We start from the raw sequence: 143,173 nt of genomic DNA on the forward strand, positions 1-143,173 counted from the left end.
CTACTGGTGGAAAGGGATCCAGCAGGCATTCACCCTCTGCTGGTGGAGGTGGCGGAGGCAGAGGCAGCTCCTGCTGCTCTACTCCTGGCGGTGGAAGCGGCGGAGGTGGGAGTAGCGTGTAGTCTACCCTTGTTACAGGGGACTGGTGCGTCTCTCTCTCACTTGCAGGGGACTGGTGCGTCTCTCTCTCACTTGCAGGGGACTGGTGTGGCTCTGCCTCACTTGCTTACTCCTCATACTGACGGAAGGGACAGTTGGCAAACAGATGGTCCTGGTCGCAGAGGGAGCACCCCGGCGATGGCTTGTTATATCGCCGTGGATGCCTGGCCATTAGGCGACACTCCTCCTCCCCATCCTTCACCTCTTTATCCTCCTTCTGTCCCATTTTATTTATTTATTTTTGTAATCCAAAAATTACACACACAAAAAAAAAAATAACAGTCCTTTTTTTCCCCAAAACTGCGGTTTCTGCTCTGGTCTGCGTCTAGGAGGCGCTGGTAATCCCACGGTGACACCACGTGTCACGAAGATGGCTGTAGTGGGTGATGTCAGACCTGAGCCATGAACCAACAAATAAATAACAGAGAGGTGGAGTTTGGTGAAGCTGAGCGATTGGTTTCACTCAGCATTTAATAGTGGACAGAAAATAAAAGGTTGTAAAGACAAACAAAACGCAGGACACGGCAATTTCACCAAAATAAAGAGACAAACAAAACGGACTACACAGACAAACACGGTGAGCTGATATTTTAACTATTGCTATGATTATTACATCTGTCTCCAATCCCATTCTCAACTCACTGAACACACAACCCCAAGTGAGTGAAAACATGCTGCTTTTATACAGCTGTACCGAGTCTCAATTGCTAATCAATCATTCAATTGGAGTCTCAGTACAACTGCACGTGAATTAATAAAGTGCAATTCCCCGTGCTCACATATTATTACATTTTACCTGCACGTGAATGACCCCTAACTGCCAGCCCTTGTCTCATAAGATACTGGATACATTTCAGCTGCTCTAAAAAACACAAGAGATAACTTTGCTTTGCCAGATCACACTTTTATAGAGCTGCCCTTTAACCCTGTTTCTCTTGTAAAAGTTTCCCGCAGTAAAAGCACAGCAAAGTGTAATAAAGCATGGTAAAGCATAGGCAAGCATCATAAAGACTAGAGCTGTATTGTAAAGCAGGTTTAAAACTATGGTAATGCATAGTATTATCTTGAAAAAAGCTTAGGAAAGCTGGTACACGTTTATAAGTGCTGTGAGGTTATGACAATTATTTATTTACTAATTCTTAGTCACTTGCATGTGATCTTTTAAATATTTTAGAAATATATTTCACAATTTCTATTTTTTATTGCAAACTCATCTTAACATCTGTGTCAAGATGGCTTGCAGGTGATGTCAGACCAGGAAGTAGACAGACAATAGTACTGGGTTATGGAAACATTGATGCGCATGTTTGATTATAAATAAAAGGTTTAAACAAAAACACTTTACAAAATGGCACGGCGGCCAAAATAAACAGACACAGAACAAAATAAAAACAAGTATCGTGCTGGTGTATACCCAGCATGCACAGCGCTTGTTAATATTCTGATGTTTCTCTCCTACTCATGACTCCCGTTCCACCTCTGAACACACTAACCCTGAGTGAGTGATCTTTGACTGTTTGTATGCAGCTGTATCAGGACTCAATTGCTAATCAATCATTCACAATCTTCACGTGAACTAATTGTGAAACATCCGTGCCCAACTACAAATATACATTTCAAATCCCCCCGTGCTACACAACCCGAATTATACCCTATGCGCCAATACATACACACCGACAATAACACCCCACAAAACATAAACAATACACACACACACCGACAATAACACCCCACAAAACATAAACAATACGCACACACACCGACAACGCAATACGCACACACCGACAATAACACCCCACAAAACATAAACAATACGCACACACCGACAATAACACCCCACAAAACATAAACAATACGCACACACACCGACAATAACACCCCACAAAACATAAACAATACGCACACACCGACAATAACACCCCACAAAACATAAACAATACGCACACACCGACAATAACACCCCACAAAACATAAACAATACGCACACACCGACAATAACACCCCACAAAACATAAACAATACACACACACACCGACAATAACACCCCACAAAACATAAACAATACAATCACTGTAAAGCCTTGAGCGGTAAAGCATATTAAAAAGCATGACTATAGTATATAGAACACAGGAAAACAGAATGCAGTGGTAAAGTTTAGATATTTTTAAAAGAAGATCTTTTTAATGTTACTATTTTATAGCCAGTGAGGTAGAACTGTCTCTCTTGGGGTCAGTAGCCTTTTACCCGGGCCCTGTCTTTAATGTCACTTTTAATGAGCAGTATAAATATCTGTGCCTAATAAAAACGTCTGACTGCATCTGGTAGTGCATTCCTGAAAAAAATGAATGCTTTTATTACTTTTGAATGCAGTTGTTTTGACTGTACTCTGTTATCCATGTTTTATTCATCGGCATGGCTCTTAAAAGGACAGCTTTCTTTGGTCAGCTCTGACGTACTGGTGAACTGCAGTAATGTGGCACATTCCTGTTTTTAATGTTATGTCATGAAGTTCACCAAGTTTGTTTTAATTTGTTCATGACAATCTATTATACAAATACATTCTGTTGCTAAGCAGGCGGTGTATCATTTAAAACCAACACTTTTACAAAACATTGATATTCACAAAATGGAGATGGAAGATGGAAGTAAACATTGACTTACATTTTTAATGAAGGAAAGTGGTGGTTCAGACAGGGAGCTCACTTTGAATCCGTCAATCAAATCAAGCTTATTAAGCGTTCATAACCAGACAATTGTACCTTATTGCTAACAACGTAATTACTTGTCTAGTGATTGTCAGGGAAAGCATTTAAATCTTACCTGATCCACTACCTCCCTGCTGTGAGTTAAAGTTCACCTCCTCCTCTCTAGCCTCCACCTGTTTTTTGGCTTTGTCTAAGGGGGAGGACAGCTATCCTGCCCCCTGCTCATGGCTTCCTACAGTCAGCCTCTCCACTTAGCAGCAGAACAATTTATAGGCAGGGGTTCCCAGAGGCAAGGTCAAAGGCCAAAGATGCATTATATATGAAACGTGTTATTCAAGAACGTATAATATGCATAAAAGTGTTACTGTGTCTAATCTGTAATAAATATTTGATCTATCACATTAGTTCCCTGACTGAACTTAGATTACAATGATTTAATGGTAGAAGAATGCATTCTCTGCCCCCAGCTCCTTACTGCCTTGTAAAAGATAATACCTTCAAATGCATTCGGGTAGCTACAGTATTCTTACTGGTGATTTATTCATAGAAAATGCAAACATCCATGGCATAAGCCATGCCATCCAGGTTTGAATTGCTGGGCAGTGTGGCGTGGTATTTGATATGCCCTCCATGTAACCCCCCTGACACTGAAAGTCATGTATGCTTTCAACCTTCTACAACACTGATGAAGACATTAGCCAAAGGTTTGTCTCCTTTAATGTTCATCTGAAAAAAACAATAATAGTCTCTTCTTGTGAAAGTTCTTGGTTAAACTACAAGTTACATAAACTTCAGTAACCACATCAACTAAATTGGAATGATCTAATATAGACAGTCTGTCTGCATTGCAGCATTGGGATATGTTCCACTAATATTTTAGTGGTTTCTGGCTTGAGAACATATTTGTTTAAGAACATTTCTGAGTCTTCTTTGTTCCGAATGTTGGCTTTGTAAAGGGAAACTGGAGTTTAGATTGTTTTGTATTTTAATAAGAAGAGAAAACTGCTGAACTGCAGCTGCATCCATAAACATCCTTCAGCACAATCACCTTTCTACAGCTAAATAAACCATCATTGATTTGAAACTATCATTATTCACGGTGTTTGGTTTCCAGTTCTTAATTATCCCCTCTGGGGATGAAACACATGGGAAGCAGCTTCTCCAATCGTTTCAACATTTCATTGCTGATTCATAATCTATTGCTGGTTTTAGTTTTCTTGTTTTTTTATTGCAAGGAAGCTCACATGGAGTGAAGGTAAGACAGAAGACACAAAAGCCCTTAATGGGAACTAACTAGAATCATGTTGTAATGTCTTGACAAAATATCCCAAAGAACCACGCCGTGCTTTCAAGGATGTACAGTAATGAAAAAACTGAAAACAAACAGGAACTGGAAACCAAATAGCACGAATGATAAGTCAGAGAGAGACGTTCTGATATTGAGAGTATCAGATTGTAAGGATATAAAGGGGTGTCTGTCAGTTCATCAATTCATTTATATTGTCACATTTTTGCATTCGTCTGGAGAATTGCTTATGAAATTATGATTACACACATGATTGCTAATCCTTATTCTATACCATTCTGTAACGCTGTTATATGTCCCGGCTATTACTTGTTTATCATCCTGAGAGCGCTGATTGTGATTCACAGCGAGACCGGGAGGTCTTCAATGCAAGGAAGCTCACACAGGTGTTGAAGGTGCGATGGATCAAAGTAGTCTCACTTTCTAACCTTTAGTATTACAGAAAGCCCTTGTTGGGAACTAACCATCTTGCAATGGTCTTTGGTAGAGAAAATATTGCTATGAACCTTGCTGAACTGAAAACTTCTTTAAAAAAAGTTTCAAGAATGAAAAAGGAAACAAAGCAAGAAGGCCGGCATTGTTTCATTCTATTTATTCTGTGGTTTTACCTGCTGCAGAGGGAGTGAATCTGGAAAGCTGAAGACTGATAAAGGAAGAAAGCTGTATTTTAAGTTTTAGAAAGGCTGCTATAACCCACTGGTCATCTGTGTGGGTTACCTAAGAACATAAGAACATAAGAAAGTTTACAAACGAGAGGAGGCCATTCGGCCCATCTTGCTCGTTTGGTTGTTAGTAGCTTATTGATCCCAGAATCTCATCAAGCAGCTTCTTGAAGGATCCCAGGGTGTCAGCTTCAACAACATTACTGGGGAGTTGATTCCAGACCCTCACAATTCTCTGTGTAAAAAAGTGCCTCCTATTTTCTGTTCTGAATGCCCCTTTGTCTAATCTCCATTTGTGACCCCTGGTCCTTGTTTCTTTTTTCAGGCTGAAAAAGTCCCTTGGGTCGACACTGTCACTACCTTTTAGAATTTTGAATGCTTGAATTAGGTCGCCACGTAGTCTTCTTTGTTCAAGACTGAACAGATTCAATTCTTTTAGCCTGTCTGCATATGACATGCCTTTTAAGCCCGGAATAATTCTGGTCGCTCTTCTTTGCACTCTTTCTAGAGCAGCAATATCTTTTTTATAGCGAGGTGACCAGAACTGCACACAATATTCAAGATGAGGTCTTACTAGTGCATTGTACGGTTTTAACATTACTTCCACATTACTACTTGATTTAAATTCAACACTTTTCACAATGTATCCGAGCATCTTGTTAGCCTTTTTTATAGCTTCCCCACATTGTCTAGATGAAGACATTTCTGAGTCAACAAAAACTCCTAGGTCTTTTTCATAGATTCCTTCTCCAATTTCAGTATCTCCCATATGATATTTATAATGTACATTCTTATTTCCTGCATGCAGTACCTTACACTTTTCTCTATTAAATGTCATTTGCCATGTGTCTGCCCAGTTCTGAATCTTGTCTAGATCATTTTGAATGACCTTTGCTGCTGCAACAGTGTTTGCCACTCCTCCTACTTTTGTGTCGTCTGCAAATTTAACAAGTTTGCTTACTATACCAGAATCTAAATCATTAATGTAGATTAGGAATAGCAGAGGACCTAATACTGATCCCTGTGGTACACCACTGGTTACCACACTCCATTCTGAGGTTTTTCCTCTAATCAGTACTTTCTGTTTTCTACATGTTAACCACTCCCTAATCCATGTACATGTGTTTCCTTGAATCCCAACTGCGTTCAGTTTGAGAATTAATCTTTTGTGCGGGACTTTGTCAAAAGCTTTCTGGAAATCTAAATAAACCATGTCATATGCTTTGCAATTATCCATTATCAATGTTGCATCCTCAAAAAAATCAAGCAAGTTAGTTAGACACGATCTCCCTTTCCTAAAACCATGTTGACTGTCTCCCAGGACCCTGTTACCATATAGGTAATTTTCCATTTTGGATCTTATTATAGTTTCCATAAGTTTGCATATAATAGAAGTCAGGCTTACTGGTCTGTAGTTACCTGGTTCAGTTTTGTTTCCCTTTTTGTGGATCGGTATTACGTTTGCAATTTTCCAGTCTGTCGGTACCACCCCTGTGTCAAGAGACTGCTGCATGATCTTGGTTAGCGGTTTGTAAATTACTTCTTTCATTTCTTTGAGTACTACTGGGAGGATCTCATCCGGCCCAGGGGATTTGTTTATTTTAAGAGCTCCTAGTCCCTTTAACACTTCTGCCTCAGTTATGCTAAAGTTATTTAAAACTGGATAGGAACTGGATGACATGTGGGGCATGTTGTCAGTATCTTCCTTTGTAAAAACTTGTGAAAAGTAATCATTTAATATATTTGCTATTTTTTTTTCTTCATCTACGATTTTGCCATTTGTATCTCTTAAACATTTAATTTCCTCTTTGAATGTTCTCTTGCTGTTATAATATTGGAAAAACATTTTGGAATTGGTTTTAGCTCCCTTAGCAATGTTCATTTCTATTTCTCTCTTGGCCTTTCTAACTTCCTTTTTGACTTGCGTTTGCAGTTCTGTGTACTCTTTCTGCGTACTTTCTTTTTGGTCCTTTTTTAATGCTCTGTAAAGTGCCTTTTTTCGCTGAATATTTTTTTTAATTGATCTATTAAACCATTTTGGCAATTTAGTTTTACATTTAGATTTGTCTACTTTAGGGATGTAATTGTTTTGCGCCTCTAGTATTACATTTTTGAAGAACAACCATCCTTCTTCTGTGGGTGTTTTCTCTGTTTTACTCCAATCTGTGTCATACCTTCATAGTTTGCTTTTCTAAAATTGTAAACCTTAGCTTTAGTCATTACTTTTGTGGTTTTAAAAAACACTTCAAATGAGACCATGTTGTGGTCTGAGTTTGCCAGTGGTTCTCTGACCTCTGTTTTAGTTATTCTATCTTCGTTATTTGAAAAGACTAAATCAAGGCATGCCTCCCCTCTAGTCGGTGCCTTGACAAATTGTGTTAGGAAGCAGTCATTTGTCATTTCCACCATTTCTATTTCATCCTTCGTGCTACCCACCGGGTTTTCCCATTTTATTTGGGGGAAGTTGAAATCCCCCATTAGTATGGCTTCTCCTTTGCTACACGCATTTCTAATGTCATTGTATAACAGATTATTTTGCTCACCATCTGAATCTGGCGGTCTATAGCATGCTCCTATTATTATGCCCTTTGAATTTTTGTCCGTTATTCTGACCCATATTGATTCGGTTTTATTTTCTTTGTCCAGGTTTAACACCTGGGCTTCAAGACTGTTTCTTATGTATAGCGCTACCCCTCCTCCTCGTCTGTCCTGCCTGTCTTTCCTATACAGTGTATACCCACAAATATTACATTCATCCCCATCACTCTCAGACAACCACGTTTCTGTAACACCTATAAGAACATAAGAACATAAGAAAGTTTACAAACGAGAGGAGGCCATTCGGCCCATCTTGCTCGTTTGGTTGTTAGTAGCTTATTGATCCCAAAATCTCATCAAGCAGCTTCTTGAAGGATCCCAGGGTGTCAGCTTCAACAACATTACTGGGGAGTTGATTCCAGACCCTCACAATTCTCTGTGTAAAAAAGTGTCTCCTATTTTCTGTTCTGAATGCCCCTTTTTCTAAACTCCATTTGTGACCCCTGGTCCTTGTTTCTTTTTTCAGGCTGAAAAAGTCCCTTGCGTCCACACTGTCAATACCTTTTAGAATTTTGAATGCTTGAATTAGGTCGCCACGTAGTCTTCTTTGTTCAAGACTGAACAGATTCAATTCTTTTAGCCTGTCTGCATATGACATGCCTTTTAAGCCCGGAATAATTCTGGTCGCTCTTCTTTGCACTCTTTCTAGAGCAGCAATATCTTTTTTATAGCGAGGTGACCAGAACTGCACACAATATTCAAGATGAGGTCTTACAAGTGCATTGTACAGTTTTAACATTACTTCCCAAAAATACAACTTACCTTGGAGTTAAATTCAACACTTTTTCACAAAGTTTTCATCATCATTACCTCACGTGCAGTACTTCAAGTTCTAGAAGTTAGTGCAGTAGCTTCAAGTTCTAGAATTTTGTTTCTGATACTTCTAGCATTTAGATAAATACATTTAATGGTTGTCTTACCTGAGTTGTTGTTCTTGTTTTGATGCGGTCTCCCTTCTGTTTTTTTGTTGATTTCTCCCCCCTTCCTTTCTAGTTTAACCTCTGGTGTTTTACTTTACATTTCACTGTTTGTTAAAGTATTTAAATGAATAGCAGTGGAAAAATGTAAGGCTTTCCTGTGGAGCTGTGTACCAGTTCTCCAGGAGGTGTGTCTGAATGGGATCTCCACATGAAAGCTCCCAGGAGGGGAGGGGAATGAGCTGAGAGCAGCAGTGTGCAGCAGGGATCTCAATCACTGTCAAACATCTGCAGAGCGCATTATTATCACAGGAGGAGTCTGAAGAAACAGTTTCGGAATGCAAGCCACACAGAACAGGGGCAGTCTTGAGAAACAAACCCTGGCGAGCACTACAGCGAAGCTACCCTGTCATCCGTGCTGCAGTCCTGCTGTAACTTCCAGCTTTCTGCTTCCCTGAAGAGATTCTGAAGTAGCTACACTGGAAAAAAATGTTATAAAAGGTTGTTCCATAACTGGTAGCATAAGATTTAGGAAAGTCACCGGTTTTACTACCAGTTTTGGTATCATGTACTATTGTACACATGTGTTCATATATTTATATTTAGCCTGTAACTGGTTGAGAATATCAGTCTGGGGGTATAGGGGGGGTGTCTGTCTGTCCATCCTTGCGTCTGCATGTCACACTTACATTATTGCATAGATCTGAAGAACCGCTTATTCCATTTGTCATGAAACTTGGGTTTAACGTTATTTAGCAAGCATTATTGAGAATACCAGATTGGTGAAACCTACAGGATGTTGGTCCTCAGCTAAGATTGGCAGCTTGTCTTGAAGTGGATTGGGAGCTGTCTAGTATGACCTCCCCTGGTGGATTGGGAACTGTATGGCATGACTCGCCCTGGTGGATTGGGAGCTGAATGGCATGACTCCCCCAGGTGGATTGGGAGCTGAATGGCATGACTCGCCCCTTTACCAGGCCCTGAGATCCAGGAACTTCATGCAGGGGGTTTCTCCATTCTACAAAACCTGTTGATTTCAAGTAACTTTAGACTTGACTTCAAACTACACTTTAAGACTCTTTTTAGGAGCATTTGAGTGAACTGGAGCAGTTTGGCTTTGAATGGAAGGATTTGTTCATAAAGGAAATCATACACATCCCAGGAACATTTAGTAACACAGTAGGAAAAAATGAAAAATGCAGGCAGTATTAAATACAAAACTATGAACTGAACCCCATTCAGACAGTAATATAAATAAGCTATTAGGAGGAACGTAGAACACAGCCTGCACTCACAGCAATACACTTGAGACTCGCGAGAGAAGATCATGTGAGACTTGCTCTTATTAGATATGCTAATGTCATTCTGAAACACATTCCCATTATATTTTATCACGAGGGATAGCCGTTTACAAGTGTGCAGAACCAAAGTGGTAATAAAGGTCAAAGAGAATGCTTTGCAATGATTAATCCTATAGCAGTTTCCCACAATCATGTTCAATTTCACACTAAAATAAATGTCTACTGTTGTTTTCCCCTCATTATTAAGAGAAAAGTCTTGATGTGTCAGACAATAGCAGCATCTTTATTTCAACCAGCCTGTTACAATGCACTGTCATCAGGGAAGCATGCACGGGTGTTGAAGGTGAAATTGATCATTAGATCCTTCTCACTGTCTTACCTTTAGTATCACACTGATGATGCAAAAAGCTCTTGTGTGGGACTATTAAAATGACCTTGCAATGGACTTTAGCAGATATTGCTTTGAACCTTTCTGAGCACAATCATTTTACAAATACATTTGGGTTCACTTTGTCAACTCCTTTTAAGATTTTAAAGACTTCAATCCTGTCCCTCCTAATTAGTTTTTGTTATAGACTGAATTGATTCATTGGCGCCATTCTTCAGAGGGATTAGTTATTAAGAGTTGCTCTTGGTGAGCTCTCTCCAGGGCCACAATGTGCCGCTGGTGCTGTGAAGATCAGAACTGAGCTCTAGGTGTGGTCTCACCAGTGCGTTACACAACCTCATCATAACTGCTATTCGATTTATACACTTGTGACTATGTGCCCCAGCATGCTGTTTCCTTTAAGTCCAAACTGCCTGGTTGCTGACAGATATTTCTAGCAGAGATGCTTGTCCAAGATTGATTCGATTCTCACAAGGGGTCAGGCCAGTAATGATGTCAGACAGACACCCCCCTCCCCCCCACCACACACACACACACACACACACACACACACACACACACACACACACACACACACACAACACACACATAAAGGGTAGCTTCTATAAAGTTTTTGGTTTCTGAATGAACACAGAACATGTGGAAAACTGCAGTTTTGTGAGGAGAGGAAGCTTGGAGGCTTGCAGAGTCATTATTTTCTTTTGGCACAGAGATTGCAGAGCAAGGAGGGAAGCTTGAGCTGTTTGGAGAACATTATTTTCTTTTTTGTTTCTGAAGGAACACAGAACATGTTTAAACTCCTGTTTTTGATGATGGCTCTCGATGTTGGGGGCCAGTTGGTTTCAGGTCAATTGTCAGCATCCAAAGGTAGGGTTCTTGTTCTCTGAAAGCTAATCAGCGCTATATTTTTATATTTGTATATTTTTATATTTTTGGCACTTGTATTTTAGCTATTCCTCAGCAGAATGTTTTTCTGAAAACTGTCTGTGTTTACATGACCTGGACTACATAATCTAATAGCAATATTGAAATATTTCTTTTCTGAAAATTGTATTTCCATGAATTTAAAAATAGGATTTTGTGACTGCTGCATCAACTAGGTTTTTGTTTGTAAGCATTTTCTTTAAAAAATTTTTTTAATAATTTACTTTTCATTTCTAAAACATAAAATGAAAAACAATAGTCTTAAATTAATGACTTCTTACAACTGTATCAAAGTTATCACTTATAAAAGTACAAAAAAAAACAACACAGTAATTATGCAGTTTTACCAAGCTTTTTTCTGTTATACTATACTATAGTTTACAATGATGTGCCATGCTTTTTAGTATGCCTTACCATACCTCTCTGGGCTGTGTAATGCTTACCTATGCTTTACCATGCTTGTACATATAAATGTATAGTAATGGCACCCGAATTCCAATAGAATGTTTAGCTGTTCCATTGGAATTCATGCTATCACCCCCTCTTCATTTTGATCACTTAAAAGGCTTGATTCAGGTATGTTTATTTCTTAAAGAAAAAACAAGTTCATATGTCCAGCAGCATTGCAGGTGTTTGGGTGAATTGAATCTTTTTAACAGTGAAATGCTGCTGTTTTGTATAGGGAGTAACTGTTTGGTAGCTTGTAGTAAATTCATCTGATCTTTTCGTTTTGTTTTTTTACAATCTACAGTAGCACCAAAATATCTAGGCAGCTGCTATGAGTTTCAGTATGTTAATTAATTATGTAATGTGTTATTTAATACTGGACACAAGTCAATTTCAGAGTGGTGAGGGTTTGGAATAGCTTATCAAGCTAAATTGTGATGCTGCAGTTTTGGGATCAGTTGTGGTCTCTCTTGTTCCTGTGTTGTAACAATGATTGGATTACCAGAATTACAAGAAATGAATGTTCTTTGTGCACAGATTTATTTTTCTCTGTCGGATTGTAGCAGACAATATTTAATAGAGAATGAATCTTCCATTCCCAAATACTGGACCCCACTGACACATTCCAATAGAAATAATTAGGATGTTTATTAAAAAGTTGCCATTGAATAATACAGAATCTGAGCTAATATTATAGAAACTTTTGTTAGTGTGTCTGATTATTTTTTTTTAAATTGATTTTCATTTTACAATTTTATGTTCAGACGTAATATTTGCCATAATCTTTCCAAGCCTGTATTTTGTATTTGCAAAATGTTACAGTGGCTCACAAAAGTATTCCCCCCCCCCCCCCCCCCCCCCCGAACTTTTACACATTTTATTGTGTTACAACATGGAATCAAAATGGATTTAATTAAGAGTTTTTGCCACTGATCAACACAAGAAAGTCCATAATGTCAAAGTGAAAAATAAAATCTACAAATTGTTCTAAATTAATTACAAACACAAAACAGAAAATAACTGATTGCATTCACCCCCTTGAGTCAATATTTGGCAGAGGCACCTTTGGTAGCAATTACAGCCATGAGTCTATTTGGATAAGTCTCTGCCAGCTTTGCACATCTGGACACTACAATTTTTGCCCATTCTTCTTTGCAAAATTGCTCAAGCTCCTTCAAGTTGGATGGGGACCTTTGGTGAACAGCAACTTTCAACACTTTCCACATATTCTCAATTGGATTGAGATCTGGACTTTGACTGGGCCACTCCAGGACATTGACCTTTTTGTTTTTAAGCCACTGCTGTATGGTTTTGGCTGTATGCTTGGTGTCATTGCCCTGCTGGAATCTTCTCCAAAGTCCCAGGTCTCTTGCAGACTTCAGCAGATTTTCCTCCAGGATTTCTCTGTACTTTGCTGCATTCATTTTGCCCTCTATCTTCATGAAGCTTGACAGGCCCTGACACAGAGAAGCATCCCCATAGCTTGATGCTGCCACCACCATGCTTCACGGTAGGGGTGGTGTTCTCAGGATGATGTGCGGTGTTAGGCTTGCGCCAAATATAACGCTTAGCGTTGAGGCCAAAAAGCTCTATTTTGGTCTCATCAGACCATAGAATCTTATTCTACTTGGTCTCAGAATCTCCCACATGCCTTCGGACAAACTCTAGCCAACTTTTGATGTGAGTTTTTTCAACAATGGCTTTCTTTCTGCCACTCTCCCATAAAGGCCAGTTTTGTGAAGCACCAGGGCTATTGTTGCTGTATGCATTGTCTCCCAGCACAGCCATGGAAAACTGTAACTCCTTTAGAGTTGCCATAGGCCTCTTGGTGGCCTCCCTGACTAGTGCCCTTCTCGCCCGGATACTCAGTTTTTGAGGACAGCCTTTTTCTAGACAGATTCACGGTTGTGCCAAATTCTCTCCACTTCTTTATAATGGACTTTACTGTGTTCTGGGGGATATTCGGTGCCTTGGAAATGTTCTTATAGCCTACCCCTGATTGGTGCTTTTGAAGAACCTTATTCCGGATTTGCTTTGAATGTTCCTTCATCTTCAATGTAGTTTTTGTTAGGAAATTTACTAACCAACTGTGGGACCTCCCAGAGACCAGTGTATTTAACCTGAAATCATGTGAAACACCTTAATTGCACACAGATGTACTCCATTCAGCTAATTATGTGACTTCTAAAGACAGCTGGTTGCACCAGAGCTTATCTATGTGTGTCATAGCAAAGGGGGTGAATACTTATGCAATCAATTATTTTCTGTTTTATATTTGCAATTAATTTAGAACAATTTGTAGATTTAATTTTTCACTTTGACATTATGGACTTTCTTGTGTTGATCAGTGGCAAAAACTCCTAATTAAATCCATTTTGATTCCATGTTGTAACACAATAAAATGTGGAAAAGTCCAAGGGGGGGTGAATACTTTTGCGATCCACTGTATATACATTTGTCTCTTAATCTAAATATATTTCATAGTTCATCTGACAATATCAATACTTAAATGACCTTGATAATGTACCTCTTTTCACAAAAGATTATAATTAAACAATGATGCTCACCCTTTATTTTATGGGACACTGTTTTAGTTCTTGTATATTCCAAACCGCACTGTGAGATCACAGGATGCGGGGCTTCTTGTTATTCCTAGGGTCAACAAAAGCAACACAGGAGGGAGGGCTTTTTCTTGTAGAGCTCCGAAAGTATGGAATGCTTTGCCTTCGTTTGTCAGGGAAGCTGGGATCATTACAGTTTTCAAGTCAAGACTAAAAACACACTTTTATAAAATGGCTTTCTTATCTTAGTGGGTTTTAATGTAATTTTAAAATTGCTGCTTTTGTATTAATGTGCATACTGTTATTCTGTCATTTAAATAGTCTGATTGCGGCAGTTGTATGTGTGACATGCTATAGAAATGCATTGTGGTTTGTTCTTTTTTTCTGCTATGTACTCTACAGTGCTTTGTGATGCTTTTGTATAAAAAGCTCTATATAAATGCAGTAAATAAATAAATAAATAAATAACATAATTTATAAATGACTGAATCAAATGTAAACCAATGCATAACTGATAACTGAAGATAAAAAAACCTGTCTGTCCCAGCACTAATATGAACTATAACACAAAATGAACACTATTTGTTAATGTTATTAAGCTAGTTGTTAACAGTTTATAAAAAAACAAAAAAAGTGCCTTAAAATTAGTGCCCAGAAATGCAGAGGGACCTCATATTATCCACTTTAACAATACTAATTAAGCCATGCTATTTACTATGGGGGGCAGACAGGGGTAAAAGGAATGAGCTGCCCCCAGTCGTTCTATAGCCGTTCATCTGTCCCAAAGGATTCAGGTTACAAACCTGTTCTACAGATGAGTTCTGACTAGTGAGCCCCTGTTGAAAATCACTCTGTAAATATATTCTCAGTGTTTAAAAGGAAAACAGAAGGTTTTTGAATGGAAACACCACACATCCTAATGTGAGGACACCCAGGGGGTATTCAGCTCACCTGGGGGTAGAGGAAGGCAGCATGTCAGGAGGAAGCTACAGTGTACGTGCTGGAGGGGAAACAGAGTGTCTTGGAGACATCAGTACAGAATCTCCTTGAGAGTTTTGAGACAACGAGGGCTCAGTATATCACTGGCAAACACTGAGAGTTAGTGCTGAGACAACGAGGGCTCAGTATATCACTGGCAAACACTGAGAGTTAGTGCTGAGACAACGAGGGCTCAGTATATCACTGGCAAACACTGAGAGTTAGTGCTGAGACAACGAGGGCTCAGTATATCACTGGCAAACACTGAGAGTTAGTGCTGAGACAACGAGGGCTCAGTATATCACTGGCAAACACTGAGAGTTAGTGCTGAGACAACGAGGGCTCAGTATATCACTGGCAAACACTGAGAGTTAGTGCTGAGACAACGAGGGCTCAGTATATCACTGGCAAACACTGAGAGTTAGTGATGAGACAACGAGGGCTCAGTATATCACTGGCAAACACTGAGAGTTAGTGCTGCCAGTATTTCCAATTCTGATGACCATGGCACACATCATGACAGACTGACAAACAGATACACCCCTGCAAGCTGACACTCCCAATAATACATGCGAAATTAAGTTCCTTCGTAATTTAATACATGCTTTTCCAGATACATGCAAACATGTAAGTGTGACACACAGATGAAAACATGTAGAGACAGACAGAAACGCCAACGCCACAGCAAGAGCTCCATCATTTGTATTGGTTCCAAGCAGAACAAACAGCACGTAGAAAATTCAGACCATTTCCAGAGCTTTTAAACCAGTTAAAGGACACTTGGGAAGTTGAGAATTATACCTACAGGTAATGGCCAGAAATGAAACATTATTATTGTCTATTGCATTTTTCTATGTGCATCTAACTCTAAATAGACACAACTGGGGTAAACTTGGCTCCAACTCTTTTATTCATATTGTTAATAGTTCCTACTGCAATAAAAATTGGGCATCAAGATGAATACATATCACATCTTTATGTGGATGGTCCATTTATGCTAACTTGGCCGTTTTCGAACATATTCATTTTTAAACATTTATTACAAACCTTGCAACCTTACGATACAACCCATCAAGTTTTTTGGGACATCATTTAAAGAGGTTCGAACACGACTTTCAATTCTTACCTCTTATTAACATCAGCAACATGGTCTTTGGGACCCAACAGGAAGCTGGTTTGGAAGCGGTACTAACAATGATATATGGGACGTTTGTAACACATTCTACAGACCTCCAGTGATTACTGTAACATCTGTGGGTGTGCTCTGTTATGGGGTTAGCCTCTCAACCAAGCTGACATGAAATGGACACTTTAGAACATCTGCAGTTCTAGCCAAAAGTTTTTCACCACCCTACAGAATGAACTAATTTTGTATCATAAAGTCAAATGAAACCTGCTGAATAATGTTATGTTAACATATTGAATTACATACTGCTTCGTAGTTTTCCATATACTTGCATCTAACATGAAACAATTTACTACTATTATGGCTTGAGTTAGACTTTTGCAGAACCCCGCTACTTACTCTTAAGGCTCCTTTTGTGGTGTGGTTGAAGCACAGCTGTGTGGCACGTTGCGCAGTGCAGCAGGTATGGCTTTAATGCAATGCACAGCACCAACTCAGTCTCACTGGAGTGAGAAAACACTCACTAGGGCTAAAATTAGGAACAATACTTGAAAATTCAACAACTGACTTCCCTTCCCCGCAATCAACCTTAACCTTGACTATTCCAGCAAATAATCTGATAAAAACCATGTTGAATCATATGAACATACATAAAGCAATAGGATCTGAAACAAGTGAGGCATGACACAGTGAAGAAAAGAAGATGTTATAAAGTATGCCTTTAAATTCCATTTGATCTGTGTGTGAGTAGATACAAGGAACCAAGCTGTGCTTTTATATAGAAGCAAGAAGACCAGGACACCAAAATCATCCTTCAGCTGAACTTGAACCCAGTCCTTTGAACCCAGACGTGGAACTCTGGTTAACTGTAACATTTCACATTTAAACACTTTTTTTTTTTCTTCCAAAAACAGAAGGGCAAATTGTCAGTCAGATACAGGAGACCAATCAAGCTCTGTCTGAAATCAAAGAACTCTTAAAGCAACAGGTAAGCAAAGGAATACAGTGCTTACAATACAACTAAGGTCCCAGCTAAGCACTTGAATGGGTTGGTTTTCTCAGGGTCTATAAGAGGAGGAAAGTTGTCTACAAGTGAAAGCCAAAAATTAAATATTTCCTGTGGGAGTCGTTTCACCTTTAGTGGAAGTACCATATGGTATATCTGCAGAATTTACCTTGTTTGTTGCATTAGTCTTATTTTTTCCATGTTAATCCAATCCTATGTAGACTCAAATTATTTATTCATTTTTGCATCCATTGTTTAAATTGAGCACTCTCTTTGAACAATATAATCTTTGAATCTTCATCTCATAATGATAAATACCATGCAGGAGACTGCAGTTGTTTGAGCACGTGGCAGGAGGCACATTACATTGTGTAAAGATACTCTATGGTAGTTCCATTAAAGAAGAAAGCTTCCATAGTAAATATTTCATCATGGACCATCTTGTAGACCCTTGATCCACAAGCTAGAGGCTTGCTTTCCTCACGGTATATGCTTGCATGTGTGGTAGAAAGGTAACCCTCTCTGGAATGTCATTGGACCTCCTCATTTTGCAATATGGATTTTTTTTTTTTTAGTAATTATGAATGGCCATTATTAGCGAACCGGCAACCCCACGCACTGCAAGTGAGTGTCTTAATCCTATACAAAATAATCAAGCTTGTTTGCGTTCCTGGTTTTAGAGCATTTAACCTCATCTCATGTCACCAACAGGGGACATAATCTGTAATGTTTCTGAAATTAAATAAATAAATAAATCAATGACTATGGGAGCTTTGAAATCATATTCAATCAGGTCATGTTAGCTGGCCAATCAGAGCTGACAGTATTATTTGAAAAGTGATTTGCTTTTGTAATTCATTGTTAATGTGTTGCACCATACAATAGAATTCTGTCTCCCCATGACAGCCAAGAATGAAATATTTACTATGGAAGTTGTTTCACCCATAGAAGAGGATAGTTTCAGAAATTGATTTATTTATTACTTGGGGATCAGTCACATGCAGGCCCATGTGTGAATTTCTCTCATTTTCATTTCCTGCTGTGCAGCCTCTACACACAGAATGCACACTGCATGTTACCGGTATGGGTTTTTTTTGTTGAATTGTGTTTTTTATTGTGTTTTATCAGATAAAGGAGATTATTTTTCTGAAGAACACGGTCATGGAGTGTGAAGCATGCGGTGAGTCAAGCTATTGAAACGAGATGGTTACAGGCTAACCTAACTATCTGAACTTGGAACCTGTCCTGTTGTGTACAAAGTACTGGTTTTCAAGTTGCATGCAATGCTAGCTTCACTTAGTGTTCTAACTGTAAATAATAAGCCAAATCAAAATAGTAAGACGTATTATCTGGTCCATATCACTACAGTCCATCCCAGCGACGCGAATCAGATAGGAAGCAAAGCATTTACAAACATCTCTTTCATAAAACAAAGACAGATAAAGAAAAACAGGTCTCCCATGCGTGGTGGCAACATGATATTTTAAGAAAACGGAGGTAAACCCAATCTCCATTTTGGGTGCCAAGCCCATATAGCCTAACGGTAAAACCACACATTTCACTGACTTGTTGTAAAAGACTACACCGTACTGATGACAACCGTCACATGCCGTAGATACTGGACGTACCTTGGAACCCGGGGGGGGTGACACGCTATGCAAATTAGTTAAATAGTACATAGGATCACAGGTAACACATAATTGAGGAGAAAGGGTAATTACACGTTGGGGAAGGGAGGGTAAGGGGGGGTTATAAATGTGAGAAGAGACCGGGGCAAGGGGCCACTGGGTGGCAGTGGTTTGGGGATGAGAGCCGATGGTCACTGTGAGAGAGGGGACGCTCTCCTGTTGTGACCCCCCCTGCTTTTAAAGTGCTAGAGCAGATATCCTTTGGGCTATGTAACAATAAACTTCCTGAGGATGCATGCATTAATTCAGTCAGCCAGTCTTTCTTTTCTTTGCTGCTAATCACATCAGTGTGATCGGTTACTTGTCACAATAGCAACATGAGAAAAAAAACCTCATGTCCTTTTTTTTCTTTTGTTATGATAAATGATTTACTGTTTACTCATCTGCACATTGAACAAAAAAACCCTTTTTTTAAAAGTTATTTGCTATAAGGGACATGTATAGTTGTACCCTGATAATACGTGGTTAATTGCATGTTGACATGCTGCATTCATTGTAGCAAATACTTCTCAGTAATGCATTATGTTATAGCCCACTAAAATAAAATGCTTTTTGTTTTTACCTCAAAGGTGCCCATCCCAGATCGTTACTTGCTGTTACTGGACTTCTGCTCTGCTGGAAGATGCATTGTTACTTAATTCTTCTTTTCGTAGCCTATTGCTATATAACCTCTGAGCACTGGTTTCTTGGCTTGGCAAAAAGGTGCACCCCATTTATAAAGCGAGGTCCTGGTGCGGTCCCATCACCTGGGTTATAAAGTGAGGTCCAGGTGGGGGTCCCGTTACCTGGGTTATAAAATGAGGTCCAGGTGAGGGTCCCGTTACCTGGGTTATAAAGCGAGGTCCAGGCGATAACAATGCTCTCACTGGTTCTGGCATTTGTTTCCTGCAGGGATTCGGAATGACCGGGTCGCCCCCACAAAGCCAACCCCCCGACAGACCTGTGTGCCGAGCCCGTGCCACCCTGGCGTGCCGTGCGTGGAGACGGCTGCAGGGTTTAAGTGTGCCGCCTGTCCCAACGGCATGCTGGGAAACGGAACACACTGCACTGATATTGATGAGGTAAAGAGTCTACCATTACCACAGGGGTGGAAATAAAGCAGTCTGGTTTATTATAGATTTTACTGTGAACTGCGACAGCCAAATGTATATATATATATATTTAATGAAATGTTTCTTCTTCAGGTTAAAGTAGATATAAAAAACAGGGGTTATTATTTATATTTGCATAATATGTTTTATCTCCAACAAGCTTCAAAGTACATTTTCATATTTGTTTTACTATTTTACTGTAAAGGCACAGATATCTATGTCTATGGCAACTGAACTCCTACAGGGCACAATACAAATACACCAAGAGAATGCAGTTTGAATCTCTTTACAATCCTTTAAATAACAAGGAACATCATTGGAACTTTTCCAATGAGCACGGTGGCAGCAGCTCCAACATGCTGGCTCAGCGCACGCCCGCAGGAGAAGGAGCTTGGTGTTGTAATAGACCCCTCACTGTCAGTGGGAAAGCAATCAAACACTTACAGCTAAAAGTGTAGAACACAAATCAAGAGGTTATGATGAGGCTGTACAATAAACTAGTGAAATCACACTTAGAGTACTGTGTTCAATTCCAGACTAATCCCAGGGCTTAAAGTATTCAGCTATGAAGATGAAATAACTGAATCTATTTAGCCTCGATCAAAGAAGAATAAAGGAGGGAATATTTTTTAATTCTTAAAAGGCATTGACAGCCCATAATGTTTTTTTTAAGTTTTTGTACTCTTCTGGTCTAAGTAGTTTCCCTCTCCCCAGTGCACTATGAGCCCCTGTCACCCCGCTGTGCGCTGCATTAACACGGCTCCCGGATTCCGCTGTGGCCCTTGCCCTGCTGGATACTTGGGGCCCACCTTGGAAGGAGTTGGCCTGTCCTTCGCAAGAGCAAACAAGCAGGTAGCCATTTATAGAACAATAGAAATATTGGAAATAGTCACAATAAATCACTTTGATAGTAACATACACTGCCTGGCCACTTTATTAGGGGCATGCTCTCCTGGAATATCCTGGGCCCCTAGATTACTGTGGAGGGCTGAAGGAATGCTGTAGTAAAGCAATGCTGTGGATCAAGGCTGAAGGAATGCTGTAGTAAAGCAATGCTGTGGATCAAGGCTGAACGAATGCTGTAGTAAAGCAATGCTGTGGATCAAGACTGAAGGAATGCTGTAGTAAAGCAATGCTGTGGATCAAGGCTGAACGAATGCTGTAGTAAAGCAATGCTGTGGATCAAGACTGAAGGAATGCTGTAGTAAAGCAATGCTGTGGATCAAGACTGAAGGAATGCTGTAGTAAAGCAATGCTGTGGATCAAGGCTGAAGGAATGCTGTAGTAAAGCAATGCTGTGGATCAAGACTGAAGGAATGCTGTAGTAAAGCAACGCTGTGGATCAAGACTGAAGGAATGCTGTAGTAAAGCAATGCTGTGGATCAAGTCCACCCAGCCATGCTGCACTTGCACCCTGATGACAGAGTCACCACTGCATTGTGTATCAGCTGCAGTGAAGCCCAGCAGCTGCATGCTTGTGACAGAGTCACCACTGCATTGTGTATCAGCTGCAGTGAAGCCCAGCAGCTGCATTGTGTATCAACTGCATTGTGTATCAACTGCAGGTGATTTATGGTTTGACCTGGAAGCCCAGTGAATAGAGCATTGCAGTAGTCAAGCCGGGAAGACACAAGCATGGATTCGTTGTCATGTCAAGGCTGTGGTCAGGGTAAACTGCCCAACCCAATATTAGGTACATATCCTAATAAAGGTGCCAGGAAGTGTATTTATTTTGAGATGACTAAGGGATGTATTTTGGAAACACCTATATTTATATATGGTTGTCAAAGATGTGAAAATTTGTGAATAAAAAAAAGCATAAGTAGCCATATTAATGCTTGTGTGACTTTATTTCCTGTGCAGGTTTGCAGTGATGTGGATGAATGTGAGAACGGACACAATGGGGGCTGTGTTGCCAATTCTATCTGCTTCAACTCACAGGTACAAGTAATAAAGGGAACCATTCGGGTCAGTGCCTGGTTAAAATATACTGATTAGAAGTAGTATTGTTATTTCATTTGAAGGGCTGTCCCTCCCTCTGAGCTAGTAAAGGGTTAAGATAGTATGTTGTGTGTAAGGTGTCTGAGAGATGTCACCTTGTGAATCTCTTATACAAAAAAAAAACGCCCTGCACTTGACATATTAACTTACTATACATCACAAAACAAAGGTATTCCCTAGAACCATTAGATAGATGAAGTTGTGTATTTAATGTCATGCACTATGTTCTATGTAGGGAGTGACAGTTATACACAGGAGGAGATGCACTGTGATTTGTTGATTGCTCGTATGTGATTTGTAACTAACTCACATACAAGCACTTAAAATGCAGAATGGAGGGTGAAATTGTCTCCACCTCTTCACTGGCTATGTTTCTGTCAATAACCAGCCAGCTGCTTCCCCTATTGACTGACAAGCTGTCAGCCAGTTAAATGCTTTAACCTAGAATACACTGCTGAGGTGAAATGACCCAGGAAGTGCTAGTAAAAATACATTGAAATTGATATTTCCTGTGATTCTGAAGGATTCTGCACGTAGTTATATGTAACCTTTATGAAGGCATTCTGAATCCTACATTGTGTCTAATTCAAATAAAGCATTCCCCACCTGTCTGTTTGTGTCTCTGTGTTCTGCGCAGGGATCTTTTAGTTGCGGCCCCTGCAAATCAGGATATATTGGAGACCAGAGACAAGGCTGTCGGGCAAAGCAGGGCTGTATGAATGGACAGGCCAGCCCCTGCCACAGGAACGCACAGTGCATCACTCAGAGAGACGGAGCGGTCACCTGCACTGTGAGGATAGCACAAATATTACTGAGCACTGGGTCGCATTCGTAAACATTCAGCAGACACATCTGTACTTAGGAACTCTGTCATGTGATTGAAATCTCTTTGCAACTTTATCACTTCAGTTTGGGATTTGTAGGTACTACAGATAAAAGAAGCATTTCTTGTGCTGTAGGTCATGTGGTCTGATTGAGGGAGATACTCTACAGTGCAGAACAGGACGAGGAAACAACAACAGCTTTTAATTCCAGAGTTGTATGTAAAATGCTACTTGCTATTAGGGCCAGTCAAGAGTTTAATAGGGGAGGGTCTTACTGCTGAAGGGACTGAGAATGACTTACCATAGGATTCTGATTATTAAACAAAAATGCACCCAGTTCATTACATTATGTTGCATTCAAGTTATCAGAGATTTTGTAAAAATAATCTAGTTTACAGCATGTGAGTCTGATTGAGAGGTTATTGAACAGATGCTTTATATGTTTGAGTCTGCAGCTATTGGCTTTAATACTGAATACAGGAGCGGCCTTAATATTGAAGGTGACTCACATGGCGTATTAATAAAGATATTGCACGGGTGACTGTATAATAACACCCTCTTATTGAATGGTTTCTCCGCAGTGTGGTGTTGGATGGGCAGGGAATGGCTTCATGTGTGGAGAAGACACTGACATTGATGGATTCCCTGATGAGAAGCTGTCGTGTCCGGAGACATTCTGTCAGAAGGTAGTGTCTTCAAGACATTGAAAACGTTTGCCATTGACTGTATTACGTTTCTTTTAGTATTTATATATGTATACAGTGTGTCTGTGTTAGTGTGTGCAGTGATGATACAGCACTGTATCCTGTTGTCTGTGTTAGTGTGTGCAGTGACAGTAGAGCACTGGATCCTGTTGTATGCAGTGTGTCTGTGTTAGTGTGTGCAGTGACAGTACAGCACTGGATCCTGTTGTATGCAGTGTGTCTGTGTTAGTGTGTGCAGTGACAGTAGAGCACTGGATCCTGTTGTATGCAGTGTGTCTGTGTTAGTGTGTGCAGTGATGATACAGCACTGGATCCTGTTGTATGCAGTGTGTCTGTGTTAGTGTGTGCAGTGATAATACAGCACTGGATCCTGTTGTATGCAGTGTGTCTGTGTTAGTGTGTGCAGTGATGATACAGCACTGGATCCTGTTGTATGCAGTGTGTCTGTGTTAGTGTGTGCAGTGACAGTAGAGCACTGGATCCTGTTGTATGCAGTGTGTCTGTGTTAGTGTGTGCAGTGATGATACAGCACTGGATCCTGTTGTATGCAGTGTGTCTGTGTTAGTGTGTGCAGTGATGGTAGAGCACTGGATCCTGTTGTATGCAGTGTGTCTGTGTTAGTGTGTGCAGTGATGATACAGCACTGGATCCTGTTGTATGCAGTGTGTCTGTGTTAGTGTGTGCAGTGATGATACAGCACTGGATCCTGTTGTATGCAGTGTGTCTGTGTTAGTGTGTGCAGTGATGATACAGCACTGGATCCTGTTGTATGCAGTGTGTCTGTGTTAGTGTGTGCAGTGATGATACAGCACTGGATCCTTTTGTATGCAGTGTGTCTGTGTTAGTGTGTGCAGTGATGATACAGCACTGGATCCTGTTGTATGCAGTGTGTCTGTGTTAGTGTGTGCAGTGATGATACAGCACTGGATCCTGTTGTATGCAGTGTGTCTGTGTTAGTGTGTGCAGTGATGATACAGCACTGGATCCTGTTGTATGCAGTGTGTCTGTGTTAGTGTGTGCAGTGATGATACAGCACTAGATCCTGTTGTATGCAGTGTGTCTGTGTTAGTGTGTGCAGTGATAATACAGCACTGGATCCTGTTGTATGCAGTGTGTCGGTATTAGTGTGTGCAGTGATGGTAGAGCACTGGATCCAGTTGTATGCAGTGATAATACAGCACTGGATCCTTTTGTATGCAGTGTGTCTGTGTTAGTGTGTGCAGTGATAATACAGCACTGGATCCTTTTGTATGCAGTGTGTCTGTGTTAGCGTGTGCAGTGATAGTAGAGCACTGGATCCTGTTGTATGCAGTGTGTCTGTGTTAGTGTGTGCAGTGATGATACAGCACTAGATCCTGTTGTATGCAGTGTGTCTGTGTTAGTGTGTGCAGTGATAATACAGCACTGGATCCTGTGGTATGCAGTGTGTCGGTGTTAGTGTGTGCAGTGACAGTAGAGCACTTGATCTTGTTGTATGCAGTGTGTCTGTGTTAGTGTGTGCAGTGACAGTAGAGCACTTGATCTTGTTGTATGCAGTGTGTCTGTGTTAGAGTGTGCAGTGACGGTACATTTGGTTGTCTTTCAGGATAACTGCCTGACCGTGCCGAACTCAGGCCAGGAGGATGCGGACAGTGATGGGATTGGAGATGCCTGTGATGAGGATGCTGATGGAGACGGGATATTGAACACGGAGGTCAGTTCATCTCACCACAGTGCTGCTGTGGACATCACTGCCGTGGCATGTACAGACTTCATGAAACAGAAATGCAGAGTTGGAAAAGAGGTCGTCCAGACTAGTGTAATATGTACAAGTCAAAAAACTTCTCTAAATCCTTAAGAGGTTTAAAAAAAACACTTTTTTACTAAACGCATAATTGTTGTTTTTTTGTTTTGATGGTAATATAAATATGTACCGGAAAGTAAAATAAAGAGAAGGAGCCTAGTTTTATTTTACTGCCCCTTACCTGGTGTGCAGTCATTCCAAGTGGTTCTTACTGCAATGATTCAAACACTGTGCTCTTCGGGTCTAGCTGCCTGCCAGCCACACATATATATATAGCCCAGGCTAGATCAGCCAGTGTCTTTCTGCCATGCTGCTTTGTTTGCAGTCAATACACTGCAGTGCACTAGATTGTGCTGTACTGATAAGAAGACACTTTGCTGATCTAGCCTTCATTGCATTATTTATGACAGGCAACTAGAGCAGCTCTGGACTCAACACAGATTTATATAAAAAATAAGCAATATTTGTGGAATATCTAATGCAAGAAGAATCACTTCTGATTAATTTCAAACATCATAAAGTTAAAAAACAATGAAAAAAATGTAATTTGAAGCTAGTAGCAGTACATTGAGAAAGCTACTGTAGTGTATTGATTAAACTATAAGAAAACAATAACCTGCACAGTCATAGAACCAGAAAGAGTGAGCAGTGGCGATGAGGCTGCTGCACACAATTGATACATCCCCTGCTGTTCCAATGCTAATGATAGGATACGTCCCTTGCAGTTCCAATGCTAATGATAGGATACGTCCCCTGCAGTTCCAATGCTAATGATAGGATACGTCCCCTGCAGTTCCAATGCTAATGATAGGATACGTCCCCTGCAGTTCCAATGCTAATAACAGGACACGTCCCCTGCAGTTCCAATGCTAATGATAGGATACGTCCCCTGCAGTTCCAATGCTAATGATAGGATACGTCCCCTGCATTTCCAATGCTAATGATAGGATACGTCCCCTGCAGTTCCAGTGCTAATGATAGGATACGTCCCCTGCAGTTCCAATGCTAATGACAGGATACGTCCCCTGCAGTTCCAATGCTAATGATAGGATACGTCCCCTGCAGTTCCAATGCTAACAACAGGATACGTCCCCTGCAGTTCCAATGCTAATGATAGGATACGTCCCCTGCAGTTCCAATGCTAATGATAGGATACGTCCCCTGCAGTTCCAATGCTAATGACAGGATACGTCCCCTGCAGTTCCAATGCTAACAACAGGATACGTCCCCTGCAGTTCCAATGCTAATGATAGGATACGTCCCCTGCAGTTCCAATGCTAATGATAGGATACGTCCCCTGCAGTTCCAATGCTAATGATAGGATACGTCCCCTGCAGTTCCAATGCTAATGATAGGATACGTCCCCTGCATTTCCTGCAAGTGCTAATGATAGGATACGTCCCCTGCATTTCCAGTGCTAATGATAGGATACGTCCCCTGCAGTTCCAATGCTAATGATAGGACGTCCCCTGCAGTTCCAATGCTAATGATAGGATACGTCCCCTGCAGTTCCAATGCTAATGATAGGATACGTCCCCTGCAGTTCCAATGCTAATGATAGGATACGTCCCCTGCAGTTCCAATGCTAATGATAGGATACGTCCCCTGCAGTTCCAATGCTAATGATAGGATACGTCCCCTGCAGTTCCAATGCTAATGATAGGATACGTCCCCTGCAGTTCCAATGCTAATGATAGGATACGTCCCCTGCAGTTCCAATGCTAGTGACAGGATACGTCCCTTGCAGTTCCAATGCTAATGATAGGACACGTCCCCTGCAGTTCCAATGCTAATGACAGGATACGTCCCCTGCAGTTCCAGTGCTAATAATAGGATATGTCCCTTGCAGTTCCAATGCTAATGATAGGATACGTCCCCTGCATTTCCAATGCTAATGATAGGATACGTCCCCTGCAGTTCCAATGCTAATGATAGGATACGTCCCCTGCAGTTCCAGTGCTAATGATAGGATACGTCCCCTGCAGTGTTCCAATGCTAATGATAGGATACGTCCCCTGCACGTCCCCTGTTCCAATGCTAATAATAGGATATGTCCCTTGCAGTTCCAATGCTAATGATAGGATACGTCCCCTGCAGTTCCAGTGCTAATAATAGGATACGTCCCCTGCAGTTCCAGTGCTAATAATAGGATATGTCCCTTGCAGTTCCAGTGCTAATGATAGGATACGTGTCATGCAGGATAACTGTGTGCTGGTCCCCAATGTGAACCAGAGGAACGTGGATCAGGACGACTTTGGCGACGCCTGCGATAACTGCCGACTCATTAACAACAACGACCAGCAGGATACTGACAGGGACAGCAAGGGGGACGCCTGCGATGATGACATAGACGGGGATGGTATGCCATTATAAAACTTAGCAGAAGATGGAAGGAATGCGTGATTCATGGAATTGAGGTGGAGCAGCAGAGAAAGTAGAAGAGTAGAAGATGATGGGCAAGAGAAACTAAGAGCGGTGTTGAGGAAGAAGCTATTAAAACTAAATTAAAAGTCAGATTACCACGTGTAAACTGGCGCTCCTGTATGACAGTGTGTAAGGGCTGCATGTAGAATAGTGGTGCACAGTAGTCAGGAGAGCTAACATAGCTGTTAATAGTCGCAGTCCACAAATCTTGCTCATGAAAAAGACGCTTCCAGAGAAAAAGTGTGACGGGAGTTCACCGTCTCTATAAAACAAATCAAAAGAAATACAAATCACTCTTAAATACATTTAAAAAATAAATAAACTTATCATGAAAAACTAAACACACAAAATGAAGTTGCAAAAAGGAATGTATCTTTCCCACAGCTGTTTTCATGAATGTAACCTTTATAATTCTTATTCCATTACTTTCAATATCAATAACAGAGCACACACTACAAAAGTAATAAATTATTAAAACAGTCAATGCAAAAACTCTCTCATTCCAAACACTGGTTGATTACACATCACGTGTTGACACTGGAGCCCCATCCTCGGTCTGCTTCGGCCCAGGGCTAGACTCAGATATGTTGCCTGGCTGTAGTTTCAAGATGCACAATGTAAACGGGGCATTCAGGGCTCTTCAAGGGTCAGATATAGGGTCCACAGTGGAAACGGGGCATTCAGGGCTCTTCAAGGGTCAGATACAGGGTCCACAGTGGAAATGGGGCATTCATTATGAACCCCCAAAAATCACACCCGCACTCTTGTGTGATGCTTCCTGTATCCCAGTTTGAAACTGGTCTTTTCATTTGACAGGTCCGTTTCTGAAACAGTAGTTTGAAGATTATTCTTATGTTAAAACATTTCTGTGATGTCACCTTTGGTCTTCTGATTGATTGATTGATTCTATGAACTAAAAGTGGCTGTCAACAAAACCACAGAACACTTCAATAGAAAAGCAAACACCATTTTTTTTACTCAACAATCATTTCAACAATGAGTTCATTATAGTATCATGCATTTCAAACGTAACACTTTGCATACAGGCTTGTCATTTCACATTTCATTTCCACTGTTCAAACAAGCTTACAGCCCACTTATTTTGCATGAGTACTTCTCCAAAACCGATTGCTGGCAATGATAGGTCTTCACCTGTTTTAGGTTTGGCAGAACAATCAATAACGTTACTCCCTTCCTGGTTCACATGCCTTCGTTTTTGGCAGTTTTATTTTTCTAATGCCACTTTCATGTTCTACATCTAAAAAGCTACTGTCTTCATTGACAGCAAATGCTTTTGTCTATGTGAGTGGGATTTCAAACTCTGAGAAACTCATGGCAACATTCCCACAATGTAAGAGACAATCATTTTAACTGTTTGAATTACAGTAAGCATAACAAGAGAGCAAAAACCAAATCCAGTCACCAAATTAACAACATTGAATCTCATTATGGAACAAGTATGGAATAGGAAGAAGTGTATTAAGTGGCATAAACAACTGAAAGAGCTGAATTAGTAAGAAAAGAACTGTCGTTTATTCCTTCCTGAAAGCACAGATGTGTGTGCCATTTATTCCAGGAATCCGGAATGCTCTTGATAACTGTGAGAAGATTCCGAACACGGATCAGCGGGACAGAGACGGGGATGGAGTTGGGGATGCCTGTGACAGCTGCCCTGATGACAGGAATCCAGACCAGGTCGGAACTACAATATACAAACACCCATGTATATTTTATCATTTATTTAACCCTTGGAGTATACAGTGACTTGCAACCCTAGTAGCAAATACAGTGCCCTACACCAGGCAATTGTCACTTCCATATAGTGTGGATTTAAGGATGTACAGAAGACTCCCATTTTATAGCAGTTTTATCCATTCCTGGTTTTGTTATGAATTTAGTAAGACACAACTGAGCTTGTTACCTATGCACTGTGGGTAATCAAGCTTGTATTAAAACCTGCACTGGGTGAAACTGCTATGCAATAGGAGTCTTATTTCTATCCCTGTTTAGCAGAGGCAAAAGTAAATATTTCTGTATTGAAAGTTTTCTTCTAAAGAAATGGGACAAACAGGTTATTCGTGTTTGAATATTCTTTCAGAATGTAACATACATTTGAATAGAACTAAAAAAACAAAGTATAATTCATACATCTCAATGGCATCCAATAAACCCGGTAACCAAATTACTTACAAATAAAAGTGGAGAAACGCTCTTCTGTGCAGTAGAATGTGGGCCATTTATTGCAGCCCTCATTACGAATTAGTTTTCTTTTGAAAAAGTTAGTTATTAAGTCTGTTATATGAACTAATACGACCATGGTCACTTGTGCCACAAATATTTCAGCAGTGTTTGTTTGAGTATTGGAATATTCGTCCCAGCGCTATTTTGACTGATCTATTTATTTATTTTTAAATATTCGAATTACAAAACACTGATGTGTACCGATATCACAAATTTAATAAAACTGCAGTTTTCACCTTATAGTACAACATTGCTTCCCTTGAGCTGAAAATGAGACCTCTAGTGAGTAACAAAGCACTCTCACTGTTTTAACCCTCAGGGCAAGAGGTTTTCCAATGTAAGCCTTTGTATATTTCATTTTGCCTTAATCTAGTCACAGTCAGACATGCTCTGTGTGACACACTATTCCTTTCTCTTATGTTTCGAAAGCTGGACGTGGACAATGATCTTGTTGGAGACTCATGTGACACTAATAAGGACAGGTAAAAAAAGGGTCCAAACACATGCCTGCTTTATTCTTAAACACTGCATTGTGTGTCCCTGGTTTCTCAGTGAAGACGACTTCTTAAACACTGCATTGTGTGTCCCTGGTTCCTCAGTGATGGGGACGGGCACCAGGACTCTCTGGATAATTGCCCCATCGACATCAACAGCTCCCAGCTGGACACGGACCGGGACGGGCTGGGAGACGAGTGTGACGACGATGATGATGGAGACGGAATTCCAGACGAGCTTCCTCCCGGACCTGACAACTGCAGACTCATTCCGAATCCCAGGCAGGAGGATTCCGATGGTAAGAATCCATGGGCTTGATTCAACTGATATAACAGCGAAGGATCGTGCTCTTTATACTGCAGGAGCCTTCCTGCCGTTTTACATATTAAGAACATAAGAAACATAAGAAAGTTTACAAACGAGAGGAGGCCATTCGGCCCATCTTGCTCGTTTGGTTGTTAGTAGCTTATTGATCCCAAAATCTCATCAAGCAGCTTCTTGAAGGATCCCAGGGTGTCAGCTTCAACAACATTACTGGGGAGTTGATTCCAGACCCTCACAATTCTCTATGTAAAAAAGTGTCTCCTATTTTCTGTTCTGAATGCCCCTTTTTCTAAACTCCAGACTACAGACAGACAGAAATACACTGCAAACAAATCCTAACGATTTCGTAGTATTTATATCAGATGAATACACTGACCTGACTGTGTCTGTCTGCCATCAATTGAATCCACCCTAGTCTGTTGATAAAAGACCAAAATGAACCACACAGAAGTTTATAAAGAGCAGATGTGCATGTTTACTTGAGCAGCACTTAACTGAGCAAAAAACAAATGCAAGTGAAAATGCAAACACCATACTTAGCAAGTTTTGAAAAGTCCGTAATTGTTATAGGAGGGTGTGGAATCAAAATCATTTCAACTGTTAAGGTGCATTCGAAATGACAGAAACTGATATCACTGATGTGCATTGTTTTTGAGACATTGCAGCCAGACACTGGTGTGACATTGTGTTGCTCTTCTCTGATGCAGGGGACGGTGTTGGTAATATATGCGAGCATGACTTTGACAATGACACAGTTATAGACACCATTGATGTGTGTCCGGAGAATGCTGAGGTCACACTGACAGACTTCCGAGCCTATCAGACAGTGATCCTTGACCCTGAAGGAGACGCCCAGATTGATCCCCACTGGGTGGTTCTCAATCAGGTAAGACACTGAGGTACAGGAGGTTTCAGGTAGGACTGTCCTGAGACTCTGATTCTCCAAGCAATGCCCTTCAACGTGTTTTAAGACAGCAGGTGTTAGCCTTTGTGTGGACAAGGTGAGTCCAAAGAATTGATGAATTAACTAATTCTTGAAAAAGCTTTCCGTTCTATGTAGTATAATTGTGTAGTCCTCGATATGTAGTATAATTGTGTAGTCCTCGATATTCAGTAGTATAATTGTGTAGAACCCTTGATAAGCAGTAGTATAATTGTGTAGTCCTCGATATGCAGTAGTGTAATTGTGTAGTCCTCGATATGCAGTAGTGTAATTGTGTAGTCCTCAATATGCAGTAGTGTAATTGTGTAGTCCTTGATATGCAGTAGTATAATTGTGTAGTCCTTGATATGCAGTAGTATAATTGTGTAGTCCTCGATATGAAATAGTTTAAACAAATGATTTGACAGCAGTTTTCCTAAGTACGTTTTTTCAATTTTACAGGGTAGAGAAATTGTTCAAACGATGAACAGTGACCCTGGACTGGCAGTTGGTAAGCAGTCTAACCTTTTTTCCTTTTAAATGCTACAGAGTGAAAAGTGTAGTTTTACCAGATTTCGTTTTGTAATCTTGCTTTAATTCAAATCCAAATCAAATCAAATCCAATGAGCCTGTGAACAGCATGGCATTGCTAAGCAGAAGAAGGAGCCGGCGAAAGGCACAGCATTGCTAAGCAGACACAGATTTGTAACTCTGATTGTCACTCACAGGCTACACTGCCTTCAACGGGGTGGATTTTGAAGGGACGTTTCACGTAAACACAGTCACGGACGACGACTACGCCGGATTTATTTTCGGATACCAGGACAGCTCCAGTTTCTATGTGGTGATGTGGAAGCAGGTGGAGCAGATCTACTGGCAGGCTAACCCTTTCAGGGCAGTGGCTGATCCTGGGATTCAGCTCAAGGTAGACCAGGAGGGAGCAGACTGGGCTAAAACTGACATCATAAATCAATGGTCTCCAACTTCCTTGGCTTGTGGCCTCCTGTAACTTAAGGCACTCTGACCGAGGACCCCCACCCATTTAATCAGTAGAAAATGTGAGCCGTTCTCATTACCATCACCCCTATCATTGCACAATAGTACATGCAGTTAGCAGAGGCATTGGAAATGAAGTTTAGAAATGTACGAAAATGTGCATGGTGCTAACAAAATAACTCCAGTAAATCTTACCTAATATATATGTTTTTTCATAAAACTTAGACATTCTGATAAAGGTGAATTAGATTTTGTAATGGTAATTTATTTGAGCTTTAAGAGTACAATATTTATTGAACGGTCCTTGCAGATACTTCAATTCTTACGTGTTATCAGCTTCATAAGGCTGCATGAAGGGTTTAGACAACATTGAAAACATGTTTGTCATAGGAAAAGCAACACAAATGTGGTATCTATGAAGCGATGATAATGCCTGTTACAGTTAGTGAATTATTTTGTTAGCAGCGTGTACTTTAAAAGATATTTTCTCCTGTAAAAAGTTCTCTCAATTGAGTCCTAACTGAAGAAACCTCCACCCACAAAAAACGTATTTTTGAAATACAGTCTTGTCCTTACCCTGTATATTATGCGTTTCAGGCTGTGAAATCGAAGACTGGCCCTGGAGAAAACCTACGAAACTCTCTGTGGCACACCGGAAACACACCGGATCAGGTGACGCTCCTGTGGAAAGATGCTCGAAACGTGGGCTGGAAAGACAAGACGTCCTACCGCTGGTTCCTACAGCACCGGCCACAAGAGGGTTACATCAGGTACGGGCAACTTCCTGACAGATAGGCTCCATTAAGGGGGAGGAAGGCTGTTAGGAGGGTATAAGAGCCCCTCTTTCTCTGCTCCACCAGCACAGAGCGGAGGGAGGCTGTTAGGAGACAATAAGCGCTTCCCTCTAGTTTGCACTTTGGTTAAAGGTCTTGTTCATGCATGTTCATTTTCAGAGTGAGGTTTTATGAAGGCCCTCAGATGGTTGCAGACACCGGCATCATCATTGACACGACGATGCGAGGAGGCCGTTTGGGAGTCTTCTGTTTCTCACAGGAGAATATCATCTGGGCAAACCTGCGCTACCGCTGCAACGGTGAGTGTAGCCTTAACTGCGCACCGTACTAAAGCAATGAAGTTAGAACAAAATAACAACTAGGCAAGCTCCTTTCGACACTGCATGAAACTGGTGTCCAATCATAGGACAGCGTCAGGTATGATTGACACCGGTTTCATTTCCTGTGATTTTCTATCAAGTGTTCATAAAGGAAAGATTTACTATTGTACTATTGAGTGCGACCCTGTGAAATATGTTGTGGTGTTTATTTGCTTCTTAGATCCACCACTGTTGAGATGAACTGTTGAAATCACTAAAGGCAGGTTTTTTTTAAAAAAATTTTTTTATTGAAAATGGAATCAGCTAGAGAATGGAAACCACTTTCGCTTTTTGTGGCCTTTTGTTATTTTAGAGTATTAATCTTTGTTTTAATCTCTTTGTTTTTTTAATAAAGGGCATTTAAGTGTTTCTTTTACTCTGAATGAACTTCAACAGAATAATTCGCCATTTTTTTTTCCAACTATTGCTGTTCATGGACTCCTCATCCAAACTGTATAGTATCGATTTATACAGGATTTGGCATCCCAAACAAAGTGCGTGCCAAAGAGATTCCAAGTGCCAGAGTTACTGTAGTTTTCAGAGTTAATGCATATTATTGAGGATGATGACGATGGATGCATGGAATGTATTGCAGTGTGTATTCTACGATTTGTTTTTCAAATTTGTCTCGCTGTGCTACTATAGCTGAAATGTACAATAATGCATCAGAGTAACTTTTACACCTCTGCGCTGCTATAGCTGAAATTTACAATATTTACAATGACAGTTTCCCTTTCAATGTCATAAACATAATTATTTTCACAGTTTTAATTATTAATTGATAATTTTGTGTGAAATAGACTGAAATGGCACCTATACTGTCTGTACCAAAGCAAGCAGAGGATAAACATGAGTGCCTATACTGTCTGTACCAAAGCAAGCAAAGGATAAACATGAGTGCCTATACTGTCTGTAGCAAAAAGAAATGCGGACATTAATCTATAATGACGTGGGGCGCAAAAAAGGATTAGATTACAATGATCTCTGGGTAAGAGATCGGTTTGTTTCTCCTGACCCAAGCGACATGGAGCCCAGGAGTTCACTTGTGTGTGGGGTTCCTCAGACGAGGTAAGAATGTAGTGTTAAGAACCGATACCAGGGTCACTATCCATAGGAGCGTGCAATACAACAAACTCATAGAGCACTGGAGCGTGCAATACAGCAAACTCATACAGCACTGGAGCATGCAATACAACAAACTCATACAGCACTGGAGTGTGCAATACAACAAACTCATAGAGCACTGGAGCGTGCAATACAGCAAACTCATACAGCACTGGAGCGTGCAATACAGCAAACTCATACAGCACTGGAATGTGCAATACAGCAAACTCATACAGCACTGGAGCATGCAATGCAACAAACTCATACAGCACTGGAGCATGCAATACAACAAACTCATACAGCACTGGAGCATGCAATACAACAAACTCATACAGCACTGGAGCATGCAATACAACAAACTCATACAGCACTGGAGCATGCAATACAACAAACTCATACAGCACTGGAGCATGCAATACAACAAACTCATACAGCACTGGAGTGTGCAATACAACAAACTCATACAGCACTGGAGCATGCAATACATCAAACTCATACAGCACTGGAGTGTGCAATATAACAAACTCATACAGCACTGGAGCGTGCAATACAACAAACTCATACAGCACTGGAATGCACCGCTGTGCTGCTATAGCTGAAATGTATAATAATGCATTGGACCGACTTTTCCACTGCTGTGTTGCTATAGCTGGAATTTACAATGTTGGTAAATATGTTTTCTTTTTTCTAGACACTCTCCCTGAAGATTTTGACACATACAGAACTCAACAGGTCCAATTCCAGGGTTGAAGATTGGACAGACAGAACAAGGCTGACAATCCTTTAAAATCGCATTTTTAAGCAACTCACCAGTCTGTTTTTGGCAAAGTTATAAAACCATTAAAACTAAACACATTAGTATATTGCTGCTGGTTAATTTGTTGCCAATTCTACCCTGTTCACGGAACTGTTTGTATCAGATTATGTAATGAAATGTTTGTTTCTTATACTGTAATTGAAAATATATTTTGTTGTTCAATGCTATATGACAGTTTCCCATTCAATGTAATAAACATAATCCTTTTTTCACATTAATTATTAATTGATGATAGATGAAATGGTTATTAATTGATCATTTAGAGTGAAATAGACTGAAGAGGCCCAGTCATTTAGAGATTAACTAGCTTCAAACCATTGCGAATGACTCTTATTGCAATTACAGTAAAACCTGTCCAATCCAGCATCGCTTGGGACTGGAAAATTGTGCAGGATTAGACAGTGAGCTGGATTACAGAGTTAGTGTAAAAAGTCCAATACTGCACCTAAAAAAAAGGTAAAATGACAAAACTATTTGAACACTTCAGAAAATTAAAAAAAAAATGTTTACTGTACACTCACAGTATAATAAACACAATGCCTCAATGAAACTTGTTATTCACTCAAGCCTGTTTGAACCATTCCCACAGAAAGACATTCACTTGTTGCTATTGTTCCTGCACGGTGCATTCAGGTTTTCTACAGTGCATGTTCTCAGAATATCTCAAAGGGTTTGCCCTGCGAATCTGAATTTGTCACTTTGCTCTTTTTGTGTTGTTTTGGTAAACTTTTTTTGATAAAAGCTAATTTTCTGTCAAGAGCTAGCTTGTTGTGTGGAAGTTTACACATTTTATTTGCTGTTCAGCAAACTGCACAATTCAGAATGGCCCCGACGGGATGCGAGAGTCTATACTCAACATCTTCCTTTTGTGTTTTTAATATTACTTTTAAACTTAGAAAATAAAAAAAACACACAGGGCCCGAGTGCATTGCTGGATTTCCATTGCTTTAGTCAGACAAGACTTACTAACCATGCCAGATTCAAGAAGAGACTCTGGATTGTAGAGGGGATCACACCATTCATTTCAATAGGGATGTAGAGGGGATCACACCATTCATTTCAATAGGGATTGTAGAGGGGATCACACCATTCATTTCAATAGGGATTGTAGAGGGGATCACACCATTCATTTCAATAGGGATTGTAGAGGACTGGGTCACACCATTCATTTCAATAGGGATTGTAGAGGGGATCACACCATTCATTTCAATAGGGATTGTAGAGGGGATCACACCATTCATTTCAATAGGGATTGTAGAGGGGATCACACCATTCATTTCAATAGGGATTGTATAGGGATTGTAGAGGGGATCACACCATTCATTTCAATAGGGATTGTAGAGGGGATCACACCATTCATTTCAATAGGGATTGTAGAGGGGATCACACCATTCATTTCAATAGGGATTGTAGAGGGGATCACACCATTCATTTCAATAGGGATTGTAGAGGGGATCACACCATTCATTTCAATAGGGATTGTAGAGGGGATCACACCATTCATTTCAATAGGGATTGTAGAGAGGATCACACCATTCATTTCAATAGGGATTGTAGAGGACTGCATCACACCATTCATTTCAATAGGGATTGTAGAGGGGATCACACCATTCATTTCAATAGGGATTGTAGAGGGGATCACACCATTCATTTCAATAGGGATGTAGAGGGGATCACACCATTCATTTCAATAGGGATTGTAGAGGACTGCATCACACCATTCATTTCAATAGGGATTGTAGAGGGGATCACACCATTCATTTCAATAGGGATTGTAGAGGGGATCACACCATTCATTTCAATAGGGATTGTAGAGGGGATCACACCATTCATTTCAATAGGGATTGTAGAGGGGATCACACCATTCATTTCAATAGGGATTGTAGAGGGGATCACACCATTCATTTCAATAGGGATTGTAGAGGGGATCACACCATTCATTTCAATAGGGATTGTAGAGGGGATCACACCATTCATTTCAATAGGGATTGTAGAGGGGATCACACCATTCATTTCAATAGGGATTGTAGAGGGGATCACACCATTCATTTCAATATGGATTGTAGAGGGGACCACATCATTCACCATTCAATGTATAATTTCTACAAATTTCTTGAAAACAAGTAATTACAGGAAAAATCTTCTGTAGCAAAAGTTTTGCATTTGTGGATGAGGAAACACAAGTTACAAGAAATAGATGTCTACAATGATTTATTTCAGCAAAACTCAAAAAATGCTAATTCAAAAGTATTCATACCCTGACAAGGAAAATTAAATGAATAGCTGGTTGATGCACCTTTAGCAATAGTAAACTCTTTTAAACAATTAGGATGTTTGCCAGTGAGCTTTTGGCATGATTCTTTAGTGATTTTTGATCATCCTTCAGCGCAAAATTGTTTCTGACTTTGATGTGTGCTTTGGATCATTGTTGCGCTGGAACGTCCCTTTGAGCTTTAAACCAAGTTTTGTAGCGGAGGGTTTCAGATGATTGGTATGCTACGGAATCCATTTTACCATGTATTGGAACTACATTTCCTGTGCCATTATATGAAAAACAGCCCCACAGAAGGATATTACCACCTCCATGCTTGACAGTAGGTCTGGTGTTCTTTTCTTTGTATGCCTCACCAGACTTTCTCCAAACTTAACTACTATCAGCGTGACCAAATAGCTCGATTTTTGTTTCATCACTCCACAAAACCTTTGACCAGAACTCATATCCATCATTCAAATGCCGTTTTGCAAACTAAGCGATTGTCCTTGTGATGTTTTCTGCCCAAGGTCTTCAATAGCTCTTTACTTTTTCCCATATTGACTTGTTGGTAATGACAGCAATCATCCTATGCCTAACTCTTTTGCACTCGCTTACAATCCAGCAATTTCTCGACTTTTCTAGAATTAGGCTCTGCATTATCATATTGAAGTTTCTAGCACCTTGTAGACAATATAGCAACAATCATAGCATCAAAGGGTATGAATACCTTTGAATTAGCATTTTTTGAGTTTTACAAAAAAATTGCTGACATAAATCATTGTAGACATCTATTTCTTGTAACTTGTGTTTCCTCATCCACAAATGCAAAACTTTTGCTACAGAAGATTTTTCCTATAATTACTTGTTTTCAAGAAATGTTTAAAAATTATACATTTCCATTGGGATGTGTATACTTTTGACTGCAACTGTATATTATTACCAGTGTGTAAAAGCAAACAAAAAACAAAATCAGTGTGACAAAAAGAATTGAGCTTTTATTACATTTCATTTACAAATAGTAATGCAAAGATACAAAGACAGAAGCCCTCACACAACAAAAATACTTAAAAATGTACTTTTTCAAAAGAAGCTTTCACATAATTTCTCAGATCGCACACAGCTAAAGCCACCTTTGATTTTCCATTTTATATAAAAAGCACAATAATAAATAAACCAGACTTTTGAAGGGTCAGCTCTTCAAAACTACCGGGATCCAAAAGCTGCAACCGAGTTGTGTATATTGAGTGAGTACAGCTCTGCTCTGAACAGCAGTAGTGTACGAGCAGTGTTACAGAAACACATTGTAGCTGCCAGTGTTACGAGTAAAGCTGATAAAACAAGCCCTTCTCATTCAATGCCAATACTCACTGTCTAAAACTGTACACAATGTAACAATTTGTTCAAAGGAGCCATGCATATCGTCTTCGAAAATCCAATTGTCTCATAAAGTTAAAAGTGTATTTGTATTGTATTTATCTTGTAAAGATTAAATCATGTGCTGGGTGCTTGAAGCAACACCCCAACACATCCTGCTCAGTGTGCTATCATTCCTTGTGGTGCTGCATACAGTTTCAAAGCAATAGCCTGGAAAGATTTGGCAGCGCAAGAGGACAGTTACTTCAAGCTTTCTGTGTACATTCTCCCGAATATGTTTTCTTCCTGGGGTAAACTGCATTCTTAAAGAGATCCAGGTTGTACTCCACCTAGTGGCTATTTAATGGGTTGGTTAATCAGTAGCAAATAGGAAGTCAGAAGGTCCATATTAGAATCCGCAAGTCACTTTTCAAAGATCTTTGCTGAACCCAGAGAATCGTGATGATGCAATTGACCCCAGGGAGTACAAGTAGAGGAGGGACTCCCTAAGAATTATTTGGAAGGCCTGAACTGTTGCTTCCAAATAGTGTTTTAAATCCTAAAATCTAGTACATCATCTTATTAACTAAAATGTGTAATCCGCAAAGAACACATTTTCTTATTTTTTGGATATCTGTGTCAGGGTACTATCACCAGTGTTCAGGTGCTGCTTTTCAGTTCTAGTTGCCTCCCAAAGATATATGCAACAGGCTAGATCATATGTAGGCTTGTGGTTAGAGAAAGGGGCTTCTTACCAGGAGGGTCCCAGTTCAATCCCAGCTCAGCCACTGAATCACTGACCTAGTCATTTAACGTTCTTGTGCTCTGACCTTTGGATGAGATGTAAACAGCAAAACAAAAAAGTAAAGGATTACTAAAATCCCAAGTTGCTTTGAACCCTGTGTCCAAACTGTATTCCTCAATAAGAAAAAAAAAAAAACTAATAAAAAAAATAAAACGTTACTTCCATAAAAAATGCATGCAGTTTCTTACAGCTGCTAGGCTGTTGTCTTCAATAGCACCTGTTATAAGCATTTTATAGCTGGACAGATGACCCAGCTGTGTATCTCATTACCTTGTTAAAATGTGCAACTAAAATGGTCAAGACAGAGCCAAGATTTCAGGCCATGCTGAACCCCATCAATAGTTACCTGGGTCATATTCTGCAATGATTCAATAACAAGTTGTTAATTATAATTTCTAGTTTCCCTTAATATTGCCAGTCAAACACAGGGGAAGCTTCCACTGTTTCTTTATCTGAATGTGAATGTACAAAAACAGAACTTAAACACATTTCTGTTTGTACCTTTGACACCAAGGATCAAATCATCGGACCCTCATAAGTGCCTACTTGAAACAGAAAAAATATCTGTAGAGTAAAACCTGTCAAATCCAGACCCTCTACATACCGGCGTCATGGGAAAAAAGTTAGCGTTTGGCTTTTTGAGCCTTTCTGCGCACGCACGAATTTTAGAAGTTAAAGGCAAGGTTCTGTGGAGATTTATCCAAGATTTTATAGATGCCATTTGCATTTTTTTAAGAAACGAAAACAGATATTGCAGACTGCATTTTTTTGTTTAAAAATGTGACATTTGACATCATATTTATCAAAGTGTGTTGCTGACATTATTTTTAGGTTTAAAAAAGTAACACTTGTCATCTTATTTACAAATGCATTTTATTTAAAGTAAAGCGCTCGCTGTGTTTGGATGTGCAGTGTGGTTTTTAGCAAAAAAATGGTATTTTAAAAACTTTATTTTGTCAGCATAATTTATGTTTAAAAATCACTCCATGCCAAATGTTTATTTCCTTTCAAAAATGTTGTGTCAGATCGATGCTTGTGATGCGGTCTGTTTTCTTTTTGTACATAAAAATAAATCTTAATGGTTAATTGTTTCTGACATGTCATAACCAATATACAGAATATCGTATTTATTTCACTTTCGGTAATATTTGTACAAAGAAAACCTATAATGTAAATATCTGGCGATTACAAACTTAAAATGACAAGTCTGATCTTTTTAAACTGGGAATATTAAATAATAGATATTGTCATATTATTTAAAAAGTGTTATTATAATAATTTAACACAAATATAATGCAGATAAAAATAAATTGCATGACCACGTCCTTGTAGTAGCTTAAAGTTAACCTCTATTATATATAAAATATATATATAAAATACGTGATACAATAAATATCAACTGTGTTATTAATATTATCAAGTGTTACTAATATTATAATAATGTGTTTTTGATTTTAACCACATAACATAGCTTTAATAAAGATCCTGACAACATTTTTAAAAGTAAAACAATTTTCTGAATTCAAGTTTATCGACAGAAAATGGAGACGGCTTAACTTTGCCCATTAAGCTCTAAGATTCGCGCGTGCGTAAAGGCTCAAAAAGGCAAACTAACTTATTTCATGGCTAACTTATTTTCTGTGACACCGGCATTCTGTAGAACTGCAAGATTTCTGGGTCTCGACCAAATCACTGTTGAAATGAATGGTGTGATCCCCTCTACAATCCATATTGAAATGAATGGTGTGATCCCCTCTACAATCCCTATGGAAATGAATGGTGTGATCCCCGCTACAATCCCTGTTGAAATGAATGTTGTGATCCCCTCTACAATCCCTATGGAAATTAATGGTGAGATCCCCTCTACAATCCCTATGGAAATGAATGGTGTGATCCCCGCTACAATCCCTGTTGAAATGAATGGTGTGATCCCCTCTACAATCCCTATTGAAATGAATGGTGTGATCCCCGCTACAATCCAGAGCCTGTTTCTTCTTGAATCTGGAATGATTTGTAAGTCTTGTGTCTAACGCTGAGGGGACACTAGTCTACATGTTACTAGAAATATGTAGAAAGGGATCCTTTTTTTAAAGAAAGTGACATGCAAGCTACAAGTTTCAGGCAACTTTGTCCCTGTCCACACTATGCCTTTAGCCTGAAACCTGCTTAAAAGTGTTACATACCGTTAGCGTTTAAACTATGAGGCGTTTAAAACCAGCTCGGGCTGGTCTCGAATTCGGTTCTAAATTAGATTGCCAGTGTGGTTTATCAGAAGTGTGGACGCTGTAATACCAAACTACATTTTTTTGAGTATCCTCCAATATCCCAGAATGCTTTGTGATACGTCTGGTGAAATACTCCCAGCAGGAGCCTGAAGGACTTACTGTTTATCAGTGTGCACTCCGCACTATGCTTAAAAAATACATACATAAATAAATCTGTCAGGACATCTCTGTTAAACTAGCGGGGACAATAACAGAAGCACAATGTTAAATTAGGAGACTACAAAAATGAAATGCAAGTTAAAAGTCGGATCGGGAAATGAAAAATTCACGCAATTTGTCAGCTCTGTTTGAAATAAAATTAAGGGGACCAGAATTAGGCTCAGGTAAGATATAAAGGTTAAAAAAAAAAAAAAGTTTTATAATTAACAGCTTTAATTATTTTAATTAGTTTAATTATGAAACAGAATCAGCGAAATTTGTTTAAACGGACACTACCTGATAATAAAAATATGAAAAATAAAACCCCAAAACTTCAAGCCCTTCTTTGTGTGATCATATTTACTTTTTCCAAAATCCTTTATTTCTTTTTAGAAATATGGACCTCTATTAATATGGGGCATAACACAGTATTCTAAATACAATACAGTGCATGGTGGGATCCTATCGTATTAATTTCCAATGTTCATTGTGCTGCTAGGAACTGTAAACTAACTATTTTAATAGTGTTTGTATGTATTAAGCCTGACTAAACATGAAATGGTACTTCAGTGTGGCTGCTTTGAGCTGGATTAAGGGAACAGTTTCAGGAAGGGTTTCGAGGTCACGTAGTGTAGACAGGGCCTTTGTTACAAGTAACTGTATCAAAGGACTGTTGATTTTGTAGAATAAATCAGCCAATGAATGTGATGTAAAAAGTAATGGGACTACCTTTTTTTCAAAGAGGTGGAAGGGCTCCCTAGTGGTGCATCCAGTAAAGGCGCTCTGCGTGGAGTGCAGGATGCACCCTATAGCCTGGAGATCGCAGGTTCGAATACAGGCTATGTCATTGCCGACCAAGAACGGGGGTTCTTAGGGGGCAGCGCACAATTGGCCGAGCACCGCCTGGCTAGGGAAGGCTTAGGTCAGCAGGACAATCCATGGTTCACAATGCACCAGCGACCCCTGCGGCTGATAGGTCCTTGAAATCTGAAGCAACAAATGTTTTCTTTTGTGAGTTTTAAACTAGTACTAAAAAAAACCCTCAAATAAAGTGTTATGTTGCATATATACTGCCATGTCCTGCCAGTGCCATGCTGAATTGTGCAGTTGTTGAACAGAAAATACAATGTACAACCTTTCCACTCTATGAGCTGTCTTTTGATAAAAGCATAGAAAAAAAACTTTTATTATAAAAGCTGGAAGTTTACCAAAACCAACACAAAAAATTCAAACTCGCAAGCCGTTTGAAACATTCTGAAAAGATGCACCTGAAGCAACACGTAGAAAACCTGAATGCACCGCGCAGGTACAATAGGAACAAGTGAATGTCTTTCTGTGGGAATGGTTTAAAAGGGCTTGTGCGAATAACAGGTACAGATTTCATTGCGGCATTATTGTGTTTATTATAATGTATGTACAGTAATAAAGATTTTTTTTTTTTAAAGCGTTCAGATAGCTATTTTTTTTATTTTACACTTCAGATAGCTATGCTGGGTCTGGTGAAAAAACAGAGTATAATGTACATGCTCTGGGTGCAGAACAATGCCTCTACTCTCCAAGTGGTCATACATGTCAAGATATTTCTTTTTTCCACAGCAAATAATACTATGACTAGGTTTACTGTACAATCAAAAGAAATCCACATTAAAGTACCAGCTACTAACTGAACTGCCAAGGGAACTAATGCAGGCAGTTAACATGATGTCCTCATCCCTACCTGCAGCTATCCACATTGCACATGTAGTCACCTTAATTAGGCACTTTGAACCCCTGATCAAGTGCCTTTTACTATTGAAATCGCTGTAGTTTTGAGAGCTTTAACAATCTTAGGTTTTTACAGATCAGCAAGAAAGCTTTAACAATCATAGGTTGTGCATACAAGAAGTCTTTACAGAACTGCAAGAAAAAAATAACAGCATTGTTTAGAGAAAAGACAATGGAATAAATACCAGGGACATCACTTTCTTTCTTTCTTTCTTTCTAAAAGCTGCAGTAGCCCCTTTTTTCTGCAACTAGTTCACAGAAGAATCCTTATCATATAGCCGTTTCCAAAGGACTTAATAAAAACAACCAACCAAACAAACAAACAAACAAACAAACATGATTGCAGAAACATTAAAACAGTGCTGTATCACAGCTAGACGTGTAGCTGGGGCAAATATTGGAAAACAAACAGCCTGAAATGTATGCAAAAAATGGTCATGTTCGTATTCATTCATATGGCAGAATTTAGAAAAGACTACAAAAAATATGTAAACCAATAAAACAACTAACACATATTCAACCGTACAGAAGAGTGTTTCTTTGATGATTTGATGAAGTACCAGGTTTATTTTACTCTCAATACAGCACACATTGTTATTGTGTTTTGCAGCTGATTCTTTAAAAGAAAAAAAAAAACTTTCACTAGTGTAGAATTATGTGTTTGCTTTCTATCCTTTTAATAGACATTTGGGTTGCTTCCAAATCAATTTTTGTTCAAGTAAACAGAAGAATTAATATAGCACCCGACAAATGTCCCTTTTAAAAACTGGTTTCAAAGTATTAGGTCTTTCAATACGCAACGAGACTCACAACAGATAATTTTTTATTGTTGTTTTGTTTTGTTATGGACTTAAAAAAAAAAAAAAGAATACTGCAGCTTTAGACCCTAGCTTATAGCAACGCCAGCACCTTCCGTATTTGAAAGACACTTAAAACCATTCGTTTTCTTTTAAAGTAATGTACACTTTTCAGATGCAGCGTGGTACCGATGTGCTTTATCGAGGTCGTACATCGGCAAAAGAAGGAGAGACAGCACATGGAAAATCACTTTCAATTCAGTTTGCGTTTGTCATTCACATTTGTTTTTGTTTGTTATAGGTAGGCTTGGCAGAATTAGGCACAGTAGTTTTCTTAAGGATTTAAAAAATGTTAAATATATTTTTTGATTTTGTTTTGTACACAGTCCCAGTCTAAAATTCTTATATTTTCTAAAGGTTTTGTTTAAATGTGTTCAGGGCAAAATCAAATGTGATTTTTTTTTTTTTTTTTTTTTTTTTTTTACCTCTCATTTCAGCATATTTTTTAATCATGCTTTATTTACAGTATAGAAATTATGAAAGAGCAAGACAAATGTTACACTGTATTCCATTTAAACTCAACACATTTAAGCAAAATATTTATGACAAATAAAAAGCAAACAGCTTCCAATTTAATTCTTAGTTTAAGTTCCCATGACCTTGTTTTGATGTTAAGAACATAAGAACATAAGAAAGTTTACAAACGAGAGGAGGCCATTCGGCCCATCTTGCTCGTTTGGTTGTTAGTAGCTTATTGATCCCAAAATCTCATCAAGCAGCTTCTTGAAGGATCCCAGGGTGTCAGCTTCAACAACATTACTGGGGAGTTGATTCCAGACCCTCACAATTCTCTGTGTAAAAAAGTGCCTCCTATTTTCTGTTCTGAATGCCCCTTTTTCTAAACTCCATTTGTGACCCCTGGTCCTTGTTTCTTTTTTCAGGCTGAAAAAGTCCCTTGCGTCGACACTGTCAATACCTTTTAGAATTTTGAATGCTTGAATTAGGTCGCCACGTAGTCTTCTTTGTTCAAGACTGAACAGATTCAATTCTTTTAGCCTGTCTGCATATGACATGCCTTTTAAGCCCGGAATAATTCTGGTCGCTCTTCTTTGCACTCTTTCTAGAGCAGCAATATCTTTTTTATAGCGAGGTGACCAGAACTGCACACAATATTCAAGATGAGGTCTTACAAGTGCATTGTACAGTTTTAACATTACTTCCCTTGATTTAAATTCAACACTTTTCACAATGTATCCGAGTATCTTGTTAGCCTTTTTTATAGCTTCCCCACATTGTCTAGATGAAGACATTTCTGAGTCAACAAAAACTCCTAGGTCTTTTTCATAGATTCCTTCTCCAATTTCAATATCTCCCATATGATATTTATAATGTACATTTTTATTTCCTGCGTGCAGTACCTTACACTTTTCTCTATTAAATGTCATTTGCCATGTATCTGCCCAGTTCTGAATCTTGTCTAGATCATTTTGAATGACCTTTGCTGCTGCAACAGTGTTTGCCACTCCTCCTACTTTTGTGTCGTCTGCAAATTTAACAAGTTTGCTTACTATACCAGAATCTAAATCATTAATGTAGATTAGGAATAGCAGAGGACCTAATACTGATCCCTGTGGTACACCGCTGGTTACCACACTCCATTCTGAGGTTTTTCCTCTAATCAGTACTTTCTGTTTTCTACATGTTAACCACTCCCTAATCCATGTACATGTGTTTCCTTGAATCCCAACTGCGTTCAGTTTGAGAATTAATCTTTTGTGCGGGACTTTGTCAAAAGCTTTCTGGAAATCTAAATAAACCATATCATATGCTTTGCAATTATCCATTATCGATGTTGCATCCTCAAAAAAATCAAGCAAGTTAGTTAGGCACGATCTCCCTTTCCTAAAACCATGTTGACTGTCTCCCAGTACTCTGTTACCATATAGGTAATTTTCCATTTTGGATCTTATTATAGTTTCCATAAGTTTGCATATAATAGAAGTCAGGCTTACTGGTCTGTAGTTACCTGGTTCAGTTTTGTTTCCCTTTTTGTGGATCGGTATTACGTTTGCAATTTTCCAGTCTGTCGGTACCACCCCTGTGTCAAGAGACTGCTGCATGATCTTGGTTAGCGGTTTGTAAATTACTTCTTTCATTTCTTTGAGTACTACTGGGAGGATCTCATCCGGCCCAGGGGATTTGTTTATTTTAAGAGCTCCTAGTCCCTTTAACACTTCTGCCTCAGTTATGCTAAAGTTATTTAAAACTGGATAGGAACTGGATGACATGTGGGGCATGTTGTCAGTATCTTCCTTTGTAAAAACTTGTGAAAAGTAATCATTTAACATATTTGCTATTTTTTTTTTCTTCCTCTACGATTTTGCCATTTGTATCTCTTAAACATTTAATCTCCTCTTTGAATGTTCTCTTGCTGTTGTAATATTGGAAAAACATTTTGGAATTGGTTTTAGCTCCCTTAGCAATGTTCATTTCTATTTCTCTCTTGGCCTTTCTAACTTCCTTTTTGACTTGCATTTGCAGTTCTGTGTACTCTTTCTGTGTACTTTCTTTTTGGTCCTTTTTTAATGCTCTGTAAAGTGCCTTTTTTCGCTGAATATTTTTTTTAATTGATCTATTAAACCATTTTGGCAATTTAGTTTTACATTTAGATTTGTCTACTTTAGGGATATAATTGTTTTGCGCCTCTAGTACTACATTTTTGAAGAACAACCATCCTTCTTCTGTGGGTGTTTTCTCTATTTTACTCCAATCTACTTCTGTTAGTCTCTGTTTCATGCCTTCATAGTTTGCTTTTCTAAAATTGTAAACCTTAGCTTTAGTCTTTACTTTTGGGGTTTTAAAAAGCACTTCAAATGAGACCATGTTGTGGTCTGAGTTTGCCAGTGGTTCTCTGACCTCTGTTTTAGTTATTCTATCTTCGTTATTTGAAAAGACTAAATCAAGGCATGCCTCCCCTCTAGTGGGTGCCTTGACAAATTGTGTTAGGAAGCAGTCATTTGTCATTTCCACCATTTCTATTTCATCCTTCGTGCTACCCACCGGGTTTTCCCATTTTATTTGGGGGAAGTTGAAATCCCCCATTAGTATGGCTTCTCCTTTGCTACACACATTTCTAATGTCATTGTATAACAGATTATTTTGCTCACCGTCTGAATCTGGCGGTCTATAGCGTGCTCCTATTATTATGCCTTTTGAATTTTTGTCTGTTATTCTGACCCATATTGATTCGGTTTTATTTTCTTTGTCCAGGTTTAACACCTGGGCTTCAAGACTGTTTCTTATGTATAGCGCTACCCCTCCTCCTCTTCTGTCCTGCCTGTCTTTCCTATACAGTGTATACCCACAAATATTATATTCGTCCCCATCACTCTCAGACAACCACGTTTCTGTAACACCTATCACATCATAGTTACCTGTTAGTGCAGTAGCTTCAAGTTCTAGAATTTTGTTTCTGATACTTCTAGCATTTAGATAAACACATTTAATGGTTGTCTTACCTGAGTTGTTGTTCTTGTTTTGATGCGGTCTCCCTTCTGTTTTTTTGTTGATTTCTCCCCCCTTCCTTTCTAGTTTAAATGCTTCCGAACCTGCTCGAGGATCTTTTCTCCAAGTAGACTAGTTCCCTTGTTATTTAAATGCAGTCCATCCCGTCTATACAGATAGTCCTCGTTGTAGAAAGTGGTCCAATGATCAAGATAGGTGAAGCCTTCCCGTGTGCACCACGTCTTCAACCATTGGTTTTGATTTATTATTTCCAGCTGTCCATATGGTCCTTTGCAAGGTGCCGGTAGTATACCAGAAAATACCACAGTTTTGGTTTTCTCTTTTAATTTCCTTCCTAGCTCTCTGAATTTGTTTTGCAGGGATTTTGGTCTGTCTCTTCCAATGTTGTTTGTACCGATGTGGACGACTACTACCGGGTCGTCTCCTGTTCGTTCTAGGAGCCTGTCCACGTTTTCAGTGATGTGCTTGACCGAGGCTCCCGGAAGGCAGCACACTGTTGTAGTAAGGGGGTCCAAACTGCGAACTGAACTTGCTGTGTTTCTCAATATGGAGTCCCCAACAATCATGACCTCCCTTCTTTTTGCTGTCTGGTCACCACTGTCAATGGGGTCCTGGATGTTGTTCCTTTCATTCTCTTGTTGTTGGTTCTGCTCATCAAAATTCTGAAGTGACTCAAATCTGTTGGTTGTTTTGATTTCTGGTGGTTGTGTTTGACGAAGTTTCTTTTTTTCCCTGCTTCTGCCTACCTGAACCCAGCTGTTCTGACCTTCTATCTCCCTGGTGGCTTTCAGTCTGTTAGGGGTGATGCAGACTTCCATGAATTGTGGGTGTGCCAGTTCCTCAAGATCTTGTTGCTGTCTCACTTCTTCCAGCTCCATTTCTAGCATACTTACTAGTTTATGCAAATCCTGGATCGCGCGGCACTTTACGCACACTTGGTTTAGCTCCGCTGGGTTTTCTCGGATTTCCCACATCAAGCAGGTGTCACAGATTACTGGCTTGAAGACCATGTTGAGGGTTTTTTTTTTTTTTTGAAGTTTAGTTTCTTCTGCAGCCGTCAACCTGCTTTCAAACTGCTTCGAAACTGCTCTGTACTTTTCCACGCCTGTACTTCTCCCACTCGCTGTCGCTTCCACTCGCTGTCGCTGGGAAGACTGCCTCGTTTAACTGCGTTGTTCTGCTGTGCTGTTGGCTCCTCCCCTCGCCCGTGTCTCAAAACGGCGCTGAATTTGAATCAGCTGCTCCGAGTTTCAGCTTGTTTGTTATCAGAAAAACACACGCGGCTGTGTTTCCCCAATGTCCTCTGTTTTCTGATTAAAGCAATTCAAGATGCAATTTCTCCTTTCTGCTTCGAAACTGCTCTGTACTTTTCCACGCTGTACTTCTCCCACTCGCTGTCGCTTCCACTCGCTGTCGCTGGGAAGACTGCCTCGTTTAACTGCGTTGTTCTGCTGTGCTGTTGGCTCCTCCCCTCGCCCGTGTCTCAGAACGGCGCTGAATTTGAATCAGCTGCTCCGAGTTTCAGCTTGTTTGTTATCAGAAAAACACACGCGGCTGTGTTTCCCCAATGTCCTCTGTTTTCTGATTAAAGCAATTCAAGATGCAATTTCTCCTTTCTGCTTCGAAACTGCTCTGTACTTTTCCACGCTGTACTTCTCCCACTTGCTGTCGCTTCCACTCGCTGTCGCTGGGAAGACTGCCTCGTTTAACTGCGTTGTTCTGCTGTGCTGTCGGCTCCTCCCCTCGCCCGTGTCTCAAAACGGCGCTGAATTTGAATCAGCTGCTCCGAGTTTCAGCTTGTTTGTTATCAGAAAAACACACGCGGCTGTGTTTCCCCAATGTCCTCTGTTTTCTGATTAAAGCAATTCAAGATGCAATTTCTCCTTTCTGCTTCGAAACTGCTCTGTACTTTTCCACGCTGTACTTCTCCCACTTGCTGTCGCTTCCACTCGCTGTCGCTGGGAAGACTGCCTCGTTTAACTGCGTTGTTCTGCTGTGCTGTCGGCTCCTCCCCTCGCCCGTGTCTCAAAACGGCGCTGAATTTGAATCAGCTGCTCCGAGTTTCAGCTTGTTTGTTATCAGAAAAACACACGCGGCTGTGTTTCCCCAATGTCCTCTGTTTTCTGATTAAAGCAATTCAAGATGCAATTTCTCCTTTCTGCTTCGAAACTGCTCTGTACTTTTCCACGCTGTACTTCTCCCACTTGCTGTCGCTTCCACTCGCTGTCGCTGGGAAGACTGCCTCGTTTAACTGCGTTGTTCTGCTGTGCTGTCGGCTCCTCCCCTCGCCCGTGTCTCAAAACGGCGCTGAATTTGAATCAGCTGCTCCGAGTTTCAGCTTGTTTGTTATCAGAAAAACACACGCGGCTGTGTTTCCCCAATGTCCTCTGTTTTCTGATTAAAGCAATTCAAGATGCAATTTCTCCTTTCTGCTTCGAAACTGCTCTGTACTTTTCCACGCTGTACTTCTCCCACTTGCTGTCGCTTCCACTCGCTGTCGCTGGGAAGACTGCCTCGTTTAACTGCGTTGTTCTGCTGTGCTGTCGGCTCCTCCCCTCGCCCGTGTCTCAAAACGGCGCTGAATTTGAATCAGCTGCTCCGAGTTTCAGCTTGTTTGTTATCAGAAAAACACACGCGGCTGTGTTTCCCCAATGTCCTCTGTTTTCTGATTAAAGCAATTCAAGATGCAATTTCTCCTTTCTGCTTCGAAACTGCTCTGTACTTTTCCACGCTGTACTTCTCCCACTTGCTGTCGCTTCCACTCGCTGTCGCTGGGAAGACTGCCTCGTTTAACTGCGTTGTAAGACTGCGCGACGCCGAGGAGGGGTGTTAGCAATTATTCTGAGTGATTCTTATTGCAAATACTCTGCTCTGATATATTTTGGTAAGTCTGTGTTAAGGTGCTTTCATCCAAGTTCAGAAGCTGCTCTTCAGTTCTCACTGACTCCCATAGATATACGTAACTTAGTCTGATCATGTGTCTAGACCAGTGCCATCTAGTGATCTGCCACGTTTCAAACAAGTTTCATTCAGGATTGCTGCAATACACTCCTGTGCACTAGATGGTGCTGGTGCTTACTAATATAAAAATGGCTGAGCTAGCCTATATGTCTATGACAGGCAACTAGAACTGAAGAACATCTCCTAAACGCAAGACAGAGAGTTATGAGAAAATAAAAGCCACACTGTATTTGTGTAATTGCAGAAAGAATCATTCAGAGCAACTGCAAGCATCACACAAAGAGGACAGTAAAACCAAACGCTGTTTGAAGCTAATCCTTAAGTAATGCAACAAAAGTAAAGGTATTAATTGAGGTCACTGCTAATTATTTTTGTTATTTTCTCCTAATTTGAAATGCCCAGTTATTATTTAGACTCAGCTCAACACCAGGCTATACTCAAGCAGAGCACCTTTACTGGATGCGCCAAAAGGTGTTACTTCTATTCAGTACTTTACTCTGCCAAGTCAAGAGGTGTAAGGCAGTTAACATCACAGCTAGAACCTAGCAAGAAAGCAGGATTTTTTAAAAAGGGAAACAAATAAAAGAACGTAGTGCTCCACTTGCAATATATAAAGTCCACACATTTTTAAAAAGGTAAAAATGGTCTATAGTACATGTCATCATAAATGTCGTGCTGGCCTTTAAAAAACAAAATAAAAACAACAACAACAACAACAACATGCATTACATGCCTACAACTACAAAACATAAACAACATTGCAATGACAATAACATCTAAACACGAGACACACATTTTGCCTAAACTACTTTTTCACATAACGGAAAAGGGGGTAGTCACTTTCGTGAAGTGTTTTCATGACTGTAAACAAGATTTTTGAAGTTTAAAAGCTGCATGCTAATACAAGTGGACGTCCTGATTCAACTGAAATATGAACTCTCCGACAGCGATACAAATGATATTTTTACAACTTAAAAAGACAAGTTTAGTACACAAACCCTTGAAGTAACGCTTGGAACAGATTAACCAACATGCACAAGCATCACTATTAAACAGTACTGATAATACTGCTTTGTTTTCATGCGTGTTCAAAATACTATTCCAATGCAGATTTGGTAGATCCCTTTTGAAGCTAGAATCAAAACTAATACATATATATATATATATATATATATATATATATATATATATATATATATATATATATATATATATATATATGCGAGACAGAGAGAGAGAGAGAGAGAGAGAGAGAGAGAGAGAGACAGAGAGAGAGAGAGAGAGAGAGAGACACACAAACACAAAGCAGGGTAAGCCCTCTATAATCAGTAGGGGAGGCGGGGGAGTCCACAGAATTCAGTTTCAGCATCAAACCCTCAAGGAAATGAAGATTATTTTCTGACCCCGGTAAGTAGGTGCTTAGACTTTATTCGTCTAAAAGAAACATTATAAATTGAAATTTTAAATGAACCCATTACTTACTCTTGCGCCACAGTTGAACTATTATTGTGTTTTCATACAAAAGACGTTTTCAAAGACTAATCTAACATTGTTTTGCCACACATTATTTAAAACAGCTGTCAGGCAGGGAAGCTCGCACAGGTGGAGAAGCCAAACCTCATTTTTGCAATATTGTTTTTTTGGGGTATAAATGATAACTATAATTCTGTATTGGTATAAATTGTGTGAGGCAGATTGCTCAACTGAAATAACCTGCGTGTTTTTAAGAAGTAATGGTTTTACATTTAAGGATATCAATATATGAGTTGTTGGAGGGTAGTGTATGACAGATAAATACATACATACATACAAAGGCAGTAGGTGGGTCATATCTTGGGATACCAAGATATTAGTAAGGGCAGTAAAATCCACACCCCAAGTTCAGTAAATCAATTCTTTCCATCATTTGTGTTGGTACTGTTCATACATACATAAACACATTCATGCGTTTACAGAGACTGTCTATATCCCTAGGTCGCTGGCTACTGTAATTGAATTATAATGGGTTAGAAATGCAACAGTAAACACTGAAGCTGGTGCACCATTTAACAGTCTTTTAAAAACATGAAATAAATCCATGACCCTCTTAGGTTTAATATAGCAGCAGTGTTACAGATGCATGAAGACAGAGCCACAGAGGGAACACAACACTGGTTCAGCTTTGGAAAATTTTCACATTGAAAATAAGGGGAGAAATAGATAGATAGATAGATAGATAGATAAAAACACACACTGACTCTTCATGTACAAGCATTGTACATAACTCTTAGAAACAGGTCCACTTTTGGGTCTTGCAGATGCAACAGAGACCTTACCATAGGTTTAAGATAACAAATAAATACGTTCTGGTCGGGCTGCTGCCCCTTATACTGCTAATCTAGCAATTTTAACAAAATGCCAATTTCCACTTGTTATGGAAACGTATATTTATTTCATTCCTGAAGAATGTAATATAATGGTCTCTGCATATTTCCCTATTAAAATGATTTCATACGGTTTCACTTATTCCCACCCTACCATATAAGCTATGTATTAACAGCATTGTAATGCATTATGTCACAGCTTTATGCATTGTTTTTCTGCAGGACAAACATAACAGTGCTAACCATTTGTAAATGGCACGAAAGACACAGGACCAGATTTACACTTTACTCTGAAGCCCACTTTGCACCACTGTTTGTAAAAGAAAAATACAACTGGTAATGTTACAAACTTAGTAACAGCTAGTGTTAAAATTATGTGTAAGTTTGTTGAAAAATAATTTTTAAAAATAATTGATTAAAGAAACTGAATATGATTCATTTGCATTTTTCCATCAAAAAACATTGACAAAAGTAACTACTTGTGTTCAGAAGTTACAGATGTATTTTAAAGCTGATACTCCAAGCTGTAATATTTAATAATCTTGCAAAATTCAACGACTTCTACTGTGACCCTTGTTAGCACTGAGCGATGTTATATTCAGTAAGACTAGTGCGAATCCAGGTCTGTAAAACCAGCCCTTAGTGTTTTATAGTAAACTAGTGATATAGTGGTGGACTTTCATGAAGACAAAATCTCTGCCATTGTATCTACAGTAGTCTATAAAACATTTACATTGCATTCTGAAATTTGAAAGGAAACTCAATAAATTAAAAAGAAAAAAAAAATAGTACTCTTTACAAAACTGTTTTACATTTCAGAAGAAAATCTACTGAAACGGCTTTGTAGCATTTAATGCAAAAATGAGCTTTTTTTTTTTTTTTTTTTAAAGAGCAAGTAGCTTCTAGTGTCATTTCAATCTTTTTTCTTTTTCTTTTTTTTTTTTTTTTACAGTGCCCTCACTATCTGATGGTGTCTACAATCATTGTGAGTGGTTCATTTGCTCTAAATCTGCCTGGCTTTAAGATTGTCTGGATTACTCCTGCCTTATTCTGTTTAAATCATGTGACAACGTGACCTTTCAACTCCCCCTACTCAACAGACAGTTTGTAGGGCTGGCAGCTTCATTGCAAACACCTCAAAATAGTGAGGAAAAATGTAAAAAAATAAATAAATAAATAAATAAATAACAAAACAAAAAAAAACCCATTGAAATGATATTTCAAGCTACTTACTCAGTGATCATCATAACTATTAAATACTGTGCTAAATTTAGAAATACTTACAATTAAATGGCAAACATTTCGTTTAGAAGACTTTAATGTCTTCAATGAAGTGCTATGTTTATATCATTACAGTTTCATTTAGTTTTTTGTTTGTTTTTTTTTTTTTTTTTTTTTTTTTTTTTTTAAAGAGTCAAAGCTTATTAAATCTGTCCCACACAGAATACAAAAATGATGCAACTGACTGCAAAACATCCGCCTCAGTAGTGATCAGTAATGGTGCCCTGCTGGATAAGCCTCACCCTTCCTTATTCTTAGCAGTAAGACACCCCAAGGAGTAAGAACCCTCCCCCTATGGTTAAAGTTTCAACCATGATGCTTCCTTAAAGATTGCACATAACCCCCTTTTAGTGTGCAAGTAAAAAAATAGACTCGGCAAAGAGCGAGTACAATTTTGTTGCCTCATCACGAATTACATTTTTATTTAAAACTATTTTTTTTTTTTTTTTTTACGAAAATATTCTTCCCATTATCTAATGGACAAAAAAAAGGCAAGCTCGGGTGATCACAGTGACTCATTGCAGTTGGCTTTCATCTCTGTAGTGTATCTTTTTACACCTTATAGTAGCACTTACATTTTAGAATTTGTCCAAATATACAAATAATACAAATCGTAAGGATTCCCTTTAATTCTGCTGTGTAGACTGCAAAGTAAACTAGTAGGATGACAAAAATAAACCGTACAAGTGCTGTTTCACTTTCAGCATGATATCTGCTTTTAGAACCAATAATATTAACTATGGGGAGGTTTAGTACTCCTTGTGCTTAAAAATAAAAAAGAGAAAGAAATGTTGACCAGTGCTGGTAGATTTTAAATAAATAATAAAAATAAAATATGACTATTCACAATGAATAGTTTGGCAGGGTACAAAAACAGGCAGTGAACGCTGGTCAATTCAAACGGTAACAAATAATGGAAAATAAATAACAAAAACACACAACAAAGCAGTTAAGAACATGTGGTTGTCGATAGAAGTTGCATATCTTAAATGGCAGCCTGGACACACCTGGTCAATGTAAGACGTCATAAAGAATTATATACACATTGCCATCATTTTTAAATGGGAGTTTTTTTTTTTAAAACTGATTTCAGATCAAAGCTCAATTTGATGCAAAATACAAATCGACAACCTTAAAAGCACGTTTAAATCTGGGCGATGTAGAATTTCCCATTCATCAGCTGAAACAAGGGGCAAATGGCAAGCGCTAAACTGGGCGCAGTGGCAAAATAAGCTCAGAACAACAAGCTTAAATTCTTTGTACATGACAGAGCTGCCACTATCAACAGTGGCACACCATTCAAACACATCTGACCAATCAGTTGGGTTGCTATTCTTCTCAGAACCTGCAAGGGGCGCTGTTCCCTGGCCCCTTCCACGGGTGGTCCCACGCTACAGCCGGTCCATTCTGAACGTATCCTCTGTGGCAGGGTCTGCAAGGACCATGTCTGGGTCGTTGAGCATGTGAAGTCCGTCGAGGGTCAAGGGGTCGATTTTCAGTTCGTCCAGAGGGAAGTGGGAGTCTGCGTCGAAGCTGACGTCACCGACCCCTGCCAGCGAGTTGGTTAGTTCCTTAGACAAGCTGGGCGGAGACTCTCCTGTAACTGAAGCAGGAAATTAGCAGAGGTAAGCATCAACCCCCAGAGGATTTTCATTCCAATCTCATATTCACTTTATTAAAACCTGCCCAATTACTTTACCTACCACTGTCTCCCCTATTTAGAAAGTGCAATTACGTTCCCTCCAGAGAACCGAAGGTCAGTGGGCTCCCTCCAATACCATGATCAACCTACTGGTAACTTCCGCTCAACACCCAGGAACCGGAGAGCTGATGTCAGCGAGCTACCGGCCACTGGAGGACAAAGGCCAGCCCTTCAGGAAGCGCTCCAGTTAAGGTTTTGGGTCATTGAATAATTTACTCTCCAATTTAGACACTATGTGAGTAAAATGCAACATTACCTTGAAGTCATGAGTACTTTCAATAAATACTGTACATATTTTAATTCTTGTGCATTAACTACAACCTTACGTTTTAACCTGAAACTTGTACTTTGAAACCTCGTGAGGCCTATAGTCATTAATGGTCCATTTGTAGTCGGCACAAAACGTGGGACCCAATTCTTATTTTATATCCCCAATTATATATTAGTAATATCTATATATAATATATATATATATATATAGGTAACAAATTATTGTTCAAATAACACACGAACAACAGTCTTGTTTGTTTCACACGTGTAGCTCAAATGTATTTATTTTTAGTGCTCAAATTTCTTTAATGTGTCTCATTTTAAATCTCATTCTTTTTTTTTCTCTCCAATAGTGGTTTAACTTTTGAAATACATATATATGAGAATTTTTTTTAGACGAAAGCATGGTCAGCCTACCAGATACAAGAACATTATTTTGTACAGGAAACACAGATTAGGCAGGGTGGGGTAAGCACAAGAAACACAGATCAGGGAGGGAGGGGTATGCACAGGAAAAACAGATCAGGCAGGGTGGGTATGCACAGGAAACACAGATCAGGCAGGGTGGGTATCCACAGGAAACACAGATCAGACAGGGTGGGATAAGCACAAGAAACACAGATCAGGCAGGGTGGGTATGCACAGGAAACACAGATCAGGCAGGGTGGGTATGCACAGGAAACACAGATCAGACAGGGTGGGTATGCACAGGAAACACAGATCAGGCAGGGTGGGTATGCACAGGAAACACAGATTAGGCAGGGTGGGGTAAGCACAAGAAACACAGATCAGGGAGGGAGGGGTATGCACAGGAAAAACAGATCAGGCAGGGTGGGTATGCACAGGAAACACAGATCAGGCAGGGTGGGTATCCACAGGAAACACAGATCAGACAGGGTGGGATAAGCACAAGAAACACAGATCAGGCAGGGTGGGTATGCACAGGAAACACAGATCAGGCAGGGTGGGTATCCACAGGAAACACAGATCAGGCAGGGTGGGTATGCACAGGAAAAACAGATCAGGCAGGGTGGGTATGCACAGGAAACACAGATCAGGCAGGGTGGGTATCCACAGGAAACACAGATCAGACAGGGTGGGATAAGCACAAGAAACACAGATCAGGCAGGGTGGGTATGCACAGGAAACACAGATCAGGCAGGGTGGGTATCCACAGGAAACACAGATCAGACATGGTGGGGTAAGCACAAGAAACACAGATCAGGCAGGGTGGGTATGCACAGGAAACACAGATCAGACAGGGTGGGTATCCACAGGAAACACAGATCAGGCAGGGTGGGTATGCACAGGAAACACAGATCAGGCAGGGTGGGTATGCACAGGAAACACAGATCAGGCAGGGTGGGTATGCACAGGAAACACAGATCAGGCAGGGTGGGTATGCACAGGAAAAACACATCAGGCAGAGTGGGTGCTTTTTCAGTAGCAGTGTTGGGGAGTGACACATTACATGCAACACATTACTGTAATCTGATTACGGATTTCATGCGAAAAAATAAGGTATTTACATTTCACTGCGGCAAATGCACAACGGAAATAAGAAGCAGTTAAACAGTGCAAGTGAAACCTTACATGTGACGGGAACACGGTTTTCAAATAATAAGTTGCTAGAAATTGAATCTGAGGAGGGAACGTATGGGTTTGACGGATGGATCTTTAAAATAACAAACTGAAAAAAAAATACCTTTGTAAAATGTGCCTGGGAGTCCCAACTTGTAATTGTAACACTTTATTTTTTTCTTCAGTAACTTTTAAAGAAATTCGCCATCCTGTCTGTCCATGTGATGGGGTGCAGTAGCTGGCGGTAGCTCTCAATCTGATGTTGGGGATGTTTCGTGTGATGGGGTGCAGTAGCTGGTGGTAGCTCTCAATCTGATGTTGGGGATGTTTCGTGTGATGGGTTGCAGTAGCTGGTGGTAGCTCTCAATCTGATGTTGGGGATGTTTCGTGTGATGGGGTGCAGTAGCTGGTGGTAGCTCTCAATCTGATGTTGGGGATGTTTCGTGTGATGGGGTGCAGTAGCTGGTGGTAGCTCTCAATCTGATGTTGGGGATGTTTCGTGTGATGGGGTGCAGTAGCTGGTGGTAGCTCTCAATCTGATGTTGGGGATGTTTCGTGTGATGGGGTGCAGTAGCTGGTGGTACCTGTCAATCTGATGTTGGGGATGTTTCGTGTGATGGGTTGCAGTAGCTGGTGGTAGCTCTCAATCTGATGTTGGGGATGTTTCGTGTGATGAGGTGCAGTAACTGGTGGTACCTGTCAATCTGATGTTGGGGATGTTTCGTGTGATGGGGTGCAGTAGCTGGTGGTACCTGTCAATCTGATGTTGGGGATGTTTCGTGTGATGGGGTGCAGTAGCTGGTGGTAGCTCTCAATCTGATGTTGGGGATGTTTCGTGTGATGGGGTGCAGTAGCTGGTGGTAGCTCTCAATCTGATGTTGGGGATGTTTCGTGTGATGGGTTGCAGTAGCTGGTGGTAGCTCTCAATCTGATGTTGGGGATGTTTCGTGTGATGGGGTGCAGTAGCTGGTGGTACCTGTCAATCTGATGTTGGGGATGTTTCGTGTGATGGGTTGCAGTAGCTGGTGGTAGCTCTCAATCTGATGTTGGGGATGTTTCGTGTGATGGGGTGCAGTAGCTGGTGGTACCTGTCAATCTGATGTTGGGGATGTTTCGTGTGATGGGTTGCAGTAGCTGGTGGTAGCTCTCAATCTGATGTTGGGGATGTTTCGTGTGATGGGGTGCAGTAGCTGGTGGTACCTGTCAATCTGATGTTGGGGATGTTTCGTGTGATGGGGTGCAGTAGCTGGTGGTAGCTCTCAATCTGATGTTGGGGATGTTTCGTGTGATGGGGTGCAGTAGCTGGTGGTACCTGTCAATATGATGTTGGGGATGTTTCCGTGGCTCATGTAACTCAGTTGCTGTGAATCTTGTAGACTCCCATGACTCCCTGTCAGGCCCATCATGGTTGCCTGGGAGTAGTTCAGGGTAGAGCACTGGCTGTACAGGTTATTGGAGCTGATGGGATTCTCAATCATATTGAACTGTTCCAGCTGTGTGGAATAAACAATGAATTAGACAAATCAGGAGTGGGATCATATTTTTGGTTTAGTTTTTTTCCCCCTAAATTCAGAATGTCCAATTACTTTTCCTCGCCGCAGCTCCCCACGAGGAGAACGGAGGGTCTAACTAAGCACTGGATCCAATGCTCCCTGTGGTATCCCCATTGAAGACTGGCAAATTAGTTAAGCCACAAACCTGTTCTTCCCCAACTGTATAATTCACCCCACGGCCATGCCTTTACCAGAGAAGTCACTCATATACCCCTTAGAGATTGTTTTGATATTTTTATTCACACATCAGAGGTGAATAGGGCATTTTCTTCTAGACATGGCAGTGTATTCAGTTCATGCTTCCTCCTGCAACAATGCTGGTGCTCTGAAATCAGTGCCGTATTGTGGGAGATAAAAAAAAAAAAAAAAAAAAAAAAAAAAAAAAAAAAAAAACACAGCACTGTTGCAGAGGGAGTGCGATCTAGACACACTGTGATCTTTAGAAGATTTAGTTTTTCTCCTGGTGAAACGCAATGTGTTTCTTGTAAAAGCTTTAACCGAACTAATTTTTCTGTTAAAGTTTACCGTGTTCTACACCCTACCACAAATCTGCAAGAAAGAAAGAAAAAGGCACAGCAATAATACAATAATTCAAATCAAACAACACAATGGCACCAGAAAATATAGCAAATGTGTCTGTGGTGAGCTGCAATCTGAGCAGAACCTTCACTCACCTGGTGGGACAGAGCATTCGTCTGCCTGGCTGTGAGTTGCTGATCATAGTACGAATCCCCAAAGATGCTGCCAAGGATTGAAGTGTGCTAAAATAAAAGCACATGTGACTTAATAAAGGATCTGACTCAAAACAAATACACTTTGTCAGCACCTTAGTTTTTATTTTTTTTTTAATGCAGAAAAAAGAACAGCAAGATGCCTTGGTTTTAAATATCATTTTTCTAATTCTAAACAGACAAAAAACAAAAAGCAGTGCAGTAAAAACATTCTCATTGCTTACTAATATCCTGCCTTCCAGCTGTCCAGTTTTCCTGCCACCTATGTTTTCAGTTCTGCGTAACAGGTAACTATGTTATCGACAGTAATCCACCGCAAAGGGCAACATGGTACAGATTTGAAATGCCAGCTATCTTAATGAAAGTATTCTCTGTTTAGATTCATTTTGTGTCATTTTCTGTTTCAGTTGCGTACTGAAGACTTTCTAAAAGTTTGAAGAACTCCTACAACAGCCTCTATAGAGCTCTTTAGAGACATGTCTAACATGGTATAAAGAGCCTAAAATATTGAAACTGTCCCGAAGAAAAAAAAGTATGTAGTTAAATTTCTTCACAAAAACAAAAAAACAAACAAACATTATGTATTTATGGAAGATCTATTTTGTACATGCAGATATGCATTGAAACATGTATGTACATTTTTCGAATAGTTTGTTCTTGTTATTGCATATTTTCTGACTTATTTACATAATATATTACAAATATGTCAAAATCCAAGTATAGCGAGTACACCTGAGTGTAGCCCTTAACCTGTCCCCCTGCAACACCCCAGTGGTTGTAAGAAATACCACACAGAACACTTTTTTTCTTAAATCCACTGGATTGTTGCAGGGGGACAGGTTAATGGTAACACTGTGGTGTAGCAAATGAGGTTCGACGTGATTCTGAGAGCACTACAGAGGACACAGAGATGCGTCCGAGATTAAAAAGGCTCCAGGATCTGATGACTGAAGCACAAAGTGAATCTAAACATGAAAAATACAACTGTGGCACTTGCTTAAAGCCATGCTAACTGGATTCTGTTTCAATGAACTCATCCCAATATAATTCCTTGCCTCCGGTCACAGGTAGTAGCATTGTACACAATCCAAATGAAAACCATATTCAAGGCTATCGCTGGATCTGCAAGACCGCCTCAGAAATAGTCCCTTTCAACCGGGATAAAATATGCATACAAAAGAATAGAAAGATATACTGCTACAATTTAGATGGTGAATCCATGAGTAGAACCTAGAATTAGCTGGTGCTTTTAACAGTTAAACTCACTACATATATTGCTGCTGGCCTTCAAAAAAAATATGTTGCTGTTTTGTAGCTTTAAAAGACCATGAAATACTGTTTCCAGGAAACTTAAAAAAAAAAAAAAAAATGTTTATCAATTTTTTCACATGTGGTGTTCAAGTTACATTGTATAAATTTTGGTTTGAGAAGCATGCTGAAAATTGTTGAAAATGTCTCAGTTAAAAGGAGACTCGCTGGTGCTTTTAAAAGGGTCAATTATAAATGTAAAACATCACAAATGAATTATTTTAAATTCTTGACACTGCAGTGGGATAGAAACCCAGACATTCTATGCAAATCAGTGGATAGATGTTTCTTTTGTCCCTAAACCGTATATGGACAGTTGAACTGTGGTCAAAGCAACTTGTTTAGTTTCCTTCCCATGAATTCATCTGGTGTCGAGCCACTATTTTCACCTCTCAACTGCCTTGGTTCTGAAACACTTTTTTGTCTAGTTTAGCATCCCTCTCTGGAATTGGACAGGTGCGCAATCCTGGTTTGTGCTATGGTCCCTCTTTGGAATTGGACAGGTGCGCAATCCTGGTTTGTGCTATGGTCCCTCTCTGGAATTGGACAGGTGCGCAATCCTGGTTTGTGCTATGGTCCCTCTCTGGAATTGGACAGGTGGCAATCCTGGTTTGTGCTATGGTCCCTCTCTGGAATTGGACAGGTGCAATCCTGGTTTGTGCTATGGTCCCTCTCTGGAATTGGACAGGTGCGCAATCCTGGTTTGTGCTATGGTCCCTCTCTGGAATTGGACAGGTGAGCAATCCTGGTTTGTGCTATGGTCCCTCTCTGGAATTGGACAGGTGTGCAATCCTGGTTTGTGCTATGGAAACAGGAAGTGATCTCTTGACCGCTGTACAATGTCATTTTGCAATAGGATTCCGGGAAGGAGATGCAAACTCCTCTTACTCATGGCAGTGAGCAGGGACTCACTATGAGCTCTCCACACATTTACACAAACTGAATATGCAAGGGACGTTCTAGATAAGAGAAGAATTCAGGTAAGATAAACACTACTTGAGACTTCCTTTTAACTAGTGGACAGAAACAGTTTCCCTGTGTTTCATGGCATAACACCGGCTTGCTCCTTGTAGTTTCTTACTGTCCCCATTCTGTTTTATGCCAAACACCCTGAGTGGTTTTGTTGGTTAACTGGTTGCTATTGGGGGTGGCGCCCCGTAGAACAGAGGAGCTGGGCGACAGCTCACAGGCAGTTAGTTTAGAGAACTGACTGGGACCAGAAGCCTGTCCCTGTCACTACACAGATATAGCCTTTGCTTGGGTGCAGCTGCTTTGGATTAGTTTGTTTTATTGTTTAACTCTCTTGTTTTTATATGTAAAAAGTGTGCCAAGCAGTGCATAAAACTGCAAAAACTGATTTTATATATATATATAGATAGATAGATAGATAGATACATACACACACACACACGTTTCCATTCGTTTTGCTGGCAGTACAATCCTGTGCACTGATGGCACTCTTCCTTCTATAAAGACACTTTGGCATTTACATTACGTCTATGGTAGGCATAGTAACTTAACACAGATTGATGTCTGAAAACGAATGTAAGGGAGCAGTAAAAAAATAAATAAACACATAAATAAAAAAGGACATATTTTATGCGTTCTGCTTAAAGGTCAATTCTCTTTTTGAGTTGCTAGCAATAGGGTTCCAAAGTAAAGATGACTGTGAAAAGCCAGCAAAAACACGGAAGACACGCAGCAGCGACAGATAATCAAAGCACTCTGACAGTCAGCAGGGAGATTCAAATATTTTGTAATACACTTAAGGCTTGGTTGTCCTGTAACTTGCTTATGGAAGCTGCTCTTTGTTATGCACTTTTAGACTTTAATGTTGTATGTATTTTTAAATCAAATGTTCAACAGGAGGTTATTGCTATAGTTTAGAATATAAGTAATATGGAGATTTATTACAGTTGTCATCAATGTCTGCCCGGGGACTGCCAATGGAAATTAGCCTGCTGGCTACATTGAAAATGCAATTATGTATTAGAATTGTGTGTCCCTGATAAATAAATACAATAAACAAACAACGCAGAATACAAGGCTGCCATGGTGAGGTGCGATGCAGACAAGCACAGTGAGCAGAGGGACCATGGGTCAGTGATGGAAGACTGCACTGAAAACGGAAAGCAAGGCCCTTGGAAGCACAGTGTCCCTTACTTGAGGGGAGCTGCCAGGAGAGAAGCCTTGATTGGAGACAGGAGAGGTGGGAGACTGGTTGGCTGGAGACCCAGCATTACTGCGGTACTGCTGGAGTGAAGCCTACAGGATCAACATAGGTGTTAAAGACAAGAGCTTCATTTGACCACCGAGAAATTCCCTTACTGGTTTTATCCACCCGGTTCATTGCATTACATTGCACTACATTTTCTGCACATCTCAAACTACAAACGCATCCAATATCTGGCATCTTTTATAACTGGCCTCCAACAACATATTTGCAAATTGTGTAAGCATACATGAATTAAAGACATTGGTCAGTCTTCCAGGCAGAAGCCCTGCTTTATCATCACTGATTAGTTACAACAAGGTAATGAAGCTTTCTTATTGGTTCAGGCGCTTTACTTTCTGACTGCAAGCTGTTTGAGTAAAAAGGGAAACTTGAGATGCACCACAACACAGTGTTTGTATGTCTTTTTTAAACATTGAAAAAGTTCAAAACAACAATATTTATTGTTTGTATTTTTGGCATATTAAACTAAATGGTAGGGTGCCATCATTCAGAGTGCTTCTGGGTTGTGTTACTCCAATAGAATTATTTAACCTTTTCTCTCAATCTAAATATCAGGGATGGCACAACAAAAAACCCACACCTTTATTTTATCAGGCTGCATAATGCATAAGTCAAAAATATTTGCTACAAAACAGCATTTTAACAACACTTAACCGTGTATACACAGTATAAAACAGTAAGGGCCCCACATTGAAAAAGCTGCCTGTACTTTACATGGGAGTAATAAATAAATACTCATCTTGGAATAAATAAAGGCTGAATAAAGCAAGTGGGGCTGACAGAGTCGAAAGGTTAGAGTGCCACATGGTCTGAGTGGAATGAGGAATTCCATTCAGTGCTGGCAGTTATAATTCTCCAGACAAGCTCAAAGCAAGCTAACTCAGTATTGGAGACACAACCCAGAACCACTGTGGTTGCAAACAGCACACAACAGCAAGCCACCGGTAAATCGAATCAGATCGTTTTATTATAATACTCTGTTTGTTATTCCTTATCCAACTCCAAATGAGTTCCATTGTTACCTTGAATTAGACATTCCCAAATGAAACAGGGCTGTGAAACGGTGACTCAAACCTGATAAATGAAAAACCTCACAGCTCACATTCATAAATATAAATAAAGTTCACACAGGAACCTTGGAATTCTCCCTCCCCCCCACCTCCCCCCCCACAGCACTCCATTTATTTATTTATTTATTTATGTGTATTCCTCTTAGTGTTTTCAAAGAGATACTTGTATACAAACTTGTTATTCTATGACCTGAGGGACCTTACAAAACGTCCACAAAGTTTTGTTGAAAAATATTGATGTCAGGGCAAAATACAAGACATTCTTTCACCCGAGTGACAGAATTTAGAGCCTTTTGTTAGAAAACACAACACATGGTTTAAACTGAACATTTGTTTTAAAAATAAATACTGAGAACACCTGAATCACTGTCAGAAAATTCTGATTCACCGAATCAGGATGACAGTATGTCTGCCAACAATGATCTAATTGTCTTGCCATCCTGAAATAACATTTTGTAAATGTTTATATTGTGTGAATATCAATTTCTGTACAAACAGTAAACATATACACAGAATATTCCATTATCAAAAGCAGTGTTTTGCAAACAGCAAGAACAACAGAATAAACAGTGCCAACTACAAAACGCCAACTATAAGCAAGCATAGTACCCACCCCAACCAAGCCAACTACAAAAGCAAGCATAGTAACCCCCCCTCCAAAAGAAATCGCAATCCCAGAATAAACATTTATTTTCAGGTTCTTTATAAGCAATAATGGACATTACTTTCAATTATTTTCTCAAAATAAATATTTATAAATAGATTATTAGTTCTTCATTCGATTATTATCAGTAATAAGGGAATTTTTTTTTTTTTTTAAAGAGTGCAATATGTTTAACAATGCAACGCTGCGGTAAGGACAACATGGGACACAGCAAAGGTAATGTAATGTGTTTCTTGTAAACACAGCAGGGGGTTCCGAAACACTTATTATTAGAGATTGAAGGTGAAACATGTACTTCACAGTAGACATAGTCTTTTATAGGGTCGACCTTGTTTCTTAGGGTAGAGGCCTGTCTTCTACATTATATTCTGAGCACTGTGAGTGGGCAAGAAGCATCATGTGACATTTTGAGTCTTGTGGGTCTCAGTGTACCAAGCTCAACAGTGCATGCAAGTCTCTTCAGTGTATTACTAACTAGGTTTCATCCAGTAATGCTGTGTGTGTATGGATTGAAACAGTTTAAATCACTAGATCTGTGTGCACAATCTTCTTACACTCACCTAAGAAATGTGAAGAGCATCCTACACTATTTCAATGATTTAAAAAACTTACTTATAAATCGGACCTCATTTTGATTAATAAAGTGTAACAAAGCATGGTTGAACTCAGGTAAGAACTATAAAGTCCAGAAAGGTACAGTAAAGCAAATTAAAGAACATGGCAAACCAGCAGAAATGCATGGTAATATGCATAATGCATAGCCATTGGAAATGCATGGGAAAACTGCAAAAAATATCATGCAAATTGGAGGTAAACTTTTATAAGCATTTTAAAACGGTCCTATACATTTTAAATGGAAAAATAGACTTGATTTAGTATTTGGTCATATTTATATTTTACTTCTGTACTTTACATACATTTTTTATACCCAGTATTCAAATACAGTGATTTACAATGTATCATTATTTTTTAATCATTGCAGCATCCTGATAAAACAGTTATTCGGTAAACATTTAAAATGTTTGTTTTTTTTTCCTTTACCTTTTAAACATGTATACCTTTAGAGCCTTACTTTGAACTAAAATGTCAGATAAGCGTGCACAAGGAGGAGCACAATGACTGATACATGAACACTGCTTTTACAATGGGTTGGTACCTCTAATTTACAGCAACGACGGTTCTCCAGTCTTTTACTCTGGACTCAGTGTATGCTTCTCTGCCTTCTTGCGCACCCAAAGTTCTCACAAATAAGGCATGTACCATAAGAAACTGGAAATCAGTCATTAGCAGGTACAGAATGCACAGATTAACCCAACTCTCAAAGCCAGCTGAAGTCTCTCTTTTTCTTTACTAACCAGTGGTTAAATTAAGAGGCGTTTCTTCCAGCTATCAAATAACAGTGGATCTAACTTGGCAAATGCCTCTCCATTGTCTAAACCACACGGATTTCCCCACAAGTATTCTGATGCTTCCAATAATCTGCTATGGACTGTCATTACTAAATTTCATCACAATCCGACAAGAGCTTTTACAGACAATAAATTGCCAGCAAGACATTCATGCCATGCCAAGTAGCTCACCATGACCCAAATCCATCATTTCCACATATAAAAAGTACAGCACACAGTCAGATGCCTTCACACTCCCTAAAGAATGTCCCTAGCAAGTTTTCTCACAACTGGACAAAGGGTTCTAGATGACTGAAAACAAATGCAAGTGTGAGAGGCAGTCAGACAGACAACCCCCATATTGCCCAGAGATTTTGAAACACTGAATAATTTGTGATAAAAAAAAGAAAAAGTCCTTAGCAAGTATATATAGAGACTGCTGGACTGGCAGCTCCACATACCCAGAGAGTTTTATACATTCAATAGCTTGCTAAAGAAGGGAAGTTTCGTCACATTTGGAAAAGCGGTTCTCTAGATACATGGAAAACTCTAAAGGACAACCAATGTACAGATGTATGGGACTGCTACATTCTTTATATAAGTAGACACTATTATAACATACACCATGTCAATATGTCTTTCTAATACAGCAGTACATCTATGAATAAGTGAAGTGTTTGGTTTTTCTTTTTACCAGTATTGGATATTATTTAAATACTATTCAAAAACAATGACAGTCTGTTGGGACCCAAAGATGCAGTATACTCCTCTGGGGTGAAGGATTAGGGAACTAGATGGTATAAAAAAACAATACTAAAACACGACTGTAAAGGGAGTGACATTTTGTAATGATAATATACAAATATATAAAGAAATAGAAGACACAATGAGACAACTTCATCAAGAGCATCACATCAAAGTGATGCAACAATCTTTTTTTTTGGGAAAGGTGAACAATGCTAATGTTTACAGGTTGAATACCTGCTTGATACTTGCTGCATTAACAGCTTGTACTTTCAGTAAAGCAAAGCACAGTTAAATGAATAGAGACTGAAAACAGCGAAGGAGACACTTCTCCACACAGAGAGTGGTGAGGGCATGGAATGGATTACCAAGCCACGTCGTGGATACTGAATCAATGGGATCCTTTAAGACATAAGAACTGCACAAGTACTGATGGGTTGAATGGCCTCCTGTGAGTCGTATAATCCTAAGTTTAATACTTTTTCCTCTTTGCCTTTTAAAAAAGGGCCCTAAGCTGATAAGAGCCTGATTCCAAGCGTTTGCACCCGAGCTGTGCTCACCGAATTGATGTCAATGCCCATAGATGTCTGCGTCTGGCTGCCCGGAGGAGACTGGGACAGGGAGGAGGTGGTGCAAACAGACAGGGCAGGGAGCTGCACTAGCCTGGGCTGCTGCAGGCCGCTCACAACCTGGGTGTGGGCCTGTGAGCTGGGCTGGGTGAAGAAGGTGTAGAGAGGGAGCTGCTGCTCCAGGGACAGAGCCTCCATTGCGATAGCCTTTAAAAAGAGAGCAAAAGGTGATGAATACGGCCGTGCAACGCCATCTATTGTTTTTCGTAATTCATTGCCTAAAGTAAACTTGCCTATATATTCATAATGAAGTATTTTCATTTTAAAACATGTGGTAGTAAACTAGATTAAAGAAATCGCTGTTTACAAGCCATGACTTTAGACTGTCTTCCACTTCCTGGGTCATTTCATCAAGGCAAGCAAAACTATCGCAGTACCAGATGTCCGTTTTAAAATAAAAACACATGTTTGCTGAAACATATTTTTCCATTAGAAAATCCACATTTGGGACTTGTGGAAACAGTTAATGGAATAATTAACCCTGTTCCGCTGTTTATCCTGTATAAAATCTGAAGACTGTCTGCTGCTGTACCTGAGAGATGGTTAGAGGAAGGGACAGTGTTGGGGAGCGCTGTATCTGGGAGATGGTTAGAGGAACAGCGCTGGGGAGAGCTGTATCTGGGAGATGGTTAGAGGGACAGCATTGGGGATAGCTGTATCTGGGAGATGGTTAGAGGAGGAGACAGCGTTGGGGAGAGCTGTACCTGGGACATGGTTAGAGGGACAGCATTAGGGAGAGCTGTACCTGGGAGATGTAGAGGTGGGGGCAGTGTTGGGGAGCGCTGTATCTGGGAGATGGTTAGAGGGACAGCGTTGGGGAGAGCTGTACCTGGGAGATGGTTAGAGGGACAGCGTTGGGAAGAGCTGTATCTGGGAGATGGTTAGAGGGACAGCGTTGGGGAGAGCTGTATCTGGGAGATGGTTAGAGGGACAGCGTTGGGGAGAGCTGTACCTGGAAGATGGTTAGAGAGACAGCGTTGGGGACAGCTGTATCTGGGAGATGGTTAGAGGGACAGCTGCATGGGGAGAGCTGTATCTGGGAAATGGTTAGAGGAGGAGACAGTGTAGGGGAGAGCTGTACCTGGGACATGGTTAGAGGGACAGCGTTGGGGAGAGCTGTACCTGGGAGATGTAGAGGAGGGGGCAGTGTTGGGGAGCGCTGTATCTGGGAGATGGTTAGAGAAGGGGACATCGTTGGGGAGAGCTGTACCTGGGAGATGGTTAGAGGGACAGCGTTGGGGAGAGCTGTACCTGGGAGATGGTTAGAGGGACAGCGTTGGGGAGAGCTGTACCTGGGAGATGGTTAGAGGGACAGCGTTGGGGAGAGCTGTACCTGGGAGATGGTTAGAGGGACAGCGTTGGGGAGAGCTGTACCTGGGAGATGGTTAGAGGAGGGGACAGTGTTGGGGAGCACTGTATCTGGGAGACGGTTAGAGGAGGGGACAGCATTGGGGAGAGCTGTATCTGGGAGATGGTTAGAGGGACAGCGTTGGGGACAGCTGTACCTGGGAGATGGTTAGAGGGACAGCGTTGGGGACAGCTGTACCTGGGAGATGGTTAGAGGGACTGCGTTGGGGAGAGCTGTACCTGGGAGATGGTTAGAGGGACAGCGTTGGGGACAGCTGTATCTGGGAGATGGTTAGAGGAGGAGACAGCGTTGGGGAGAGCTGTACCTGGGACATGGTTAGAGGGACAGTGTTGGGGAGAGCTGTTCCTGGGAGATGGTTAGAGGAGGGGACAGTGTTGGGGAGAGCTGTACCTGGGAGATGGTTAGAGGGGGGGAGAGTTGCTGTGGCGGCTGTCTCCTGGAGTCTGTGTTCAGGGTGAGAGGCCCCACTGTCTGCTGACGATGCTGGCCGGATCCACTTAGTGTTGCCTGTGATGTTGTAACCACTGCAGGGGAGGAAAAATACAAGCCCTAAGACCTGATCTGAATGGGACTCCAACAACAGAAACTGGAAGCAATATTCAGGCTGTATTCCAAAAAATATATACATTACCCAAAATAAACTAGTTTGTTCCAATTCTAGATAATTTAAACAAGTATGTCAGTAATAAATATCCCCACCACAGCTATAGACTCAACATTAGAGAAAACAATAATAGCAACAGTATGTACAGAATACAATAGAATAAGAAACAGTGATGAATAATGGAAAATTTGATAGGTGGTATTTTAAGCAAATCAAGCTCAAGCATTATCTTCAAGTTAAAATTAAAAATGTAAGTTTGACATAGACGGATGGATGTACAGTAGATAGACATCCCGGTATAGAGAATCTATATAAACCCAGAATCTGATATCAATAATTTATGCTGAATAATATTGATACCAAGTTTCACGAGAACTGGACAAGTGGTTTCCAGATATACAGAGAAATCTGTGAAGTGTGACATAAGTGTGACTGTCTCGGCTATACCCCCTTTGCAGGGGATTACAATAATACTCTGGCTGTACCTAACATTATTATCCCACGCAACCTCAGTTATTCTCAAATGTTTTGTTATTTTAAGGGTTTTTGGCTTCTTGCTCTTGTATAATAGTGTTTTAATTGATTATTCTTGATTACCTGTCAGTTAGTCAATTAGAAACTTGTTTGCAGATTGTGAAATACAAAGAGACGGTGTGACAGACAGAAAGGGCCATCCCAGATTCCTGACAGGATCACCTGTGCTCATGCAACAATAATGCTTGCCAACTGGACTAATCTGTCTTAAAATAGACAAAACTAAGCATTATTTCAGAGACATGTCACATTATACACAGTATGATTATTCTTCTGATACCAAGACTACTCCTATTATTGGAATTTCATACTCATTAATTTAGTGAGGGTCAGTGGACTTAGCCCTAGCCATTACCATGACCAGTTACAAATTAAGTGGAGACAGACTAAGGACAGAGGGTGGGAGATAAAGGAACAGGTTACCTTGTCATGTTGTGGAACCACTGGGATCCTTAAGATCCAACTTGACAATGTTTTGGGATCCACTCATATTTTAACAGTGATTACTACTGTTATTGTATATTTAGCAGACGCCTTTATCCAAGGCAACTTACAGAGATTAGGGTGTGTGAGCTATGCATCAGCTGCACAGCACAAGAAGGTTAAGTGACTTGCTCAGGGTCACAAAATGAGTCAGCGAGTGAGCCAGGATTTGAAGAATCGAAGAATCTGCAGGCCTCTTGTACAGATGCCATGCTGTTGCATATGCAAGGCAATGGCTGCAGGGATACCTTGGTTAGCAGTGGTGATGCCCAGGTGGGTGAGGGTGGCTGCCAGGTTGCCAGTGCTGCTGGAGGAGCTCAGAACTGGGAAGGACGAGTCTTCAGGGTCCAACGGGGTGGGGAGAGGAGGAGGGAAGTGGATGTTTGTCAGGTCTGGCAGAGACCCCCCTGTGTTGTGAGCAGCTGGAATCAGAGACGAGGTCGTTTCCTGGTCAGGTGATGGAAATATACTAAATCCAAAGAGAAAAATAATACGAGCATTATACTGTGCTGAGACTATTTCACTCAAGTAACTTCAATTGTCATTTTCATTTCTTTAAAATGTTGTTTGCAATCATTCTGCTTGGTAAAAGAGATAGTTAGAGGTCAACTCAATCAAAGAAACACAGAACAACAGCAACACAAGCATCAGTTCAGATCACTTCCTGGTTCATCTCAATCCCTGTAAGCATGCAGTGTTTCATGAAGATCAAAAGAAAGAAAAGATTTTTGTTTTCACTGTTTGATTTCTCTGAAGTGTGATGTTAGTGTTCAGAAAAAATATTCAATGGCACTGGAACAACTGAGATAGTCCCATTAGGATTTCCCATAAAGTCCCATCCTGTATAGGGAGCCTAGCTTGGCGTAAGTAATTACTTTGACTCCCAGTCTGTCCCAACACAAATCAGCAATCTTGTGCTTTAATGCAAATCAAGAAAGCTCAGTTGAATGACATTCCCAGCAGCCAGTCTCACTCTAATCAGTTTTAATTAAGAACCGGTCACAATCAGAAAAGGCTTTTATTATTTTGACCGAATCATTCATTTCTTAGATACAGCAATACTTCCTACTGTAACACAGCTCTTATAATAGTCTATGAAGCACAAGAATCAATATGGGAAAAAAATACTGTGAGACTGACTTCATGACTGGTCCAACTTGAATGAATTAATCAAGCGCAGTGGAATTATACTAGCACAGAAATGCATGCCAAAGACCTCCTCGTGCTCTAGAGAAAGTCTTCAAAATGACCTATTAGAAAAGGGATCAGAGATTTCCTTCAACTTGACTGGTCCATGCGACGTCCTTAATCTGGTAACCGACCTTGAATGTCATCACTCAAACTATTTAATCACTGTTCCAAATCAATCCATAGGAAAATACGTTAATACAGTATTCATTTATGTAATGTACCTTTTTTTCTGCTTGATGAAAGAAAATATCTAGTTTTATGTTATGTTATAGTACATAAGAACATAAGAAAGTTTACAAACAAGAGGAGGCCATTCAGCCCATCTTGCTTGTTTGGTTGTTAGTAGCTTATTGATCCCAGAATCTCATCAAGCAGCTTCTTGAAGGATCCCAGGGTGTCAGCTTCAACAACATTACTGGAGAGTTGATTCCAGACCCACACAATTCTCTGTGTAAAAAAGTGCCTCCTATTTTCTGTTCTGAATGCCCCTTTGTCTAATCTCCATTTGTGACCCCTGGTCCTTGTTTCTTTTTTCAGGCTGAAAAAGTCCCTTGGGTCGACACTGTCAATACCTTTTAGAATTTGAATGCTTGAATTAGGTCGCCACGTAGTCTTCTTTGTTCAAGACTGAACAGATTCAATTATTTTAGCCTGTCTGCACATGACATGCCTTTGACACACTTTTCTCTATTAAATGTCATTTGCCATGTGTCTGCCCAGTTCTGAATCTTGTCTAGATCATTTTGAATGACCTTTGCTGCTACAACAGTGTTTGCCACTCCTCCTACTTTTGTGTTGTCTGCAAATTTAACAAGTTTGCTTACTATACCAGAATCTAAATCATTAATGTAGATTAGGAATAGCAGAGGACCTAATACTGATCCCTGTGGTACACCACTGGTTACCACACTCCATTCAGAGGTTTTTCCTCTAATCAGTACTTTCTGTTTTCTACATGTTAACCACTCCCTAATCCACGTACATGTGTTTCCTTGAATTCCAACTGCGTTCAGTTTGAGAATTAATCTTTTGTGCGGGACTTTGTCAAAAGCTTTCTGGAAATCTAAATAAACCATGTCATATGCTTTGCAATTATCCATTATCAATGTTGCATCCTCAAAAAAATCAAGCAAGTTAGTTAGACACGATCTCCCTTTCCTAAAACCACGGTGACTGTCTCCCAGGACCCTGTTACCATATAGGTAATTTTCCATTTTGGATCTTATTATAGTTTCCATAAGTTTGCATATAATAGAAGTCAGGCTTACTGGTCTGTAGTTACCTGGTTCAGTTCTGTTTCCCTTTTTGTGGATTGGTATTACGTTTGCAATTTTCCAGTCTGTCGGTACCACCCCTGTGTCAAGAGACTGCTGCATGATCTTGGTTAGCGGTTTGTAAATTACTACTTTCATTTCTTTGAGTACTACTGGGAGGATCTCATCCGGCCCAGGGGATTTGTTTATTTTAAGAGCTCCTAGTCCCTTTAACACTTCTGCCTCAGTTATGCTAAAGTTATTTAAAACTGGATAGGAACTGGATGACATGTGGGGCATGTTGTCAGTATCTTCCTTTGTAAAAACTTGTGAAAAGTAATCATTTAATATATTTGCTATTTTTTTTTCTTCATCTACGATTTTGCCATTTGTATCTCTTAAACATTTAATCTCCTCTTTGAATGTTCTCTTGCTGTTGTAATATTGGAAAAACATTTTGGAATTGGTTTTAGCTCCCTTAGCAATGTTCATTTCTATTTCTCTCTTGGCCTTTCTAACTTCCTTTTTGACTTGCGTTTGCAGTTTCGTGTACTCTTTCTGCGTACTTTCTTTTTGGTCCTTTTTTAATGCTCTATAATGTCCTCTGAATGTTGTTAATCAATGTAGACAAAGACTGCTTCCCTGCCGTTCTATACAATCTGTCTGTTTAAATTTAGTATAGCAAAGTTAAAAAAAAAAAAAAAAAAAAAAAAAAAAATAGCCAGGAAGGAGGCTTTAAATAAACTTTAAATACAGTTATTGAACAAACAGCACAATCAGCAGTAACACGTGAAGGCTACTAGATATTTAACTACTACAACTTACTTTATTTGTTTATTTTATTTTGTTAATACATTACAGGACCCAACACTAGCTTGGATACTGAAACTTACACAAATACACACATTTGCGCTTAAACCCAAATTAAAAAATAAAAAGTGACCAGTACTTTTACTTATTTAAATATTTTACAAACTGTTCTCAAACCTTGCTCGCTTTTGTGAATGTGGCACCTGAACTGAAGAGCAGCGCCATGCAAGTAGAAGCACACATGGAATGGAACACTGAGGAAAACGTTTTTATTCATTAGCAACAAAAACCAGTGCAGCTCAGGACATTTCACTGAGGACTTCTTCATTTCACTGAGGACTTCTTCATTTCACTGAGGACTTCTTCATTTCACTGAGGACTTCTTCATTTCACTGAGGACTTCTTCATTTCACTGAGGACTTCTTCTTTGGGTTCTATTGCTTAAATAGTACTGGATTGAAATTAGTTTAGGGATTCATTTGTTCTGTAAAAATTATCTTGTGTATTGTCTATTTTTTTATTTTATTTTTTTAAAAAGGAGGGCTCAATTGTATACCCCCCCATTTAGAATGTTCCTCATCAACTCCCCACAACAGAAAAGGAGAATGATGTGGGACCCGGCTATACCAAGCCCTACACCAGGGCGGTGCCAAATTCAACTGGGTAGATGTGTCCTAATGAAGTGGCCAGGCAGTGTATATATACCGAGTGCAAAACAGCTTTTATGAAACCATTTATCAGCTACAATCACTTTAAAAAGAGTGTGTGAGCTAGTGCCTGAAGGCCTTAACATCAACATGCAAGAGATAAAACATTATGGCAAAGTTTAAAGCATGTTGGTAATCAGGCGCCCTGCAGTTCCTGTGGAAATCGTTGAAGTAATCAGATCAAAAAGCAATGCGCCTGGTGAACTTACAACTCAAACTAGGATTCCCCAGTGAAGCGTTTGGTTTACAGAGATCCAGCCCTGCAGGCCAGCTACAATTCAGATTGACAGTACATTGATTTAATTTGAAGCTCATTTAGTACCTCTTACCCAGAGTGCCTGGCTATCTGCTCTGCTTGTCAGAGACTCTAGGTTAGGTTAGCACTCCATGGGAATCATGTATTACATTTTAGAACAGGCAGGTCTTATACAATATGTAACAGTGCTCAAAGTAAGCATTTTAGTTTTGGAACCTGCAGGCTCCTATTTATTTATTTATTTTTTTTTAATATGGTCGTCTGAAAAATAAAATGGTTGCCTATTTAAAGCATGCTGGGGAAGATATGCTACAGTCTTTAAAGAGAAGTTAGAAAAATCCAGCCTGCATAGACATACAGTAACGATTCCGAAACGGTAACAGATTCATGGTTTTAGCGACTTTTTAAATTGTTTGCAGAGTTCAATAACTGTAACTCTGTAATTGTAGTGCAAGTGTGTGCCAATGACATTTCACCAATGCCTCCCCCAGTGTATTGCAGCAGCAATAAATAATAACATATCACAAAATTAAACAGAATTTATTATTAAAGCGTTATTACCGAAAGTGTGAAATGTACCATTTGCATGAGCGTGTTGAATAGCTTGGATTCCAACCAGATGGTTTCTTGGCTTTCCCTCCTGGATAAGTCACACGTAGACTACCTCATTTTCTGAACCAGAGACATCGGTGGATCCATCCATAAATGAAAAACTCTAAGGGTTGTGTTTTGAGTATATTTTGCAATTGTGCAGCAGTGGAGCCAATCATTTCGGTGATATTTTGTGAAAGGGAGCTCTTCTTTTGCAATTGAAGAGCCAGTGTTCAATTCTAGGCGCATATCCTCTTTCTGTGCTTTGCTGCACATGGAGCATGTCCGCTCTGTAGGTTGCGCTTCCTTTCCAGAAATATACTGCTGAGCCTTTGCATGCCTTGCACTGCTGTTATTTTTAATTAGTGATTCTTCCTTAAGAGGAACAGCCTGCTGTAAAATCAGTATTCCCAGCAACGTGTGGCCCTGCTTCCTACAATAACTGCAGTGCATTAGCCCTGATTTCATGAACTAACCAGCTGAACTGTTGGCATCATGACGGCTGAGCTTCATCGGCTCAGAAAACGAATGTTGAGGGCGCTTCCCTTTCAGAAGTTGAGTCGCTCTCCTCTTTATTTTGTGCTGCTGCTGCTTTCAGCTTCTAATTGTATGTTACTTGGCTTTGTAATACATTTGAGTCATGTGTCTTCTTGAAAAAAAAAAAAAACAGCTATGAACTACAGCTAGCTATGGAGCACGGGTCTGGAGTTAAGAGATGCCATAATGTTATTTTTATGCGGGTGCAAAGAGAAATTCGCTGTAATACTATATTTTTGTGTTAAGAAAAACATCTAAATATTGTTGTAAAGTGTTGTAAAAAAGTATGTATGTAACAAGAAATTCCAGCAGAAAGGCGGTCATAAAAAAAATAACTAGGAAGAAAAGTGTGCAAAAAACCCCCCAAAAATTAGGAAGCCACATTTTTCTAAAAGATAAATCAGAGCCAGTTCTGCCCTGTTGCATTTGACTGCATTTATTCATATACAGTATGTGCCTATTCGGGGAGTTTTCGGGTTTAACCCGAATGCAGAAAAAAAAAACACCCTAGTTGTAGCAGACGTGTTTTTATTTTAAAGCAGACATCTGGTCATGTTATTGGCTGAAAGCATGTCAGCCAACAGAGAAAGCAAAGCAGCCAATTGGTTACTAACAGAAAAGATGCCAGTGAAGGGGTGGGGACAGTTACAATCCTCAGGTGAAATGACCCAGGAAGTGCAATGGCTTGCAAACAGAGGCTTATTTAACTGTGTAGAACCAGATACCAGTAAAACGCATGTTGCACACGCATGTTACTCACACTCCCTATTTGGAGTCGGGTCAACATCATGGCACTTTGGTAAAATAGAATAGCGCTACTACAGTTATGTTGTGCTTTGTAACAGTAGAGAGAAAAAAAACAAGTAATGAAAGTAAATGACATGCAGTCAATTGTGGATGAACTATCCAATGCGTTCATCCAAGTGATTGACAGTACCGGGGGTGCTGCTGCCTTTGAACTAAAACACAGGACAGCAACACGCTGCATATAACTCTTGGTTAGTAAGTGAGAATACATTGATTTACACTGAATGCATCTCGATTTTACAGTGATTACTTCTTTCCTATGCAGAGCAGCACAGCTCTCCATTATCATAGCTCTCCATTATCATTAGGTGTTTAATATATTGAGTATACTGCATTCTAGCGTACACATTACTCAGTTTTTCTTTCTCATCTGGACCGTTGTGTGTATCTTTCAAAACTGCACACTTGAGATGTGCTGGCAAAGAAAATGCATGGAAGTATTTTGTAAACTACAAAAACTTTAAGATGAGTTAAGGGGAGTCATACCAACAATGAATCGCTTCCACACACAATTCAAGAGTCGCGGGTATACTACACGCCGCTAGGCAGACATTCTGGTCAAGTATCAACACAAGTAGTGAAGAAAGAGCCAGACCTTTTCATGATCCCTGCAACTGCTCCCAGACATGCATTCCTAACACTGCCCAGTTTCCAGAGGTGAAAGGCCAGTGTACCCCCACTGAGCTAACAGAAGTACAAGCTCAACACTCACTTGATTCCTGGGACTTCACAGGACTTCGGCCTCGATGACACATTCTGCAAAAAGAATAACAATGTCTCTGAAGTTGGCCAACTATCATTCCACCTTAAAGAATTGGAACAACACTCACTGGTGTTCCAGACTGCACAGACCTGCCTACCTTTTTGTTGTCCCACATTTGCTTTGGGTGTGTTTTGTCTGTCTCCAATTCATTTTCTTCTGTGCCGGGTACTGTTAATAAAAGCACTGTGTGGGGGGGAACAAAATTGAGCAGCTTTCATTAAACACTTCAGATTTTAACCAGAACAAAATACACATTAGCTTGCCCACAGCAGACTAGTCGAACAGCAAAGTGACAGTCCAACTCAGAAACTGGATGCCAACTAATGGCACGTGATTGTGAAGCGTACCATTTCAGACAGATGTGAAGTTGCCGTTGCTTTTTATTAACATACAAATGGCATTTCAGAACATTAATATATAGCTTTTAAAAATTCCAAACAGTTTTAAAATGTAGTGCAAAAACAGCAAAGTGTTATGAAACAGTACATTCAAAAATAGAGCACCAGACGTTATGAAATGCATGATTGGGAAAAAAAAAATGGTATTTTACCTATTCAACTATTGGACCTTATACCAATTAGATGTTCTACCACTACTTAGCATGGGTTTAAAATATCAGTTGTTATCTAACTAATGTATTCTTTTTAGACTCATTTTGTATAATTTTATTTTTCAGCAATCCTGTGGCTTCAATAGAAATCGCAGAATTATGTCTCCCCTCCTAGTCAACCATTAACCTGTGCCCCTGCAACACTGCTCCCAATGGAAGTAAGAAATGGCACATTTGTTCTATGTGGCATTTCAGACAAGAAGTTCTTACATCTACAAGGGAAGAGTGTTGCAGGGGTACATGTTGAGGGTTACACTCTGGTATGCCAGATGTACTTGGAGGTTAGACGTGATTCTGAGAGCTCTATTTGGGCACCATGATGGGAGAGCTCTATTGAGGGGCACTTTAAACCTGAGTATGTGATGTGATGACTCAAACAGAAAATGATATACAAAAGTGAATCTAAATAAGAAAAAGATTACACTATTTAAGACTACTTAACTCAAATAAACAAAGTGTACTCTGATTATTTGAGAATGAGCACCAATGTTCTTTATCCTGTTCTGTCTCTCAATAGCATTGGCTCTGGTTTATCTATTAGCATAGACCGATATTATTGCAGTGTGGGAGCATTTCATCTCCAGCAGCAGCTTACCTCTTTTGTGCTGCATGTCCTGTGATCCTCCTGTGAAGGTGTCCTGTGGGTTGGGGTTCATGGTACTCTGATGCAGCGCAGAGTCTGAATTGGTCCTACCGGAACAAGGGGGTTGCACAGTTTAAGAAGGAATCAGATTTTCCTTTGTTCTTATATCCTTCACTACTGATTTCCAAGAGCACTGCTAAGCATTCGACCCACAGCCTTTTAAACCACAAAGGACTAACGTATGACATATCAAAATAGCCCTTGTTTAATGCCCTCCCACAATTATATCGTATCAAGAATGAATTTGGTTTTAGAAAAGGTCTAATGATAATTACACTGGCAGACTTATGTACTTTAGCAAATGTGCAAGTCATTGTATCTAACAAAACAGTTCCATAAAACTTCTTTGACATGCATACCTATGCATTTTGTAGGTCTCAAATGTGTAGTTTTGAAAAAAAAAAAAACATGTTCTAGCAAACATGTACTTTCATTTCAAAACATGATATTTGGTACCACACTAGGGTAAAGGAAACTTGACATGTCATGCTTGACTGTCTTTCCCTGCCTGGGTCATTTCACCTGGAGAGTGAAACTGTCACCACCTCTTCAGTGGCTTCTTTCCTGTCAATAACCAATGAGCTGCTTTCTCTATTGAATGACATGTTTTCAGTCAGCAATATGACCAAGACGACACTATGGGTGGATTGCGCACATTGAGATTCTGCCTGGATCAGACTCAATCCCAGCTTGAATCCTGGATTGATATGCTTTTTCAGTTGCGCAGATCAAGATTCAAATTCAATCCTAGATTACATTCCAATCCTGGTGTTAGGTGGATCGAGTCTGAATTCGTGCGAAGACGGACAGTTATTTTGAACGTGTTAGGCAAATTCAGGATGCAAGAATGGTTAGATATCATGTTGTTCGTGATTGTAGCAATCCAATAAACTTTAGTAACGAAAGTTTTATACAGCGATTCAGAATGAGAAAAGAAAGCATAATGGAATTGGTTAATATATTAAAACCACAAAAAGTTAGACAGAGAAAAAAAAGACTCTTCCACCACTCATTCAAGTGCTACTTACTCTGAGATTTTATGCCACCGGGTCGTTTCAGAAAGTAATCGGGGACCTGTTTCATGTCGATGCTTCGACTGTGTGTAGAATAATTCACAGGATCACTAAAGCTATTTACATGAACAATATATTACATTTCCAAACGAGAGAATGCATTTCAAGCAATCGTATACAGCAACTGTTTTTTGCTAGAGCAGGTTTTCCAGTTGTAGTAGGTGTTATAGACTGCACTCATGTGCATATAAATTCAAAAGGGGGCGATAGTGCTGAAATCTTTCGGAATCGTAAAGGTTTTTTTTCAATCAATATGCAAACGATTTGTAATACAGAACTAATTAATTCCAACGTAGTTGCTCGATGGCCTGGACCCACACACGATTCTCGAATATTTGATAAGAGTCTTGTTTGTGCAGAGTTGGAAAATAAGGAATTTGGAGGTTTATTGTTACTAGGTGACAATGGCTACCCCTGTAGGCAGTTATGACCCCAATTTTAAACCCTGCAACTTGTCCTGAAAGACGTTTTAACAAGGCTCACGTACAGTCAAGAAATGTTATTGAACGGACATTCAGAGTTCTTAAAAAGAGATCTCCATGTTTAGAATTTGCACTTCGTGTTAAATTGGAAAGGTCACTTGTGATCATAGTTGCATGTGCAGATTTGCACAATTTCAGTAGACTAGTGGCGCTTCGGGATTTTGAAACAGACACACCTCCTGATGACCCCGTCCCCCTGCCTCCTGTGCACGAAAGGCATCAAGGCGGACAGGCAATGAGACAGCAGCTGCTAACACAGTTTTTCGGCAGTTAAACCCGGGTAAAATAGCCTAACTGATTACTATTTCACCATCTTCTGTACACAGTGATGTACATTTATTCCTTTCTATTCCTTTTCAATGCAGCTATCTGCAACATTAATTTCTCCTCTTTCAATGCGTAGATCCGCATTTTCAGAAGGGTCAGGGTCAGCGGATTCCCTTCTTCGCTTTGTTACAGGCGGTGAAGTGACAGTGGGCGGGCCTTGTTCTACCGGAGGCAAGCTAGTGGCTGCGGTGTCAGGAGCCAGCTAGCTTGCAGATCGTCAACTACCTAAGAAAATGTGTTGTAAATAAATCAATGTTTTAGTTAATTCAGTTCTGGATTGGTTATTCTGATTAATAACACAAACATAAATGAGTTAACCAGCACATGGACTTGCTGTCAAGGTAAATAACAATATTTAGTTGTAAATATATAATCTAGGCTATATTGATACGGAATATAATAAATGTTGTTTTTATTTTTTTGTTTTCTACAACTGTCCGAAGCTTACCCCGGTGGAAGCTTCCTTGTTGAAACAGGCATCGTCATCGTATGGATTTGGTAAGACTATCAAATTGCTGGGGGAAAAACTGAGCAAATTTCTTTGAGATGCTATCTACTGCTGTCGGGGGAGGTCCACCACCAGTCACATGTTGCTCTCATTTCTCCCTGGAAAAGTCTTTTTTCGCTTTAGCCTTTAAATTTTTATATAATAGTTTTAACTGCTTCAGTTCCCGACAGTTTACCCCACTGTGGGAATTGAATTCTGCGCTTATCTTTGCCCAGGTTGATTCCTTCCGTGCTAAAGTTATCCGTCTTTTTATTTTCTATAATATCGATTCTATAATAAAGAAAATGCAACGGTTTTACTTGTTGTAGCCATGGTTGTGCTCTAATGTACAACTTCACGAGACGATGTGTCACAATCAACCAGCGTCACTGACACCGTGAATTCAGGATTAAGGGGTGAATTTTAGATACAATCTCAGATCCACAGATCCGCCACCAGTCTTGATCTGCGCAACAGAAATGAATCCAGAATCCAATCTTGGATTAGTCAATCCTAGATTGGGTCGAATCTCGATCTCCTAAGTGAAATGACACAGGGAGAACAAGTACAAACAGATAACCCAAGAATAAGGCACAGAAACCGAGCTTCCTTTAATCTGAAGTAACACCAGATTTCATGTTTGATGTGTGGTAGAACATGTTATTTTTACAACTGAGACATTTGTAGCAAATAGAAGTGACAAATGGTTAATATTTATGAATTATTTTATTAGCTACAATTATAGAAGTACCAATATTTAAAAAAGTGAAAATGTCGGTATTGCTTACCTTCTCCAGCTGGTGTCCGGTGGGGGGGACAGGTAAACAGTGCTGTAGGGACAGCTATCAATGTGGGGCTAGCAGTCAAGGAACAGCGATCAAGAAAACACTTCAAAAAGCAGAGGGGAAAATCAACAGGTAGAATTTTAACCAAGTGTATCAGGGGGGAGATCTGTGCTGACTCTGCTGGCGTGTTCATGGTGCTGCAGAAGGAGGACAGCAGTCATCCAATACCTGCCTGACGGTCATGGCAGTGACACGGAGAGGTGGGAAGAGGGTGTGTGGCTGTCTCTCTCTCTGAATGGCTCTCTGAAGTGGGGGAGTTGTCGGCACTATAAAATAACACCCTGCTGATTTCTCAAGTCTGCCTTTTTAAACCTGATCGAGCCTGCGGAAGCATGGCTAGCACCGACTGTGGTCGGAACAGACACGGAGCGAAAAGAACGAGACTACTGCGAGAAGACGCAGAAAAGATAGAGAGAGAACGGGGAATCCTTGGGCAGACCCCGATACTGTGCCAGGTAGCTGAGGAAGCAGCAGAGTAGGACGGGCACCCGACGGCTGGGGTGACGCTGCGGAGCGCAGCACCTTTTATTTGTAGTTTAGTTATTGTGTTTTATTTTTAAAAAATGTCTTTTGCCTTTGGTTTTCACTATTCCTTTGAGCATCTGCGAGTGCACCTGGACTTGTATCGTTTACCGCCTGCGGTATTCCTGTGGTCCTGTTTACCATAGTTGGTAAGCAGGCCACGGACAACAGCGCCCTCTGCGGGCTAAAACAAATCAGTGACCAGAAAAAGATCTGAAATAATAAAACTGGGCACCTGTGTGGTGTTGCAAATACACCTTTCTGTCTCCCGTGTGTCAGTGAATCACCCACCACCATTCCACATCAAGTCAAGTTGAAGAATTTTTAAAAACCTCAGTCCAAATTCAGTTATTTATTTGGGCTTAACTTTCTTTTCCATACACAGTACTTGTACCAGTACAAACAGAATGCTTGAAGAGTGCAGTGTTTATTCCACTCACAAGGACAGCCATAACTACAGTACTGAAGGAACAGTCATGGTGTATCCTCTACTGAGAAACTGAACTGCTGGCTTGAGTGTTCAGAAGACAATGCTGGAAATTCTAGAAATGACACGCTAAGGACCCATTTACAAGCTTGACTATAAATGATTCAGAATCGCCTCTGGGGAGAGTGCTCTATTCTTAATGTTGCATTACAATTGCTCAGAAACAGCACTACAAGTCATTGCCAGCTTCTTCCACTCAAGTAGATTCACACTTTATTGGCTAGCAAATCCCACAGACAGATTCTACAACAGGTCAGTGCATAGATTCCTGGCTTCCTGTGTAGGAAGAGGCTGAAAAACAGATGCCAATTGCAGCTAATTAGAGGAAACTAAAATACAAAAAGTAATTTATCTCAGTTCAGCTTTTAGCCATATAATTAATAATGCTGTAAAAACGTTAGCCATACAATAATTACGTAAATGGTATTTATAAAAAGCAATGTGAAAAATAGTGTGAGAGAGAGAGAACCAGCAGCTAGGGAGAAGGTCGTAATTAATGGGTGTTCAAATATGAATCAAGAGGATTTTCATGATAAAATCCATGTAGCCGATAGAGGTTACAATAATGTCATGATACGTATTGTGATATGCAAATAACGATACAATATGTATCACAATACATGTGATAGTCCAGATGGGCTACTTGTAAGATGCAAAACGTGATCACTTATTAAGGATTATTTTTTTAAAACAAAAAAATAAATGGGTAAGTGTGGCAATGTTGCCCCGCCCCTGTGTGTATTTCTGTGTTGTATGTTGCGTGTAGTGTGTTAATGTTGGTGTACTGTAGTTGGTACACGGGATATAACATGGGTTATGAGCACAAGTGTTTAAAATGTATGTGTATTTAGGCACAAGAATTGCACAATCACGCCACGTGCATATTAAAGTGGGTAGTTAGTGTGGAAGCATGGGCAGCACCATTAATCCACATGCAGGTGTACCCAGATTCCAATTAAATGATTGATTAGCAATCGAGTCTCGGTACAGCTGCATAAAAGAGGCACATTTTCACTCCCTCAGGGTTGTGTGCTCAGTGAGTGGAGAACAGGTGAGAGAGAAGGAGAAATAACTGTTGAAATACAATGCTATTATGTGCTGGAAGTGCCAGCACAGTACTTGTGTTCTGTCCACCGTTTGTGAGTCTGTCTATTTGTTTTGGCCCACAGCGTGCTTCATTCACCATTTCTCCTCGCAGTGCTGTGTTCCTTTCTGGTCACCACTAAAGCCAGCTTGTCACAGTAAGGGAGAGCATGTATTCATACCAGCTATAAAACACACATTCAAGAACTACAAGGTGAGTCCTTCAGGTCTTGTAGCACAATATATACCTACATTATCATGCGATATACTGTGGAATGAAAGCATCACGACCCATCAGTACATGATTAATCACTACATCCCTAATAAACTTCACTATCGTCCAAGCATAGGAAGGAGGCAGCCTTGCATTAACGTCCCACTGAAAGGATATCTGGCGCCCGTGCTTGTCCACTGAAAGCGGGCGTCTGTGTGGAGAGCTGATCCGGTTCCGGTCTCGGTACACCCTGTCCACCAGTCCATGATGTCGGGTTGATCGGCTCGTGTCCAGTCCTGCTGTCTGGAAAGCAGCCTGCAACATCAACAGACATTAATACAGTGAACAAGCTAATCCAAACCATTCCTGACCCGATTATAGATAAGTGATTGGAGTGCCCTGAACTAACAATGCCTTGTGTAGTTTTACTTCATATAGTTAACCTCAATTGTGTACACACTAATGCTGTACAGCTCATGAGAAATGAAGGTAATAGATCAGGAGAGCTGAAGGTCCATGGGTGTCCTCCGATCCCTATACACTGGATCTCCACTACCAGCTTCTGTCGGCTTGAGCTCACCGAGGGTCTGGCCAGTAGGAGCCTCTTCAAATTTAAAATATATTTTTTTAACCAGGATTGAACCCTTGAGTTAAACATCTCATTTACAAGAGGATCCTGGTAGAAGGCGGTGACAAGAAATAACACTATAAAATCAATGGCAAAAGTAGACAAATCATTCAGACAGGGCAAAAACACTTAAAACAATCATAAAAACACCAATACAAAATAAATCCATAAAAACAGAACAATTCCAAATTTACAGGATCCTGGTCAGTGTCAGTATTTACAGGATTTGAAACCTTATTGTTGTCAGAGTTAAATAAACAATAGGTGTGTAATAATGGTATGTCCCGTTCCCTTGGCTGCACAAATGCAGTTCTCTGTTTTAAGTTTTCAATTCAGTTTTACAGAAAAAACAACTGAACTTCAAAAACAGCTGATCCGAATTGCACCTCTAAAACTGATCAGTACAGCTGTAGCCAAAAGTTTTGCATCACTCAGAATTTTAGGACTGAGAGACAATTCAAGAAAAAAAAACAAAAAAAAACATGTGAACATAATTTAAATCTTATATTTAAAATCAATCAAATCAAAGAAACGACAAAATGATACAGCTACAGTCTACTGGAAGCCATAATAGTAGCACAGTATTTTATGTTATTTCTAAAATGTTATATTTATTTATTGTCAGTTTTTTGTTAAGTATATGGAAAACTACAAAGCGGTATGTAATTCAATGTTAACGTAACATTATTCAGCAGGTTTCATTTGACTTTAGAAAGCAAAATAAGTTTATTCTGTAGGGTGATGCAAAACTTTTGGCCATAGCTGTATATACACATACTATACAAAGTAAAATTATATTGCAATTACTCAAATTCTGTGTTGTTTTTTAGTCTGCATGTTCAGGAGCTGCTTTTCAGTTGTAATTACCTATCATAGATACATGTAACAAAGGGTACATCAGTCTTTACAGAAGTTAGAACCCATGCAGTGATCTATCACTTTGAATCAAGTTTCCTTTTCCTTTGCTGCAATACACTGCACAGGATGGTGCCAGTTCGCGTCCGGGCCGTGCAAAGAGGCCAAACTTTGCAGGGGACTCCGAAGGGGAGCGTCACATTGGCTCTGACATTCCCCGTGTTAGGGTTCGGAAACTGGAAGGGATTGCTTCTCATCATCGCGCAATAGTGAACCCTACTGGCCAGATACCGAGCACATTCAGAGAGGATAAAAAGAAAGGCTGAGCTCTGTTCTCCAGGATCAGTAGCCTGCCCACCTCTGCTCTGGACTGCTCGGTGTAAAAGCAATTCTGGCTTTAGGCTTGTGAGATCGGAGGACGCTCACATGCCCTCAGAACGTCTGTGCTGTGTGGGGACCCACTGCGGTGAGGTGAAAAAACATAACTGGACATTCCAAATTGGGGGAAAATAAACAAAATAATAAAATTGGTCAATCTAAATTAAAAAACAAAACCAAAAAAAAAACATAGGACAATTTTGACAATTGTTTTGTAATAACCTTTATGGAATTTATCTTTTTGAAGTGTGTAATGTACTTACAGGTACATCTGGGGGCTACATAATGTTGTATAAACAGATCATCATATGGGTCAGAACCATACAGTAATCTGTTTTGAGATGGTTAGTTGTCGTAATGCATAAGTGGCGCTGCCACGAGTCCATTACTAGCTCAAAACCACATGTGGTAATAGGTGCTGATCAATATTATGATTGTATATATTCTCTGTTTCTTACCTGGTTGTGTTTACCGCCTTTCTTAAGCTGTTTTTGTTTGTGTAAAGTGCACAACAGAGACACATCTCACCTGGAAGGGCAGGTCGATGGTGCTGCTGCCTAGCTGGTTCACATTGGGCAGGGATCCTCCATAGTACTGCCCACGGCTCTGTCCCAGCTGCAAATACTGAGTCTTCTGTAACTGCAGCTGAACATAAAGATCATGAAGTCAAAATGTGTTGAAAAAGAAATGCATCAACTGCTGCACACTGATTATATACTAGTGGAACAAGTGTCAGTTACTGTTGCTTTTTATAGAGTCCTCGACAAACATTTTTTTGTATTTATTTTGCACAAACTACTTCAAACCCATAGTTAATTTTTTATTGCAATTTTTAAAAGCAAAATTAGATGCCATAAACAACTCAATAATCAAATTAATTAAATAATTACGAATCACAAAAGCCTTTATTTTGCAAACCTCAATTAAACAGTGATCGATTCATCGGCCTCCAGTATTTGGAGGCTAATGTAGCTGCTACTCAGTAACGCACATGATCTCCTTAAACGATTCATGCTGTGCCTTTCTAATAATAAAGTTTTCTTGCTTTTTAAAAGAATGTTTTCTGAATGCATATATGGTATTTAACGGATAATGGCAAGGTAAGAATGGAACACTGGAGTCTATAAATCCCAAAGACTCAAGACATCAGTAATGCCATTATCACTTTATATATTTGCATTGGTAGTCCACTGAATGAGTTTTGTGAAATTAGCATCCCAGGTTCATCTGGTCTGGGGCAGGAGGACCACAGGCCGAATCTGGATCACTAGCACATTTTAAACTGATCAGGTTATATGCTTTATGTTGCATTCACACTGGAAATAAAGCATCTTCTGAGTTCTTCTGAGCGTGTTAGGAAAGGTACATTAGGTGTTGTGGTTGGAAGTACAATAGTAGACAAACAACGAGCGCTACGAAAAAACAAAATATACAACAGTAGCGGCAGCTATAGATACGTGACACTGCTGTAGTGTGCTTGCGCTGCTGTGCCTTGGTTTGCAAGGTCCTCCTCTATGGCTACAGCAATTAGACAACGGTCATGAGTATGCGTTTTGCAAATGGTTCCAGTTCGGAAAAAATCACTCTTCACAGACACGAAGTCAACAACTATACAAGGACTACAAAGCCCATTTATAAAAGTAGCTCTTCCAAGCTGATTAAAATATAACCTATGATACGCTCTTGTTAATAACATGTAGGAGTTCACGTGTATTTGTGTTATGCTGTTGCATAATCATCACTCAGGAATGCACACAATACTGTACTACACACACTGCAAGCAATGGAAGCACAATGGACAGATTTCACCCCCTTGCACTTCAACTTTAATATGGCATCATTCCATATCACACCAAATTGTGTTATGTGCAAAGATTCAAAATGACACATTTTGCGGTCCAAGCAAGTCTTACAACACATGCAGGTCACATTATGTGTGTATGTATTCGTTCTCCAAGATGAGCATTATTAATATTATTAACATTATTAATACGAGCGTTCTGTTCTGATGCAAATCTTTGCATGTACCTCGGTATAGCTCTCCTGTAGCTCAGGGCTCTTGAGGACCTAACACTAACTGTGAGTATTAGCCTGTTATAAATGCACGGAATGTAAAATTGCTATATTATTGTGGCAAAGTGCCCGCCCCTGTGTGTATTTTGTGTTACATGTTGTATGTTAATGTTGGTGTATAGTCATTGGTACACGGGATATAAACGGGTCTGTGTAACACAAGTGTTTAAAATGTATTTTTATATTTAGGCACGAGGATTACACAGCACTTCACGTGCAATTAAAACGTAATAATATGTGAGCACGGGGAATTGCACTTTTATTAATTCACGTGCAGTTGTACCAAGACTCCAATTGAATGATTGATTAGCAATCGAGTCTCAGTACAGCTGCATAAAAGCTGCATGTTTTCACTCACTCAGGGTTGGGTGTTCAGTGAGTGGAGAACAGGATTGGAGACGGAGGTAATAATAATAATTGTAATAATAATAATAGTTAAAATATCTGCTCACCATGTTTTGTTTATCTGTTTATTTTGGCTACCAGTGCTGTGTCCTGTGTTTTTGTTTGTCTTACAATGTTTATTTACTGTTCTGTTAATTCATTAAATGCTGAGCGCAAGCAAGCGCTCAGCTTCCCCAAAACTCCACCTCTCTGTTTATTTCCTGGTTCCTGTTTCTGGTCTGACATCCCCCCCACTCCGGCCGTCTTTGTGACAGTTATCTATTAAAATGTGCTTATTTTATTTGCAATTCATTTGAAAGAGGAAGCACAGTAATTCGTAGTTGCTTTAACACAGAAACATACAAGAATAGTTCTACAATTCTGTGAGGGAATGCTACCACAAAAAACTCTGAAAGCAACAGCATGTGTAATAACTATATTTGTGAAGCTGTGTGTTTGTGGGTTTGGGGATAGGAGTCGGAGTGTAAATGTTACTCTGGATCTTGACCTTGCTGTAACCAAGAATTGTGGACCTTTACAAAAAAATATTAGACTACCCAGGAGATAGCATATTTATTATTGAATTCTTATTACCATTTTCAACTAAAACAAATGAATGGAAGAATACAGAACTAGCAATAAATCAATCCAAAATGGGGATCAGTGCTAACATGAGGTAAGACATTGAGCGTGGGTTGCACTCTATGTACTCAAACAGACCCTGTTCCACTTGTGTTTCCAGTTATCATTGCCTGAATCCCGGAGTTCTGCTCAGGTCTGTATAACAGGGTGTATCTGAACAACCTGACCTCCTTTTTTAAATAATTAAGCAGTGTATGTGTGTATATGTAATGCTCAATAATTCCTGGAAGACTAGGAACATGGATTTTTCCCATAATTGGTTTATTTATATTCTATCTGTAGGAGGGAATATTTTTTTTTTTCAAAATATAACATTAATTATTGAAGCTACAGCAATACATTCAACATAACCAACTTGAACACAACTGTAATGAAAATATCAACAGGTTGCACAACAATACAAACATTAATGAATTTATATATATATATATATATAATTCAAACCCAACACCCCAATCAAAATGTATAATTTTAAACAATTATAGGATAAATCTTTTGAAGCAAAAGTTTTGCTTTTGCGGATGAGGAAAAAAGAAACAGATGTGTACAATATTTATTTCAGCAAATGTATTCACACCCTGACAAGGAAAATTAAATGAATAGCTGGCTGATGCACCTTTTACAATAGTAAACTCTTTTAAACAATTAGGATATTTGCCAATGAGCTTTTGGCATGATTCTTTTCCTCAATGCAAACTTGTTCCTGTTCATTCCAATTCTGAGGACTTCTCTTGTGCACAGCCTTCTTCACTCATTGCAAAGATTCTCAATCGGATTTAGATCGGGACTGATTAGGCCATTCCAGATCCTTGACTTTATTCTTCTTTAATCATTCTGAAGTAGATTTTGATGTGTGCTTTGGATCGTTGCTGTGTTGGAAGGTCCAGTTGCACTTTATAATATCTTTTGGTATGCTATGGAATCCATTTTACCATGTATTGAAATTACATTTCCTGTGCCATTAGAGGAAAAACAGCACCACAGAAGGATATTACCACCCAGGGTTCTCCCCAGGCCTTTTCAGCCGGGCTGTCGTCGCCCGGCTGTAAAAACCCGATCCGCCCGTCTTGCAGATGCTACTGTGCCTTTAACAATAAGGATTGATTGCGCTTCTAGCAGACCAGATCACTTCCACGTTGCTGGGTGAAAAAAAATCTTGGAACCACATGACAGCTGTGTTACGGCTTGACACAACATTTAACCAATCAGAGAGTTTTCTGTGTTAAGCACTTTGAGAGGATAAAACGTTAAAAATGACTGCTAAAAAATAACCAATTATTTTTCAAAGCAAAAATAGTGACAATGAATGCAGGGGGTCAAAATAAACCGGCGATCAGAGCAATCCACCACCTAATACTAATACTTTTTAAAAAAAATATTAAGGTTACTTTCGGGTATTATCATTAAGTCCATTTTTTGTCATATTATTGTACTGTAAGGTGACATGAAGTACATAATTGCTATACATATGCACCAAAAAACAAAACGCGTATTCCTTTTGTTTTGATATCGTAACAATATGTACCCATGTACTTGTGAGTGCAGGGGTGCTGGATTATTACACTGCGGTTTCATGCAACAGTTATGATGGTGACCAAACGTGTGCGAGTACTGTTGTGTTAAAATGAAGTAAAAAATGTAAAATAGCAAAAAACTAAAATAGACGTGCATTAACAAAATGCCCATAACATAAAGAAAACAATTTAAATGAATCAATAAGCTCAATAATTAAGCTAAGAAAGAAGTGAAAAGATTACAGTTTTTTTCTGAACTCCAATAACCCTGCGTTCTCTTTCCCCAGTCAAATCGCAGAGTGCTTAAACAAGCACAATAATTTACCATCATAAAAAACAGTAATGAAAAAGAAATGTACAATATAAAAAAGCACAACCAGGTATAGTCAATGAAAGACAACACATTATTCAAATTCTTTGCTGTATTATGTATTTAGGGTACAGAAAGCTGCTCCTGGCTATAATGTTCTGCCGCCTGGCTGTACAGAATTCCTGGGGTGAACCCTGGCAACCTGACTTGAACCAGCCTGTATGTGTGTGCGTTTCATTATATACACATATACCGTTTACTCCATTTACAAGAATCACATCTGTCCCTGATGATTTGATTCTTATAAGCGGTTGATTCTTAAAAGCGGGCAGATATGATTACAATTAGCAAAAGCGTGCTTCCGTGCTCAGCAGTTTAAATACAGCATACAGATGTCAACGTACCTGCCTAATCACACGAGATGTGATCAAACTCAAATACAGCTCTACTGGTTGTACACGTCATTGCACTTGAGACAGTACTGTATTACATGTAGTCAGTGTGACAAAACGATTCTTCTAAGCAGATTGCTTGATTCTTAACAAGCAGAGCATTTTAGTATGGTTAGTATAGGAATGATTTTGTCCCAGGGGTTTTGCGGTTCAATTTATATCAGTAATTCTTATAAATGGAGCGCACTGATTATATATCAATTAATCGCAGTTAACTTCTGTTAATACTTCTAAGTATATATTTTTTTTAACTTTCTGATGGTTCATTGGATAGAATGAGGGTTACTTGTATCTACTGTTACATTGAGTGCCAGTATCACAGAAGCGCATCTAGTGTGGTGTACCACCTGCGTGCTAAACATGCTTTCACTTCTTAAAATACACAGTAGTCAACAATAATGCAACAACAAATGAATTTTCGATAGAGAGTACTCGTTTAGAAAAATTCAGGATTGCTGCAAACTCATGAATCAAGCCAAGTACAGTATTACTATAATGTGTGCTGCTGGATAGCCACCAACTGCAGCCCCTGTAACATTGCAGCCTGGTTTTACTTCAATAACCACATTTATTTTTAAGATATTTTTATAGTTGTGGAAGATATAACCATTACTCAATGAATGTTTTGTTTATTTAGGCAAGTTCATATTAAGATAATTAATAATGACTATTATTATTATTATTTAAAACATCAGTGTACGAGTAAAGGAAACTAATAATTGGAAATGCAATAATAAACTGACTCCATTGTGATTTAGCAGTTGGTTCAAACAATTTAACAATGCTACATTGTAAATAAAAAACTATACAAGATAATCCAGAAATAGGAAACAATGTACAGTTTGTGTTCTGTTAAGGAGCGGGCCGGGATCGTGAAGTGTACAAACAATGTCCCAATGAGATTTCTCTCTTCAGTATTCTTTATTTCCTTGGCACAGGTTTATTGCTTTTAGTTACAGCACTGGAATACAGAGCTCAATGAAGGACTTGTCTGAAACGCCCTGACAGAAATTGATTTTTTAAAAATCAATTATTCACATTTTTGTGTACCTACATTACATTTTTTTTTTTTTTTGATTCTGCACCTTTTGGTACACAGCAGCTTTCCTTTTTCAAATTTTTATATATATATATATATATATATATATATATATATATATATATATATATATATATATATATATATATATATATATACACACACACACACACACACACACAAACACACATATATATATAATATATATATATATATATATATATATATATACACACTAAAATTTTCCCTTTCCGGTCCGACATCATCAAAAAGACATCAAGCACAGGTGTCTAGTCGTTTGTTCTCCAGAAAAAATTGAGAAAATCCTTCAATGGCCAAAAAAAAAATTTGGGGCGTATCAGAGCAATACAGATAGCCCCTGCACCACAGAGATAACACAGACACAAACAAAGGAGATAGCTGCTTCCGCATCAAGCGCTCAAAGAATATCACAGACATTTACAGAACTTTATGAGATTATAGTAATAAAATAATGACTTGGATCACATTATTGATGAGTTTGGTGATAAAACGAGTGATCAAGAGAGGATTTATCAGTATGTATGACTACGAAGAGGTATGTGAAAAATACAGTGAACAATAGGTGAGGCTTGGCTGGAGATGCGGTACTGAGTGTCCTTTTGCTATGCAGTGCCTTTTAAACCTGTTTTACTCTGAAAAAAAAATAAAAAAATTAAAACACGTGTAAAATAACCATGCGTGTGAAAATAAATTGGACCAGATGCATCTGCCAAGCGCGGAATAAATGGACCGCTCTGGGTTAAAGTGCAACACAAAAATAAAATGTCAAATAAAAAAAATGAAACGTAATTTGATTATTGTGCTAACAGTGCGCTGCTTTCATTCTGCTGCTGCATGGTTTCGTAATTTTAAATCTGGTTCAATACTGGTCGTGCATGCATTCACTTTCCCCTGTCAATCCTGAGAGCAGGTTGTTTCCGATATGATTCAAGTGGGAAAGGCCTGCTTGCACATGGCGGAGCCAAGCACTGTTACGAGAGCATTGTGCTGTAAGTAAGTGGAAGTTCATGAGGTCGTTCATGGTCCAATTTCTTCAAATCGGTCAGTTTGTGCAGTTTTGGACATTGCCGAGCTAGAGTTTACAGATTTGCCTTTGGCGTGCAAAACTTTTCAACCCAATGTCTGACTCTTTGAAGTCAACAACTTAGCTCCGAATTTCTGCTTGAGATGCCTGGAATCACCATCAGCTCCAGTTCTTACACACAAGCTTCATGGAGGCAAATCATAAACTTGAACAAGATGCAATGTCGGCGAGTCCACAAGCCGAGACTTTAAGGAGATAAACAGATCAGATGTGAATGCCACAGGCTGCTGCAGAACCAGACTGTTGCCAAGATAGCCTTGCATGCATGAATCTCAACTCATTCGTAACAAAGCGAGTCAGTCTGCCAATCTCGATATCACTAGTTAACAGATTCCATTTGGATTAAAATGCAAAAACCGCCTACTGTAGAGATAGGATAGTGTTCACTTGACCTTGCAGTTTAACATTAAGTTGACTAACATGACCTGTAATGTCCACAAGATAATACTTGAGTAGCCATTCACAGTCTAGAAGTTTGGACTGTGTGATACCTTTCATTTTTAGGAATGTTTTCACTTCTTTTAAGCAGGCAGCAAAGCAAGCTAAAATTCTGCCACGGGCAGCCAGCCAGCATACATCGCTGTGTATTGAAAGGCGTGGATTCTCACAACCCACTTCATCCAACAGGGTCTGGAACTGACGGTGATTGAGCACTCAAGCAAGAATCCAATTGACAACAACCAATGCCACAACATCACACAGATCCACTCCACATGACTAGGCACAAAGCGCTTACTGCTGCAGAATATAGAAATTGGGCCATTTGTGTTGTTCTGACAACAGCGCTTTGTGTTTACTCATCATGCCGGGTGCACTGTGTATACACACTGACACAAGCTTCCCTAACTGAATGTGCTTCTTACTAACAAAATCCAGCACAGCATTAGGTTTATCTTCGCCTCTTGTTTGATTTTTCAGTCCTGAATTGCAAGCATTTCTTCTGCTGCATTGCTGCATATATACCACCCAAGAACACACAGCTGTGCAACATCACAGACATCTGTTGACTCGACGAATGCAGAACTTATGTTTTTTAATTGCTGCTTGTCAACCTAATGCAGCATTTTCACACTTTTTTTACAGATAAAAGTGTATCCTGTATTTGCTGCAAGATTTGGGCTTTGTTGGGTAGCCTAATTCTTTAGATAAAGTTTTGGCTATATTAAGCATACATCTCTTTACATATTTGCATCAGTGAAAGGCTTTCCATTGTGAACGACCTCTAAAGATAAGTAAACATCTAGCTTTAAACCACGCCAATAGTTTACTTTGCCCTGCTTTCATTTTTCTCTGCAGCTCCTCGCGGCCTTTTTCCGCACCTCAATTTTTGGGTATTTCACTTCAAATGCAAAATGTTTGTCATGAGATGTAGTTGTAAGTTAGATTTTTTGTTTGTAGCCAGTCTTTTGTTGCATCTGAGGCAATGTGGAAATCCAGACCTCTCCACAAAGGTGAACATTTCAGTCCAAATCAGGCTGAAAAGAACAGTAATCTTCATCTGTTTTCTTTCTTTTTACCATTTTCAACAAAACTCAAAAACTTACACTGTGACTTGTGTTAGCGTGCATATTGCTTGTCGATAGGTCTGTTGACCAATCAAAACATGGTAAAACAGACTCCAGGAACAGAAGCACCAATAAGAGCAGAGGGTAGGTGGACCTAAAAGAACAGTGAGGTAGAATGTCACTAGTCGAGCAGTGGTACATGTGTTGATGCTACTACTATGGTCAAAATAATTCTATACAGTATCCACCACTTACACCATACAGGGTTATTTCAGGCACCCGTTTATCTGACAAATAGCGTTTGTCGTTTTCCATTTCAATAAGAAAGGCATCATTTACACTGTGTTAAGCACGCCATTTATTTGGGGCAAACTGTTTGGATCTCGTTATGTCCATTCACATAGATTAAAATAACAAACGCACTGCTTATACTGTAGTAACCGCTCTTACTAATCCACCAATCAGCTGTGTCCACCTTGTTACCGTGCCATTCACACAGACTTCAATACAAAAGGCAGCACCTTACTGTAGTAAAAAAAGCTTTACAGATTGACCAATCAGCTGTTTGCACCTTGTTACTAAGGTTTCTGTAGTTGAAGAGGAGACTGTGGAAAGGGGTGGGAGTACTCTGTAAATAATGTGTGTTTGTAAACTGTTATTCTTGTTCTCTGTGTGTTTTGGTGCTTGTCTGACTTAGCGCTGAAAGTAAGATTTTGCACATAATGGTTAGGCTATTTAATTGTTATCACTGTATCAAAAAAAACTGACAACAAATTACATTTTTTTTTTTAAGTGAGAATTATTTAATTCAGATTTCTTCTACTCTTAAATGGAGCCTAAAGCAAATTTAACATACAGAGGTGTTACTAAAATATTTATTCCAAACAGATTACAGTACTTTGGAATGCAGTCTATACAAACTAGACAAGAGTTTATGAAAACTGTGTTTTTATTCAGTGGCAGCTGTAGCATCCCACACTGCATCTTGTTAATACTGTACCAGCGAACCTTCACTACACAGTGCGGAAATCCCTGCCTAAAACAATAATAAAAAAAAAAAGCTTAGAAATGAAAAAAACACTAAAGTTCTGAGTATGGCAGGTCAGCTCCCTAATGACCTCTACGAATCAGGTGGTATGATGTTCTGCAAACGCTGTCAACACTCAATTGACTGGACCAGGAAAAATAGCTGCAAAGATCGATGATGTATGAAGAGACTCCATGAGGCTCCCAAGCACGGCACAGCGTGATCCCTGACAGTATGGAACACAGCAGGCAGGAATGCGATGAAGACTGTGTTGCGGTGTGTGCCGAGGCCAATAGCTTGCACACTGCACAACTACAGCATGTTTTGTTGAAATCTTTTGTCAAATCTTGATACAGAACTGGATTGCAATGACAAAAAATCAGATTTAGCACATAATTGTTGTTACTTAATTGTTATCACTGTATCAAAAAAAAAAAAAAAAAAGATTTTAAAACTGACACAACGAATTGCATTTCTTTTAAAAAAAAAAAAAAGTAATTAATTTCTCATGAGTGAGAGAATGATTTAATTTTGGACAACAGATGTATTCTACTTTTAAATGGAAAATGTGTAATATGCATGTTGTAGCTTTTGTTGGTTTTTTTTTTTTTTTTTTTGAGTAAACAAAATGAAGCTCTGGATCATTGCTTTTTTTAGAGTATGAATTTAAAAAAACAGATTATATGTTTGATAGTTTTGTCCCATAACTTTTATATGTTTGCAAACAATCAGAGTGCTTCTCATTGGAATTACTCAAATATTGTGTTTATTGTGCAAGAAGTCTGAGCTAAGGAGCTTATCTTCAGTTCTAGATCTTCAGGTTAGATCAGCGAGTGTGTTAGCAAGTGCCAGCATCAGTGAGCACTGCTGGGTTCTGCCAGCAAAATGGAAGCCAAAGTGGCAGATCACTAGATGGTACTAGCTCTTACTTCTCTGAACAGACTTCAGGAAACCAGAACTTGATGAAAGCACTTCAACACAGGTGTATCCAAATAAACAAATAATATAAATAAAACGGTATTGCTTTTTTTATTGTTATTAATGTCTTACAAGTTACAAATGGTGAGGATGTATTTATTCATTTTTAATCAAATGAGTTCTCATTCAAATGCAAGTTGTGCCTTGCTGTTTAGCTGTTGCCCAAAGCGTTACTGAATCTTCAGATAAAAATCGTACCGTTTGTTCTTGATTTTGAGAATTAAAATGTCGTCGATGCATCGCTTGTTGTCGATAAACGCATATGTCAATCGATTAAGAAATGAAGTTGTCGACTGCATCACTGATATCTGGTACGTGAGTAATGGCAACTAGAACCACTCAATCATTGCAAAAGTGACATTTGAAACTACAACTCTGTTTTAAAACCCATCACTAAAACCTGTGACATTGAAAATGAACTTAATATACAGTCAACTACACTGTACATTTACAAAACATAAGAAAACTGTAAACCTGCTGTATGTGAGACTGTACTTTAACATTAAATCAGAAAATGTCACTGAACAGCATCTTACTTTTACATAAGCTCCTAATCTTATGCTTTTATTGCACAAAGGGATAGTAAGAGGAGTGTGAATCTGCTGTATGCCGATTATATGTGAGAGATATTACCCAGTGTGATAAGAACCTAAGTGACATCATGAACAGCTTGTCACCACTGACATCGTGATATTTTGTCCAGGACATTTCAATGTGGTGATAATAAACAATGGGTGACATTAAGAGGGTGCGACTGTAAAATGAATGCTGCTTGTGGTTTACCCTAAAACTCAGTCAACCAGTGGAGTGTTACAAAAAGACTACTAGAAACCCTGGAACAGAACCAACTACTGTGCAATGGCAGTGTTGTTTGAATCACATTAGACCTGCTCCAATCACAATCTAAAACAACCAATACTAAATTTACAGTGTGTAAAACTTATTTTTCCAATTAAATAAAATGTGTTCCAGCAATTTTTAAATATTCCACAAATTGAGAGATTTCATGGCTTCGGTTAGCAGTCAATTAATAGGAATTTTCAATGTCACGATCCATTTCTGTACTAAAAAGTAGTGAAGCTTAAAATATACAGTACATAGGGCTGGGACAAATATTATTCGAACAGAGGAAAGAAATGTTTGTTTTTTCCTATAACAGCATTTATAAATGCTTGAATCAAAAAGTGATTGTGTAAACCAATGCATCAATGATGTCCGAATTATGAAACACATTGCACTGTACAGGAGCGTGCCTCCCCTTTAAACAACACACTGCACTGTGCAGGAGAGTGCCTCCCCTTTAAACAACACATTGCACTGTACAGGAGCGTGCCTCCCCTTTAGACAGCACATTGCACTGTGCAGGAGCATGCATCCCCTTTAAACAACACATTGCACTATACAGGAGCATGCCTCCCCTTTAAACAGCTCATTGGAGTGTACAGGAGCATGCCTCCACTTTTAACAACACATTGCACTGCACAGCAGCGTGCCTCCCCTTTAAACAGACATTGCACTGTACATTAACTTGCACTAGAAAAGCATATTCTGGAGTTCACATTCAGGTGAGACCAGGTGGTTATTACAATAAAGCCACACAATTAAGGGCACTGTGTTTTGCTCTCACTGACAGAAATATAAACCACCCATAATAGTAAGACCACCCCTTTATTCAATTTGAAGACAGACACCAGCAATGCCAAACCTCTCTAATAACACCAAAACGTTTTAAAACCACCTGTTGCTGCAATACACCCAAAAATCAGGTGTGAAAAAACCGCAAATAACATCTTAGCACAATTCTTAGACAATCTGTTGCCCCTTCAGTAGTAAGACCACATTTTTCATTCATAATTCAAGCGTAGGTTTATACAGCAGTGACTTGTTTACAACCAGCATTACACACACAGCACCAAAGCAAACATCATTTTTGAGAAGCCAAAAGCAATAGTGGAGATTTGTGTTAATAACACTAATGAAACTGTGGTAAACCAATGTGTTTTCTGACAGATAACAAATCATCGACTCGGTCCAACTCCCTCATTTGCTTCCAAGTTCAAGAAAATAAATTCGTTTTAACATACAATGCTGTACACTCACACGAATGAACCTGCAGTACAATGCTGTTTATACGATTCAACGATCACGTTATCAAACAGCTACTTCCTCCATTCAGCTGTGCAACACTCATGAATCCCTTAGCCGCCCATTCATAAAAAATACAGCGTTCAACAAGGCAATGCAGCAAAACTACAACGCAAAAAGCGTGTGGACTCCAAACGGATGCGGCGTAAACTGGGTTAGTCTAGCAACATTTTAACAAAATAGTTAATTTACATTGATTCAAAATAACGGACTGGCTTCTGAATAGTCTATATACCCTGTCTGCGGGGTATATGATGTTCACGGTTTTGTTTTTTTCTTCAAAATGACATGTCAGAACTGAGCACCCTTTTACCGTGCCCGTGTCCTTTCTCTGTGCTATCTGGCAGGTAGACGAATCTTGTTGTGTTCTGGTTTTCCTGCGGAATGAGTGGAGCTGTCAGTGAGTGTCAGACAGTTGCCAGCCTGCCATTGCAATCCCATGCATGCGTCTATTGAACTTACAACATCGGGTGCAAGCGATGCAAACGGTACCGGTACATGATCTAATGCGTCCTCGTCAATGTGTCTGCTCTGCCTCTATCCATGCGATCGATTACCGAGACCGAGTGACCGATTGGTTTGTTATTGTTTATCTTCTCCTCCGATGTGCGTGCGAGCAGAAATAATTGGCAATCTGGACAAGGTCGCTTACCCGTGCCGCTCTGGTAATGCTCAGGTCTTTCATCACCTCATCGAAAGCCGCCGTTTCCTCCGCCTGTTTCTGGTTATGTAAAGCGATTTTCTCGCTGAATTTCCTTGGATTGTTTGAGGTCGCCATCTTTAGCTCTTCTCCTCCTCCTCCTCCTCCTCCTCTTTCCCTCTGCGGGACGTAGCGTGGACGCGTAGCAGCACGTCGGCGACGTCACCACGCTGTAATTAGCACGCTTGCTACGCCAATGTTTGAATACGCTATAGAAATTTAATGAATGCGGCTGTCGTGGCTTGATAATAACCGTTTTAACTTAATATTACGAGACGTGGACTTTAGGAATTAAGTTTCCCCTCAACCGTGATTTGGTCATGTCTCCAGCTCTGCCACATGTGAATTATACACAGTTAGCATTATACTCTATAAATAGCACAACAGAAACCATTCACAAAACTACGAAAAATATTACAATAGTAAAACATTTTTATATTAAATGAGAAACGCGTGTGTGGTACAAATTGCAAATTAATTCTAGTCATTAGTTGTGAAGTTCATGTTTTACCGGTAATAATTTATATTTGTTTTATTTTCCGCTAAACAAATTATTTGTTGTTTTTAGACGGCTAGCACGATCCGGAGCTGTCGCTGCAGGCCAGCACAAAACCCGGACACTACTGCACTTTGGATTATAAACAAACCATCGTTTCAACAGTACCTTGTTGTTTGTCCTTGTCTTGAGCACTGCAACTCACTTTGCCACACTAACTTTAGAACAGGCATTAGAAAAACACAGAGCAGTGTCCAGGGAAGGGTTAGGGACTATTAAAGAGTTCAAAGCTGAAATAATAATGAAAGCCCCACTTTCACAAGGCACGTCCTGTATCTTATGCACTGAAGGAAAGTGTTGAAAAGGAGCTGAATAGGCTTGCCCTGATATTGCAAGGGAGACCCTAAAAGACCCAATTTTATCCCAGGTATTGGATTATACCCTAAATGGCTGGCCAAACCATAGGGACAGTGAAGTCTTGTGTCCATATTTTAGCAGAAAGGAACAGCTTTCAACTGAACAGGGTTGTGTGCTCTGTGGACGAAGAGTTATCATACCACCACTGTACTGATCAATGCAACTACAGGACCTACACGAGGCACACCCCAGAATGTGTCGTATGAAAGCACTTGCTCGCAGTTACCTGTGGTGGCCAGGGCTAGGCAAAGACATTGAAAACAAGGTTCAGCAATGTAATGTGTGCATGGCAGTGTGAAACATGCCATCAGCTGCACCACTGCACCACTGGAGGTGGCCTACCCGAGTATGGCAACTCAAACACATTGATTTTGCAGAGAAGGAGCACCAATATTTTTTGGTCCTGATTGATAGCCATTCAAACTGGACTGAGGTGATGCCCCTCACACAGATAACTACGTCCAGCACAATCGACAGTTTGAGAACATTGTTTGCTGCATAGGGAATCCCAGAAGAGCTGGTATCGGATAATGGTCCACAATTCATATCAGCAGAATTGAAATGTTTTACCAGCGGCAATGGAGCACACTCTACTTCCACCGCATCATCCTGCTACTAATGGAGCAACAGAACATACGGTACAGATTTTGAAACAGGCTCTACCCAGAGATGTGTTGGAGGCAGACCAAACAAAAACAAAATGAACACTGCAGCATCAGTTAGCTAACTTCCTGATCAGGTATAGAAGTTCCACCAGAACCAAGGAGCAGTCCGAATGGAGGGGATACCGCGAGTACACAGACACCAGTGTCACAGCAAACCACGCCCTCACCGTTACCCACAGGAGAGCGCTACCCAGCCCGGCAAAGGAGAGCTCCTCAGAGACTTCATCTTTAATAACAGAAGGGATCAGAAGGGAAACTCAGATCCACCATCGGGGCAGAATAATCCCCTGGACTGAGGATGGAGCAGTCTACACCTTGTAGTTAAATAGCTTAAAGAAAAAAACATGTTGTTGCTTATTGAGAGAACTTCTTAGCTTATGAGGGAGGCTTGTAGTAGTGCCCTTTAAGACTGCGTGTTGCTGCTAGTCCGCCCCCAGTGGGAGTTCAAAGTATGAACCAGAGAATGCAACAAGCGGAGCACAAACTTCGAGATGAGTCGTATTGATTAGGGAAACCAAAGTTAATTTACTTTAATTATCTGCATCAGTCTGGCTTCTTCCAGAAATCAAGTATAAGGCAAACACACACAAATATACAACAGGAGCCAACTCGAGTAATTTAAAAACATGGAAACAGAGGGACAGGCAACTCAAGCACATACCCAGGTTATGTGGTTCATGGAAAAGTGGTATAATTGTCTACATTACCATTTCTACACTGGTGTCAGCATAACAAGGTGGTGTAAACAAGGTTTTTGTTTTGTGAGTGTGTTCCACTGCTTCTGCTGTTTTGGTTGATATTGGCAATAGTAGACACTCTGAGGTAACCATGGAAACCTGGCCTAGTTTTTATTCAGAGGCCTCCTGGCTTCAGAAAACCTTGAAGTCTATCTTTGGTTATTAGCGCAACACTACATAATGACTGCGGCTCTTTGCTAGACACAACTCTTTAAATGCCATTTAATTACAATCTTCATGAGCACAAATATCAACAGTAAAATCAATGAGAACATTAAACAGAGCTAAACATGGACTGAGTTAGGGATTATTTTTATTGAATTGCATTGAAACATGTTGGAATTATCATGTGATCCTCAGAATTTGTGTTTCTCAGTATTATACAACAGTGGATTTGACTATCGCACTTACTTCTAAAGGGGTTTCAAGTCAGTATATCCTATGATTTATCCACTCAGTACAGAAAGTATAAACTCTGATAAACACAATGTCATATAGGCTAAACCTGCAGCTCAGCCTCCATGCAATGGAACTGACACTGACATGCACTCTCAAAGCACCTGTCAGTCATTTAAATGAAACTGACACAGACCAAAATAGTTATCTAGATCATTATGAAAAATAATCTCATCACCAGATGAGCTGATGACTGATTGAGTAGAGCTGAGATATCCAAAGTCAACAATAGGAAAGCATCAGCTATGATTGACAGCACCACTTTTCAAAGAAGTCCCCTCAGTACTCTGCTGTGCTCTAGACAGCCCTTACGAATGTAAAGACCCTGATTTAGCCTAAAACCGTCTATGGCAACTAGAACTGATGAGCAGCTCCTGAGCTCAAGGTCATCATAACACAGTTCTCAAGCAAGAAGAGATTTCAGATCATTGCAACAAGAACCACTTAGAATGCAAACATCTTAAAAATGTCCAGTCAAAACATTTGAAGCAACATATTCTTTAAGATGTCAGTGCTTCCCATGCATGTAGCCTTTACAAGTTAATATGAAGCAGTTATTCCAGCCCTCGTAATAATATTGCACCATTATCAGACCCTGTAATGAGGACACATCCTCATCTGATCACCACTGGGATCGGGGAGGGTATAATTACCCTAACACACAGCTCTCACATGGGAGCCAGCAGTTTATACAAAACAATATCCAGTGGTAGTGTTTAGGGCAGAGGTTTCCTGTACGGTTGCCAACTTTCATTGTTTCAATCACCACCACCACCCCCCCCCTTCTTTTCTAACAGAAATATACACTTATGCCATGAGATAAATGTTTCATCTCATGGCATAAGTGTATATATCTTTTTAAATTTAAATATCTATATTAGCAACTGACCTTGATTTTTTTTTAAAAAGAACATGAAGTTGACAGTCTATCACAGAACCAGCGGGCTTGCTACATTACATTATTCCCCCATTATTTCTTGTTATTTTAAAATACCTCGTGAGAATGCATGTCAGCTACTGATTATTTAACTAGCTGACAGTCACAAAGATGCAATAAACCCACGCAAAATGTGACTGAGGGATAATAAGATAATTAAAAGCTAGTTGATCCCTTGGTCACCATTATAAAGACCTGCAGCTTTGGCTGCAACAGAGTTGAGTGTTCGGTGATCGGAGAACAGGAGTAGAGTGGAGGTAAAGAAAGGAAAAATAAAAATAAACAATTGCTACTTGTGCTGGTTTTATAGTAGCACGATACTTGTTTGTATTAGTGTTTGGTTAGTCTCTATTTTGGCCCACGTGCCCTTTGTTTTGTGTCAGTGTTTTGTTTAAAGCTTTTATTTTGTAAATAAACTCTCCGCATTGCAGTTGCAACACCAGTCTGCTATTGTTGTGTTGCATTCATTTCATGGCCTGACGCACAAACGCCATCTTGTCACATTATCAAAATTGTGCTGTTCATCGTGGTGACGTCAATTTGTCCAGTGATTACAATGTCAAAAGGCTTTCAGAGTTTCATAATGTGAAGGACCTCTAGGGAGAGCTGCCAGTCCTCTTAACAAGAGTCCTGCTGGAACAGCTTTCTCACACATTGGAAAACAGCCCCACGTAAAATACACACAGTGGAATGGAAACATGCAGGCAATTCTGGAAAATTCTCTTTCGTAAAACAACATGGCCCAAATTATGATGGCACTAGCATGGGGGGTTTTATCCCATCCCACTCACCCCTTTCCTACTAAACATATAGGTATCTCTGAACAGCTAACAGCCTCCTCTTTGTAAATATGCAAAGGATTTCAGTGATCTTACAAGGGCAGTGGTAGTGCAAAATGTCAATTTTTAGGAGTGTAGGATGACTAAAGGTGGGGTTTCTATCCCCCAGTTCCCCCCACCCCCTTAAATATCTTGCAATCTCTGAATAGTTAAGTATCTCCTCTTTAAATATGTGCAAAAGAATTACAAAGGTGCAGTGGTACCACAAATCTTATCAATTTACTTCCAATGCAGAATGTCAGAGTGGGACAACAGTAGTTCATTTTTACCCAAAAACATGTTTCTGCAATACTGACTGCCAAGGCTGGTACAACATTCAATGTGGTGTCACATACAAAACGTTGAGGGACCACTGCACTTGGCTTGATTATTTTAAAAGAGGAGAAGGTTAGCTATTCTGGGATACCAAGAGTAAGGCGACCAAGTGGCATAAAAGGGACAATACATGTCCTACTCCCATGCATTCTGTTTCAAGGCTGGCGACACCATAATTGTCACCAGCCAGTGTATATTTAAATTTACAGAAACATTCACTGTTGATCATAACTCTGTATGGGAGCAACAGAACCCAGAACCACTCGAATGATGAATCATCCCTCATTCACTTATGGCTGGAGTCATGCCAGTTGTGATTGCAGTGAAATCCTCACCTAGTCTGGCAGTCTGCCAGCAGCCTTGTGTTCTGCTGTTGAGCTGGCCAGATGTCACCGGAGACAGCTTTGTGCTGGCCTGACTGTTAACTTAATGCACATCGAGTGAATCACAGAAAAGTACAGCTATTTAGGCTCCCTAATTTAATTTGTACATTTAGTTACTTGTCTGAAATATCATCCATTACAGAACATGCTTGTTCTTTCAAATATAAAAAGAGGAACACATTTTTATGTCAGGGCAGTGCCAAGATTAGAATGAAATAAAAATCCTGGAGAAAAACAAAAAAGGACAGCAAGCACGGCAGCAATATAGCAGTCGTCATGCCCACAGCAGATGGGGAGGAAATGAGAGTTGCGTCGGTGCAACAGAGGACATTACCAGGTTATCTGGCACAGGGATTTCAACCATGTTTAAACTGCAGCTGTTATACAATACCTAATCCCACTATTCTCTGCATCGCCTGCATTTGATCTGGTTAGAAGCAGAGTAATTTGAAAATGATCACATTAAAAGTATGAAAGCCCCTGCAACCCAGTTCACAATTGACAGTCATGATGTTTCAATAAAGATGTATTATCGTTTTGAGAGCTCCTGAAAACAAATGTTGAAAAGGAGCATGCTCAAGTGTAATTAGCACAAATACTGTTAATTGATCATTTCATGTATATAAAAATCATGCATTTCAGAATCGAAGCAGCTTGTGAAAATAACAATATTACAGGATGTGTTTGAATCAAATTGTTTTAACAGTTATCTGAACTCCAATAATCTTGTCATGTTTCAAATGTTTAGAAACACATGTTATAGCAATCATGGAGACTGGGTTTTAATTTCAAAATGGCATCTACCACACTTCACAGATTGCATGAAAAATTAATGACTGTATGGATCCCTGGATCCATCTTCCAACACCTTGTGGAGTCACATTGTGTCAAGGCTTTGATCAGGGCAAATGGAGGACAAACCTGATATTAGGTACAGGTCCTAAAAAAGAGGCTAGGCAGTTTATATACACACACACACACATATTAATTTACTAGAAGTAGAGCACATGTAGTGTGCACTGTTTAGGCAGAAATTAATTCTGAATGTTATGATCTGACATAAAGCAAACAGGTTTTGCTGGTTTGTACCCAGGATGATGTCAAAAAGAACTAATCATGCAACTTTATTTAGCAATCAACTTGAACCAAATACAAAAGAAAAGGAACTGACAACACAAAAACCAAGCAGTCACAAGAAAAGGGGTTGACTGAACAGAACCATACATAAACTAGAAAGGATATCCCTTTTTAAAACAGAACAGTGAATTAAAAGTAAATTGTAGCTACCAAAGTAAATCTTACCTATTTTGCATTTCCATTAGCTACAAGTATTTCCATTTTAAAAACCATCTGGTACTACACCAAGTTGTCACTTTTCTTACCTTACCCTTCAGGAAGTCTGTTACTGCTTTATTTCCTTAATCACTCCAGCAGGGTCTTCTGGGCATGTCACTGGCTGATTGGTTAGCCAGTGAAGGGCTGAAGACAACGTCACCCTCCTGGAGACCAAGAAAGTTACACTACCTGAAAGCATTCATATCAAAAACACAGGTTTCTCTCACCAGGTGTAGTACTGTAAAATAAAAACCCATGTTTACAATACCACACGCTAGTTTCAAAATTGGACATTGAAGATCGCAATAACAAATGTAAGTGCGCAACAGGTAAGACTTAAGGAATTATTTTATTAGCTACAATCCCTTTCATGCGAGATGGAGTGTAAGAAATACTACTATTGCATACAAACTAAATATACACATTTCCATTATTCATTTATAAACACTTAGATACTTTCATTTCATGTATTTGTTCTACTTTCTACAGTTAGGATTCTCCAGGCAAGCTCCGAGCAGGTACAGACTAAATGATAAAAACTCAGTATTGGATCAACAGAACCCTGGAACACTCCACATGTCTGTAAACATCAAATAAATAAAATGATGATCCAATGAAACAATCAGGTGGTCTTGTACTACCCAGGTCACCTGAAGAGTGCAATTGTCTCCACTCCTTCATGCCTTCTTTCCTGTCGTTATCCAACCAGCCGCTTCCCTCATTGATTGACATCTTTTCAGCCAGTAACATGCTTTGAAGTGAAACAGTTACAGACTTCCTGAAAGTAACACAGTATAGTACAGACCCATTCTACTCGAATCATGTGGCTTGCATTGTGTTCTAAAGTAATCGCACTACACTATGTGAACCACAGCTCCTAGTTGGCTGGAACAAGAGTCTAAAAACACAGCTTACAAACAGATGTTTCTTTAACCTTGTGTAATACCAGATGCAGGTCATGGTTTAAAACTATAGCATGCGTTTCTTTCATATATACACATTTGAGACCTATATAATGAATGAATGTTTATGGTGGAGAAAACTGATATTTTATTTTATGAACCTAATACATGTCGAAGCATTTGTTAAAAATAACATAATACTGAATGTAATCTTAAAATATACGTTTCGTTATACAAAATAACAAACTAACAAATATTAGCACCATTATGAACGATCCCATGCAACAATTTGAAGTCATATTCAGCTTTTAGTAATGGCTCCTAAAACAAATAGATTCAAAATGTCATTTTTTTATAGCATATTTATGATGCTTGCAGTTTCCGAGTGGTTCAAATTTAACTTACTCAGATTACTCAAAACCCAGACTAGAATAGCCAAAGTTTCTTTATAGAAGAGCCAGTGCCATACTTAATTTACTTTAAAGCAATACATGCATCCATACCTCGATTAAAATATGAAATAGCAATCAAACATACATACCAAATATATTTCTGACATTACCAGAGTTACTTTCTCAACCACAAGAGTGGACAGATTTACAAATTTACAAACTCCACTGTCTAATACAAAAAAACAAACAAAAAAAAAAATACAAAACCACCACCAAGAACGCCTTCCAATTCAGTTACCAGAACTACAGACTGGTAAAATTAGATTTAGTACCATAACTAGCTGTTTGCATGCCTTACTTTGAGGTCTCAGTGCCTTAGTAACTTGTGAAATTATCCCTTTAGCCTCCTTTCAGTCATTAACCAACAGTTGCTTCCCATAATGACACTGGCGAGTTGAAATGACCTAGGAAGTTCTGCACTTGAAAGTAAGGCATGGAAACTAGATCTTTCTTTAACCTTGTATCAACATATCATTAAGTCAAAACATATTTTTGCTAGAACTTGTGACGAACAAAATTTTGATGCAAAACACTGCAGGTGATGCTTACTGTTTATAAGACATACAGCTTCAACAGCAGAGTAAATCGGGTGTACAAAATGAATACCCCCTCCCATCTATCATTTATGGTACCTGGCTTCCAATTGTCATTTTGTTTACAGACGAATGTTCTAAGAACACAGAAAGTTAGGAGATTCACAGATTTAAGACTATTTCCCCCATGGAGTGAGCCTAGAAAGCAGTCTGTACCTACAGACAATGATACTCAATATGGGAGCAACTTAGAATGATTGTATCGATCATATATAAAGGTAATATACATGTAAAGAATAGTTTAAAATGACATTTTAAGCTGTTTACTCTTTGAGTATGCAATACTTTTTCTATTTCAGGGAGTAACGTAGGACATCAGTTTGTAGCAATGCTAGTAATCCTAACATGCTGAAGTACTGTGTATAGTACAAATCCTGTTAATTTAAAACTCAGTGATCAAACATGTTGCAGCAAGGACACTGCTGCCAAAGGACAGCTTGACATCAGCACGCAGAATCAAGAAACAAGCCTTTAGGAACAGACCCAAGCAGAGGGATTGTGTGTACTGGAAAGAGAGAAATCCTTCTGCTGGATTTAAAAGAAATGCAAACATATGACCTGAACAGAGGGTGTTAGTTACTGTTTAATAACCCAAATGAGACAGAAGGATTAAAGCACGTAAATGTTTAAACTTTAAACTACGGGTAATGTTTGGATCAGAAAAGTCATCAATAGAAGCTATGCATCACCCCTTTTTTAAAGACGGTATCTGCATTTAATTCTATATGGAAAAAACTGATGAAATATTGACTATGAAACAAACTGACCAGTTGTACTCTGTTCTAGTTTCCTGCTGTAGACATACAGTATAGTGCCATGAAAAAGTATTTGCACCCTGTCTGATTTTCTGCATTTTTACACATTTTTCACATTGAATTTGGTCAGATCTTTTTGTGGGTTGTAGTAGTATATAGAGGGAGTCTGTGAGAAAAAATGACACCAAAGTTTGATGCTTCTTTCATTTGTTTGGTGTGCAAGGTATTCAATCATGCAATTTTCAGGTGTGGAAAAAGTTACTGCCCCCCCCCCTCCCAGTTAACTCAACCAAATTAAAATACTTTGGTTAACAATCAGACCTGATTGGGGCCAGCCCTGCCCAAAATAAATCTGACTAACTTTGGCCCTTACCATCAGAGTGAAGTTGTCAGCACACAGGTTCTAGAGGCACATCATGCCACGATCAAAAGTAATTCCTGAAGATCTCCAGAAAAATGTTGTTGATGCCTATCAGTCTGGAAAGGGTTACAAAGCCATTTCTAAGGCTCTAGGGCTCCGCCAAACCACAGTCAGAGACATATTGTCCAAATGGAGAAAGTTTGGGACAGCAGTGAATCTTCCCGGGAGTGGACGTCCTGCCAAAATCTCTCTAAGAGCAAGGCATAAAATCATCCAGGAAGTCACAAAGAACCCTAGAACATCACCCAGGAATCTGTAGGCCTCTCTCGCCTTGGCTAAGTTCAGTGTTCGTGACTCCACCATCAGAAAGACACTGGGCAAAAATGGGATTCATGGCAGAGTAGCAAGGCGGAAACCACTGCTCACTAAGAAGAACATAGATGCTTGTCTCAAGTTTGCCAAAAAACACCTGGATGATCCTCAAGAGTTCTGGAACAATTTTCTATGGACAGATGAGTCAAAAGTGGAACTTTTTGGCCAACAAGGACCCTGTTGTGTCTGGCAAAAACCAAACATTGCATTCCACAACAAGAACCTCATACCAACGGTCAAGCATGGTGGTGGTAGTGTCATGATTTGGGGATGCTTTGCTGCATCAGGACCTGGACGACTTGCCATCAATGAAGGAGCCATGAATTCTGCTCCGTCAGAGAATTCTACAGGAGAATGTCAGGGCATCCGCCCGTGAGCTGAAACTGAAGCACAGCTGGGTCATGCAGCAAGACAACGATCCGAAACACACAAACAGGTCTACATCAGAATGACGTAGAAGAACAAGAAATTTAGAGTTTTGCAATGGTCTAGTCAAAGTCCAGACCTAAATCCCATTGAGATGTTGTGGCAGGCCCTGAAACGAGCAGTTTATGCTCAAAAATCCACAAATGTCACCGAGTTGAATCAGTTCTACATGAAGGAGTGGGCCAAAATTCTTCCACGCCACTGTGAGAGACTACAGGAAGCGTTTGGTTCCAGTTATTGCTGCTAAAGGTGGCGTAACCAGTTATTGAGTCTAAGGGGGCGATTACTTTTTCACACAGGGGGCATTGGGTTGCGTTGCATAACGTTCTTTAATAAATAAATAAGTAACTAAATGTTGTGTTATTTGTTCACTCAGGGTCCCTTTTATCTAATATTAGATGTTGGTTGAAGATCTAATAACATTCAGTGTCAAAAATATGCAAATATGCAGAAAGTCATACAGGGGGCAAATACTTTTTCACCGCACTGTATATAGTGAAGGTTACATCAGCCATTGCCTATATTAGAAAGCACTAGCGCCATCTAGCACAATGCTGTGTATTGCCAGCAAAACAAAAGAACACTTGATGCAGTTGTATTTTAGAGAAGTGCTGTTAAGATCTGAAAAGCTAACTTAAATGTTAAGCATTTACTAAAGTATGCATGTCAGATGTTAGCCTAAGTGTTTGGTTTACACACACTTCTGTCTAGTGTAAAGGTAGTCATTTTATGCCCTCAATATGTATTTAAAGTCTTCTTCACTTAAATATGAAGTCATTTATTGAAAAAGAGAGAAAAAAAGATTTATAAAGCTTTACCTGCAATGGAAAAATATATTAAAATTGTACTTAATTTAATTTCAAAATGCTTTGAACTATTATCCTGCTGTACTTAATTCAAAGTATGTAATGCTTATGGAGTTGACTACAATGTTTTTCTTATACTGCTAACAGTAAGTAGTTTCAAATGTAATTCTGAATGCCTTTTTCATTACCCTTACTATTGTATGTTGTTTGCAATGAATCTGAGCGGTTCTGTTGCTCCTCCAATACTGAGTTATCATTTTTGTGTCACTGATGAAAGGACACATTACCATGTGATTTAAATGGAATAAGGAAGCCTGTTCAGCACTGGCATTGTAAAGTCAGATTACAGAAAAAAAAAAAAAAAAAAAAAAGATTTTAAAAAACTATATTGAAACAGAACCACCAAGACCAATTGTGAATACATTGTGAACAACTAAGCAGTCTTTTTCAAAGCACAGACATCACAAAATAGCATTCAAATGAACAATCGTAGAAACCGTAGAATTTCAACACGAAATAAAGTTATGCTTTTTATTTTTAAACATAAACACCACCCTTGCCACTTTCAGGTTTTACCATGCTGTGCTTTCTATCAGCACAGCTGACTGCTTTAAAAATAAACATTATACCCGAGGCACCTCTAGGAATTCCATTCAAGTGCAAAGCCATCAAGACAGTGCTTCTTAGCGGTATTCTCTTCATCAACCTTTTCAATGCAATTGCAGTGGACTAAATAAAGGTTGGTACTGCTTAGAAAACAAACACAGCTGGATTTTTAACGTGTATATTAATAATAAAGCTGTATATAATAGTTATAGGCCTTCTACTTGTGCCGATATTTTGCCAGCACAGACACTGGCTGTCCAATAACCCCATAATATTCAAATACCGAGTCGAGGTGCATAGTAGAAACTATTGCCCTGAGAGTTGAAGACAGAAGGTGGGTTCTCCTGTATACTGTGAAAAACCCGGTCAAAATCACGCAAGCACAAGCCTACCTGCAAAATACTGTACGATGCAATCATTTTGAGTAGTCCTAATTGCCATTGCTCCACTACTGAGCCTCTGCAATTTTTACTATGGGCTTATCTGAGTAATAATTAGACACATTTTCAGAACACTCTTTATACAATGCAATATATGACACAATGTGATTGTTTAGGCTTATGGGGTCAAGTGACAGAATGGCCAGAACGAGGAAGTGCAAGAAACATTCCAGCAACTTCGCTAAGTTTTGTTTTACACACACTGCAATTATCCAGTAATGCACCCTGCAGTACTTTTTATACAGTCTTTTTGAATTGCCCCTCCCCTACTACAAGGCATGTTAATCAAACCTGGTACATGTTCATTAGCTGGCAGAACACACCTGGGTACCTTCGGAATTTAATGGCTTTTCTCTCATCATCAATTGGGATCTAATACATTCATGAAATGAACTGTTCCCAACTGCTTTTGGCAGACACTCTTTCAGATTCTTGTCTGCTGATGTTTGTAATACCCTTCAAAAAAAGTTGAATTGAACTATCTGTTGATCTCTTCACTCAAAATATTGACTCATTGCTGGTGGATATCTGGTGTGCGGAGTCTGTACTTCACTACCACCGGTTGTATACTATACAGTACTTTGTGATATTAGTTTGTATTGTTGGAAGCAGTTTATCGGTTTAGCTTTGCTTGTAATTTTTGCATTGCAGCTGTGTAAGTAATTGAAAATCTGAATTTGAACTCGGCTGACTTAATTGGTAAAATAAAATGGCGATTGATTTTCAAAACAGTTCAAGCACCCCAGTCATATGAAAAAAAAAAAAAAACTCAGATCGACAGCAAATATAAAAAGCTAAGGAAAGTAAAAAATAAATTGCAATCTAAGTATCTACCTTGAAGGAGAGCAGTTAAATCAATATAATCTCTTTCACAATACCTATACTCCATTATATTTAATTATAAAAAAATTACATTTTCTAAGACTATATAATATATACATACACTGATTAATTTAAAACACTATCAAAAATCCTCTAAAAATGTTCAAAATCAACAGGTTCCATCAAAATGCGTCTTTACTAAGTTTATACATTCTCTGCATTTATTATATCAACAAATAGCATGCTATTATTTCACTGGTTTCTGCGGCATGGTTATCGCTGAGTGGTTATCTGTGGGAGTATAACTGGCACACATGCTATTCCGGCAAAGGATTCAGGGAAATGCAAGTCTCGTTCCCATTCATCAGTCTCACTATTATAAACTTGTACAATGCTCGTCACGTTATTTAAATGCCAGTTATAGCCCCCAACAATGTATATCTTCTTATCCAACAAGCAGCATCCAGCCTCCGACTGGCCAGCTCGCATAGGGCTTACAGTAGTCCACTGATCCGTGTCGGGAATGTAATATTCCACAGCTAAGACATCGAAGCAGCGGTCAACATGATCCATCCTGCCTCCCAGTGCATAGATCCGGCCACTGGTCTCAACCATTGCGTGCAGTACTCTCGGTTCATTCATCGGGGCTTTAAACTCCCACTGGTTCACCGCAGGGTCGTAGCAATGAAGAGTCTTTTTATCTTCTACAGAGACGCCGTATCCACCGGAAATATACAGCTTTCCCCCACAGGGGGCGCCAGCGTGACCCCAAATCCTGCGCTTTAAAGAATCAACGTATGTCCACTCGTTCTTTTTGGGGCAGTAGCATTCCACCGAGGATAAGCTTCCAGACCGATTACGCCCTCCTGTGGCATAAAGCTGGCCTTGCAAGATGTTCAGCTGGAACTGTATTCTGCTTTCCTGCATCGACTGTATCCGGAGCCATCGGTTCAAGTGAGGATCGTAGCGGTAACAAATGTCCACCGCACCTTCCCCGCTACGGTACTGCAATTGCTGCCCTCCGACAACGTAGACGGAATTATCCAGAATGGAAACGCAGGCGTGGCTGCAGCAAGTCTCCATTTCAGTCAGCTCTTTAAACTGCCTGGCACCGATGTCGGGGAGATAGTAGACTTTGCTGCTTACAGTCCGGTCATTGTCTGTGTAAGGGGTGCCACCGAATGTAATGAGAGACACAACATCCGATCGGATTTTCGTCCGAGGCGACTGCATCTCGTGCTGGCGGAAAGGCAGGATCTGGTAGTTAAAGGCCTCTAAGAGGTACTGTCTGCATAAGACGTCTTCCACCATGATATCAACGGTCTGGACACTGTCCACCAGCTCTGAGGATTTCATTAGCGGAAAGCGGATGTGACACAGGACCTGGCTGGCACTCGCGCGCCTGGATTCCTCGTGCTGTAGCCAGCGGATTGCAGCATGGAAAAGGTTGATCTCGTTGCAGTTTTTCAGTTTGTTGCTTTGAAGGAAAAAGACCAGCCTCTCCAGTGGAATGTGAAGGAAGTCGTCCTCCTCAGCAATCTGGAGGAAATGCCGGAAAGTGAAGGCGTCCACAGACTCCTTCAGAGAAGAAAGGCTGAAGGTGGTAGCCATTTGTCCGATGTTTAAACAGGTCTCCACGCTCATAGCCGATTTGAGGAACTCCTCGCAGAGCTCAACAACTGGCAGCATCTGCAGGAACACGGCTGCCCCCAGCACATCCTGGATGCAATCCAGGTCCAACGTCACTTCAGCGCTGTATGCAAAATCAACGATGTGCTTCAGTCCTCTTGCTGACACACCTTTCAGCTCAACAGCGTCTTGATTAGACTCTCGCATCCCCCCAGTAAACATGGCTCTGTAAATCAAGATTAGAAACAGACAATCAGTCACATTGTATAAGCTTTACTGAATGTCCAGCAGTGTATATGTACAAATTTTAAGTATCGCCACTGCTTCTGCATTTTTTGATTTTGTGATTGCTTAAAGAGTTCTAGAATGAAGCCCAATGTAACTATTCAGAATTCTAATAGGTACTTTGTGTTGTACATCCACGACTATAAAACCAGTGCAGTCACATACAGAGGGTCCTCATAATCCCAGAACAAGTAGGTGGTTAGATAAAAATGTATTCTGAAACTTCTATAGGATTCTAGGTGTGTAAAATAAGTTTGTTGTAGATTGGTGCAAAATGAATAGTTATCGTGTTCACAATGTAGAGTGTAACCGACACAAGTGTGGGTCAGTGAAATAGTTCAATGAAATGTATAATTACATTTTTCGAAATATTTAACATACTAGATACTGTAAAACATCCATGGAACAGTTTAAATGTAGATTACATTTTGGGCTTCTGTTTGGTGTTTATTCATTTTATTATTCAGTGCTTATTTTTTTGCTATTTTTGAGTTAAGTAAACAGTTCTCTTCGGGGCTTCCGTTTTTAATATACTGTATGAAATGAGTGTTTTCAGTTACTGAAACAATATGCACATTAACTCAACAGTACATGCACACTTCAGTTGTAACTTCTTTCCTTTGCTGTCTTCCACAGTGAAATCCCTATGGTCACAGGCATATTCTTCTGGGGTTTTTGTGTGTAGGCATTTTTGTACATTTTGCCACAATTTGTAATTCTGTTTTAAATCTTCTGTATCTCAACTGTAATACAGCTTTAAATCCTGCTAACAACCCTCCATTCCTAACTGTAATCTCCTTTTAAATCTCGCAAGCAGAGTCTCCAATAGAAATGTAGGAATGTGCTGTCACTCAGTAGTTGGGGTGGTTTAAAGTATTCAGAATGACCCAATGATAGATACAAGGCACGAAAGCAGGAAGTGTGTGTGTGTGTGTGTGTGTGTGTGTGTGTGCATGTGTATATATTTAATCTGTACCAGGTTTTATTTAATTTATTTTTTTTAATGGGAAAGGGGTGAAGTCGAGGTGAACTGATTAACCATTTACACTGTTTTCCTGGTGGTTTCCGGTGTTTATTGGCTATCCACTGATTTAATTATTTTTTGTATCGTGGGTGTTTTATCGTTTAAAACCAAAAATCAGAATTATATTGATAGCAGTGGACTACGTGGATATTTTAACATAAATTAAGTGAAGCAACAATCTATTTGGTTATAAACTTTGGCTAACAGTGAAAATAAATGTGCTGTTTAAATATGTATGCACACCAACAAGTATGCAGAGCAAATACAAAAATGCAGCTAGATGCTCCGCCATGAAGAGTAAAATAAGATTTGATACAAAACAGACAATCCATTCAAAATACCAGAGTGAATGACAAATTTCATTTTTACTTTAGAAATATTAATACAATTTTCACATCAGTTCAAACATGGTCATAACAATAGCATTTGTCAATTATTTTTCACGGCTCACCTGTTATTATAACGATGCAACTGCTATTTGGCATCCTTTGTTTGGTATCTAATTCAGTGGGATAATGCAAGGCCTACACAACATATTCTTTGCTCCTGGGATATTGTTCTATTTTAACATGTTACACATTGTAAGGACTTGCTGTAAAATAAAGGCACACACACAGGGGCCGCGCCCCCCTGCCCCTGCTGCAGTCTGCCTGCGTTCTGTGCAATTAATGGCTTTTATTAGTTTTTGAAAAATGAGCAAATATCTGAACGAATATTTAAGTAATGAGCGAATATCCGAACATGAACATGTTCATCCCAGCACTAATCTATATATACAGTACACCCTCGCTATAACGAACCAGCTGGGGTCCAAGCCTTTTGTTCATTATATTGAGTGGTTTGTTATAGTGAAAGGACAATCAAAATGAAGGATAAACTGTTGGAGTAAGTTAATGAGATGAGATTGTGAATACAAGTAGAATTACATGTACCTGTTCGTCTCGTGTATGCAGTATTCCGCCTTTGATTTATCCTGTTCGTTAAAGTATTAAAACTCACTACAGAAAGCACCAATCTCGAATTGAAGCTGAACATTTATTCAAAATCAATCTAAAACTAATCAGTTCAAGGTGCACCCAATCTTAATCCAACATACAAGAATCCCAAACCTTTATGCCTAACCAACCCAACATGAAAAGTTAATCCGAGCTACAGGTTTTTTTTTTTTTTTTTTTTGCTTTAATCAATTTTACTTTGCCGCATGTTTTAAGACAAAAAAGTGGTTTTTGACAACCAATATTCACAACAGAGACATGCCTGTGTTACTCCTTTTTTCAAATTATTTATAGCTTCCAGCATTGTTGCAACATAAAATTATTTTCGATTCAGAGGCAGTTTTACACAGTCCGCATTTTTAAGATAAAAGAGCTTACTTCACTGCAGAGGTGGTATCCTGTGCGTACAGACCAGAATGTTGCAGGGGCCAGGTTTGTTATAGCCAAAGGCTCATTATAGTGAAGGGCATATACACACACACACGTTTACAAGAGCACAGATGATCAGATGAGAACTGGAAATTGAAGACAAAGAACCTCATTAAAAATGTGGATAAGGTTTAAAGTCACTGAACTGCAATAAACACCATTGGGTGTCACCTCACAATGCTACTTGTTAACTTCTAATTAACCTCTCATGAAGTCTTTAACCTCTGGAGGCCTGGGTTCAAACCCGTCTCCACTGCTTTGGTGGTCTCAACCTATTTCTAGCAGACGCTGGGATCAACAACACTGAGCCACCTGCGGTCTCTGCTGAAAGAGGCCCACAGAGGGCCAGGTTAGCACTGAAGTTCGAGCCACCGCTGTACTACACGCAGTGTGTACTGTATTACCAAACTGTGCTCCAGGAGAGCACAGGCCCATGGCTTATTATTAAACAGTAGAGATTTGCTGCAGACTTCTTACCAATGACAACCAAACACACCCTCAGGAAAATCTGAACCACCATGTCACTAAAGCATTTTCTTTCACTCGCTAATTCAATATGACAGTGTCATGCTATTGTACTGTGAAATTGCACAAATGGCAGAAAAACAGCAAAGACTACAAAGGGACATACAGACAAAGTATTTACCAAATAAGCGTGTGCTTTTATTCAGAGGAAAATAACCGACAGGCTTTGAGCCCAAAGACAATCTGGGCTTTTGCTAAGGATAACCTTCTAAACAATTATGCAGCAGTGTTTCACTCTCACGAAGATAAAGAAGTCAGACCAGCCAATCTATATAAATCACAATGAAAGGAACAACCCAGGTTTGTTCTGAACCTCAATGCAGAAAGGATCCAGTTCTCCTTAGACTGTCATAGCAGATACTCTGTAAATAATGTCACTATAGTCAATCAGAGGCAAAAATGTACTCAAGATCAGTTGTTTTCTAGTTTGTGCAACCCAATTCCAATTTTTTTTTTTTTTTTTTTTTTTTTTTTGCAAGCACATCAATCATTACCTGTTGTTACAATTCAAATTCCTATCTAACTATACTACCAATATTTGTAGTTATTTACTAGTTCAATACAGTCTTTGTTTAAAGTCTGACACTGTTTAACACAAGTCAAATCCAACAAATGTTGCTGAATGATCCTGAAAGCTTCCTGCATGTTTTTATTAACCAGGTCAAGCGAAGAGCCATTAGAGTACAATACAGCATCATCATTTAATTGAGGATTTTCAATACTGACGCCCAGGTTGTTAATGTAAAGAGTAAACAAGACTGGTCCGATCCCAGAGGAACTCCTTTTTTGAATTCAATACTTAGAGGTTAATCCTTAAAGTTAATACTTTGGGTTCGACAATTATTAAACCACCGAACTGCCTTCTCACCTATACTCATTTCCACAAGTCTTTGAGACAGAAGCTCATTATCCACTGTGCCAAAAGCTTCAGAAAATGGAACAGAATCTAACATATAAAAAGCGATGCCTTTTTGTACACTGTGTTGCACCAGTATAAAAAAAGTTTAAAATGTAAAGCCTCTATAAGGGAATGTGTAAAATAGGGATGTTAATAGCTTAGAGTTTAAACGTTTTCCAAGTACTAAATGTTTATAACGGTTCCAAAATGTTTAACCATGTCAGAGATATGCATTTCAAATAGAGACGTGCTGCAGTGTTTATAAAGAAGGTGTGCAGTGTAAACTTATTTCAGTACTCACAGAAAGTCTTTTCCATACACACATCATTGCTGTACACATGTAGTCTTATCCACATTAATGCTTTAGTGCTCCTTTTTTAAATTCCCAATATGTTTAAGTTTAAACATTTAGGAAATTAAACAGAATCCCCAGCGTGAAAGTAAAGACTTACACCACAACTAAGCAAAGTCTGACGTGACACCCAGCCAGTGTATGGGAGCCCTGGGGTTGTACCTGAAATAGTCACTGCAGGAGGCGAGGACGGCTTTGTGGACCAGGAACTGCTCCTCATTGATGGTGAGGACGACGTCAAGGAGTTGCCCCTGTGCTCGTAGCGCAGAGAGACCCTGCAGGAGTGTGGTGCTGTGGCCAGGGGCAGAGAATGTGCAGCGCAGAGTGCTGTTCTTGTTAGCCATGCTGCAAGAGACAAGCCACAAGAAACTCTGTAAGCACTTTCCACCCTCCTGCTCTCCTTACCTCCCTCCCTCCTACCATGAATTATTAACTGCCCTAGCAGTTGGAAGCATCATTTCAGTATTCAGTGCATGCAGGTTTCCACATTTCAATAGACTGCAATACTGAAGGGGCGACTACAAATACGGACGGCTCGGGTTATATAATATTAAACAAGGCTCACATGGCCTGACTGCTTACACAAGTTCAGAAGACAAAACACTGAATCTTATGTAGTCTACCTTGTGCAATTTTGTGCATACCTTGATTTTATTTATTTATTTTTTAATATAGCAATCGTCAATTATTTTTTATTATTTTCTCCCAATTTGGCATATCCAATTATTTTTCTAGGCTCAGCTCACCGCTACTACCCCCGCGCTGACTCGGGAGCAGTGAAGACAAACACATGCTGTCCACCGAAGCGTGTTCCGTCTTTCTACTGCATTTTTTCACACTGCAGACTCACTGTGCAGCCACCTCAGAGCTACAGCGTCGGAGAACAACGCAGCTCTGGGCAGCTTATAGGCAAGCCCGCAGGCGCTCGGCCAGACTACAGGTGTCGCTGGTGCACGGTGAGCCAAGGACACCCTGGCCGACCTAAGCCATATTCCCTGGGTGGCACTCGGCCAATTGTGCGCCGCCCCCTGGGAGCTCTCGTCTACGGTCGGCAAGAGTATAGCCTGGACTCAAATTGGCGACCTCCAGGCTATAGGGCACATCCTGCACTCCACTCCACTCTGAGTGCCTTTACCAGATGCACCACTCGGGAGCCCCCATACCTTGAATTTGCATTGATTTTTTTATGTGAGCGCATTCTTTAAACAATATCATCTTTTAATATTCATCACATCTCATAAAAAACAACGTACTAAAATCCTGATGTAAAGTAAGGGGAAATTACCTTAAAATAAAAAAAAATTGCACAAGTGGACCTGGATACAAATGATAGCCTATTGTATTTCCATGAAAAGTTAAACCACTTCCTAGTAAACATTTCATTTGTGGCTGTCACTTGCTGGCAAGAGTCCCATTTCTAACCGTGGTGCTTTTGTTGCTGTTTGTTTCTCTGTGCAATCCTGGACTACCTTGCAAAAGTAGGGTCTGTGAAACCTGCAGCTGTCCTGCCACAGAAATCTATGATCTATTCAGAAGATAGCAAGCTACGTTCCCTCTAAGACTTTCATTTAGTTAGCCACACTGGCTAAAGTAACTTAAGATTTTTAGCCACACTGGAAAAACTTTAGCCACTTAACAATACTATAAACAAGTTATAAACATACTGTTTCAGCAAGGCAAAAATATGTGTTTTACCATTTATAATACACATAAATATGATATTTAATTTGCACTATAACTCTGATTCCCATTTAATAAATGCCAAACTTAGTCCCATGTGAAAAAATGTCATTACAGATTTCCTAAATTCTGAATAGGTTTGCAGAGATATTCATGTACTCCATAATCGTTAACATTATTTTGACTGACGTGATTTTCTTTCCACTACAGAATGGTAAAGCAAAATTGTGCCAGTAGACAGTGCTATTAGTGTATGTTCATATTGATGCTTCCCTGACCAATCTAGTTACACAAGATTGTACTACAGTGCAGTCCGTTTATAAGAATCAAGTGATCGCATATAGTGATCAAAACTACTGGGACCAAATTATTCCTATACCAGCCAATGTAAAATAATCTGCATGTAAGAATTAAGCAATCCACTTATAAGAATAATTTCCGGGCAAACTGACTGCGTGTAATACGATACTGTATCAAGTGCAATGACGTGTACAGCCAATAAAAGCTGTTTTTGAATATGAATTTAATCACATCTCGTGTGATTAGGCACGTAGGCAGTGTGTATAGTGCAATGATGCAGGAAACACTACATTGTTTGTAATCAAACTTGACTGCGCCACTGCATTGTGCAGGTATGTTTTTTGTGTTCTCTGTTAGTGAAAATGTGTTTCAATAAAGTGAATACACGTTCACTGAATACAGCAGTGATATTGTGTGATATGCATGTAGAGGGAGTGGGATTGCAGTGAGGAGGAGGAGGGGAGTTGCAGTGAGGAGGAGGAGGGGTGGGGCGCTTTGCATATCCGTTTAAATTAATATATTACCATAAGCCATACAAATGTTTAAATGCAGTGGTAGTCCCGACAGTAAAAATACTGTCTGTAAAGTCATTTACATTCAAGGCCATGTACAAGTAACACCGCATGGCAGTGAAACTAGGCACTTTCCCGATATTCAACTTAGTCCAAGTTCTGTAGTGACCATAGATCTCAACTTTGAGTAAACTTAATTTGAAACCGTGATGGTACTAACCAAGATGCTTACGCATGATGCTTATGCTTACCCCCACAACGAGTTGAATGCACTGTCCTCGGTGACATGATGCACTACCAGTGAACTGTTCATGGAATTACACCATTGCTTACCACATGTTTGGGCTGTGAAACTGTAAATGACCCACTTGTTTTGATGTATTGTCCTCAGTGATTGAGCACCATTGACATTTGTATACTGTATTTAAACTGCTGATGGCACGCTTTTGCTAATTGTAATGTGACAGAGTGGCCGAGGACAGTGTAAATTATCAGGCTGGAGTCTTGATTTACAGTTTTAAACTGGTGTTGGTTTTATTTTTCTTACACTGCGGTGGCGAAACAACTGCTAATAAAACAAACAAAATAAACCTAGCTCTCAGCTGGAGCTTTTTTTATTGAAACACTCCTTGTTTGTGATCTAGAGAATGAGTTCAAAACCAAAGAAAACAATGTTACGAAGGAATGCGGTTGAACGGGCCCCCCCCTTTCTATACCCCCCCCCCCCCCCCCCCCCCCCCCCAATCACAAAGTTACTGGCTAAGCCATTTCGATCATACTAAGTTTGATTCTGCACCACAGTAATCATATTGGTCCGCTTTTAAGACAGATGTGATTCTTATAAACAGAATGCACTGTAATGTGATTAATAACATAAGTAGGATTATACAGCCACTACTGTGTATAAAAAAAGGTGTTCTTTCACCTATGACTACTGACAGTAATATTGCACCGATTCTGATATTAAAACTCAATGAATCATAGTGAGACGAATCCTTTTAAATCTAATAAATGTGTTTATTTTATTAAATTACTCCTCTTTCGAATCCACTCTGTTACTATTTCCAAAATACATTAACACATTTTAAAGAGATAGCAAAAAAACCCCAAAAACTTAGCTGTGATCTTGTAGCAGCTTGTTTCTGGCTTGCCGTCTGTGAAAATGTTCTTTCGGGACCAGAGGGTTTGAAACCATGACTGCTTCACCTCTCTATGATTAGTACCACGTTCATATTTTAGTTGTGTGTGCATGGTGACTGGTATTCCTTGGGCTACATCTTTCGGAACATGATTCTGGTAACTGGTGTGTACAGCTTGTTTTATAAAAAAATTTGTTTGGGTGCCATTTTTTTACAAACAGCGTCGTCCGCTGACTGTTTCTAATTAGAGCCTCTGGCCTCCCTCCAAACACAACGTTTGTGGCATGCGTATGTTACGTGATCAAGCTAAAGAGCTTTCATTGGGCAAAATGAAATCAAACTAAACAGTCTGTATTGATTCATCTACCAGCACACGGTGAATGTGCTGGCGGTCTCACACAAGCACATTCTTCAAAGATGGCCACTAGGGTTGCCACTTGTCCGGGTTTGACCCATACAGTCCGGGAATTGGCATTTGTGTCCGGGTGGCAGGAATTAACAAACCCAAATCACCCTAATGTCCGGTTTTAAATTAAATGCATAAAAAAAACACCAACATTCCTTTAATATTTTCTTTGACATATCGTATATAAACTGGACATTTTGGAGTGTAATTTGGAGTCTTTATTGGCAGTTTGGATTTGATTGTCAATAATACTTCCACCAATCACAGTGTGGCATACAGTGTACAGTCCCGCCCTCTAACAGGCTGGCGGTATGCAGCACAGAAGCGCGCACTGGGCAAGGGAACGAATGTGTCAGATGTCAAACTGAATATGTGAATGGCAGTGAGTGATGAATCCAATTTGCTTAAAAAAAAAAAAATTAAAAACAGACCGGACATTTCCATCAATGGATTTAGGAAATTTGGAATTTGTAATGCGATCAGAAACTCTGAGGTTGTATAAACTGCGCCTGCTACTGTGGTACCTGTAGGTTAAGCAGTTGTGTGTGTTTTTTATTTATTCTTATTATTTAGAAAAAAAATCTGTAACAATGGTGGACATTTACTTTGGATTGTTATTGTCGATACGTGTAGATACTCCTATCCACAGAGCAGGTAACGCAAAGTCCCTAATAAATATGTTAAAATAAATTACTTCTACACCATACAAAAAAGTTAATTTTGCCAGTGCTTGCTAGTCTATTAACCAGTTTTAAATTTAAAGCATTTAAGTTTATTGTTCAAGTTTTCACACGTGCAATACTGTCCTTCAATTACTACATGACAGTGTGATCATTCCACTGTGTGTGTTAACCATAGCAAAGTTTTAAAACTGAGTGAGCAAATGCCTGTCAAAGCGGACTGCAGTTAGTAATCCTTCCAATTACTGATATCTTAAAATTGAAGGGCCATATAAGAATGATAAATATTATAACTCATTTTTACCAGGCCTTTGTTATTCTCTTGCTGCAGCGACATTATAGATGATATAACTAGTTACTGTAAATGAGATACTGTTTTATTAAGTAAACATGTTTTTTAAATTAACAGTAGAAATACAAAACTCACATTTTTCTTTGTGAACGTACTAAGTGATAAATGCCAATGCAAAAACCGTCAAAATCTACCAAGGTAGCAAATCTGCAAATGTAATACCAGCCACAATTTCCAGTTACACGGTCATTATTTGCTTAAAGGATTTCCACTATCTTATTAGAAATGTGTTTAGTACTGATCTGTACAATCTACTGTGCCCCAGCGTTTGAATAATGCTTTACATTGACCGTGTGTAATTAAATACATAACCTTTACAGTAAAACATGGGTTACTTACTACATATAATGGTAATTAAACCGTGTGTGTGTGTGTGTTTGTGTTTGTGTGTAAACACTGCATATTCAGCAGCAGCCATTTGTAACATTGAAAAACCTGAACCAAATTCGAGCACATTTATACTCATTTTATCTCTTTTGCCAACACACAACCAATAGTGCCAGTTTTTAACGTCTATTAATAAAGTTTACTATTATTTATTATGTTTGGGGGGGAGGGGGGGGCGTCACAAACAAGATTTTCAAACTCAAATTATTTGTAAAAAAAAAAAAAAAAAAAAAAAAAAAACCAAACCATGATCATCTCTTCAGAAATTGCACTGATTTACTACAGTGTTATTCATCACCACAGCTACTTGTCTCATTGTCTCAGTTAAGAGTAGCCTCTAACCTACCATGATATAGCTACTATTTTTCTAGCTTGCAAGTTTGATTGCTAGAAATATCAAGAACACAATACTGTGTATACGGCACGATTACTGATTTGTACCGAGATCTGGTGGTATTGTTTTAAACTGTATTATAGTATACTGCAGAGCTAGGCTGACTGAGAAATATGTCCGGGTTTGGTCTGTGGAAAAGGTGGCAGCCCTATTCGCCACCGTGGCGAACTTCAGGAAAAATAGATGAGCCACAAAGGAAAATGTTTTGCTTGTGGGGACGTGGTGAGCGGCTAGCGGGAACGTAGGCAAGTTAAATTTGTTGTGTTTTCTGTTTCTCAAATGTTTGCAGCAACCTACCCTATTCTAATACAAATTCATAAACTGCACACGTTTATAAAATATATAGATTTGCAAAGTGCAGTGAGACTGCTGCTAAAATATTTAGTTCCTTGGTTGAAATAAAAACCTGGAGGTCAAGGTATGTCAGTCATGATCAAACTTAGTGTGAGAACAAACTTAGTTCAGTGAGAGGCACTGTATTTTTAAACCTGAAAGTTCACATTTAAAAACAACTATTAAACACAGATGTCTTTACACTCAGCGCACAATATGAAACCAGGTGCTTCACAGCTACAGAATACTAGGGCAGGAGAAAGCCTAGATCAACAGTTTAGATTAAAATAAAAACATTACAAAAAGTCTGAACTCTGCTAAAAATGCTTAAGAGTGCAGATACGCCTATAACATACACAAGTGAAGCAATGTTTAAATGTGGACCAGATTTTCCAGAATGTTAAATAGTGGTCTCACATTATAAAGTGCATTGTAGGTTTGTCTCATTGGTCCACTTTTCAGCACTCCTTTTTAGTACATTTAAAAAGTTCAAACAAATAATTGCAATATACATTAAGTGAAATTTTAATTAAGTTATGTACATAAAAGCTACAAAAACTTACCAACTGTGTAGGATTTACAATATTTAATTTCTTACCATATTATTAATGTGTTATTTCCTCGATACCATATATTGGTTGTAATCATTAAGAATAAAAAGAAAATTTATTATTTTGCCACTTTTCCATCTGCAGCATAAAACCAGTCTGTAAAACTGCCATCTCTTTCCAGTATCAAACTGGGGCTGCAGCCGGTTCCAGTCTACAATTCAATCCACAGCCAGACATTACACAGCAGTCCAATATTTCCCTGACAGCATAATATATTCACAGCCCTCACAGTGACAGTATTTAACTTTCATCAGCAGTGCTAGCTGGAGAGATCAGGTTCTACTAGCAATCTTAGGGGGGGCTGACATATTCCCAATTTTAAGAAAATCCATCAGATTTGCTGCTGATGTGGCAGATAGATACCTGGCATTGGCTGCTACTCAAAACTGAACAACTTGGTATAAAAGAAGACAAAACTTTGGAACAACAAATGAATAACCATTATTCACGTGAAGGGACTTGATGAACCTGATGAGCTTGTTTAATTGCATGACAGCGGCTCAGCCATGTGCAATGTACATCAGCAGGATGTGCAGAACTCAACGTCATTGCAGGAACACCAGCCTGGAATATCTGGAATGCAAGACTGTCCATTCTCAGCATTCAAGCGACATCTGCATTCGTTATAAAATGGAGGGAAAATCCCAGCATGGGATTTATCTGAGTGTCAAGATTGTCAAGTCTGGTAATTATAAAACATACAATGCTGCTCCGCCTGTCACTTAAGACCAACACTAGAAAAATACCACCAACCTAGTTATTTACTACTACCCTTACAGCACTCAACAATTAATCTAGTATTGATCGCAACGGCTTTTATTTGTTTTGTGATGAGAAATGGCAGAATCTTATGAAAAAACTGTCTTTCTTGCTTGAACAGTCAGTAGTTTCCTCAATGCATATATTACATTACTAAAATGTAAATGCATGTTTTCAGTCCTATTTGAAGGCTTTTGAGAAGAGTCTCAATTTTGTGTTTCTTGCTATTGAATAAAAGGAGTTCCCAATCCACCGATTATTGATAATCACCACGTTCATTTAGGAAATTGCTAGCAGATTGCCCCTCGAACTACCATCTCCCAAGAAATGTGTCCCAGTATTAAATTAGAAGTTCCTTTAATGTATTTCAATTATTTATTTAGAAAGTGAACAGTGAATAATTCCTCACGGAGAGTCTCATTACAGTGACTTTCCAAGGAAGAGGCATCAAACATGACTGACTGTGGACTGTAAATGTATTAATAGGGACTGCATCTACAACACTTTGCAGTAATCAAACACATAGGAAACCCAGTACAGTGCTCAGTATATTGTACTGCTATCATGATGTTATGAAAAGTTTGTCTCTGATGATCCAGTTATATTCTGTCTGGGACACTGCGATGTGGTGATGAGATGCGGAGGCGACATCAACAGGAGTGATATTAAGCAGGTTGTCTGTATGGTTTTCTATTTGAATAAAGCAATACAACTGCAATCTCTGAACCCTGTGTACTGACTTAAGAAAGCAGTTACAGGGTATGAGTCCCTCCGTGAAAGATGCCCAGGTCCCATTTAGAGATTTTTTTTTTTTTTTTTAATAATTCTTAGTCTAACCCGATGAGAACAGGCTTTTTTCTTTTTTTATGTGTGTGTGCCATCAGCTTTCTGTCCTACAAAAATCATGAATTAGTCTTGTCTCTTTAAATCTGTAAAGCTATGCTTCGATTAAACATTGTGTGTGTGTCATCTTTAAACTATATTTTTTCTTTGTTGAAACATAAAACTGGTCTGTTGTGAGGTAAACTACAGCACAGATGTCATGTAAAAGTTACTATGTGGGAGAAGTTAAAATATATGGAAAGGGCGTGTTTTCTGTTTGTTTAATAATGGAGAGAGGCCTGTAGTGTAATTAACAGCTGCTTATCCAAACAAACCCAACTGTTACTGTACTTCAAAGATCTTCATTAGAATACCAGCCGCCAAGTTCAAGCGTCAATGCCATTTTGTAAACCAATGATATCCAAGACCCAGTTTCACTCGAAACAGCTTAATGCTTAATTAATAATATACTTGTAGGTTGCTGGAGTTTGCAACGTAAACTTGTTTTAATACAAAATGCACACGTTGTCACTTACAGGACGGAGTGAATAAAATCTGCAAGTGTTATCAAAGCTTCCAGACACGAATGTACTAGCACTCTACTGTCATCGAGTCTTTTTTTTTTAAAGCTTTATAATAAATTACAGTACATTTCTCATGAAAAAGGCTACTTATTCATGTGTATGCCTGAATGTCCCGTTATTGTATGACTGCAGTCAGCTAAAACAAAAATACAGCATTTAATACTTTTTTGTAACATTTAATTGTGATAACATGCAGCTACCATAATTTAAAAAAATACACACATTGTCAGGATCTTTACTCGCAGTGGCCTACAGCAAGACCCCAAATGAATCCTCGGCATTTCTTGCCTTTACTCACCGTCATACCCCCTCACGCAAACTGTTATCAAACGTCACAAAAACCTCTCTACGATTTCCTCTCCGGGTCCGGTTTGTTTCTGTTTCTGTTTTGACATGGCGATGATGTCTGAAGTCGGGACGGCTGAAAGATACTAGCCGGAATTAGTCGTTTTGTCCCTGGTCTCATCCTCACCTGTTCTGCGGTCGCTCCGAGGCGAACTCCCTACCTCCAGATTCCGCCATCTTCCTTCAGTCACACACGCACAGGTGCTGCAGAGACGCGACGGTTCATTCAACGGGGTTGAAGAGTACAGGTTCTGTCTGAATACCATCACAGTTTTATTAATGACTAAAACATGGCACACAAGATGTTTACATATTTTCCAGTAGGTGTGCTCTAAGGAAAATGTCGGTAATTCTAATTAGAGTTGCTGCTTTTTAACTGTTCGCACTGGCTCAGGAGCGTGCTGCTTTAGGAACTGGTTAAACTGGTTCAAGAAAATAGGTCCACTAAATATCCCATACTGGAAAATTCAAGGTCAACTGCTAATTTGTTTGTGGTGAAAAGCATACAATGGCTGTGCATTTTCCAGCTGTACAACCGTTTCATAGCATTTAAATATATTTACGTGGATTTTTAGAAATGTTTTATTGACATGTAATTTCTGGCAATTTTTTGTATTTATGTGGTTTTTTTTTAAATCTATATCAGCAGGAGTCGCTATAGATTTTCATATGTGTCAGTCTCCGTTTGGTACCAAAGTGGGTTAATGCACTAAAGTTAGAATGTGATTCACAAGTGGGCTGAGATATCTGACATTGTTATGACCGGACATCTTTTTGCAGACACGTGGTGAGATGTACACAAAAACATGAACAATGGAATTGCTCATTAAATGGAACAATTCCTATTTACTCAGGTCCTTTGCATGTAAACACAATGACACACCTTACCTTTGATTGGTTATTGCCTCCTGTGGGTGGTGAGAAAGCTGTAATTTACCTTTGGTTATTGCCTCCTGTGGGTGGTGAGAAAGCTGTAATTTACCTTTGGTTATTGCCTCCTGTAGGTGGTGAGAAAGCTATAATTTACCTTTGATTGGTTATTGTCTCCTGTGGGTGGTGAGAAAGCTGTAATTTATCTTTGATTGGTTATTGCCTCCTGTGGGTGGTGAGAAAGCTGTATTTTTAACACCTGCTTAAAAGAAAAACAACCTTCTTTCAGTGGTATGTTCTATACTCAGAGTTTAGCTTCAGATTCCATTTTTGTATTTTTGTTTTTTCTTACTGGCAGCACCAAGTGATCTGTCATTTTGAAAACAAGTTGTTTTGCAGGCCATACCCTGCTGTGCACTAGATGGTGCTAGAGCCTGCTTATTCAAAGACACGTTGGCTGGTCTAACCTAAGCAATGGCAGGACACTGGAACTGAAGCACAGCTCGTAAAGTCATAGACCAAACATAACACACTATTATCAAAAAACAACAGCAAAGTTTAAAACAACATCACTGTACTGGAGTAATTGCCATAATAACACAGTCTGCATGATTGCAAACATGATAGAAATGGAACAAAGACTGGAGTTTCAAGCTGCTAGTCTTTAAAGTAACTTTTCAAGATATTTAGTACTTTAAAAAAAAGTTTGTTTTTTTTACAGTAAGTCCAAATGAAAAATGAAAAATACTATGTTTAGTGATGAATAGTCTTAGTAAGTACTGACAAACTGGAGGGGGTTTCAATCTCCATGCATCAAAACTAACCTGGACTGGTGGAAGCCCCCTTTCTCTTCGGGGGTGAGTGAACTGCTGCCTCACTTACCCCCTAAGAGAAAGGGGGCTCCCTCCAGCCCAGGGCAGGCCATGGAGACTGAACTAAGAGAGAAAGGGGCTCCCTCCAGCCCAGGGCAGGCTTGAAGCATGGAGACTGAACTGCTCACCTCTAAGCGAAAGGGGGCTCCCTCCAGTCCAGGGCAGGCTTGAGGCATGGAGACTGAACTGCTCACCTCTAAGAGAAAGGGGGCTCCCTCCAGTCCAGGGCAGGCTTGAAGCATGGAGACTGAACTGCTCCCTCACCCCTCTAAGAGAAAGGGTGCTCCCTCCAGTCCAGGGCAGGCTTGAGGCATGGAGACTGAACTGCTCCCTCACCCCCCTAAGAGAAAGGGGGCTCCCTCCAGTCCAGGGCAGGCTTGAAGCATGGAGACTGAACTGTTCACCTCTAAGAGAAAGGGGGCTCCCTCCAGTCCAGGGCAGGCTTGAAGCATGGAGACTGAACTGCTCACCTCTAAGAGAAAGGGGGCTCCCTCCAGTCCAGGGGCAGGCTGGCTTGAAGCACTTGAGACTGAACTGCTCACCTCCCCGAATGGGACCTCCCTCCAGTCCAGGGTAGGCTTGAGTGCACTGGAGACTGAATGCTCACCTCTTACTCCCTCGAGGGAGGTCAGGTCCCGTCCGGAGACTGACCTGCTGACCTCTAAGAGAAATTCTCTCCCTCCAGTCCAGGGCAGGTCCCGACCGGACACTGAACTGCTCACCTCTACCTCATCCCTCTAAGAGAAAGGGGGCTCCCTCCAGTCCAGGGCAGGCTTGAGGCATGGAGACTGAACTGCTCCCTCACCCCCTAAGAGAAAGGGTACTCCCTCCAGTCCAGGGCAGGGGGCTCCCCTCCAGTCCAGGCAGGCTTGAACATGGAGACTGAACTGCTCACCTCTAGAATGGAGGGGGAGTCAGTCCCGTCCGAACACTGTACCTCTGACTTGACGAGTGGGAGATAGAGAACAGGTCCCGGAGGGAGGTCAGGTCCCTTGACAGGGTCCCTCTGAACGACAGCCCTCTAAGCTCCCTCCAGCTCCCTCCAGTCTTGTGCAGGCTTGAGGCATGGAGACTGAACTGCTCCCTCACCCCCTAAGAGAACGGGGGCTCCCTCCAGTCCAGGGCAGGCTTGTGACATGGAGACTGAACTGCTCACCTCTAAGAGAACGGGGGCTCCCTCCAGTCCAGGGCAGGCTTGAAGCATGGAGACTGAACTGCTCACCTCTAAGAGAACGGGGGCTCCCTCCAGTCCAGGGCAGGCTTGAGGCATGGAGACTGAACTGCTCACCTCCCTAAGAGAACGGGGGCTCCCTCCAGTCCAGGGCAGGCTTGAAGCATGGAGACTGAACTGCTCACCTCTAAGAGAACGGGGGCTCCCTCCAGTCCAGGGCAGGCTTGTGACATGGAGACTGAACTGCTCACCTCTAAGAGAACAGGGGCTCCCTCCAGTCCAGGGCAGGCTTGAAGCATGGAGACTGAACTGCTGACATGACAACAGTAGGTGAGACTTTCAGTAAAACATTTTATTTGTCTCTCACCAATTGTTTAATCTAGATGATCTCTTCTGTGCAGTTCCTTAAACACAATGATAAGGGTGACATGCAGTGAACAAAAAAGGCAACAGAGTGAACCATTACTACATGTGACACTATCCAGTAACCAATGTAAAAGAAATACACAACTGCATGTTGCATGGGACCAGAGAGCATTTCGTGTTGTCCTTGAGTCAAAGTGGCTTTGTGATGTAATACTGATGTCATTTTATATTATGACTATTTCTTCATGGGGTAACACTGAAGGATGAAGCTTTACAATGGCAGCCTTTTAAAGTAATTGTACTGACAAAATAATTCTATGAATCACACCCATTTTGCACTTCCGTTAGCTACAGAGGTCTCAATTGTGCAGTTCTGAAAGCAACACATGCTATTGCAAACGTGTTTTTATTTTAAAACAGACATCTGGTATTACACAAGGTTAAAGATATTTCTGTTTGCTTGCCTTCCAGGAAGTCTGTCCCTGCTTTACTTCCTTGGTTATTAGACCCCAGCAGTCTTCTGGGTCACTGGCTGAAAGCATGACGGTCAATAAGGAAAGTAGCCGACTGGTTATTCAATCAATCTTTATTTGTATAGCGCCTTTCATAGTGGACCACCAGCATAAAGCGCTTTACAAGATACAGTAAAAAACAATGCATAATACATTAAATACAAAAAAAAAAAAAAACAATGCATAATACATTAAATGCAGTAAAAAAAGCAATACATTAAATACAGTAAAAAACAATGCATAATACTTTAAATACAGTAAAAAAAAAACAATGCATGATACATTAAATACAGTAAAAAAAACTGCATAATACATTAAATACAGTAAAAAAAACAATACATTAAATACAAGACTAGGATGTGAAAATTCTAAAACGTTGTGGGTGCCCATGTCATATAGAATCATAAAAAAAGTTAGAAATAGCAAAGCCACAACAGCTAATAACAGATATCAGGCTCAAAGAGCATGGACAGCAAGAGAGAACAAGTTGAGAGTTGATTTAAAGCGAGTGACGGTGGGAGTATCACGCACCAAAACTGGAAGAGAGTTCCAGAGAGTCAGTGCAATGAAGCTAAAAGAGCATTCTCCAAATGTGGTGCACTTTTGCTTGGGGATAACAAGCAGGCCAGAGTCAGAGGACTTCAGCTTGTGGGCAGGGACATAGCGGGTCAGCAGGTTAATGAGGTATTCACGACCTTTGTGATGAAGGGCATTGTAGGTGAGCAGGAGAGGTTTGAAAGTAATCCTGAATTTTACAGGTAGCAAGTGCAGCTGGGCAAGATGGAGGTGATGTGACAGGAAAGAAGCCAGTAAAGGGATGAATACAATGTTATCCTCCATGTGGAATACCCCAGGGAGTGCGACAGTGTGTCGGTGAGATGAGATAAGGTTAAAAGCACTAAAACCACAAAAGCAGAGAAGCCTAGCTCTTTTGTATTGTGGTTTAGGCTCTCACTTGCACTACGTGGGGTTGCTGATTCGTGCCCCCAGCCTTGGCCCTGTTACACATGGATTTCAAATGTTTTTAACTTTGTGTAGTAGCAGATTTTTTTTTTAATGAAAGTACCGATAAATGTTTTCTAAAACTTGTTTTTCTTTCGAAAACATTTTGTACAACTTTTGGAGTCCGACTTCAACTGAATCCATCATTCAGAGACAGGCTGTCAGTGGGAGCCTTTGTGATGTTTGTTTATTGAAAGTGCGCAGTGCAATCCTACAGAAAGTAAGCGACTAAACTTTTCCTATAATTGGTGGTATAACGAGAGACAGCTGTCGATGTAAAAACAAACTGTCTACTTTCGATTTTACTACAGTGACACACAGTTAGATCCTGTTGTGTTTCGTACCCATCTAATTCTGCTTCTGATTTTTTTATGTTTTTTTTTTTAAGCAGCTTGTTTTAAGCACCAGTATAAAAAATGTGAATACTACCTAAAATAGTAAAGAGGAAATGAGGCTAGTAGGCTAGTCAATGTATTGGTAGTAACATTTTCTATTTAAAATGTTTCAGTCATTTCCCATGTTGAATTGCAGCTAACAAAATTGTTCCATTTATTTTCTCTGCCATGCACATCCATTCACTATGTCGGTCTAATATATGCAACATGTTTTAGCAAACATGTACAGACGTTTTCATCATAGATCATGATATCTAGCACTACACCCTGCCCCTCGGCGTATTTTGTATTATATTTATTGTATTATGATTTAAATGTATTGTTTAGTGTTTAATAAAACACAACGTTTGTTATTATTGTTTTACAGCATGGATGGGGTTAAAATTACCCATCCAGCTAAACTTGTGCAGAATGTGAATGCATGTGACCATCTCCAGAGGATTCATTTATTACTAATCTGGAAAGGGTCACGTGTAAAAACCTGCAGCTTTGGGTTGGTTTGGTTCAGAGGTGGAATGAGAGAGTCGTGAGTGAAATTAGATACTATAGAAAACAATTGCTACTCGTGCTGGCTTTCAACCAGCATGTTACTTGTTTTGTGTTTGTTCACCATGTTTGTTTATTGTCTGTTTTGGCCATCGTGCCGGTTTGTTTTGAATAGTGTTTTGTTTTGTTTAAATATTTTATTTATTTATAATAAACGCACACACACACATCAGCGCTTCATACCCATAGTACTGAGTCTGTCTCATCCTGGTCACAGCAAGCCATGCGTTTAGTTTTGTGCTTCCAGAACTATAGCAGTAACAGACTTCCTGGAAAGAGGTGCAAGCAAAACTGAGAATTTTCTTTACCACCAGACATCATGTTTTAAAATGTAAATGTTTGCTGTAATATGTGTTTCTTTCAAAACTGCACATTTGAAACCTATTATAGTGAATGGAAGCGCATGACAGGTCACATTTATGGAATTATTTTGTTAGCTACAATTACTTTAAAGCCCTTTAAACTCCGGTATATGGGATTTTGCCAGCTGGTGGGCCACTTACCTTTTGCTTTGTAGCTCCGACCAGGAACGTCAGTCAGCAGTGATTCTTTGTTTGTTCCAAAGAAGAGTCAGGCTTCAATTCAAGACCAAATGCGATGCGATACTAGGCCAAATAATGATTTTAAAGCTGTGCGCACATTAAAAAAAAAAAAAAAAAAAACTTTTGCCAATAAAAACCAATGTTCGCATTCTGGTATTCTGGTCATTTTTGGTGCTATTGGGCTGAAATGTTGTGTGGAACTTTCCCAACATATAGGACTATCATATAAACTTCTCAAAAAATTCAACATACATGTTTTCTTGGCTTAGTTTACAAAAAACTGATTTTTTTTTCATCTGTGAGTCTGGAAGCACTTTTTATTCTAGATTCCAACATAATAAGAAATACAAATTTGTGGTTTAAATTTTGATATAAATAACATGCTTCTAGGACATTCAGAATTGTGTTTTTTACAGGAGAAAGGCAATTTGGCAACAGTAGGCGAAAATTGCTTGGAGTGTAAAGGGTTAAGAATATAAGGCTTAAAACATGATGGGCTTCTGAAATGTTACGGTTTGTGTCACTGTTTTGTATTAAATATGCCACAAACCTTTGATTCAATTATTGGAAATAATGTATATTTCCTTAGCAGTAGCAAAAATTGTATGATACTGTGCTTGAATTTCAAAATGTAAGCACACTTGTGCGTCAATAGCATTGCAATATGTGCATTAGTAATTTTGGAAACAACAAGGCCAACAACCTGAGTCATTTGGTTTAAGGAACTGTTTGACAGTATTTCGTACAATCAAAATACATAGTAAGGTATAGGTTCACTAAGCAGTCCTTTCTTTAAGGACAGCTTGTATACCAGAGTGTAACCATTAACCCATCCCCTGCAGCACTCTGTCCCTAAAAATATATAAGATATACCTCATAAAACATGTTTGCGGTATGTGTTGTCGGGGGACAGGTTTAATGGGTACACTCTGGTGTACGAGCTGTACTTGGAGAGAAGACATGTTTGAGAACTCTATAGAAGCCACAGGGCTGATTTTAAATTCAGCAGGATGTATGACTGTGGCAAAGTGGTGAGTAGATAGAGATGCGTGCAGTGCAGAGTGGATACAAAACAGACAGACAATGATTTCCAGGTGCTAGGGTGTTTATTGATTTGATTAACAATGTCCAGATCCTTATGGCGAACACCTGTAAATAATAGTGATTTAGTGATACAGCGGTGTGTATCACTCGGTATTTGTAAATCCCCAGGTTTGACCCGTAACCCAAAAGTCCAGTTTTTACACACCAACACTAAATACAAAACACAAACACAGTTCCTAGTGACTGTGAATAAGTGCTCGTGGTGTATTACAGTTCTCCGTGAAATGCAGGGGTGAAAGTGATGTCCGGGTTTATGCTATAAGGCAAAACTCACGGTTTCACAATACGGCAACACAGACTCCTTGTAGGTTAAAACACTAACCATTTACCAAGGAACAGATCACTGAACCTACGGCCCCCTATTTATACCCTCGCCCATGACCCCTAGGCTAACAATCTGCTCCTCCCATCCTCGGATGCCACGCCTCTACCGTTCGGGTCATTGGGGTGCCGTAGCTCAGCCCCCTTCCTAAATGACCGACTTCCACCTACCCTAAGGAATTAACTGTCATGCCATATGATTAAGGGTACTCTGATCCTTTTACACCATGCCCTCACAGGTCAGGAAGGAGATCTAACACCAAGAATCATTCGGTCTCTGTCACAATGACTAAATCAAAAAATGAAGTATGAAATGATTCTAAATGAGAAGACATTCATTAAATTAGTCATACACCAGATAACTGTGATTACCAGTACCAAGTTGTTCTTTGATTCTGAAACATTCAATAATTGTACCAATAATGAAACATCATGTAAAGAAGGACACATTTGCCTATGCAGCCCTATTGCTTTTGCTGTCACAACTCTATCCTTTTCCATTATCTATTTCTATCCCTATTATCTGTCACTGTTTGAATACTCCCTCTGGTTTCACTGTTCGTTTGTAAAGACTCAAATTTCAGCACATACAAAATGGGAAGTCAAACTTTTTTTTTTTTTTTACTGTGCTGAGCAATTTTGTTTCCTTTTTCTGCAATATTAGGATATTGTGAAGGCAGTTTGGTTACAAATGTGTTAACTCAGTTCTCAGAAGGTTATGCCAAGTGTTTAGAGGTACACACGCACATTATGGTAAGTCCTACACATTTCATTGTTTCTGTATATATTTAATATTGATATTATTCTAAATAGCTGGGAAACAAATTGAATGATTAACCTATAGATTACACAGGCTGCTTCCGCTGTTTATCAGGGTCCCACCTGGAACATGCTACATTTTAGAAGTTTATTTCTATTAATTTGAATTCATTGTCAAGCAATAAGGAGTTGTTTGTTAGTTTAGGGATTCACTGATTAAAGGCCGAAGAAACATTTTATTACAGAAATAGAAACAGTTAGTTAAAAATAAGAGATGAAAATATTAAACTGAACATTCCAGCAGTACATGTTGTACAGTTATTTCTGTTAATGGGAAATGAAAAATGAAACAGCACTTCTTTTTATATATAACTATATATATTATATATATATAGCTGATTATATATATATATATATATATATATATATATATATATATATATACATATATATACATACATACATACATATACATATATATACACACACAGTACTGGTGATAAGTGGAGCCTCCCCTCCAAATCAGCTACCTAAATCGAACAATACGAGGAAGTTTGTTTGGAGAAGCACAGATGACTGCTCCGAATGGGCTACCCTGTTTTTTGACTGAAATGTACAGGTTTTAACCCACTAAAGCCCGGGTAGCTCATTTGGAGAGGTAGGAAGATTAACTTAATAACGATGATGTGTATTTGAAGGTGGAATGTAGATGCCTGTAAGACAGAATGCAATGCTTAGTGTGCACTTTTAGATTGCAGGGTAGATAGATCACAGCCAACATCTTGAGGAAGTTTTTATTTCGTTTTCTTTAAGCATTTAACACAAAGTGGTAATTAGCTCTGCCCCTCGAGATCTAATCCAGCCCAGGTTTTCACTCCAAGTAGGTTCTAATGTAGTTAATTGAAGCTGTTAAGAGGCAATTCACTAATTTAGGACCTGGTTGGAATAAAACCCAGGACTGGAGTGGATCTCGAGGGCCAGAGCTGAGTACCACCGGTTTAAACGATCTCAGCTGACACTGTAATGTCATTTTATAGCTAGAAGTTAGAGCTTTTTTTATTTTATTTTTAATACTATTTATTTGTTTAGATTTTGCATAAAACCCAATATCTACTCTCTTGATTATATTTAGAAATGTTTGATACCCCAAATAGTGTCTTTTTACCACCAATTTAGAATGACAATCGGCAGTCACCATTGCAAAAACCATTTGTTTGCTCTCAATACGGATTACCCTGAAAACAATTCAATGAATGTATATTGATTTTCTTTTTTTGTTGTGTAGAGCATGGCAATAAGGAGGACGATAACGCTTCTGCTTCTTTTCATCTGGACTTGTAGCAGCAAATTCTGTGAAACAGGTACTAACAGCACACTGGACTGGGCACTTACTACTGGTGAACATTTCCAATGTCGAAACAAGAACATTGCCACAATTATAAACACCAATCATGTTGTACCATATCTAACTGAGGTAGATCTTTCCAGTAATAAACTCAGCAGATTACCGCATGATTTTCTTGTAAACACAACCTCATTAACGACCCTCAATCTCAGCCACAATCACCTGCCTGATCTCCCTCCAAGGTTTTTGGAGCACTCGACCAGTCTAAAACATTTCAACCTGGAAGGAAACCCTCTGAATTCAGTCCCGTCCACCATATTTGAAAATAAAGCCCTGCAGCAGGTGGTGGTGGACTGCAGGTGTGACGTTGTGCAAAGTGCAAGAACACACTGTCCCGAGAAACAGAACTGCACTGACTTTCTAAAATGTTCTTCAAACTTGACCAACGCTTACAGTTTCTATGACGAGAATTGTTCGATTAATATTGGACTTGCAGTCGGTCTTAGTCTAGTGTGTCTTGTGGTTGCTGTCGTTGTGATCGTGGCTGTGATCTGTTGTCTGAGGAGTTCTTCAGAGACAATCACACCTTCTAATGGTAATAAAGATCCAGCAAACAGAAGGCCAGAAGGCCAGAATCCTAGGTACGCCACCACGACTATGAGTGAGACGTTTTCGCAGAACCAGTTTTATGAAAACGTGGAGGTTTCTGCCCCAGCCATGGCACAGAACATTGAGTATGAAAGTGTGGGCATGAGTACAAACCAGCAAGCACAGGGGTGAGTACACAGTTTCAAACACAGTGGTGGGGGGTGGGGGAGTGGGGGGGTGGGGGATACACATGTGTGGGGTGAGTACACAGCTCCAAGCACAGGGGGGAGTACACAGCTCCAGGTGTCTCTGCTATAGTTGAACTAGCTTCTATATACCTTAAACCTCATACAACTGTTTGCCACAGGTCTCGCCTAGAAGTCTCAATGGGATCCATAACTATTGAACACTTAATAGTGCAAACTTTTTAAATAATAAAATAAATGTAGTAAACTCAATGACAAAAATTTAACGTTTATTAAGTTTCTTTTAGTTTGAATGTCTTAAATAGTGCAACAAGTTGAGGCAATGTTTTAATGGTCCTATCCATCTGTCTATACATCCAGCTGTCTGTCAGACTAATTTCCTTGATTTTGTATCTCTGCTAAACTTTACTCTCCAGACTCTTATACATGTTTTGGATTGCATTTGGGTATAATGCAATAAACACGTGATTTTATACAAATATTATTATCCTTTACTGTGTGACTCTTACCTGATTATGAGGACTCTCTGTGTGTGCCTGCATTGGTTAGACGTGTGTAGCACAGGCTAGATCAGAAAAGGGTGTATTGCATTTATATTCCCAGGGTATTCCCCTGAACTAGATCAACCCTTCATTGTTAGGGGTAATCACACAGTGCAAGCCAGGGTGACTGCCCAGAATATAAAAAGCCTGATTTCATTTTACAGGTAACATACAAATTGCAGCTGGTATCAGATTTTCCCAGAGAATGACATTACTGAATACCCTTTAAGAAAATCTGTGTTTGATCCATAACTTTTACACAGTCACTGCTGCTGAAATTGTAGTCAAAAGATTTGCCATTGAGTCGATGCCGTTTCTTGTATGGTTTCTTGTATGTGTGTTCCAGTTGTATTTTTGTTTAGAATACCCTTTGTTTGATGTTTGTTTAGGCTGCCCCCCCAGAGTGATGATGAGTGCTACATGCAGTACGAAACTCAGGATGAATCCATCTACAACAATGACCCTTCTGTGTACTACAACTACTGCAGCTCTGCCAATCCCACCGAAGATGACGTCTACATCATGCCTGATCAGTAACACATAGCAGTGCGTGTGGAAGACGTCACTAAAACAAGTGCAATGAAGGCTTTAAAGTTGCAGAATCTCAGGCACACCCAGGATTTATTCTGCACTGGACTTCATTGGAAACAAGACACTGTGGATTCCCTCATATGCTAATGTGCTACGAAGGCAGGTCAGTTTAGTGCTAGCTTCCTCTCTGGCTCCAGACGTGGTTGTCTTTCCAGTTTGGTTATGTTCTCTAAAGACAGTTTTACTTGTAGCATTGCAGGTTTCCATCCTCCCTGTAGTCCCTCTGTAATTGAATGGGATATAGTTTTGCTGACCCTTTACCTTTACATATGCTTGCAATCATTCTCCGTGTCCAGTGCTTTCACCCGAGATCATGAGCTGCTCTTCAGTTCTAGTTAGCTGCTATAAATAGCAAGATTAGTGACAAGATTAGTCAAAGAAGTCAGTTTAGAGGAGTAAGAGCCAGCACCATCTGAGTTGCCTTTAGTTTTTGTGGCAATGTGCCGCTGTGCACTGGATGGGGTTTTTTAATACGAATACACTTTGGCTGAAGAGACTCTTTAAAAGCACACCCTATTTGAGTAACTGCAATAAGAACCACTCAGCATTATTATGAGCATCATACAAATGACATCTGAAAACTCACAGCAGAGCGATGCAAGCCCTAATAACATGACCGGGCCATGTGAACAGGGTTTTGCACATTGAAAATATGAATTCTGCTTGATATTTACATTTAATACGTAAATAATATGCATAGCCATTTTGCTTCTTGTCAGCCACACTTTTGGAAGGTAAATCTATCTAATAAATACAATATTCTGTGTTTGGAAAGAGTGGGGTGCTTTATATTGCTAAAGCAAGGCTCAATCAGGAACACAATATTATCATTTCTTTAGGAGTATATACTGTAATACTGTATGTGCACGCAGGTCTTTTGTTAAGTAGGTTCCATCTGCAGCATTGGAATAAAATAAAAGTTCTGTTTCTGTTTTTGCTTCACAGCCATTTGTGGTCAATAAAGTAAAAAAAGAATAATAGTCATTTTTGTTTTTAATGTAAGACCAAGTTTTTGTACAAAATAACATTACAGTTAAAATGTAAGGCTGTAGTTAATGCATACCCCTATTTTCATAAGTGACTAAAATTACTAAGGTTTTGAGTTTTTTTTTTTTAGGCAGGTGTAGTCACAGCTGATATAGCCCCGATTCTCATGATTTCCATTACATGAGAGTAGATGTTAAAACTTCATGCTGATTTGAACTCGTCTCTCGCCAAGATAAGCACCAACTGAGACGTGGCTTTTCAGTAAACTAATGTGATCCATCTGCATCTCCATCCATTTACGTTGCTTTCCATCTGATGATATAGATATCCTTCTGTCTGGTGTTGATTGTTCAAGTGTAATGCTGGCTCCAGGGATCAGCTTATTTTGCCTCCCCATCGCATCAGCACACACAACGG

The 143,173-nt window shown here is 39.6% G+C and overlaps 4 protein-coding genes across 9 annotated transcripts; 2 read left to right on the plus strand and 2 right to left on the minus strand.

The window, feature by feature from the left end:
- The first annotated feature begins 10,747 nt into the window (after positions 1–10,747).
- On the plus strand, positions 10,748–35,775 carry LOC121301546 (cartilage oligomeric matrix protein). Its single transcript, XM_041231033.1, has 19 exons — positions 10,748–10,903; positions 16,987–17,060; positions 18,207–18,258; positions 19,658–19,827; positions 20,572–20,709; positions 21,721–21,798; positions 22,496–22,648; positions 23,264–23,368; positions 24,972–25,079; positions 27,369–27,528; positions 29,170–29,288; positions 30,264–30,316; positions 30,434–30,627; positions 31,361–31,539; positions 32,038–32,086; positions 32,304–32,500; positions 33,169–33,341; positions 33,525–33,664; positions 35,520–35,775. The coding sequence occupies exons 1-19, from the start codon at positions 10,825–10,827 to the stop codon at positions 35,576–35,578; spliced, it is 2,280 nt and encodes a 759-aa protein (XP_041086967.1). The 5' UTR covers positions 10,748–10,824; the 3' UTR covers positions 35,579–35,775.
- A 19,105-nt stretch (positions 35,776–54,880) lies between these two features.
- On the minus strand, positions 54,881–101,580 carry LOC121301448 (CREB-regulated transcription coactivator 1-like). 2 transcript variants are annotated; one of them, XM_041230859.1, is made up of 14 exons: positions 101,434–101,580; positions 88,115–88,231; positions 85,903–86,040; positions 83,363–83,424; positions 80,158–80,252; positions 79,050–79,135; positions 78,902–78,945; positions 72,286–72,506; positions 70,807–70,940; positions 68,979–69,194; positions 64,480–64,581; positions 60,952–61,038; positions 60,037–60,217; positions 54,881–56,774 (listed from the first exon to the last, which is right to left on the minus strand). In XM_041230859.1, the coding sequence occupies exons 1-14, from the start codon at positions 101,557–101,559 to the stop codon at positions 56,563–56,565; spliced, it is 1,821 nt and encodes a 606-aa protein (XP_041086793.1). In that variant the 5' UTR covers positions 101,560–101,580; the 3' UTR covers positions 54,881–56,562. The 2 variants fall into 2 exon arrangements, with proteins under 2 accessions (XP_041086793.1, XP_041086794.1); XM_041230860.1 differs by lacking the exon at positions 64,480–64,581.
- Positions 101,581–112,329: 10,749 nt separating this feature from the next.
- On the minus strand, positions 112,330–130,252 carry LOC121301455 (kelch-like protein 26). Of its 3 annotated transcripts, none has more exons than XM_041230873.1 (3): positions 130,165–130,252; positions 120,896–121,078; positions 112,330–116,451 (listed from the first exon to the last, which is right to left on the minus strand). In XM_041230873.1, exons 1-3 carry the CDS (start codon positions 130,212–130,214, stop codon positions 114,870–114,872), a joined length of 1,815 nt encoding a protein of 604 aa, XP_041086807.1. In that variant the 5' UTR covers positions 130,215–130,252; the 3' UTR covers positions 112,330–114,869. The 3 variants fall into 3 exon arrangements, with proteins under 3 accessions (XP_041086807.1, XP_041086808.1, XP_041086809.1); XM_041230874.1 differs by lacking the exon at positions 130,165–130,252 and adding an exon at positions 129,991–130,072; XM_041230875.1 differs by lacking the exon at positions 120,896–121,078 and having other exon boundaries at positions 130,165–130,251.
- On the plus strand, positions 130,201–142,747 carry LOC121301456. 3 transcript variants are annotated; one of them, XM_041230877.1, is made up of 3 exons: positions 130,201–130,285; positions 139,783–140,618; positions 141,568–142,747. In XM_041230877.1, the coding sequence occupies exons 2-3, from the start codon at positions 139,786–139,788 to the stop codon at positions 141,713–141,715; spliced, it is 981 nt and encodes a 326-aa protein (XP_041086811.1). In that variant the 5' UTR covers positions 130,201–130,285; positions 139,783–139,785; the 3' UTR covers positions 141,716–142,747. The 3 variants fall into 3 exon arrangements, 2 of the variants coding, with proteins under 2 accessions (XP_041086811.1, XP_041086810.1); XR_005947623.1 differs by lacking the exon at positions 130,201–130,285 and adding an exon at positions 137,988–138,491 and having other exon boundaries at positions 139,783–139,858; XM_041230876.1 differs by lacking the exon at positions 130,201–130,285 and adding an exon at positions 137,998–138,491.
- The last annotated feature ends 426 nt before the right edge of the window (positions 142,748–143,173 follow it).

Source organism: Polyodon spathula, chromosome 27, assembly GCF_017654505.1.
Source record: "Polyodon spathula isolate WHYD16114869_AA chromosome 27, ASM1765450v1, whole genome shotgun sequence".
Lineage (NCBI taxonomy): Eukaryota > Metazoa > Chordata > Actinopteri > Acipenseriformes > Polyodontidae > Polyodon > Polyodon spathula.

Excerpts from the sequence above, each read along its gene's own strand:
- LOC121301546 (XM_041231033.1), top strand. The coding sequence starts at position 10,825 with ATGTTTAAACTCCTGTTTTTGATGATGGCTCTCGATGTTGGGGGCCAG. Across the intron at positions 23,369-24,971 it reads CGGAGACATTCTGTCAGAAG|GATAACTGCCTGACCGTGCC; the intron begins GTAGTGTCTTCA and ends GTTGTCTTTCAG. Across the intron at positions 31,540-32,037 it reads ACTGGGTGGTTCTCAATCAG|GGTAGAGAAATTGTTCAAAC; the intron begins GTAAGACACTGA and ends TCAATTTTACAG.
- LOC121301448 (XM_041230859.1), bottom strand. The coding sequence starts at position 101,559 with ATGGCGACCTCAAACAATCCAAGGAAATTCAGCGAGAAAATCGCTTTA. Across the intron at positions 80,253-83,362 it reads CCGGACACCAGCTGGAGAAG|GACCAATTCAGACTCTGCGC; the intron begins GTAAGCAATACC and ends TTGTTCCGGTAG. Across the intron at positions 64,582-68,978 it reads TGGGCATTGACATCAATTCG|GCTTCACTCCAGCAGTACCG; the intron begins GTGAGCACAGCT and ends TTGATCCTGTAG.
- LOC121301455 (XM_041230873.1), bottom strand. The coding sequence starts at position 130,214 with ATGGCGGAATCTGGAGGTAGGGAGTTCGCCTCGGAGCGACCGCAGAAC. Across the intron at positions 121,079-130,164 it reads TCGGAGCGACCGCAGAACAG|CATGGCTAACAAGAACAGCA; the intron begins GTGAGGATGAGA and ends TGTCTCTTGCAG. Across the intron at positions 116,452-120,895 it reads TCCTGCAGTGACTATTTCAG|AGCCATGTTTACTGGGGGGA; the intron begins GTACAACCCCAG and ends CTTGATTTACAG.
- LOC121301456 (XM_041230876.1), top strand. Across the intron at positions 140,619-141,567 it reads ACAAACCAGCAAGCACAGGG|GCTGCCCCCCCAGAGTGATG; the intron begins GTGAGTACACAG and ends ATGTTTGTTTAG.